Source organism: Nannobrachium achirus, assembly GCF_963921795.1.
Source record: "Nannobrachium achirus genome assembly, chromosome: 16".
NCBI classification, from domain to species: Eukaryota; Metazoa; Chordata; class Actinopteri; order Myctophiformes; family Myctophidae; genus Nannobrachium; species Nannobrachium achirus.
In genome coordinates, this window is record NC_137823.1 from 16,481,320 (window position 1) to 16,603,215 (window position 121,896).

The window sequence follows — 121,896 nt, forward strand, 5'->3', positions numbered from 1 at the left end:
GTCAGTTGTTCAGTGCAAATATCCAGTTCAACAAATCATTGGGGGATTTGGGGGATTTTGGTTCGTCAGTACCCCAGGACAAAAATCCATTCGTCCTAGACAATTTGCCCTCCTGGCTTAGCCTGATTTCAGACTCAGCTGAAACAGTCCACTCTGAGAGTGGACTGTTTCAACCAGACTACTCCTGGTCCCCAAAATGTAAAAAAAATAAAAATAAAAACTGAAACTTAGAACTACTAAATGCCTAAATTGTAATTGTAAATTGTCAGTCCGTTTGTTTTTGATTGATTGAAGTATTTATTAGAAGTTTGCATTGGAGAAGGTACAGTTTCATGACAGCACAGTTCACTGGTACAAGGTCAACTAAAAGGATAAGCTCAGGAAAGCAGAGGCTTATTTACATTTAGATCCTTTTGTTTAAATCATATAACATTGAATGACAGACAGATAGAACACAGTGCTATAGCGCGTTGGTTTACACTCTACAGCAGTGGTTCCCAAACGTTTTAGCTTGTTTTGACCCAAAAGAGAAATTAGACGTTTGCCCGAGACCCAAACTAGTGAAAATAGCAGATCTACAAGCTCACAACGCATCGCTGCATGCCGCATTGAGAGCTTGCAGAACGACAATTTTCACTACTTCTTAAACATTTGTTTTCTAATTTATTAAATGTTTTAGATTTTTTATGTATTTATTAATTCAATTACTAATTTCAATCGTATTTTCTTTTTAATTTGTGAAAAATGTAATGTTTTGAAATAATATTAATAAAGAAATGTAGAAAGGTATGTAGAAAACAAAAAATCAAGGGACCCACAAAAATGTGTCCATGACCCATAAATGGGTGCCGACCCACTGCTTAGGAACCAGTACATGCACCGCTCCATTTCCAGGGCTTGCGGGTTTGGGGGTGTTTTTAATTGGTGAAATCTGTTTCTCTGCCAATCAGGTCCCTGCCAACTGTCTGGTCCCATCCATGGGCGCTGATTTGTCTTCTCCTGTGGTCCACTATAATTCACTTTGTATCCATGATTTCCTGTTATGTAGTTGCGACCGTAGGTCGCACTTACTACAGAAAGCTGCTCGAGGTGTCCGTGCGTCCGTCAGTCAGTCACACCTCACACGTCACACTTTTGCCCTGCTCATATCTCGGCCACCGTTGGCCCGATCCATGCCAAAATTTCCACACAAACTCCTTGCCTGCCAAACTACAACCTCCAAGGACCCCCAGAGTTCCAGGGACCCCCAGGTCCCTGGGGGACCCCCAGGTGTAAAAAAAATACCAAATGTGCAAAAATTACCAAATGACCACCCCAACGGGGCTGCTCACGGGGAATTCCCAGGGACCACCCACTCCTGGTGCTCCAGAACGGATGCAAAAGTGGTGGCGCCCCCAGTGGAGGACCCCCTGCCACTGCAGCTCACATAAAATGCCGTAACTCGGCCTAGGAGCGTCCGGGAGAGCCGGGGCCGGTACCTAATCGTCCGGCAAGGCAACGCGGACACCCCACCCCTCATTTCTCACATGGCCCTCTTCTAGCGCCACCTACAGGCCGATTTTTAAAACACATTTTTGGCCACTGCTCCTACAGTTTTGGCCCTCAAATCACGGAAATCACTACACAGTATGTCTACACTCATGTCATCAACATGGATCCGGAAGTTTTTGGAAAAACAAATTTTTGCCCTATTTGTGGAGATAAGTGACCTACGGTCGCTTATCTCCCGATTAGGGAGTCTTACTGGTAGTAGTACTAGTAGTTTTATTTGGTCTTTGTAGTAAATTAATACAATACAGTTGTGTCAACATTATGACTATATGATATGATATGATATGATATGATATATGATTATATGTTATTATACTTTTTGGAGTAAAAGCTTTGTCAAACACATACCTTCCTTCCCTCCTTCCTTTTCTCTAATACGTGTTTCTTTAATGTGATAATTTCAAACCACTGCTCTTCTTTTAGCTGAAGTGTGGGAAGAGGGAAAAAACTCTTTGGCCGTGGCCAGTTTATCTACAGTAATTTGTCATGTTCCACATTGCTCAGGTTTATTTCCTGCAGAAGAAAATATCCTTTGTCATCCTTTCCTATGTTTTTGAATTAGCCTATACTTTTTATTGGATTTTTTACCACTTCATGTATATTCAAAGCCTAATTTAAACAGAAAAGGCTAAATGAAATAGTTTGTAATCTATTGGTACACAACCATATTTCAGCAGTGACCTAGAATGAAAAGCTACATACTGTAAGGGATAGAGTTACCGAAATTAAGAATCAATCACAAAAAGTACAACATAAAAAATATGGAACATAGTGTGGGAAACAGAGGTGCTCAGAGTTGCCAGGCCACAGACACAGGACAAAAAAAGAAAGAAAACGGTTTGCAAAACAAAGCTGAATTTATTGGCAAAAGGCTTTAGAGTTCGTGCACTTTGAAAAATGCCAAAACGATAAACAAAACAAAACACCAGAGGCTTTTTTCCCCTCTTCTTTTTTCCAGGGCATTTGATTCAGGACAAACCACACCATGTTTTGATCAAATTATGAGGTCTTCTTCCCGTAAACTGTTGTTGTAATCGTTTTCGGAGGCACACCAAAGCATGCGGTTCAAACACACATACCAGTAAACACTGTATTATGTTATTATCAGCAAACACATAGAAACAAATTACTCAAAGCAGCTAAATCTATCTAAAAGTATTGGCTCACTGCCATTCCGGCATGCATGTACACAATTCTACGACAAAACAGATTATATGCAGTACCTAATGAACCAGATAAGCAGTGGTGGAAAAAGTACTCACTACTTAAGTAAAAGTATCAATACTGCATTGTAGAAGTACTCTGTTACAAGTAGCTCAAAATTTACTTAAAGTACCAAAAGTAAAAGTAAAATATCGTCACTGTCGGGCAGAAACCTTGTATCTACAAGTTTCAAATTTGTACGTTTTTTTTTTTTTTGCAAAGTAAAGCCCTGCTTCATCATACAAGGCCGTCGCACAAAGGTAGCGAAAACAGCAGATCTACAAGCACACAATGCCTCGTGGTGCGAGGCGTTGTGTGCTTGTAGATCGTCTGTTTTCACTAGTTTAAATCATTTTAAAAACGATAAATGCAAAACGAACGGTTTTGGACATACAAGGTTTCCACCAGACAACGACGATATGTTTGAAAATAGCCGATCTACAAGCTCACACTGCGTCGCATCAAGGTATAAAATAGGGCTAAAGTGGTTTATGTATGTTTTAACATATTATAATTTATATCTGCAAAGTAACCAGTAGGCCTAACTATAGTTTTCAAATAAATGTAGTGGAGTAAAAGTACAACATTTGGATCCCAGATGTAGTGGAGTAAAAGTAAAAGTATTGGAATTTGGGAATACTCAAGTAAAGTACAAATACCTCAAAACTGTACTTCAGAACAGTACTTAAGTAAAAGCACTTAGTTACTTTACACCACTGCAGATAAGAAGTGTATTGTTGCAGTATTCAGAATACAACAACATCTTGTTTAGTGCACTCGAAACACAACATAATTTGAGATGGGGGTCTGTGGTCGAACACACAACACACATAATATGTGTTTGACCCTAGAATTATCTCCCGATTAGGGAGTCTTACTGGTAATTATGTTAATCCTAGGTTCCTTGACATGAAAACGTTTGAGCACCACTGAAGACATTCTTTAGAATCGGCCCATGCAGGTCTAATTGCTTGTTCCAGGGGTTCTCCAACTAATCATGGCCACTGGCTGCAGCCCCCTTTTGCGAAATGGCTGAACAACTCTTGGACCTTACAGTGTTCCAGATCTTGGCAAAACATTAGACGAAAAATAGCCAATCTACAAGCTGACAACTCAACGTGCTGTGTGAGCTTTGTAGATCAGCGAGATCAGCAGAGATTTTGTGTAGAGAAATATCAGTGTACCTGGTATAGAACCAATATACCGTTTAAGTCAGGGGGGTCTTCAACGTTTTCAGGCCGAGGACCCCGCCTTAGTCGAGAGAGAGATGAAGCAGGGACCCCCTCTACATATTGTGTATGTGAGATTTTGATCGATTTCATAGGTAGATTCATAGACTTGTTTGACAGCACTGTCATCAGTCTATGTTGGACTTGTGCTTTTAGTTAACTTGACCTTTCACTCTGTACTTGGTCTGATCTTTTTTTTTACCTCTACACCAAACCTATTTGCTAAAATTAGCCGATCTACAAGCTCTCAACGCCTTGCGCTGCGAGGCATTGAGAGCTTGTTATTTTTGGCTAAGGTTCTCCTCAGTATATGGATGCGAGGGGTTAAGTTGTTCATTTAAAAGAATGATCCTATCACAAAGATTTGGTAGCCCCCCTGTAGTAGCTCTGAGAACCAACCTAGGGGTCCCGGACCCCCTGTTGAAGACCCCTGGTTTAAGTGGTTAGATGAAAATAGAGAAACAATATCTACATGCTGCACACAATGTTCCCCTTTCCAACTGGTCCTGCTGGTGGCCACTGGAGGTCAGGAGACCAGGGGAAAACCTGTGGCCTATCTATGATACATCCAGAGGAGCACATACAGTCAGGGATGGATTCATAATACCAATAGCTCAGAATAAATGTGTTTTATATTGTATTGTATTGATGTATTACCTTGCTTATTGTAAGTCACTCTGGATTGAGACTAGTGTCTGCTAAATGCTTACATTGTAAATTGTTTTACATAGGTCAGCCTCCTGGTGCCGCTATAGACAGATTTCTCAGATCTGCAACCATGTCTGCAGTGTCAAGCTCGTGCACAAATGGGCCTCCTGGTGGCACTATAATAAGCCCCATGTGCAACATTTGGGGCAGAGGTTCTGCTCTGGCACGCAGGGAGTGTGCGTGCACAGTTTCACTGCCATCGTGCCAAAGGTGCCGCTAGAGATTAGCAGTTCACAGACGGACGGACTGACAGACGGATGGATGGACAGGGTGCAAAACATATAGTCTTGGCCTGGCGTAGACAAGCATGAGTGGGGTCTTTCACTGCCATCGTGCCAACAGTGCCAGAGATTAGCAGTTCACGGACGGACGGACGGACGGACGGACGGACGGACAGGGTGCAAAACATAGTCTCGGCCTGGCGGAGACAAGCACGAGTAGACTGAAATCGATAAAAGTTTAAGCATGGGTTGAGAGGCATCTTAACTTGGAGCTCAGCAGGGAAAAGTGTGGCTTTGAAGGAAGGTAGGACAGGGGCGATAAAGATTTATGGAGCCCCCCCACCCCCCCCGCAAACTCACACTACGAGATGTAAGGCATGCATGGGTCAAGAAAGCACCTGTAGACACTTATCATACATTATTTACAGTCTGTAAGCTAGAATATATGATATTTCTTTCTATGTAATAAAAAGAAACCTTAAAATATACTTGACGGACATTAGTCATATAGATAGAAGCGTCCTTTTACGGTATAGATTGAGGGGCCCACATATTTGAGTGTTACCCTGTATAGGGGCCCGCAGATTTTTTTTTAAGTATTACCACTCCTGTTATAGCAACAGTAGCCTACTTTGTGAACCGCACAAAATACCATTTTGCTTCTTGTACCTGTATATGTCAAATGAACCTGCTTGATTCTTGACACAGTCCATGCATATACTGTCTTAGAAAGACACTAACTTTCTTTTTTTTTAGATTTGTTTTTGGGCTTTTTATGCCTTTATTCGATAGGACAGTAGACTGACAGGAAATGAGGAGAGAGATGGGGAATGACACGCGGCAAAGATCGTCCGGATCTGGAATCGAACCGGCGACGCCAGCAGGCATCATAGCCTCCACAAAGGGACTGTAGTGCCTTGGACTGCAGCAGGCCAATCACACGCTGCCAGGGTGGGGCTTGACAGAAAGCCGTGACAAAAAAAATCATGCGTCTGGCCCTTGCCCGTCCCCTGTTCTACCCCACTTTGCTCGCCCCCTCCCCTCCTGTGAGTACCTGATTGACAATCTGAGCTCCTCCCGGCTTCACAGCTGGGAGCTGTTGCCTAATGACTGCCTAGATGTGACTACTCTCTGTGCTGTTCCTGATTCTTGATTCTGTTGTGTTCGATACCTGTGTGTGCTTGTGTTAAACGCATGTTTAAGTTCAGTAAAGTCCCGTAAACTGCACTCCATGCTTTCCTGCAATACGTTGAGTTGAGTTCTGCATTTGGGTCCTCGCCACCACAACATCAGATCGTGACATGACTATGTACAGGACAAAAGTTCTATGTTAATTTCCAACGTCTTGGTCACCTTATCTTTTTCACTTTTTTGATACCCACTACTAACAGAGGTGTGGCATTGTGGTGGTCCGGCATCTCATTGTTCCTACATCCCATTAGTCAGAATCTGGTGAATGTTAACCAGGGCCGGATCTAGGCATAGGCAAGGGGCGGGGCAATGCCCCCCTAAATGCCCTGTCTGCCCAACCAAACATGGCATGCAAAAATCAAAAAATTCTAAAATATTAAACTATTTGAAATGTTATGCTACAACTAGGTAGATGGATAGATAAACTGATAAGATATTAGAGAGAGAGAGATAGATAGGTGTAAGACCTGTTGTTTGTATTGCGTGTTGCCAAAATACTTAGTTTTCTATGCATTTTGGGTGTTTTAGGGGGTTTGTCCCCCCATTTTTTTCATGCCCACACCGCTTCACGGCATGGGCCTATCATTTCTTCCTGCCCCACCTAGTGCTAAAGGCTAGATCCAGCCCTGATGTTAACCTGGTGAAAAATACTATACCTAAACCTAACCTCAGTAAAACTATGCCTAAACCTAACCTCAGTAAAACTATGCCTAAACCTAACCTCAGTAAAACTATGCCTAAACCTAACCTCAGTAAAACTATGCCTACACCTAACCCTAAAACCTAATCCTAACCAAAGTAGGACTAATGAGATGTAGGACTTATGGGCAGTCCCCAAATGAACTTAGAACTTTTGTCATGTATAGCTCTCCAAAGAGCACCTGTTATTATCATGCTTTTGGACACACCAACTTTTTGTGTTTTTGTTTTGTGTCCCAAACAGCGCCGGCGCCCCCTATAGGCAGACTACGCAGTCTGCGTAGAGCCCCCCGACCAAAAAGGCCCCCACCGCCCCCCTCCTCTCTGCAGAAAAGAACGTACTGCTGCATGGTTAATCGCTTTCAAACCGAAATCGCGATGCGAAATCCCGCGATTAGCGAATCGCAAAGGCCACGGTTTCTCTGCGAAGTAGACTTCCCAAGCAATATGGAGACGTTTTAATTTTTGAAATCCCTTCATAATTGACTAAGGAATGATCAAATCAAACTGTGGTGACTTTCTTTGCTTCCGACTCGTTCTGAGCATCCACACCGTTGAAAGTGAAAGTGAATTTGGCACAGTGGCTGCTGAGCAGGACTCTGCCAGTGCAGGGGCGTAGCCAGGAATTACATTTTGGTAGGCGAAATGCCTACCAAGGGGTAGGCAAGGGGGCCTAGGGGTGCTGCAGGTGTTCCAGGTGTTTAAATAAGAAAAGAACAAATCAAACATAGCAAAAATATGTTGCCTGTTGTTGTTGTTGTTTTTTATTTATTCATTTATATATTTATTTATTTATATATATATATTTCCATTATAAAATGGATTCAAAAATTATAAAAAATATTAGGCCTATTATTTTTCAAACAGCAAAAATACGTTGCCTGTTGTTGTCGTTTTGTATTTATTCATTTATATATATATATATATATATATATATATATATATATATATATATATATATTTATATATATATTTCCATTATAAAATGGATTAAAAAATGATAAAAAATATTAGGCCTATTATTTTTTCGCGGGGGCTCGCTACGCTCGCGCCCGCAGGAAGGCCCCCTAGCAGAATCACGCTTAGGGCCCCCATGGGCCCAAAAACGGCTCTGGTCCCAAAGGTCAAATTAGTCTGTGTGATTTTGGGGGGCAAACAATTACCTCAAAAACACAAACAATGTGTGTAATATCACTTATGTGCCATCTGGTGTCTATCTCATTTGGCTGAGCACTTTTAAACCCTGTTTTTGTGTGTTCGTACAGAAGTTAATGCACTTTGCCTTTGTAGGGCAGCATATACAGTGCATTATTGTTATCTTCCAGTGGTTGTGCTTGGAGTGCTTTGAGCGGCGGTGTTAAGTAACTAGTTACATTTACTTAGGTACAATTTTGAGGCATTTGTACTTTACTTGAGTATTCCAGTATTTCCAGTACTTTTACTTCCTCTCCACCATCTTGGATCCAAATATTGTACTTTTACTCCACCACATTTATTTGAAAACTTTATTTACTAGATACCGGTACTTTGTAAATTTGGATTATTACAAAACATACATTAACCACTTCAGCCTTATACCTTTAGGCCACTTGAAAATAGACGATCTACAAGCTCACAATGTGTCACATCGCGACACATTGAGAGCTTGTAGATCTGTTATTTTGTACATCTGCTATTTTGTGAAACTTGTGAAATGGGACATTCTGCATAATGAGTACTTTCTTCTTTTGTACTTTAAGTTCATTTTGATACCAACACTTTTGTACTTTTACTCAAGGAAATTTTTAATTCCGGACTTACTTGTAACAGAGTATTTCTACACTGCAGTATTGATACTTTTGAAGTAGTACTGGTGTGAGTTGGAGCCGGAGCACCTGTTGACAATTTAGGCCTTGCGAGGCGAGCAGCGTCCAGCCTCCTCTTTCCCACAGATAAATCAACTGCTCTGTAAACCGCTGTGCAAAGCTCCTGCTGAGTCCTCCTTTGACACGCATCCAGGCAGATCAGCCAGGGGCAGACAGGGAAGCAAGAGAGAGAGAGAGAGAAGGAGACGCAGCTCAGACTGATGATGTTCTGCTGAAGACGAACAAAGAAAAAAATACACTGCACATCCTCTGTTTGGTGTTTAGCAGCAGAAGTGGGACTGAGTTACTAGGGCCCAAGGGCCAAGGGGGAAGGGCCTTCATTATTTTATACTTTAGCTATTGAAAAATAGCAGATATACAAGCTCACAGGGCGGCACCGAGTGCCGCGCTGCGAGCTTGTAGATCTGCTATTTTTGAAAAGTCGTGAAAATGTGTGCAAACCTTTGAATATGTGTATTTTTTAAGCGAACATTTGTAACTCAAATTTTGCTTCTGGGGGATCCCTGGAACTAAATATTTTGGAATAGGGTTCCATGGCCAAATAAATATCATTTTGGGGTCCTTCACGTGAAAAGGTTTGAGCACCACTGACGTAGACACATAGGTTTTTCAAAAAACCTTAGAAGGATTTGAAATATTCAAAGACTTGCACACATTTTCACGATTTTTCAAAAATAGCAGATCTACAAGCTCGCAGTGCGGCACTCGGTGAGCTTGTATATCTGCTATTTTTCAATAGTTAAAGCACCAAATGTGAGTGAATCCTTGTACCCAGGGCCAGGAATTTGCTGCGACAGGGTGGGAAAAGTACTCATTCAAGCTTGTAGATCGGCTCTTTTCAAATGGACAAAATGTATAGTGGTTAATGTATGTTTTCTAATAACAATCCAAATCTATAATGTAACTTGCTAACGTTTTCAAATAATTGTAGTGGAGTTCAATACTTGCCCCTGAGATGTAGTGGAGTTGAAAATTGGAAATATTCCAGTATAAGGAAAAACTAAGTTACGCACAGTACTTTCCTCCACTGCCAAGGGAGTCTCATCTCATGCTGATGATGTTCTGGTGAAGAAGAGACATGATTCAGGGTGTCTCTGCCTATCCATGCATGACCTTGTTAGTATTTCCATGCTTTCATTTGACGTTTTTCAATATCAACACACAGAGATTAACTTGCTGCCCTCGCCCTCATACACTAGACCGATGGCTGCAAATAACCCAACAGAACGACAGATGAAGTAGGAATGTTTTATTATCGCCGTTGGGCAGAACATTTGTTGTTCCATTCTTGTTTTCAGCCACGTAAAAGTAGCAAAAATAGCAGATCCACCCAGCTGTGAGCTTGTAGACCTGCTATTTTAGAAATATTTTCATGACAAAAATAGGGAAGCAAAGTTGAAAGTTGAAACATTTGTGAGTTTTATAATAAATATGTAATGAAAAGTATTAACAAGAGCTTGTGACCAAATTATAATACATTGGATCCAGTGGAACAGTGGCTGCATTCCAGGGATGTGCTGGGCCCCTGATTCAGCCTGGGAAAAAGAGTTGGAGAGGCCCTCATTGCGCGCTATAGAGAGAGACTCTCTCCATAGCGCTGCTGCTACTCAAAGATTTGCCATTTCAGATCATGACAAGTGACAAGCCAGTGGGCCAATTACATGAGTTATATTTTGTCGTTGTCGGGTGGAAATCTTGTATGTCCAAAACCGTTTTGTTTTGTATTTATCATTTAAAAAATGAATTAAACGAGTGAAAACAGCCGATCTACAAGCACACAACGCCTCGCGGTGTGCTTGTAGATCTGCTGTTTTCACTACTTTTGTGCGACGGCCTTGTATGATGAAGCAGGGCTTTGCTTTGCGAAAAAATTTACACATTTGAAACTTGGAGATACGAGGTTTCTGCCTGACAGTGACGATTTACTTTGTTGGCCACCCAGCCCCCAAAATGGAACGAAGGCCGACATTTTATTTTTCATTTTTTCCTAATGGCCGGCCTGGACCGGCCGTGAATGAAGCGGCTGTTCGGGAGTTGGCCCGCTTTTCCCAATGGCCAGCACGTCCCTGGTGTATTCCCCACCCACCACTTCTCTCCCCATTCTCTCTCTCTCTCTCTCTCTCTCTCTCTCTCTCTCTCTCTCCCACCCCTCAGTATATGAACCCCAACACACATAGTAATACACTTTGACATACTTTGAAATATAAGTTCTATGACAGAAGAATTATGACTTCTATTCAGTTCAAGAATTATGCTCAGTGTTTACTGTATTTTAGAAGTCAGGAGCGGACACATTCATTGGTTTATTTACATTCAATACAGGCCAATAGTTTTAATATTTTACATTTCCTGACAAGTAACGTAATGGTCCATGAGAAAACCTGGAGACTGACATTCAGTAATTGGGTCTTTATGATCAAAATAAAAACATTGTAATGTTGTGTAAAACTAGAGTCTTCAACGGGGGGTCCGGGACCCCTAGGGGGTCCTCAGAGTTACTACAGGGGGTCCTGCAAATCTTTGTGTGATAGAAACCTTTTTTTTTTATATTAACCACTTGAACCCTAGAGTCCATATTCTGGGAACTTTAGCCAAAAATAGCAGATCTACAAGCTCACAACGCCTCGCAGTAGATCGTCTATTTTCGGGCAAAGAGGTTTGGTGAAGAGGGGAAAAGGAGCAGACTAAGTACAGAGTGAAAGGTCAAGTTTATTAAGTATTGACGTTCCAAATGGTTGAATATCTGAAAACACAAATTGACATGAATTCAAAATACACTGATGATTTTGCTGTCTAACGATGAAACTATATGTAATCTATGAAAAGGTTGTGGGCGTCCCTGCTTCATCTATCTCTCTCTCAACTAAGGGGTCCTTGGCCTGAAAACGTTGAAGACCCCTGGTGTAAAAAAAACATAGAATTTCCCATGGACGAGGCCAAGTCTTGCCATGGACAGGACACATTTGTCTGTGTACGGACATAATAGATGACCAGTGAACTAACATAGTATACTTTAGGTTACTATTTATCGGTATCACAATGAAAACAACATTTTGGGGGCCCACAGGAATCGCTGTCATAGATAACATTGCGGATCGAAGCCGTCGAAGGCGATTTTAGCCTCTGGCAGTTTGCCATGAGAAAATATATTTACAATATTGCCACTGGTACTGTGTGCCAAATAAGTTACTTGTCCTCCTGTCTTTTTTGCACACACCTTACAAACCACAATTACATTTATTGAATCATTGAATCATTGAAAAATTACCCCAAAAACAAGAGCCATGATCAGAGCTGGGCTGGGCTGCACAATCGGAAGGACACGCGCGCGCGCGCACACACACACACGCACACACGCACACAAATTCCCCCTTATAAAATCGTCACTGTTGTGGATTTAGAGTACAAAAAAGAAAAAGAAAAAACTATTCGTGGGGAAAACAGCATGTCCATTCCATGAAGGGGGGGAATTCACAGACGAGTCACCCATCTGTTTTGGGGAAAGCGGATTGAGTATTATGGAACCACAAGAGTTCTCCCAAAACATGCGATAGCGCTGCACACTGCGACCCCAAACAAATGTTCCCTCTGCGCCGTCCAAAACCATCACCACCTGTCAGCGAGCCTCTGAAAGAGAGGCCGCAGATCTCCTCACACCTCCGGCTTACAGTTTAGCTTGCTCATCGGGATGTGGTGAAATCACTTTTCATTTTTAACGGAAGACTTGGAGTCCCCATGATGACAGGAGTTTGGGTCTGGACGTCGATCCCTGATTTCTGGAGAGCCCCGGTGTTTCTCAAGCTATCTTCTTGTCAAAGATGGGACACCCAGTTTGATTGTGACCGAAGGTCGCAGTTTACCATGAGAAATGTCTGTCTGTCTGTCTGTCTGTCTGTCTGTCTGTCTTTCTGTCTGTCTGTCTGTCTGTCGTGTGTGTACACATTTTGCAGCTCTGACATCATCCTCTGATGTCACTGTGACATCTGGACAAGATGTCACATCTTGTCCACGTATCCGTGTATCTCTGAAGGTCATGCCTGACACTGTGGTTCCCTTGACACATACACTGTGATGTCACAGGTGACATCACCTATGTAAATGTCCCCAGAATCCCTTTTATGCCCATATGTGATGTCATCGATATATAAATATCACTGGCCAGATGGCCAAGGCAGGGCCTATAGGCTTATCTGTGTGGTGGCTGGTTCAGATAGGGATCTCCATGTACTGTATGGGCAATGGGCATAAAATATATTGTATGTTGTGATGTCATGGGAATGGGAGCCACTCAGAACCACAACAGAATCCCTTTTATGCCCATATATGGAGATCCCTGATGTCATCAATATTAAGCCCATATCTAACAGAACGTCATATGGGAATGCCCACATATGGAGGAAGGCAGACCATATCTGTGTGGCTGGTTCAGACAGGGATACTCCATGTATGGGCATAAAAGGGATGTACTATACAGTACGTGGATCTCCATATTTGGGTAACTGGTCCGATATACATCACTGGCCAGATGGCCAAGAATTGTCATCATGAGGCATCTTACTACTAGTATGTATTAGTCCGTGTGTGTATTTATGTATACTGCATGCGTGTGTGTGTGTGTGTGTGTGTGTGTGTGTGTGTGTGTGTGTGTGTGTGTGTGTGTGTGTGTGTGTGTGTGTGTGTGTGCGTGCGTGCGTGCGTGCGTGCGTGCGTGCGTGCGTGCGCGTGCGTGCGTGCGTGCGTGCGTGCGTGCGTGTGTGTGTAAAAAATCAAACCTCGGTTCGAAGTGAAGCGGTGAATCTTAGTATATTGTCTGGAGAGCCGGTATGACAGCCGGTATAATAGGTTTTTAAAAAATATATAAAAAATCCTGCTTGCTGGTCTCTTAGTTGTTTGTCAACTGCATCCCTCTATAATTATTTCAGTTTCTGTTATCTTTGTGGCCTACTACATTTTTCTACTTCTGCTAGATTTTCAATGTATTTACTCTGCCTTAATGCTCCTTTTTACCATTCTGTTAGCATCTGTATATTCTTATTGTGCCTTTGCTTTTGCTCTTATGCGGCTATTTGTCATTGCTGCAATAGGTGAGACCTATTGCATGTACAAGACAGATAAAACCTGAAGGCCAAATTATCATGTGAAGCTTGACCAATCCTCAAAGTATCCATTCATCTGTCCGGTAGGGACACCGCACACATATTCTGGACGTACAGGACAGATAAAGCCTATTCATTCTGAACTGAAATGACCATATATGGACATGGGACACACATTTTGCTTTTTGAAAAAGCCTATTCATTCTGGACTGATATTTTGCACGTACGGGACAGGAAAAACCTGTTCATTCTGGCCTGGAGTGACCATACAGTATATGGACATGAGGTGACATACTGTACATTGTGTTTTTGAAAAACCCTGTTCATTCTGGACTGAGATCACCATATATGGTAATTAAACAGACATTCTGTTTTTGAAAAAGCCTGTTCATTCTGGACTAAAATGACCATATATGGGCGTGATACACACAAAGCCACTCATAGGAAGCGGTTTTCACCGCTTCAAAAACATAATTACCGGTACTTGCGCCAGCAGAGTGCACAATTACTGCGTTCGGCTGCGTATGTATAGGTAGGTAGGTGTGTAGCCTAGGTGTCTGTGTGTGTAGCCCAATCAGCGAACAGCATTTCTGGCAATGTCATCATTTACAGCCAATGATGGACCAGCATTCCAGGTGATGCCAGTGGTGATGCCAGTGGTGAGTGCACCTCATGGCGCGCTCTGCTTGCACACAAGTACTTGTGCACTAGGCGCAAGTTGGCACCTCGAAAGAGTGCAGTTCTAGTTTATATTTTATTTCTATCTTTTGAGCAGTGCTCCTGGAAGGATCTAAGCTCCAACATTTTCTTTAATTTATTCATCATCTTTGGGCATCCAATCTGCACCGTAAAAACATTTGTTAAAGAGCTAGAACACGGTAGGGGTTTTGGGTTGCCATGATGCAACTCCAAAGCATTCACAAATAATGCTCCTTATTGACTTACATTGTACGGTAAAGAGACTCAGGAGCAGTGGTGGAAAAAGTGCTCAAATGTTTTACTTAAAGAGGTGGTGCCATAGTTTTGTACTTTTTGAAGCGGTGAAAACCGCTTCCAATGAATGGCTTTGTGTGTATCACGCCCATATATGGTCATTTCAGTCCAGAATGAACAGGCTTTTTCAAAAACAGAATGTCCGTTTAATTACCATATATGGTGATCTCAGTCCAGAATGAACAGGGTTTTTCAAAAACACAAAGTATGTTACCTTATGTCCATATATGGTCACTCCAGGCCAGAATGAACAGGTTTTTCCTGTCCCACAGAATGTCCGTTTAATTACCATATATGGTGATCTCAGTCCAGAATGAACAGGGTTTTTCAAAAACACAAAGTATGTTACCTTATGTCCATATATGGTCACTCCAGGCCAGAATGAACAGGTTTTTCCTGTCCCGTACGTGTAAAATATCAGTCCAGAATGAATAGGCTTTTTCAAAAAGCAAAATGTCGATGTCCCTCCCGGTTGGATGAATGGATACTTTGAGGATTGGTCAAGCTTCACATGATAATTTGGCCTTCAGGGTTTAAAATATGTAGTAAGCCACAAATACATTCAGAATAGAGGTTGTATCTGTCCACCGCTTCACTTCGAACCGAGGTTTGATTTTTCTGTTTTGTATGTGTCTATGGAGTTAACATTCCTCTAATAAACCTCCAGGTGGGGTTATAATGTGCACATTTGTCTTCTATATGTGTATTTTTGGTTGCTTCCTAAAAGATGAAAGAAAAAAGGCCTGATCGAAAAACACTGATTTAATGACATCATATACTCTCATCCCCTCCCCTTTTACCATACACACAACACTGTGGGGTGTGGCTAACCTCAGCTGGGTCACCATCCACCTGACAACCAGGCATACTTATGAACTGGTGGGTGTGGCCACATAAAAACACTTTCTGTACTTTTTTTTTCTCCAATCATAATACCTGATGATCATGTTTTAAGGCCCTCTTACATCTAACAACTTTGAAAAGATTTCTCAGTCGTAATAAAATCGAGGCTAGTCGCGGCGCGCTCCCGTGACTCAGTCGTTACTCAATCGTTAAATGTGAGGTAGTGGTCCGACTCGATTTTTACCCCAACTTGAGAGCCAGATTCTGTTACGAGAATATCAAACTGGTTTAATATTTTCACAAATCGGGGCTGAGTCTGAATGAATACAATGACGTTGCCTAGCCTACAACTAAAACAGAACAAGCCAAAAGCCAAGCCATTCATTCCCCAAAAGACACTGCCTGAGCTGCCAGCCTGGTCATTGTTGGTGCGGCTACTACGACAGCCCTTTATTAGTTATTTCTCCGCGTTTCCATTATTCCAAACATTCAACGTTGATAATAGTTGATAGGATCGATCTGCGCCAGCTGAGAGGAGAAAACTAGAGAGGAGAGGCACAGAGGGCTGAGGGAGGAAGGCGGAGCTCGGTGTGTGTGTGTGTGTGTGTGTGTGTGTGCACTGCATGTGCAGTGATAGAAAAAGTAATCAAGTAAAAGTATCAATACTGCAATACTGTGATGCGACGCGCTGTGACTGAGCTTGTAGATCGTCTATTTTCATTTATGGTTAGCCTAATGCTTTATAATAATATTATAATTTATTTAGAAACACAAGGCTATATAATAGGCATATTTCAGCAAATAAAAGGGAATCTTGAACCAGTCTTTACAAAATCTTTATAGGCATACACATCTAACAACTGAAATCTTTGAAAAATCATCCTACAGTCTTTGGGGAGTCTTTTTCAAATCTTATAGTGTGAGGGGTAGTCTTTAAGAAATCTTTCCCAAATCTGTCCACAATCTTACCAAAGTTGTTAGATGTAAGGCTAGCTTTAGGTGGGAAATAAATCATGGCACCCCATCTTTAAGTAAAAGTATCAATACTGCAATATAGGAATACTATGTTACAAGTAAAAGTCCGGAATTCCAAACTTGAGTCAAAGTACAAAAGTATTAGCATCAAAATGTACGTAAAGTACCAAAGTAAAAGTAGTCATAGTCAAGTTCCAAATGTTTAGAAATCTCATGAAAATAGATGATCTACAAGCTCACAATGTGTTGCATTGAGGTTTGGGCTTAAAGAAAGAAGAATAATCTCTGGACTGTTTTTGGAATTTTGAAAATAGCTGACGTGCTCCTTCAACATTATACTAGGTAACTAAAGCTAACTCAAGTGTGCATTTAATTTTCATGACACATGATATGGGAAGCATTTTATGAGATGGTGTTGTGTTGTGTGACTTTGCCATACAGTACAAACGAAAAGTTCACCTACAGTATTTATGCAAAACGAACACTGTTCAGAACTCAGGAGTTTGTCCGAGGCAGCTGCCATCCAGCTCAGTGGTGGGTGTGCTGTTATACTAATTTGGGCGTTGATGTCACCAAGTACATCCATAAGCTCTTGATCTCTCCATATAAAAATGAGAGTGTTATGTTTTCATCATCAGTGTAGATTCACAGTACTAAGTCATTGCTTGTTCTTCAATATAGACATATGAGGCAGCTGCCATCCAACCCATCTTTTTGTATGGGATCAACATGGACAGCACAATATTTGAAAGTCGACTATTGTTCGTCAGACAGATGGGAGACGAATCAAAGAAAAGAGAACACAGGCAGCTCACGCGCGCAAAACATTTGTTTAAGCACAAGGTACAGCATTTTAAATCAGTTTACGGGCAGAGTCTCAACCGCCAGGTGGGACCGAATCACCAGCTAATCCTCGGTGTCGAGGGGAGTGACGAACTCGGCGAAGAGCAGAAGCAGATCGTTGCGGCTGGCCAGATAGAGAGTGAGACTCTCTTAGCTCGCCAAGATGCAGCTGACATGTCCTCCACAGTCGAGCGGAGCCCAGCAGCAGTGGGAGTGAGTGAGTCTCCAAAGGCTCCGAAGGAGCATCTCGAGGTGGAACCTGTCTCACCCCAGCAGACAGCAGCGCAGGAGGCCTCGGGAACGGGGAAACCGGGGCTGCATGAGCTGAGGCTAGAAAATCAGACTTTGGCTCAGGAGCTACGTGCCGCTCGAGCGATGGTAAAGCAGATCAACCGCATCGTCTTGAAGAACAGCCAACTGAAAGAGGAGAAAGAGCAAGAGCAAGCCACGAAGGACACACTGACTGCAGAAATGGACAATTTCACCAAAATGAAAGAGTCGCTCCTCACAAACCATAAGGACTTGGAAAAGAAATGCAGGGAACTTGTGGGCACCGAGACCAAGGAAGAGAAAGAGAAGTTCAGCAAAAAGATAGATGACTTGCAGGAAATGCTAACCTCCATGGATTGCGAACAAAAGCGCCTCAAGCTAGGTTTCCGGGATCACTTCAAGGGGTTGAACACTGAGTTCCAGTTCATCCGGAATGAGATGGAAGTGAACAACAAGTTGATCCAGGAGAGACAGCAACAGTTCAGAGAATATCAGACGTTGGCGGCGGCGTATAACACGCTGAATCAGAAGGTCAAAACCACAGAAGAAAAACTGAAAGCCACAAGGGCCAAGTTCCAACAAGGGCAAATCTCCCTGGTCTCCAACCAAAAGGCCTTGGCGGAACTCACAGAGGAGAAAGAGAAGCTGCAGTGCGAACGCGACAGCCTGAAGGGAGAATGGATCTCCCAGGAGCAGCTTTGGTGGGTTGAAAAGTGGGCCATGACAGAGGACTTCAGGAACCAGATGGGGGACAAAGACAGGGACTGGATGAAGGAAAGAGAAGACCTGTTCTCGGAGAAGAAGGTGATCGCCGGAGACTTTTTCAGGGCACGGAATAGGGCGGAAGATCTAGACGAAGAGCTGACCACTACAAAGACAGCGCTGCTGGACGAGCAAAAGGAGCTCAGTGAAGCGAAAAAGACTCTGGACAAATGTGAGGCTGAGAATACAATCTTGGAGGACGAAGTGATCGAAAAGGCCGAGATGATAGACACGTTCAAGGTGAACTTTAAAGAGAAAAGCAAGAACATCTCGCTGCTGAAGAGAAAGATGAAATATCTGACCGAGAGGCTGGACAAGGCCCGTGAGACTCAGAAGAGGAGGTTCACCTTGAAGGGACTTATCCAGGATCATCTTAAGTTAAAGGTTTTGGACAAACTCATTCAAGAAGACATTGACTCAATTGGACAACAATAATTAATTGGAAATATAAACATCCAATTTTGACTGGGTAAGTGTTGTTTTGCGAGTCGCAATGAATCCACTGGGAAATGGATTCAGTCTTACCATTTATATTATATATATTGTGATGTGAAGTGGAGCATTACCAGTCCTGTCTGATTGAACATTGGCCAAGATATTCGGCCTTACAACCCGGATAACATCAGTCAAAAGGTTAAAACATTGAATATTATAATAATAATTAAATAATTCCCGGACCTAGAACAATAGTGTGTTGCCTTTAGCAACCACATTAATTAGGCTTGTCATTGAGGATGGAAAATAAAGTGTAACTTAGAAGTCACTTGTGACGTGAGCGGTGCTGTTTATGAGTTCATTTCATTAGGCGTCCCACGAAGCCTGGCCAATGTGACTCTGGGCGTCCCGGACATACACGGGACAAACGGACAAAGCCAGTTGTAGGAGCTCAAATATCTAAATCAAATAGGAAGCTGAAACTCTGGGAAACTGCAAGTTGCGTTTGCCGCGACACGAGTCACAAAAGATCCGCTAGGAAATGAATTCCAAATTCCCAGATATTATAATATAAAACATTAATCAGAAGGTTTTACAAAACACAGGTTCTCTCTGCTGGCAAAGATTTCCGGACCAAATAGCAACCACACTAACTAGAGAGGTGCAAGTATGGGTAATTACAGGTGTGGTTGCACTGACACGAGCCACGAGGAATCCCTGGGGGAAATAATTCCGTCTTCATTTATATCATCTCCCTTATAGGGCGAGAAGTTCGGTCACCCGAGAGAGACTTGGAGTAGAACCGCTGCTCTTACACTTGGAAAGGAGTCAGTACAGATGCCTCCCAAGCGCCTTCCTAGGAAGGTCCTCGATGCAGCACGTCCCACTGGGAGGAGACCCCGTGGCAGACCAAAGACCAGATGGAAGGACTATATCTCCAAACTGGCTTGGGAACGCCTCGGTATATTCCCTGAGGGAGTGGAGGAAGTTGCTCGGGATAGGGAAATCTGGAAGTCTCAGATGGAACTGTTACCCCCGCGACCCGATTCCGGATAAGCAGTTGAAGATGGATGGATGGATGGATGGATGGATGAAGTTCAGTTCTTGATGAGTTCAGTCTTGCCATTTATATTACATATTTCGATGTCACTCCGGTCTGATTTGGGCATTATATTGTCCAATCAGAAAAGGGACGTAAATTTGACTTTTGGGCTTAAAGAAACGGTTACAGAAAACGTTGATTGAACTCAATGAACAAGAAAGGTTAACAAAAAGCAGGTTTACTTTAGCTGACATAAAAGTTCTCGGACCTAGAACAATATAGCAACTGCACTATAACTAAAAGTTAGAAATCTGATCTGACCAAACTCACTGGTAGGCAGGAGGACCAATTATGAGGACTGAATAATATGAATGAAGGTACAGTGGCACTGGGAAGGTACAGTGGGGTCCTTTAAAGAAAATCACACCTATAGTGTGAAGTGAGTGGTTCTATTTATGAGTTGATTTCATCAGCGTCCCGCAAAGCTTGGCCAATGTGAGACTGGGTGGACAGCAAACTTTGAGCGCTTGGTGCCAAGATGTAGGCCCAGATGTAGGCCAGGCTTCAGAGCCCGGACAAAGCCAGATGTTGAAGCTTATATAGCTCCTTCAGGAGCGCTGCTCAAAGAGCCAGTTTTAGTCCTGAACGTGCTTTCAGCAACGTTCAGTGTTTCCCGACAGAGCCCGGATATCTTCTCACACCTCCGGCCGTGCCTCCTGTTGTCTCACTGGGATATGATCAGATCATCTGACTGGTTTTCATTTAAATTAATACGTTTTTAATGGAAAACACATACAACCACATGCAAGCAGCCTGGGCAATGGTGGAAACTAACTAAAGTACATCAACTCAAGTGTCTTGTACTTGTACCACTTTTTCATCACAAACCCAATTGTGATGAAAATATTTATGGAATAGATAAACAAAAATATATATAAATATGTGAAAGACAATTTACTTACTTCCTTGTAAACCATACATGTAGCCTACTATAAAATCATACTTTTTATTTATGTCACTATGTTGTAAAGCATCTTCGGGCGCACAAAAACCCTATCCGATCACCCACAGACTCCACAGACTTGGAGCTGGCACCTGCCAATGGTCTGGTCTGTTCAGTTATCCATGCCCTAAGCAAAAGAATCTCGTTTGTCGCATTAATATTATATTATATTCATTATTGTTTGTTGACAACATTCATTAACCCCCCCCCTTTGCCCCGTCAGTCACAATTCTCTGAAGTCGCCGCTATCCACTTAAACCTTATGCCGGGGGTCTTCAACGTTTTCAGGGCAAGGACCCCCTAGTTGAGAGAGATGAAGCAGGGACCCCCACAACCTTTTCATAGATTTCCATATAGTTTCATTGTTTGATAGCACAATCATCAGTGTATTTTGGATTCATGTCAATTTGTGTTTTCAGATACGTATTTAAGCACTTGAATCGTCAATACATAAACATAACTTGACATTTCACTCTGCACTCTTTTTTCTGAAAATAGCCGAGTGACAAGCTCACAATCCGCTGCAACGATGCGATGCTGGTGTCTTAAGTGCTTACTTTTTTCTTTACTTGAGTAAGTTCATCTTTCTCCACTACATGGCAAAGGCAAATATTGTATTTTTTACGCCACTTACTTTACTTTTAGATTATTAATTCAAAACATGCAATAACCACTCAGGCCCTGTTTTATTTCGAAAATGGCTGATCTACAAGCTCTTAATATGCCACAATGCGACACATTGTGAGCTTGTAGATCAGCTATATTCCAAAGATTATTAAAAGCACTTGAGAAAAATAAGTGCTTTTCCTTTTGTAAGTTGCCTATATTTTGTTGCCAATACACTTTACTCAGGTAAAGTGTTTAATACAGTGCTTGTAATTGTAACAGAGTAACAGAGTCATTTCTATTATGGTATTGAGTATACATACATATCATACAATACACATCAGTAGGGCTACTTCCTCAATGTTATGGACCAATGAAAGCCAAACTAGGGGGCAAGTCGGGAGATGTTGGCTATAACTTTAACTTTAGATGACGTGGGTCATAATGATAAAGAGTGGGGGCTCATGGGAATTGCAGTTTTTATGCTGTGGTATTTTTGTTTCAATCTTACAACTAAATCCAGATTGCATGGACAGAGCCACTGACAGGCTAGTGTTGATGTTGTGATCAAAGATACTGTAGCCTACCTCCAAAGCATAGAAATGCCCCTTCAGTTTAAGACCTGAGGCCAATTCTACAAATGCCTTTTAAATCAGTAGTTCTCAAACCCTTTCCTGACATTAAGGACCCCCACAGTGATATGTATTTGGTCGCGGACCCCCATCTGGAAATGCTTTGTGCCAGGGACCCTCAGGAGATAAGATTTGTGTTAATAAAAACACAAAAAATAAAATAAAAAGAAACTAAATGTGTTCAAACACTTTCAAGATTATTCAAGATTTAAAACAAAAGACAGCAGATGCACAAGTTTGCCACAGGGCACAAAGTGACGAGCTGTGAGCTTGTATATCTGCTATTTTTTGAGAGCCACTGTTCTTTAAGAGTTTTCTTATATAACCGTGAGATTTACAAGCGAGCTTGTAGATCAGTTGTATTTTCACTACTTTTTAAATATAATTATATTTTGTATTCATGGCTTAGATGTGTTTGTTTTTAAAAATCTATAATATAAAAAAACTACAAAAACGTTTAATCTTTTAAAAATAGGAAAATAAATTTGTAAAAATTGTTTGGGAAACAGTGGGTTAAACCACTTGAACCCTATACCTGTTGTGAGCTTGTAGATCTGCTATTTCTCTTTGCTGAAAATAGCCGATCTACAAGCACACAGTCATGTCCCGTGCAATTCTTTAATGGTCAAAGAGATTTGGTGTAGAACAAGGGTCTTCAACAGGGGGTCCGGGACCCCTAGGGGGTCCACAGAGTTACTACAGGGGGTCCTCCAAATCTTTGTGTGAAAGAAACTTTGCTCTCCTTTTTTATATTAACCACTTGAATCCTAGCGTCCATATTCGGAGAACTGCCAAAAATAGCGGATCTACAAGCTCGTGCTACGTAGGCGTTGTGAGCCTGTAGATCGGCTATTTTCGGGCAAAGACGTTTGGCGTAGAGGGGAAAAAGAGCAGTAGGATAAGTACAGGGTAAAAGGTCAAGTCTATTACGTATAGATACGGACGGAGGTTCAAGTGGTTAAATACTAGAGATGTTACCGATCAATCGGCAATGGATCGGATCGGGCCGATCAAAGCGTGATTGGCGATAATCGGTGGTTTAGATCAAAAGGTAAAAACATCCGATCAACCAGCCGTTCAGTATGCCCACTTGAGGCCATTTTGGGGTATTGATTTCCACAGTGCTGAAGGAATAATTAGTTACTGCTATGATAATAAATACATAGTAATGCTGGTAAATTACTATAAGGCAAATATATAAATGAATTCATGAGTGAATTAATTAAAGTTAAAACATTAACATTTAGAAAATATAAATAATATATAAATAATAACTTGATCGGATCGGTGATTGATCGGTATCGGGTGATCAAACTTTTGTGATCGGTGCTCGGTGATCGGTTCCAAAAAACCTGATCGGACCATCCCTATTAAATACGTATCTGAAAACACAAAACACAAATTGTCATGAATCCAAAATACACTGATGATTGTGCTGTCAAACAATGAAACTACACTATGGAATCTATGAAAAGGTTGTGGGGGTCCTTGCTTCATCTCTCTCTCAACTAAAACCTGAAAACGTTGAAGACCCCTGGTGTAGAAGGAAACCAGAGCAAAGCAGACGCAGCCAGGTCTGTTGCACTGCGGCGAAGAGTTTAAATGCAACCAGATGAGAGAGATGTTATATTCCTGCTCAGACACCCAACCATCTTTTCATTAGGTTGAAGAGAGTGCAGTGTGATTTACATGAAAGGAGAAACGTAAGCGTGTGGTTTTTCTATTCTTCGTTTCATTGCTTGTACAGCCCTGTTAAATAATCAACCTTAAAGCTGATGTAGGCCCAAGTGATTTTCTTTCTTCTTTTATTCATTCTTCATTATTTCCCCCTTTTTACTTTTTTTGTTAGGCCACGGTCACGCCGCTCTTTTATTCAGGGACGTGCTGGCAATTGGGAAAAGCGGGACAACTCCCGAACGGCCGGTTCATTCCCGGACGGTCCAGGCCAGCCATTAGGAAAAAAATTAAAAATAAAATGTCGGCTTTCGTTCCATTTTGGGGGCTGGGCGGCCAACTAAATCGCCACTGTCGGGCAGAAACCTTGTATCTCCAAGTTTCAAATTTGTACATTTTTTCGCAAAGCCCTGCTGCTTCTTCATACAAGGCCGTTGCACAAAAGTAGTGAAAACAGCAGTTCTACAAGCACACAACGCCTCGCGGTGCGAGGCGTTGTGTGCTTGTAGATCGTCTGTTTTCACTAGTTTAAATCATTTTTAAAATGATAAATACAAAACAAACGGTTTTGGACATACAAGGTTTCCACCCGACCATGACGAAATATAACTCATGTAATTGGCCCACTGGCTTGTAACTTGTCATGATCTGAAATGGCAAATCTTTGAGTAGCAGCAGCGCTATAGAGAGAGATCTCTCTCTATAGCGCGCAATGAGGGCCTCTCCAACTTTTTTTCCCGGGCTGAATCAGGGGCCCAGCACGTCCCTGTTTTTATTCTACCTGTGAGAATAAAGGATTTGAGGGCGGATTCTCTCTGCCAATGCTTTTCAATGGGAAGGGAGCGTTTTGCTGCCATTTCCATTGAAATGCTTTAGCAGCAGGCACGTGCAGAGAATGTTAGAGAGGTATAGGGGCTGACGTTTCTTGCCTTTGGTGGAAATATCGAAAATAGCAGTGCGTTATATTGAACTAAGCATAACTGTCACTGTCGGGCAGAAACCTCGTATCTCCAAGTTTCAAATGTTTACTTTTTTCACAAAGTAAAGCCCTGCTTCACCATACAAGGCTGTCACACAAAAGTAGTGAAAACAGCCGATCTACAAGCACACAACACAACGCCTCGCGGTGCGAGGCGTTGTGTGCTTGTAGATCTGGACCCTGGATCACAAAACCCTAATCTCTCGATTAGAGCATTGTGTTGGTGTCAGGGACACAGCTTTAAAGTGGTTTTACTCCTACCTATCTGAGAGATGTTTCTCGGTAAAATTTGGAGAGTTTGTTTCATCCTCTACTGCCCTGTCCTCGGGAGTCCCCCAGGGCTCGATTCTCGGACCGATACTGTTCTCCTTATATCTTCTCCCCCTGGGACTAATCTTTAAGAAACATGGTATCTCGTATCACTTTTATGCAGATGATTCCCAAATCTATATGCCCCTAAAGAAAGCAAGTAATAGCTCCCTGACACCTCTCCTTGACTGCTTAAATGATATCAAGGCTTGGATGGCCCTTAACTTTCTAAGTGTAAATGAAAGTAAAACGGAAGTCATAGTGTTTGGGCCCAGTGGTCCTGGTGCGGTACCCACGGACCTGGGTTCCCTGCAGCCCTATGTCAAGCCTGTTGTCTCCAACCTTGGCGTCAAATTTGACAACATGCTCAAACTTGACAAACAAGTTAATGCTGTGGTCAGGTCCAGCTTCTATCATCTGAGGCAGCTCGCTCAAATCAAGTCTGTTCTGTCTTTCGCTGACTTCGAGCGTGTTATTCATGCCTTTATTACCACACGGTTAGACTATTGTAATGCACTGTATGCCGGCTTAAATCAAGCCTCCATGGCTCGCCTGCAGCTGGTCCAGAATTCTGCAGCACGTCTCCTAACTGGCACCCGCAGGCATGACCAGTAATTACACCAATTCTGGCCAGACTTCATTGGCTCCCTGTTCGCTTCAGAATAGATTTTAAAATTTTACTATTTGCGTTCAAATCAATGAACGGTTTGGCACCTCAGTACCTCTGTGAACTCATAGAGGCTTATAACCCCCCAAGGTCATTGAGATCTGAGGGCCAGCTGAAACTCAAGGTCACACAGACGACCAGATTAAAAACCAGGGGTGACAGAGCCTTCGCTGCTATAGCCCCCACACTATGGAATGCACTCCCCTCCCATGTTAGACTGGCCCCCACCATAGAGTCTTTTAAAGCTCGTCTTAAGTCCCATCTTTATACCTTGGCTTTTAATTCCGCTTGAGAGTTTCTGTGGTCTATGTTTTGTTTGTTATCACTGTTGTTTTTATTTTGTGTGATTTTGCTGTTCTCTGTGTTTTTATGGTGTATTTTGCTTATGATTTTCTGTGCAGCACTTTGTAAACCTCGGTTGTAAAATGTGCTATATAAATAAAGTGGATTGGATTGGATTGGATTAATTCATTTTTAAAATGATAAATACAAAACGAACGGTCTTGGACAACGACGATAATCAAGTCAATATTGGAGGTGTGGTGTAATGGCATGGATTTCTACACAGAAAGGGCGATTCTTCAGGAGAGTTCGGACAAGGCAATTTTCTTGAATACTGCCTTCAGATATGGCATGGGAAGAGGGCATTTGCATTTCTTTCACCATAGTAAAAACTGCATTCATGGTCTGGAGAGGGCACTTTTTACAGACGGGTAAAGGGCAGGGCTCAAGCCTGCTTTGATGTCTGTGACGTGCCTCATTGGCAGAATCCACCCTAGGTAGAATAAAGGTCCGGTGTGACCGTGCCCTTAGAAAGTTTTGATAGGGCACAGATATTTTTGGCAGAAATCAGCAAATGGCAGCCAATAGGCTTCATTCCCATTGAAATGCATTGGTAGAAGCCCTCATAGGTAATAAAAGTGCAGTGTGACTGTGCCTTGGGATAGCTTTATATTCTGTTATAGCCTAATCATAGTGTTTTTGTTCATCATCAGGGTTCTCTCCAGCTCTCTCTTGTAAAGAGAAAATAAAAATTCCGGTAAATGTTATCAAATCGGGAGAGAGATAATCTATCAGCTTCAATGTATATAGTGTTCCAATTCTGTTTTGTGTTTCCTAATAAAAGCAAGGGTTCCCAAACCTTTTAGGCTGTGACCCCCAAAATGAACATATTTGAACCCTGACAAGTGTAGGTAGGGTAAGTCTGACTCAGTTCCACAGATAGTGTGAAAACTACAAGCTCACAACGGCATAGAGCTTGTAGATCGGCTATTTTCACAACGTTCGCCTCTTTCTTATGTAATAATTGACAATTTGGCCAGTTTGGTATTACAAAGGTCTGTAAAATCTTGAAAGTGTCTCACATAGAAATGTGCAGATACCCTGTATACATAATAATGAGAACATTGTTTGCAGTTTTATCTCGGAGACTATTAATAACCACATAAACCTCATATAGATAGTTGACCGAAGTTCCCTATGGGATCTATCGGCCTGCTGTTTTTTCCCTTACACCAAATCTAGCCGATCTACAGGCACACAGAGTCTGCCTGTCTTAACGTATTGACCATTGACCATTGACCATTGACCGGGGAAAAATGCAGGAATCAAATTGAATATGCTATATGTAAATATCAATTTGAACATTGAAACTATAGGGGATACCAAATAAACAATTAACCCAGCGTCTAAATAACACGCTACATCTAAATTAAATTCTCAACATTTGGTAGAGAAAAACAAGAAAGAAACGAGACGCAAGAAGGAGTGACTGAGATGTGTCTATACATATCTTGGCTCAGTCTACAAAATCCATCGAGACAGAAGATGTTGGCGAGAGGGGGTACAGGGAGAAGTGGGGGTGAGGTGGAGTCGGAAGAAGTGAGTCTTCAGATGACTGTCTCTCACTCTCTCACACACTAACTCACTCTCTCTCTCTCCCCCTTCCCTTCACCCAGAGCCTGGTTCTGTTTGAGGTTTCTTCCCATTAAAGGCAAGCGGTACCAAAAGTACAATTACAATTTACAAGTTAAGCATTTAGCAGACACCTTTTTTTAAACACTTTATTTTCATTTTTCATTTTCACAAAAATAGAAATAATCATACATTTACATCATTTTGAGTTATTAAATTCCCTCAAACCCCCCCACCCCCCCAAGGTCATATCAAAACAAGCAAAAACAAAAAGGTCAAATTGGACGAGACAAATTGGTCAGAGAAAAAAATAAAAATAAAACAATAAGTAAATACAAAAATAAAAATAAAAGACAGATAGACAGATAAATAAATACAAAAAATATTGAATGTCAGATTTCCAGGTTTGTAAGAAATTATTTTACTAATCAGTTCAGAGATGCTAATAAAAAAAAAGCTCTGTAACCAACTGTCCACTAACTGTAGGCCTCCAATCAGAGGTCACTCAGCTTCAAATTTGGTAAATGGCTTTGAAACATTCAAGGGGGTGTATATTTAAGCGAATGGTATGCTTTCAACATATTCTATAAAAGGGGTCCATGTTTTAATGAATCTGTCTTTAGAGCCATTCCGGCTGTATCTTATTTTTTCTAAGGGAATCATAGAGAGTACTTCCTTTACCCATACAAGACATTAAACCTCCCTCTTTTAACAACACTAAACTGGCCTGGGAAACTGATTTGGGCATTGAGTTATCGGATGAGTCTTGGTCTAGTTGTTTAAAACGAATACACACTACCTCCCTATGCACAAGACATGGACTCATTCAATTCAAGACTACTCATAGACTCCACTACTCCAATGAAAGGCTGGCCAAAATTTACCCTGGCTTTGATGCTGGGTGCCCGAGATGCCAGCATAAACCAGCCACGCTGGGCCACATGTTTTGGGCATGTAATTCACTGGTCAGATTTTGGGAGGGGATCTTTGAGGCGATTTCATATATATGTGGGGAAACTGTGGATCCCTGTCCGGTGGTTGCTGTCTTTGGGGTGTCTCCAATGGGGGTACGGTTCACGGCTCTCCAGGCAAATGCTATTGCATTCACAACGCTGCTTGCTCGTAGAATGATACTTAGACAATGGAAATCAGTTAGCAGACACTTTTAATCCAAAGCGATTTACAATAAGCAGGGAATACATCAATATAATAAGCAAGCGAATACATCAACAACAATACAACAAATGCATAGGAATATCAATCTAGAAAAAACAATAACATAGGTAGACCACGCACCTAATCAGTAAAAAAAAAAAAAAAAAAAGATTGTGCTACAATGTACTCATGCATTTATGCAGAATGTCCCGTTTTTTTACACATTTTCTAATTTACACCACTATATAGAGACGGTCTATCTCAAGGCCACTCTCACACTGATCCACACGCCAAGTCTCTTGATATGACTTGGCAATGACAAGGATTTGTGAAATATAAAGGTTCAGTTGATTGAGTGAGTGTAGAATTGGATCCACATGAGTCCTAGCATCCCTATTCTGGGGGCGGTGAACATCTTGCCAAAAAAGAACGGATCCACAAGCTCACGCGATCTCATCGGTTGATTGATTGAAGTCTTTATTAGAGGTTTTTGCATGGGAAAAGATACCGATTAGTACAGTTCACTCGTACAAAGTTGGCGTTCCTTTTTACAATTCATACTCATACTCAACATTAAATGGCTGACAAATATAGGACAAAGTACCATGCTGAAAATATCTTCTTAAGACAATCGGAAAAAACAAATACGAAATAAATAAATGGTGTATATCTATTTTCATCCAGTCAAGTTAAGTATTAAGTATACAGTAGAAGGCCTATATAGGGGTTAAAGTGTTCCACATATCTGTGTCACCACTTTAATCATAATTTTTTGCTTTAACTATGAAAAAATAGCAGATCTACAAGCTCACAGCGCGGCACCGAGTGCTGCGCTGCGAGCTTGTAGATCTGCTATTTTTGAAAAATCTTGAAAATGTGTGCAAATCACAAAAAAAAACTTTTTCTGAGACACATAATATTACACAAAATCTGTAAGATAAGTAGTTTTTCGCAACAGGCTGTGTGATTGCATGTATGTGACAAAAATAACAGATCTACAAGCTCACAAAGCCTTTGTCACTTGACACCATGTTGCAAAAGAAAAAAGAAAAGCAAAATTTGAAATGGAATTATACCATTCAATGCTTTATTTTTGCTACACTGCCTGTCCTTGAACATTGCACATAAGAGTAAGAGACTCGTTATTGTGCTGAATGATTGTTTAATTTGTCGAGCGGAAACCTCGTATCTCCAAGTTTCAAATGAGTAGGTTCTTTCATAAAGTAAAGCCCTGCTTCATCATCATACAAGGTCGTCGCACAAAAGTAGTGAAAACAGCAGATCTACAAGCACACAACGCCTCGCGGTGCGAGGCGTTGTGTGCTTGTAGATCGGCTGTTTTCACTAGTTTAGTTCATTTTTTAAATGATAAATACAAAACGAACGCTTTTGGACATACAGGGTTTTCACCCGACATCGACAATTATAGTCTTAGAAATTGGGTTAAATATTCTGGAAAGGTTTTGGTAAAAATGGGTGGGAACCTTGTAGAGAGGATGGTTGAGAAAAAGACCCTGAGGCAAGGGCTGGAGAGAGAGAGAGAGAGAGAGAGAGGTGTGTGTGTGTGGGAAACAGCACAATCCCACAGCAGCTATAACCCAAACGTGTCCATTTGATCTGGGTTGCGTCTGAGAGACTATCATATGATAGTTGCTCCTATGTTTGCATTCCTCATGGCATTCTACCGGCTTGGCTGATCTCATGGAATGTACATGGGATTTTCTTTTCTTTTTTTCCCTTCTTCTTCCCAACAAAACGTTTTGCTCTGTCCTCGTATTGCTCTTTTACACCGGCTGGTTGGACTCAGTGCATGGGGATGAATATTTTCTGAGCGGTGCTAAACCGCTCCTATATCTTGCTTTGTCCGTCTGTCCGAGACGTGCCGCCACCCAGGGTCACATTGTGGCCAAGCTTCGCTTAAGCGACGCTTAATGAAATTAACTCATAAGTAGCACCGCTCACTTCACACCGGGTGTGATTTATTTATGTATTTTTGTCATGGGGTTGTAATTCAGTTCATGCTGTTGGAATTGCATAGGATGCGATGCGATGTAAGGTAACGCCACCACAGAGCGGATATACAGTAGGATTTATGTCCGGTGTCGTTACCGTGGGAAAATGCAGTTGCCGCTTTTAATCATTTGGATTCTGCACTTGATGGAGTTCAGTAAGGGTCAAGATCACACGAAGACTCTCCGATACAAACGTAAGTATTAAAAATATATATATATTTTCCATTATAGACCATTTTTCAGAGCGCTGCCGTGTAGCTGCGGTGTCGCTGCAGCGGCCGCACAGCCGCACATACACACAGGGACGTCACACCAAATTCTGGGCCCTGGGTACAAGGATTCACTGCGGGCCCCCCATGAATGTTAACTATTGAAAAATAGCAGATATACAAGCTCACAGCTTGTAGATCTGCTATTTTTGAAAAATCGTGAAAATGTGTGCCAAGAAACCTATGTTTCCACGTCAGTAATGCTCAAACTTTTTCATGTCAAGGACCCCCCCATCTCAAAATATTTAGTTCCAGGGACCCCCCAGAAGCAAACTTTTGAGTTACAAATGTTCACTTAAAAATACATATATTCAAAGATTTGCGCACATTTTCACAACTTTTCAAAAATAGCAGATCTACAAGCTCGCAGCGCGGCACTCGGTGCTGCGCTGCGAGCTTGTATATCTGCTATTTTTCGATAGCTAAAGTTACTAGGGCCCCTCCACCTTGGGCCCCAGTAACTCAGTCCCACTTTCCTACCCCTTGTGATGCCCCTGCATACACATAGGTGCCGCTTCGCTTGACAGCGCAGTTATGGTTGCCGCTCTGTGAAATCGGTCTATAGCTCCGGACCATTGTTTGCCAAACAGTGGGTTGGGACCCATTTGTGGGTCGCGGACACATTTGTATGGGTCCCTTCATTTTTGGTTTCCTATTTTGTCTTTTTCATTGTTATTTCAAAACATTTTCAAAAGAACCTTCCCAAAAAGCATTTATTTTTTTGTGAATTAAAAACAAAATGCCACATGATTTTGTGAGGGTCCCCGGATGACAATGAAATTACAATTTAAGGACTTTTAAGACTTTTTTTTTTAAAAAGAAAGAAAATAAAAATACCATTACTGCATCAAACGTATAATCAACAAACTATGCTATAACAACTGATCTAACATTGTCCAAATTGTCAAATAACATAAGATAACGAGGCAAGAATTGTGAAAATAAATGTCCTAATATTCTGTGGAACCGAGTCCAACTAAAATGTAATGCCTCAATTCCTAAAATTCCAAGTACTTGTTAGGGTGGTGGTGGTGGGGTGGGGCCGTGGGGGGCACCCAGTTCAAATGTGATTATTTTGGGGGGGCTGTGGTGTGAAAAGGTTGAAAACCACAGTGTAAGAAGGAGGAGAACTCCTTCAAACGCTGTGGACCATGTCAGAGCCAGGCACATGCACACATAGACATGTAAAAAGTACCACTTTCCAGACCATGAATGCAGTTTTTACTATGGTGAAAGAAATGCAAATGCCCCCTTTTTCATGCCATACCTGAAGGCGGCATTCAAGAGAATTGCCTTGTCCAAACTCTCCTGAACTAGAATGCAGCATCTTGAAAGAATTGCCCTCTCTGTGTAGAAATCCATGCCGTTACGTCACATCTCCAGTATTGACTTGCTTATGCTTAGTTCAGTTCAAATAGCCGACCTCCTAGCTCACAGCCCTCATTTATCAACGTGGTGCAGATCAAAATTTGGGTGTACACCGAAATTTAGGGAAGTCTCGACATTTATCATTTCAACTTGACTTTGACTTTGGTCTAGGGTAGGATCAAATCTCACGTCAAGTCCTGAGGTGGTGTAGGAATCCTCCTACACCACTTTGTTCCATTGTAGACGTGCAGAGCAGCATTGTCTAACTATCTGACAGGCAATGGACACATGTATCCACTTGAAAATGTATATCCAACACAATAATAAATAATCCTGTGAAAATATTACATTTTATAAAAGCATAGCCTATTATAGCCAGCTACATCATAGACATGCACGCCGATTTTATTTCCAAGTTACAATGACAAGCAATTAAAATCTAGCAATATAGAAGCAATCTACTGTTAAGTGCTTTAACAGTCTAAATCTTAAGATTGCAGAACTGGCTCAGAACAAGCACAGATATAGCCTACGAACGCATGCGAGAGCATTTTCGGGTCCAGCGCGGCGCCCTTGTGATTTACCGTGAGGCGTGAGCCTCCAATTTATACAGTGACGCGAGTCCTTTTAAATATGGATAAAACCCAAAGGTCCAAACCTGGCTGTGCCCAGCCCAACACACGCACGCTGCGGGGAGAAGACCCGCCCGTGCGGGAACGGTGCATGATTGCAAGTTCAAACACTCAAACGCGCATTGTGCTCGTCGCCGAAATTGGGTTAAATTTATATCCAAAACGTAACTGTGGGGTCTCTCAATTTATACAGTCGCTACAGTACTGTAGTAGGCTTACACTATGCTGGAGTTAATGATGAAACCCGACGTGGTGAGAGTGAGACCGTGACATTCTTTTCGTGGACCGTGAGGTATTATACAAGTGTGTCCTCTTATGGAGTTATGTATTAAGGATAAAACCCACCCGACGCTTCAAACCTTCAGATTATAACTGCCTCCTTGTCAGTATCTCTCAGTAACATCGCATGCACGGCATCCTGTGGTTTCGGGAATACATGATTTTGCGTTCTTTTTTTTCTTCTTTTTTTTGTAACCACTCAAACGCGCACTGCAGCGTCGCCGATATTGGGTTAAATTAATATATTCCATTTGTGACAATGACTGGTGTGTGGTGTCACTCATGTAGGCTGCAAGCTTAGGCTACTATACAAAATAAATGGTAATAATGGTTCCACAGTGAACCTAAATGCTGCTGGGCTTGGTGGTGTGTGCGTGCGTGCGTGCATGTGTGCGTGGTCTGTGTGGGACGTGGACACTCTTCTATTGGCTTTCCTTTCGTTGTTTTAGGTCGTATTCAGGTCGTTCTAGTCGTAAAATCAGGGCGTTTCGAGAATAATTAAGGGCGTGTTATTTAAATTTCAGCCTGCGCATTTATCAACGCTGGGATCAAATGTACGCCAGGTGTGTCTGTTTAGGAAGCATTGATAAATGCCGTGCACACGTTGCCCTACGCAAAATTTGGTGAAAAAAATAGACCATTTTTTACACTCCATTGATAAATGAGGGCAAATTTGTCCCAGGACTCCCAGCGCGACGCATTGTGAGCTTGGAGGTCTGCTATTTTCGATATTTCTACCATAGAAATGTCAGTCCCTGCCTCTCTAACATTCTCTGCACGTCCCTGGTCAGAGCTGTAACCCTCCCCAATCCCCATTCTTAAGGTTTTGTAATTCATCCGGGGCACCTGTGTGGAATTCACTTCTTCTTCTTTCATTTCTCTGCCTCTGGTATATTACCTCAGGAGGACATTCAACTACATGTGGAGACAATAAGTGTGCTGTTTCAGTTGGGGGGGGGGCTAGAGCTCAAAGGGAATTCCGTGGGTCATAACCATATCCAAACAATAAATTGTTGAAAACGTCATATAGGTAAAGGAGAGAGAGGACTGACGTTAATCTGGGAGCTGCCATGCGGTAAAGCCCACGTGTCATTATCGTCTGAAGAGTTTACGACGGCCTATAAATTGAAGACAGTGCACTTTACTTCAAGGGATAACCGGTTAAACCCCGGATATATTAGTTGGCCCGGGAATCCCCCATGACTCTGTGCTAGAACCCTCCTCTACAAAGTTTAAGCTCTAATATCGTCATTGTCGGATGAAAACCTTGTATGTCCAAAACCGTTCGTTTTGCATTTATCATTTAAAAATGATTCAAACTAGTGAAAACAGCCGATCTAAAAGCACACAACGCCTCGCACCGCGAGGCGTTGTGTGCTTGTAGATCTGCTGTTTTCACTACTTTTGTGCGACGGCCTTGTATGATGAAGCAGGGCTTTACTTTGCGAAAGAACGTACAAATTTGAAACTTGGAGATACGAGGTTTCCAACCGACAACGACGATATTCTGATAGTAATCTTGCCCACTTTTTCATATCAAGGTCCATCATTGTCTCCACCAGCCGAAGGCATGGGGGAGAGTATGTTTTCCCCTCCGTCCGTCCGTGTGTCCGTCCGTCCGTCCGTCCGTCCGTGCGTCCGTGCGTGCGTGCGTCCTCGCAGTTTGTGAGCAGCTAATCTCAGTCGCCGTTGGCCCGGACGCTGCCAAAGTGAGCACACACACTCCCTGGATGGCAATCTAGAACCTCTGCCCCAAATTTCTCAAATGGCCCTCATGGTGGCGCTATAACAGGCCCATTCGTCCTCCGAGTTTGTGTACAGCTAATCTCCGGCGCCGTTGGCCCGGTCGATCCCAAAATGAGCACACACACTCCCTGGATGCCAATTCAGAACCACGAACCACGGACCACCGTTTGATGAGATTTGAGCCTCTCAGACCCAAAACCTGTTATCGTTGGATGAGATCCTTCTCCCACAATTCCATGCTGTTTTGAGGTGGTGCCATATTAGGAACTGATAACAGGCACACGTTGACCAAAATAAAACACTTTCTACATTCTTTTTTTGTGTAGACTTCTTGTAAATATACAGTAAGTAACCAAATCTTTGCACGATGGGGACTTTATTTTCTTAATTCTTACATTAACCACTTGAACCCTGGCATCCCTATTCTGGAGGGATCATCAGCCAAAAATAGCAGATCTAAAAAGCGTCCAAACCTTTTTGCAAAAAGGTTTGGTGTACGACGTGGAAAAAAGAGCAGACCAAGTACCGAGCCAAAGGTCAAGTTTACAAAGTATTGAGGCTTTAAGTCGTTAAATGTCTGAAAACACACGTTTAACTTGAATCCAGTATGTATTGGGGGGTCCCTGCTTCATCCCTCTCTCAGCTAAGGGGTCCTTGTTCTGAAAAAACGTTGAAGACCCCTGCTCTATGAGACTGTGTTGCTCTATAACAATGATTGCTAACAGAAAGGGGGCACGGTGGTGCCCCCACAGCTAGAAGGTCCTGGGGTTCGATTGCTGTGTGGAGTTTGCATGTTTTCCCTGTGTCCCCTATAGGGTAGGTTAACGTGGATTAACGTGTTCCTTCCACATGCTACGTCCTACCCCCTCCCCCCCTGTCAGGTTATAAGAAGCAGCCTGCTCAATCCTCATGCACTGAAGGAAGCATGAGCTCAGTTCGGGGCTCTCCCCAGGTTGGCAGAGGGAGAGGGAGGATTACAGCTTAGGCATTGGCACCGGGTGAAAAATGGGTTACAAAAATTGTGGGATAAAAATTACAGAAATACAAATCATTTCTACGGGCTGCAAGTGGCTCGGGGATATAGCAACCGTCATTAGAACCTGAAGGGTTCCCAGTTTGATCCCGGGCTCCCCCAGAGCTAGTGTCGAAGAGTCCTTGAGCAAGACTCTGAACCCCTAGTTGCTCCCAGTGAGCAGGTTGGTGCCTTGCATGGTTTCCTCTGCCATCGGTATATGAATGTGTGTGTGAATGGGTGAATGGAGATTCTCTGTAGAGTGCCTTGGATAAAGGCGCTATATAACAGGGGTCTTCAACAGGGGGTCTGGGACCCCTAGGGGGTCCTCAGAGTTACTACAGGGGGTCCTCCAAATCTTCCAATCCTTTTTATATTAACAACTTGAACCCTAGTGTCCATATTCTGAGAACTATAGCCAAAAATAGCAGATCTACAAGCTCACAACGCCTCGCAGCGCGAGGCGTTGTGAGCTTGTAGATCTGCTATATTGTAGATCTGCTAGATCGGCTATTTTTGGTGTAGAGGGGAAAAAGAGCAGACTAAGTACAGAGTGAAAGGTCAAGTTTATTAAGTATTGACGGTTCAAGTGGTTAAATATCTAAAAACACAAATTGACATGAATCCAAAATACACTGATGATTATGCTGTCAAACAATGATTTATATGGAATCTATGAACAGGTTGGGGGTCCCTGCTTCATCTCTCTCTCAACTAAGGGGTCCCTGGCCTGAAAACGTTGAAGACCCCTGCTATAACCACCTGTTTCCGCGGGAGTTTACTGGAGATTATTTGGACCTGTTTGGACCACACTTCCGGTTTAACAGCAGACATACAAGCTCACGTCGCGTCGCAGATGCAACCGTTGTGAGCTTGTAGATCACACTCGGCTGCGGCGCCGGAAGCTCCGTCCAGCTAATACGCAATGCACGATGGGATGTTGGAAACTTGTGGATAAAATCACCATCATTTACCATTTTAACACTAATTTTAGCAGCAAAACAAAACTGACTTTTCTGCACCTGATGACTCTGCATGTTCCATGCCAGGAGGCTCCTCATCAGTGAGCAGGCTGTGTCATCCCAGCTGCGTCACATGCTCCACCCTGAACGGCTGTCTGTCATGTAAGCCCCGCCTCTTCTTCCACCTGGAGTGGGACGGTGCGCGGCAGCGAGGGGCGTGTCTGTCCTCCTGTCCTCGAGGTCACTACGGGATCCGCTCCCCCCACATCAGCACATGCACCAGTAAGTACGCAAGTATCTATACATTTCTTCGATTAAAGAGAGCTGAGGCAAAAGGCAAAAAGCTCTCAATCCACCAGTCAAGTCTTCATTCCTCCAGTCACCTGTAGTCGTGACCATAGACATAGAAAGGTAGACGCCTCCTTCGACTCTGCTGCATGTGCATCGAGGGACTAGGGGAATCACGTGTGCATTGCTTCCACGTGCGTCACACATAGGGAAGTTGCTAGGCCAATCAGAGGTAGGTGGGGGCGGGTCTTTACGTACGTAGCCTGTAAGAACAGCTGAGCCGTGCAACGTCGGAACTGGCTCTGTTGAATTGAATTGTAGTCCTTGGATAAGTCCCGGAAAAGTCGCGCTGTGATTGGCCAGTAGTCACTTTGACTGACAGTGTTCCCTTAGTTTTTCCAGGATGTCCGGACTACAACTGTTGCACATCGCTCCAATGAACTGCAGAGGCGAACGAGGCATCTAGCTCTTTATATCTGTGGTCGTGACATGCGTGTTGTACTTAAGTACAGTACTTGAGATCATAAATCTACTTAGTAACAACTATCCACCACTGAAGTACACCCTGTTTACAATTTACAATTTAGGCATTTAGCAGACTCTCTTATAAATAATCCAGAGCTTACTTGCAGTAAGAAAGGAAGTATACATCAAATGCATAGAAATAGTAATTTAAGATCATATAGGTAAACCAAAACTATCATCGTTCTAAACAGTATAATAATATAAATACAAATTAATCAAAAATCCTGCCAGGTCTACAAATGACCTGGCAAATGTAATTTTAACCTTTGCATAAGCCTGCAAGGCCGTCAAGGATAGGGCAGCAAGTTGCTATGGGCCAAGGTGGAGTCTGAAGTGGTGAGTCTTCGGGTTACTCCTACATGTCACGCACCTCACAGTGAGAACTTTTCTATAAAAGCTTGTAGATAACATATACCAGGGGTCCTCAAATACAAATCTTGAAGGTCCACAAATATTTTTTTGAAACAGGTCCGGGTCCGGGGAAAAATAAATTATATATATATATATATATATATATGCCCGTCTGGCAAGTACAGTTCATGTCCTACTTGCCCTCAGGTCATGGCCACTTGCCCTCATAACCTTAATTAGGGATCCCTTTCATACATTATTTTACATTGGCTAATGTTTTTTTTAGTAGTTTGTTGATGCAGTAATGGTCTTTTTCTGTTTATTTTGTATTAAAGGGTGTTAAGTCCTTATTTATGACTTCACTTTCATCTGGCCTGGGGACTCCTCCAAAATCATTTGGGGTCCTATTTGACCCACAAGTTGATTCACTTGACTAAAGAGTAACAACCCGTTGAAGGGAGAACAGAATGTAATAAATCAAGGTGGAGCAGAGATATTTATTTTACGAAAATGATTTGTTTGCGCCAAGTTTTTGTTTCTTTTAGCAAACTGGGATAATCTTCGAATGATTTATGCTTGTGTCGCAACGTGAATATCGATCCGAAAACGAGGTGTCGCGCGTCGGAGACGATGCGGAACGTGGCTCACTCCTATACCGAGTAATGCGTGTGGCTCGCAGCTGGCTTTGCTGCATGGCTCGCTGGCTGCAAATCCATGGAGAAAGAGAGAGGCAGCCATGGCTGTGGCACCTCGCGAAAACTCTCTGGAGAGAAGATTATAATCCTCATGCAAACGTATTCACGTTTATGTTGTGCTTGTGCGCGAATGAAACCCACAACTAGTTTACAGCCTGCAGCTAATCGCTGCTGCTGCGTGCTCCCTGCCTCGAAAGCTTCCGCACTCCGCCGTCTGTGAAATGAACACTATCAGCGCGTCGTTGTCATAGAGATGACAACCCATAATAGTTTATGCCCCGGCATCAGCCAATCAGCGTGGCGTTCTCTCTCTCGCACACAGACTTCAGAGCGCATGCAATGAAGTGGAATACAATGAGAAGTGGAAACAAAACGGAGATTTTTTTTTTTTTTTTTAATAATTCGTCCTGGGTCCGGTCGGCGGTGCCTCGCGGTCCGGACGTGGACCGCGGTCCGCCTATTGAGGACCCCTGACATATACAGTGTTGCATCAGTCTCCTCTGGGCGGGAAGCGAGGGTGGAATTTGTCACTGCATGTATTCCTATACGGCATACATGGGCAACTGGCGGCCCGGGGACCACATGCGGCCCCTACCTTCACTTAATGTGGCCCGCAGGTTAATATCAGAATACTGATTAATAATCAGTATTACTGAATACTGATTATTGATTTCAGCTGTTACAATTCCAAACATGACCTGCTTTAATTCCGTCAGTCAATATTAGTAGCTTAATGACTAGCATAGTAGTATTAAAATGTATTTTTTTATGTCCAATGTATTTGTATTTAGATTCATAAAGTTAACAACATGAGTATATAACTAAATGTGATTAAAATTAAATCAAATTGTTACATTTCAGGATTCCAATTAAATAAAATAACAAAAAAAAAAATCAGGATTCCAATTCAAAAGAAGCAAAAATAGACGATCTACAAGCTCAAAACGCATCGCAGCGCGATGCGTTTTGAGCTTGTAGATCTGCTATTTTTGCTTCTTTTGTATGAGTTACTAGAATGACAAAGTAGGACGTAGCAATATGCAATGTGGCCCTCTGGAGTGAAGGTGGGAATATAGTGGCCCTCGCCATCATCAAAGTTGCCCACCCCTGCTATACGGGCGGTGTCAGCAGGGAGTGTTGGGTGGAAGGAGTAGGACAAAGGCTCTCTACGTCCTTCCGGTGGGGGCTCCTCACTGGCAGGTGAGATACAACATGCGTTGGCAACACACACATGTGGGGAGGAATCAATTGGCATAACGACTAAAGTGGGGAGAAAAAGGGATAAATTAATACAAAATAATGCTGAATCTTTCTTTTTTCCTATATTTAGGACAGAAGGTAAAAAGCTCTCAATCCAGCTGTCAAGTCTTCATTCCTCCTCTCGCCTGTAGTCATGCCATGCGTGTCATGACTGATAGAACAAGATAACAGACACATTGAGATGGTTTGCATGGGCATCTAATACAGATGCCTGCTGCGTGGGCACCACAGGGAAGACCAAGGACCAGATGTGTGGGAACAGGCTCTGTGCATAAAACTGTAGTCCCAGGCCGTGTTGATTTTGACAGCAAACTTTGATTTAGTTTCAGATATTCCGCAGGTCTTTTGAATAGAATGCAATTTAGTTTTAGTCATATTATTTTAGTCATCTGTTTTCTTTTTGTCTAGTTTTAGTCGGCTAAATCTACAGTTGATTTCGTCGAAGAATAGGTATTTTTTAGCCATTGCGACACCTTGGTGGCGTCGTAATGGCTGATTTTACACTTGGTTGCATGCTGGCAGCAGACTGAACTGGGAACACATGTGAAGGTGTCATGTCTGTCTCATGTATTTGGTTCCGGAACCGGAACCAAAGCATGCCACCTGAAACACGTAAACTACAGTTACGGTATGCACAGAGTCTTAAATATCTTCATTCTGGCATGGGAGCACCTCGGAATCACCCGGTCAGTTAGGAGTATAATATATACTGTACTGTAACTAGGAAAGTGAAGCCTGCATGGATTCTCTGCTGGAACTGTTACCTCCGTGAGTGGATTCAGGATAAGCAGTGTAAAAGATGGATGGATGGTGGATGGTGGATGGATGGATGGATGGATGGAAGACCTCATGCATTTGCACCTGACGTGTGTGGCCGTAACCCTTACTCGTCCACTAAAATAGCTTAAGCTACTATTGTACAGTGGTTCTCAAAAGCTTTTGTGTCAAGTACCCCCAATTTATTTATTTGGCTGTGGGACCATTGAAGAATATAAAGATAAACAAAGATTCCTTTTTTTTGGAAATAGCAGATCTACAAGCTTATGACACATCTTAAGCTTGTAGATTGGCTATTTTCAGATACCGGTAGCCAAGGTGTGGGTTTAAAGTGGTTAAACTGATTTTGATGCCAAAACATTTTGCTGGGGACCACCTGGAACCCCCTCAAGGACCCCTGGGGGAGTGGGGGCGCCTGGACCGCTGGCGGATTGGGGACTAGAGGATCTAATGTATAGCCTTACAGCGCATCGCAGGTTCGAGTCCTGTTCCCGACGATCTTTGCTGCTTGTATCTCCTCCCCATCCTGTTTCCTGTCCATCTCCACTGTACACTAATAAACGCAGAAAATAGTAAACTGGTATTAGCGCAGGGGTCATCAACGTCTTCAGGCCAAGGACCCCTTCGTCGAGAGAGAGAGATGAAGCAGGGACCCCCACAACAGATAGTTTTGTTTGACACCACAATCATCACCGTATGGATTCATGTCAATTTGTGTTTTCAGATATTTAACCACTTGAACCGTCAATACTTCATAAACTTTACCTTTCACTCTGTGCTTGGTCTGCTCTTTTTCCCCTATACACTAAAGCTCTTTGCCGGAAATAGCCGATCTACAAGCTCACAACCGTTGTGAGCTTGTAGATCAGCTATTTTTGGCTTAAGCTCTCAGCTTATGGGTTCAAGTGTTTAATATAAAAGAGGAGAAAAATCACTCAAAGATTTGGAGGACCTCCTGTAGTAACTCTGAGGACCAACCTAGGGGTCCCGGACCCCCTGTTGAAGACCCCTGTATTAGCGCATTTTGAACCTTGAGTGTGCCGTACAGGTGAAATAAATGAATCTAATGATGTCCTGACCATACCGTGTCTGTGACCCTTCACGTGTCTTTCCAGGATGCAGGGAGGACTGCACTTCCTGTTTTAACAAGAACTTCTGCACGCGTTGCCACCCCGGCCACTTCCTGTTCCGGGGCAGGTGTGAGGACAGCTGTCCAGAGGGCACCGCTCCAAACACTGGGCTACGAGAGTGCACTGGTAAGAATGACACAACTATAGCATGCTCCAAACACTGGGCTACGAGAGTGCACTGGTAAGAATAACACTACTATAGAATGCTCCAAACACTGGGCTACGAGAGTGCACTGGTAAGAATAACACAACTATAGCATGCTCCAAACACTGGGCTACGAGAGTGCACTGGTAAGAATAACACTACTATAGAATGCTCCAAACACTGGGCTACGAGAGTGCACTGGTAAGAATAACACAACTATAGCATGCTCCAAACACTGGGCTACGAGAGTGCACTGGTAAGAATAAGACAACTATAGCATGCTCCAAACACTGGGCTACGAGATAGCTCTGGCCCAGACGCTCTGAAACTAGACCGGGATTTCTCAGCCCCTACGAGCGCTCAACTTGAGTCAACTTGGATTCTCTGCTGGAACTGTTACCTCCGTGAGTGGATTCAGGATAAGCAGTGTAAAAGATGGATGGATGGTGGATGGATGGATGGATGGATGGATGGAAGACCTCATGCATTTGCACCTGACGTGTGTGGCCGTAACCCTTACTCGTCCACTAAAATAGCTTAAGCTACTATTGTACAGTGGTTCTCAAAAGCTTTTGTGTCAAGTACCCCCAATTTATTTATTTGGCTGTGGGACCATTGAAGAATATAAAGATAAACAAAGATTCCTTTTTTTTGGAAATAGCAGATCTACAAGCTTATGACACATCTTAAGCTTGTAGATTGGCTATTTTCAGATACCGGTAGCCAAGGTGTGGGTTTAAAGTGGTTAAACTGATTTTGATGCCAAAACATTTTGCTGGGGACCACCTGGAACCCCCTCAAGGACCCCTGGGGGAGTGGGGGCGCCTGGACCGCTGGCGGATTGGGGACTAGAGGATCTAATGTAGCCTTACAGCGCATCGCAGGTTCGAGTCCTGTTCCCGACGATCTTTGCTGCTTGTATCTCCTCCCCATCCTGTTTCCTGTCCATCTCCACTGTACACTAATAAAGGCAGAAAATAGTAAACTGGTATTAGCGCAGGGGTCATCAACGTCTTCAGGCCAAGGACCCCTTCGTCGAGAGAGAGATGAAGCAGGGACCCCCACAACAGATAGTTTTGTTTGACACCACAATCATCACCGTATAGATTCATGTCAATTTGTGTTTCCAGATATTTAACCACTTGAAAGCCGACACAGGCCAATGTGAAAAGAGTGGCATTTGTCCCTTGACCTAGTGGGAATGTGCGTGCAGAATTTCTCTGTAATCACAAGCTGTGTGCGTTCATGATTTAAGTAATTTTGTTCAAAATGGACCAATCCTGCAAACTTTGAAAGCCAATGTTAGCCAATTAGGATGGAATATGAAATATCGGACAGAGCTTGATCACATGACGTCAATAAGCATATTGCCTACATTTGAGGACCCTTGTGTTCAGACGTAGAAGAAGCATCCTTTGCCATATTTTTGGCATTTTTGGAAAATGCTTGGAAATGTTTTCGCCTAAAATGACATGCCAAAAATATGGACGCCAGGGTCATAGTGACTGTAGCCTACCACACAGCAATGTAAAATTACATTATGTGATATTACATTACAACTAAAAGCCCCATAAGTAAAAGTGGATCAGTAGCTTAAGTTATATGCCAGTTCTCCAGGTTTTATTGCCCATAAACCAAAACCAAAAGAGTCTGTTCTTCAGTAGTGCTGTTTTAGGAGATAAGCACGTTTTGCGCTTGAGCATTTTATGAACCTCATATCAGGATCTGACTGAAAGGACTGTGATATAATTATTTGACTTGGCAGCAAATGGTTTTGGAATTCCATTTATAAATAGATTTACTTGATTCATATCATCTCTTTTATAGCTTGCATTTCAATTTGAACCCAAGAGGGGGCACCATTGCCCTTAAGAAGAAAATACATGAATCTAGTTCTGACAAATAATACATTTTGAAAAGTGATTGAAACTGATTTGGCACCAACATTGGGGATAAGCCCCTCCAAAGAGTCACCAGATAAATCTGAGGGCTTGTGAGATGATTAATGAGAGACAGGAAAAAAGTTCTGATGCACATCAGTTTTCAATGTGGGGACTTTTTCCGAAATATTTTGACGAAATGTTAACTGATCTGAACATCGATTGAAAAGAAACCATGTGAAAGGTTTAAAGAGAATAAAACACCACTTGTTGGAACAATTGACAACTCATATTATGTGAAATACACTGCTTTTTGTAAGATCAAGGTCAAAAAGCACTGGACTCATCTTCAATAATGTGTTGTATTGTAAAAGCTTGTTATATCCATTGTGTCAAATCTTCATCTGAATATAACTAGTAATGTCAAATACATTTGATGAAATTTCCCTCTGAAATGTAGTGAAAGTAGGGCTATTTAAAAAGCATAAAACAGAAACTGGCATAAGCCTCACAAATTTTTAACCATATTTTATTCGTTGTCAGGGGTCCCCTGTACTATATAACGTAGTATTTCTCTCCATACCAAAGCTTCTAGCTATTTTCACCAAATGTTCTATACCAGGAATAGAGCATCGCAGCGCAAATGGTTTACTGGGGTCACTTAAAAATCGCCCATTCTTTTACCCTATAGACTTTCACAAAAATATTTATAACAATTATGTTAAGCCTAGAACCAAGCCATCCAGGATGGCAGTGAATCTTGCCCATACAACCTTTGATCCTATGTGAAAACAAATTTTAATATTACATTATTTGATATACTACATTTAATAAATACCCTTTGTTTAGCGATTTTCAAAACGTTCTTTCCATAGAAACAAAGGTCTCGTGTTCATGATTCACTGCCATCCTGGATGGCTTGGTTCGAGGCTTAACATAATTGTTATAAATATTTTTGCAAAAGTCTATGGGGAAAACGAATGGGCGATTTTTAAGTGACCCCAGTAAACCACTTCCGCTGCGATGCTCTATAGGGGTGCTGGGTTAAAGTGATGAAGTGATAAAGTGATGTAAATGAGTAAACCCCCTCAAGGACTACTGGTGGTCGCCGGACCACTGGCTGAAAACCAGTGCTTTACACCACTGCTTGTGTTCCCCTCTCACAGAGTGTCAGTCAGGATGCCAGCTGTGTGTGGACAGGGATACCTGTGTCAGGTGCAGGCCACAGCTTTTCCTCCTCCACGGCCAGTGTCATCACAGCTGCCCTCAGGGCTGGGAGGCTGACGTACAGCTCATGCAGTGCATCCCTCCAGGTGAGACATTTGAGCTTTTGCTCCCAAGCACCACTGTGACAGCAGGTATAGCTCTTGCATACCACAAGTTCATGGGATCGATCCTGGGCACCGCGGTGGTGCGGTAAGTACTGGGAGCTGAAGGTGTGGCGCTGCACCTCAGCAATCCAACTCCCAGGGGTCTAGTGCATCATAGCAGGGATAGACTCCTGCGTTATCGCACAATACCGACAACGATAAGCCTCTCTGACTTACTTACTTACCACCACACCCTCTAGACCAGCAGTTCTCAAACCTTTTTACATCTCAAGGACCCCCAAATGAATATGTATTTAGCCAAGGACCACCATCTGAAAACACGGTAGATCTGCTATTTGCCAGACCCATGAAATGGGTAGGCCTACATAAGCAAATGTCGGTCTGTCCCTTTTCTATATAAAGGGTAAATATGATGATGACATGATGATGACATGCCTACAAAAGGCATGATGTCATAAATGATGATGACAGACAGGGGGTCTGGCACAACCAGGTTGACCTGGTCTATTTTTTGCCAGACCCATGAAATGGGTAGGCCTACATAAGCAAATGTCGGTCTGTCCTGTTTTTCTCCATAGATGGTCATGATGATGACATGATGATGACATGAGGGAGGGATAGACCGACAGACAAAGCCTTCATGTCATCACAATGACATGAGGGAGGGACAGACCGACAGACAAAGCAAAAGGCTTTGTCTGTCGGTCTGTCCCTCCCTCTTTTCTCCATATTTGGTCACAATGATGTCACAAATGATGATGACATGAGGGAGGGACAGACAGCCTATAAAGGGACAGACAGCCTATAAATGTACCATTAAATTTATAGGCCCAGAGGGTTGGCAGAACCGGGGTCTGGCACAACCAGGTTGACCTGGTCTTGTTTTATGACACTGTAGTATGACTGCGACCGTCAGAGTTACTACCAAAACCTCCACCGGCTGTCCCTCCGTCAGTCCGTCAGCCAGTCTGTCAGTCAGTCCGTCTGTCTCTCACGTCACGTCACACTTTTGGCCCTACTCTTATCTCTGCCACTGTTGGCCCTATCGATGCCAAACTTTGCACACACACTCCTTGGATGGCAAATCACAACCTCCACCCCTGATTTCTCACATGGCCAATGCCACCATCAGGCCGATTTTTGCAAAACCCACTTTTAGACACTGCTCCTATAGATTTTGGCCTAAAATCACGCAAAGCGGTACACAGTATCTCTAAAATCATGTCATCAATATGGATCTGTCCCATTTCCGATATTCCCTCCTGATTGGCTACGATTGCCTTCTAAAGTTTGTGTATGCGACGTGACGGTCGCTTATCTCCCGATTAGGGAGTCTTACTGGTGAAGTAGGGTACTGATTTATGAGAAAATACATAATATATATATAAGGAGATTTATAAGGAGGTTTTTGCCAGACAGCGACGATATATGAAGTTACAGTGTCTCTTCCATAACTCCCCTATATTTGTTCCATCTTCTTCAGATTACTTACGTTCTGCCACTGAGTCCATCTCTCATGGACCCTCTTGTATTGTCCCCTGTCTCTGCCACAGTGCACTGTGTGGTAGGTGAGTGGGGGTACTGGGGGCCGTGTCTCCGTAAAGGAGGCAGCAGCTCGCACCACGTCTACAGGAGGGGAGAGGAGACGCGCACGCGAGCCGTCATCCAGCCGTCCCGCCCGCCCGGCACTCACCGCGGCCCGCCCTGCCCACACACCTTAGAGTGGAGGAGGTGTGTCATCAGAAAGCGTCTAAGTAAGAGCAATGTTTAGATCAGTGTTTCTCAACCACTGTGCCTGGGGACCTTTGGTGTGCCCCTGAGAAGGGTCAAGTGTGCCCCTTGAAACTGCCTGAAAGCCAGTATTGTATTTATCATTTTAAAAATGATTTAAACTAGTGAAAACAGCCGATCTGTTCTTGTAGATCTCTGTTTTCACTACTGTTGTGAGACAGCCTTGTATGACGAAGCAGGGCTTTACTTTGCGAAGAAACTTACACATTTGAAACTTGGAGATACAAGGTTTCTTCCCGACAGTGATGATATTTACACCTCCGTATTATGTTGGTGTGCCCATGCATGGATTCTTGGGACATGAAAAGTGTGCCCATGCTTTATATAACTACAAACACGGTCACATAATTCAGTGGTTCTCAACCTTTTCAGCCTGTGACCCCCGATAATTATGATATTTTAACTGGGGACCCCCCAAAATAATGATATTTGAACTGGGGACGCCCCACAAATAATCATGTTAGAATTTCTCCCTCTTTCTTATATTATTTGACAATTTGGACAATGTGACCAGGGGTAATTGTATTGAAAAGTATTCTGAAAAGTCCTTAAATTGTCACTCAACTGTCATCTGGGGACCCCCAAAATCCTTTGGGGACTCCCCAAAATCCGGGGGTCCCAACTCACAGGTTGAGAACCACTGACATAATTAAATTATAGTTTTTTTTTAAAGGGATCCCTGGCTAATACAACAAATATGCCTTAATACATTATAATTGTCCTCTATAACTACAATGTAAAATTAAAAACACCAAAATTATTTTATTTCTTCTAGAAATAGCTAATAGGGGAAATGCCCGTCGCAAGTTGATGATGTCATAAATGTCACGTGTGATCTATCCCTATGGAATTTATGGCATGCATGTGAAAATGAAAACAAACGTAATACTTCCTATCGTTAATATGAGCATATTTCAAATATGTTTGTGTTTGGTTTTTTTTGCACATGCATGCCATAAATTCCATAGGGATAGATCACACATGACATTTATGACATCATCAACTTGCGACAGGCATTTCCCTATTGTGTGAAAGATTAGCTATTTCTAGAAGAAATAAAGATGTTTTTAATTTTATATTGTAGTTATAGAGGACAATTATAATGTACTATTAAGGCATATTTGTCGTATTAGCCAGGGATCCTTTTAATAGAAATGTGATTTGAGGTTCAATATTAACCTCTTCTTTTCCTTCCTAGGCTGACATTGAACAGTATGAGAGAAGATGGTGATGGGTGGACTGGATGGAAGGAAATGATGAATCCAATAACATCAATCTAAAGCCATAATTTCAAAAACGTCATTGTTGCAGCTTCACTCAGACTAGAGGTCATCGCCATGCTGGCTTGTTTGTGGACACTTACAGTACAGGCCTATATCTCTCATGATACAAACGGAACCTCGTAGCTGATCTAAAAGCTCACAACGCCTCACGCTGCAACACGTTGGGAGCTTGTAGATCAGCAATTTTCGGTGTACTTGCCGCATTCGGCTCGGTTATACCGAGGCCTTTAGCTTTAGTTACTGGAGATGCGGCGTACATGGATTTCTACGCGGAGAACACATTCTTTTCACATAAAATGCTGCGTTCAAGTTCAGGAGAGTCCGGAAAAGACAATTCTCGTGAATGCTGCTGTAGGACTTAGAAAGAGGTCATTTGCATTTCTTTCTCCATAGTAAAAGCTGCATTCATGGTCTGGAGAGGGCAGTTTTTTTACAGACAGGTGAAAAGGCAGGGGCTCAAGCCCCCTACAATCTAGGGGGCTTGAGCCCCTGCCTTTTCACCTAGATCAGTGTTTCTCAACCTTTTTTCTGCATGGGCACACTTTTCATGTCCCAAGAATCCATGGGCACACCAACATAATACGGGGGTGTAAATATCGTCACTGTCGGGAAGAAACCTTGTATCTCTAAGTTTCAAATTTGTACGTTTCTTCGCAAAATAAAGCCCTGCTTCATCATCATACCAGTAGTGAAAACAGCAGATAGCACACAACGCCTTGCACCGCGAGGCGTTGTGTGCTTGTAGATCGGCTGTTTTCGGCTAGTTTAAATCATTTTTAAAATGATAAATACAATACTGGCTTTCAAGCAGTTTCAAGGGGCACACTTGACCCTTCTCAGGGGCACACCAAAGGTCCCCAGGCACAGTGGTTGAGAAACACTGCCCTAGATGTCTATATGTGAACGTGTCTGATTGTTGGAAATGATAATGACCACTGTCCAGGGCTCCAAATGGACACAGCTCTGTCTGTAACCCCAGAGTGTACTAATCCGTTTGGTTCCATTTTTAGATTAACATGAATATTTTAAATGTATTATTTTAATTAAGGTCAATATATCAGTTTAACCACTTCAACCCTACTGGTATGATTATTTTTGGGGAGTCGCGGCCTGAAAAGGTTGAGAACCACTGGTCCTAAAAGCACCTGTAATGAAGTGTTGAAGTGTGATGTCACACATGTGATGTGTGTTGTTGTTACAATATTAAAATATCTGTTGTTAAACTGACATCTCAATGAGTGTGTGTGTGTGTGTGTGTGTGTGTGTGTGTGTGTGTGTGTGTGTGTGTGTGTGTGTGTGTGTGTGTGTGTGTGTGTGTGTGTGTGTGTGTGTGTGTGTGTGTGATCACAGAGTAGACATTTGTATTATCAAAGCAGCCATTTTGACATGAAAAGTGTTATATTGATAAATGATAATGATATGTATTACTTTAAATCAAATATTTCAAAATCTTGCCTCGATTAATAAGATTAATTTAGCCTATGTTTAAATAGTGAAAATTGCAGATCTACAAGTGATATTTCCAGCGATTTGGTGTGTGAGGAAACAAAGGAGAGGATCATGTACAGAGCCCTTGGGTACCCCTATCAACAGGGTTTAAGTGGGTGGCTAAGGTTGTGTTCCATATTCAGGTCAAACAATGTCAGAGTGCTGCTATTATGCATGTTTGCTCACTGGACTGCTACAACGAAATGGAACAGAGCCTTAATCAGAATAATAACTGACAACTTTGTTTTGGCTGCTTGTGTAAACTGTGGAAACAGAAATGCTGCTGTTCCCTTGACCTGCTTGCATTGTGTTCTCTGGTTTGTAACACTCATTACCCTAAAAGTCCACACGAGGGCGGTATCGTATAAACTTGGTGGTGCCCACAAAACACGTATTTATTCAGTGTTCATTCATTCAAAGGGATAATGCACCCCCCCAAATGGCATCTTTTTTACTCACCCCATGGAGTTATCATTATTATTATTATTTTGACACATTCCCAAGCCAATGATTTGATGACCAGCAACGGTTCCCTATGGAGACACAAAGAGCCTGCTTTGTTCACTATGGAGACACAAAGAGCCTGCTTTGTTCACTATGGAGACACAAAGAGTCTCCTCAAATTATTGGCTTAGGAACGTGACAAAAATAAGTCTCCATTGGGCGAGTAAATTAAAGAAAAATAGGCCTGTCATTGCGACCGTCAGGGAGCAGTTTACTATGAAAACCTCCACCGGCCGTCCGTCCGTCCGTCCGTCCGTCCGTCCGTCCGTCACACGTCACACGTCACACCTTTGCCCTGCTCATATCTCCGCATCAGTATGACATCACGCCACATGTGTACACAAACCTTTGTGTACGTTGCTGTGGCAACAGTCTGTTGTTGCTGGTTTGTTAGTGTACGTTAGCAACCACCTTAGCAACCATGGTTTTACCCTAGCAACCAACTGTTTACCCTAGCAACCAACTGTTTACCATAGCAACCATGTTTTTTTACCCTAGCAACCAACTGTTTACCATAGCAACCAGATATGCAGAGCAGGGATCTCCATATATGGGCATAAACAGGTGACATCACACTGATGTCAGATACTCAGAGCAGGGATTTCTCCATAATATATGGGCATAAAAGGGATTCTGTTAGGGATCTCCATAGATGGGCATAAAAGGGATTCTGTTAGGATCTCCATATATGGGCATACAAGGGATTCTGTTAGGGATCTCCATATATGGGCATAAAAGGGATTCTGTTAGGGATCTCCATATATGGGCATAAAAGGGATTCTGTTAGGGATCTCCATATATGGGCATAAAAGGGATTGTATCCCAGATGATGCCCTGTTAGATCCACACTAACAGAATCCATATATGGTCCTACCGACAGCTGCTATAAGCCAACCCTGGCGATAAGGTCTGAGTCGAAGAAATGCTTCTTTCCTGGCAAGAATTGCCCCTTTATACTGTAGGGCTCGTTTGTGTATTGTATGACATCACGCCACATCATCGGCTGAGGACTGTGTGATGTCATCATATCTCCATATATGGAGACATAAGTTGCTCATGCCCAAATATGGGCTGGTGAGGTCAGACTTAGTGTGATGCGTAGGTTATCTCCATATATGGAGATTCAACTTCAATGAGTAACCATGGCAAACTGTCAACTGCCCGTATGTCTTGATGGTAAAACAAACTTTTGGCCTATTTGTGGAGATAAGCGACCAACGGTCGCTTATCTCCCGATTAGGGAGTCTTACTGGTATGGTATGGGCTCATTGGGCTGTCAAGGCCAGAGTAGTTTTTTGCCACTGACTCAGTAGGCGTTCCCGCATAACTTCCGGGTATGATGATGATGATGTCACTCGCATACCCTCTATCAAGTGTCATTATCATATGTGTGTGAGGTTAGCATAGCAGCATGTCTTCTCACAGATCCAGAATGCATGCATGTATGAACACTTTGGGGGTCCTTGACATGAAAAAGTTTGAGAACCACTGATTTAGAAGAAGGATTTCATAGAATTGGGGTCAAAATATTCAAAGACTTGCAAAAAAAAACTACCTGGAATTGAAAAATAGCAGATCTACAAGCTCGCAGCGCAGCACCGAGTGCCGCGCTGCGAGCTTGTATATCTGCTATTTTTCAAATCCAGGTCTTAATGGGTTAAATCATGCTCCCATATGTAATAAGCACAGTTGGCTTTATCTGTGTCATCAGCACCGGCAGCGGAAACAACATCATGTATTTTTAACGGCGAGCCCTCGTATTCTTTTCGCGTTTGAGCAAAATGGTGACACCGTGCGCTGCCGCGTCCTAAGCCAAAGGGGACGACACCGCTCCACCCCATCGCGAAAGGAATACCAAGCTCGCAGGCAGGCAGGCAAGCAGGAAGGAAGCATCCACAATTTATGTCGCTTTTTTGGACAACTCAAAGTAAGTATTTTAACTTTTTTTCCCCCAACCATTTGTGAAGTGTGAAAACGACCGAATTCTGCGGAAAAATCAAACCGAACACTGGTCTGTCGATAGGATGGAAATTACATTAGATTGCATGTTAAGCTCGGGTGGCCTCTGATCCGCTGTCTGTCTGTCTGAATTATTGAAGCCTCTTGGGTTTAAGTTCCACTGCACCGATGAAGCATGTGGGTCACACCGGTGTGTGTGTGTGTGTGTGTGTGTGTGTGCGCGTGCGTGCGTGCGTGCGTGCGTGCGTGCGTGTGTGTGAGAGAGAGAGGGGTGTGTTGAGGAGGTGCAGTAGAGACAGCACATTGTTTAACTGGAAGACTGCTCAAGAGACATTTAGAATTAGACTAGGTTAGATTAGATTAGGTTTACCAGTATTATTTAAAGTATTCTATTGCTATTGTTGCAATACGCTAACATAAAATAACATGCAGTTTATTTCCAGGCCTCCCTCCTCCGGCTGCCATCCGCGCAACTCCCATCATGTTTGAGTCTCGGCGGTACGACAGCCCCCCCCGCCAACTCCCGCGGCTGCAGTGTCCCCAGAGGAGCGCTCATTCATTCAGGAATCGCTGCTAACCAGTATCCAGTATCCTTTCTATGCTGAGTCTCTCTCTCTCTCTCTCTCTCTCTCTCTCCTCAGATGAGCCCTCCATCGGCGTCTCCAGTCATCTCGGGTTCTCCATATATCTTCATTAGTACGTCCACGTAGGTATAGGTGTGGGACATCCTCTTGATCGATGCCCGTGTGTTGGTATAGGTTCTCACGGCACAAGCTTTTTTTGCCGGGAGTTCTCGGTGTCGGTGGCAGTGGCCGGCTAGTCACATCCTCCTGACTGCGATCATCCCTGATACACTTGGCAGTGATGCCTCGTGCAGACGCTTGCTGGTGATGTGCTCGTCCTGGTTGATGTTCACGTAACATTACGGTGTAGCGCCCGTCCAGGGACTTCTGTATAGGGCTTGCTTTAGTGTCCGGCATTCACGGCCGTAGAGGAGAACGGACTCCACTCCACGGTCGGTCGCAGAGAAGAAACCACCGTGCTGAGAAGGTGGAGGTCTCGTACTAGAGAATGAAGTGCTCGTATCTCAAATCGTGGCCCGGACTCCTCGCCGGAGCAGAGCTCCTCCTGGGAGGCATGGCCGTCGCCTGCGTCGTCGCCTACGTCCAGAGGGACGGCGAGTGGACCAGCTCCTACGAGCTGTACTACGGGACATACAACCACAGCCTGGGCTCCTCCGGGTACCGGGGCCCCATGACCCCTTTGGTCCTGGCCGTGGCCGGCCTCTCCTGGGTCACGACGCTGGTTCTCCTGGTGATGGGCGCCGTCCTCCTGGACTCGCCCTGCTGGCTGCTCACCGAGGCCTTCGCCAACATGGCCCTGGTGCTGCTGTGCGCGTCGGCGGGCATCGTGTACCTCAACGACCTGGACCGCGGGGGGCTGTGCCACACCACGGTGGGCGTCAACCCCATCATGGCGGACCTGTGTCGGGTGGAGGAGGGCCAGATAGCCGGGGCGGCGTTCATCTTCATCGACATGCTGATGTACCTGGCCAGCTTCCTGGTGTGTGTGAAGATGTGGAGAAACGAAGTCAAACACAGGCACATGGAGCACTATAGGAACATGGTAACACGCTGTCTCAGCACCAGTATTGTTTTTGACAGCAAATTTTGATTTACTTTTAGTCAGTCTTTTGAATAAAATGTAATTTAGTTTTAGTCATAATTTAGTCACCTGAAAAGTTTTAGTTTTAGTCAAATTTTAGTCGACTAAATATCATACGTTTTTAGGCGACTAATCTACTGTTGATTTAGTCAACTAAAATGTATTTTGGCAGGCCTTGATGGCATCGTAATGACACTTGGTTACGTGCTGAACATAGCAGATGACTGAAATTCATTGTCTAGAAATTATTACTGCTTGCAAAAAGAGCCAATATGATGAGCCACATGTGCTGTTAATTTGTCACAAAAGGACAAGTGCAAATATTAGAGGCCGAAATTGTGAAAATAGCAGATCTGCATGCTCACAATGCAACACAAGGCGTTGTGAGCATGTAGATCTGCTATTTTCACCACAGAACCGTGTTATACAAAATGCAATGCCTCAACTCTTATATAGTGCTCGTCAGGGTGGGGGGGGTTCCCAGTTCAAGTATGATTATTTGGGAGGTCGCAGCCTGAAAAGGTTGAGAACCACTAGAGGCTTGTTTCTGAGCGGTAAAAAACCTGCTCCCACATTTGACTTAGTGTGTAGGTCCCTATGTCCCTCTATGTACAGTATGCAGTACCAACAGCCAATACCGCCGGGTCAGGACTCCATAGATCCCATCTGGTCACACGAGAGACCAACGTCATATTATAAAACTGATAGCTGATCGGATGATATTGCTCTACCTTTTCTCTTCCAATGTGTCCAGTGTGCCCAGACCCACTCCAAGAGGATCGTGGATGGGTGGATGGACGAGGGGATGGCGTTTGAAGATGAAATGGATATCTGTCCGAGAGAGGGCAACAGAGATGAAATGAATGGCTGTCCGAGAGAGGGCAAGACACACATGGATGGGTGTCAGAGGGGGAGCAGCAAAGATGAAATGGAAGGCCGTCCGAGAGAGAGCAACAAACACGTTACAATGCACCCCTCCACGACAAGGTTCCATGTGACCCTGAACCCAGCTCAAGCATTTTAAAGTGGATGCCTTGATAGCTGGAATTTCAGTATTTTCTACTCTGTGAACTTGTTGCATTGTGCAGCAAACCTAATCTCCATTTATCCCCTTGCTTCCCTGAAAGTGACTACAGCATTTAGTATTCTTCACTGAAATGAAGGGGTGAAGTTGCTGATCCTTGTTAAAAGGATCAGCAAAAGCTTTTAGAGCATCGCAGCAGAAGTGGTTTACTGGGGTCACTTAAAAATCGCCCATTCATTTTCCATTTCATTAATCAGTCAGATCAGTGGTGTGACAGTGAGGGCTGCGTAGTGGCCTGAACTCTAGAACTCTAGATGTGAGGGCCACATAGCGACCTGAACCAGTTAAGAAAAATCGCTAACTGAATAGTAATTAAAAAAAATAAAGACTAATATTCCAAATGTCAAGGTTTTCTTACAGTACCCAAACATTTTATTTATAGATGTTGTTATAGGCTAATAAATCAACCAGATAACTAAATCTAGGGGATCACAACATTTAGATTCACACATATCGTCGTTGTCGGGTGGAAACCTCGTAACTCCAAGTTTCAAATTTGTACGTTCTTTCGCAAAGCAAAGCTCTGCTTCATCATACAAGACCGTCGCACAAAACGGTGCGAGGCATTGTGTGCTTGTAGATCGGCTGTAGTTTAAATCATTTTAAAAAATGATGAATGCAAAACGAACGGTTTTGGACATACAAGGTTTACACCCGACAACGACGATATCAAATCTTGAGCGTTAATTTGACTCGAGAGTGAACATTTCTCTAACTTTAGTTTTGTAATGTAAAAAAGTGAAAATTGTCCAATGTAATCGTATAACCTTCCAGGAAATGCCCAGAGATCCCCACTACGGAGGAAAGGGAGAGGCACAAGGCAGTGTTTTATGACCAGTATGAGGAGTTCAAGACGCTCCACAGGGAGATCAGTGGTGTCCTGGTGAAGTTCAGAGAGTTAGACGCAGCCATGGCCAGGCTTCCAACAGACTGTGTAACCACCGAGGTGAGAGAGAGATAGAACATATCTCTCTCCTGTACATGTATGTCGTCGTTGTCGGGTGAAAACCTTCTTGTATGTGCAAAACAGTTCGTTTTGCATTTTTCATTTTAAAAATGATTTAAACTATAGTGAAAACAGCCGATCTACAAGCACACAAGTGCTTGTAGATCCACTGTTTTCACTACCCACTAAGCACGCCGTCTAAAAGTGGTCTAATAGTGGTATAGATTTGAAAGTTTTTTTGTCATCTAAACTTAGACTAGACGACTAATAGACGTCACCGGCGCCTAACTCCGTCCCCACTAGGGGGAGCACAAATACAGGGGACATTTCGGCGCCGCGAAGCGGCGCCGCGAAAAATCGGGTATTTGCGGATATTAAGTCGTCTAAAATGGATAATTTCGGGTATAAAGTCAACTAAGGCGGGTTTCCTTCATTAAGTAATTTTCGGGTGTCTTTGGGGCTTCACATTGGATGTTATGCTAACACCAGGCAGTCAGTTCTGTTCAGTTCTGTTCATATTAACTCACCCATTTCTCCATTCCTGCTATCTCAATTCCTCCTCCATCTGAACCATCCAAATTCCAAAAGTTGCCGTTCTGTTAACCATATTCGCCGCAAAACTTCTTCCGAGTTTTACTTAATTACTCCAGTAACCACACAACAACAACAGATATCACACAGCAGCGTTCCGTCTTTTTTTACCGTCCGGGCTAGAACACACACTCGCTGCAGTGGGTTCCTGGCTTAGCCCAAGCCCAGGCCATGGGGGGGAACCATGGAGCGAGTGTGTTCTTACCCGAACGTTAAAGGAAGACGGACACGCCTGGTTTAGCTCTTCTTAAGTATCTCCCTCTCTCTCTCTCTCTCTCTCTCTCTCTCTCTCTCTCTCTCTCTCTCTCTCTCTCTCTCTCTCTCTCTCTGTCTGAGCTCCCGTGGCACGCGTCGTCATTCCACCAGTCGCAGAATTAATTAATTGAAAGATATTGTAGAAGCGCGGCCCGGGACGGGACGGGACGGGGGGGACGGGGGGGGGGACGGGGGGGGACGGGGGGGGGGGGGGGGGGGGGGTGGGGGTGCGGGAGGGGGAGCCGGGCTCCCCCTACTGGCAGATTGGGGGAGCCTTTGCTCCCCTTGGCTCCAATAAACAGGCGCCAGTGATAGACGTCTAATAGTCGTCTAAATATAGACGGTTTGCATTGAGACGACTATTAGACGTCTATTAGTCGTCTAGTTTAAGTTTAGACAACAAAAAAACGTTCAAATCTATACCACTATTAGACCACTTTTAGACGGCGTGCTTAGTGGGTACTTTTGTGCGACAGTCGTGTATGATGAAGCAGGGCTTTACTTTACGAAAAACATACACATTTGAAACTTGGAGATACAAGGTTTCTGTCCGAGAGCTACCTATTTAGGCCTGGAATTATGTTATGCTTGAAAAATAGCAGATATCCAAGCTCACAGCGTGGCACCGCTTCTGGTTGTCCCTGGAACTAAATATTTTGAGATGGGGGTCCCTGGCCAAATACATGTCATTTGAAAAAGTCACATGAAATGGTTTGAGCAAAACTGACATAGAAACTTAAGTTAAAAAAGGGGGGGAAAAAAAGAAAAGAAAACGTAGAAGGATTTAGAAGACCAATAGAATTCGGTCAAAATATTCAAAGATTTTCAGCGATTTTGCTAAAATAGCTGATCTACAAGCTTGGATTGTATATCTAGAGTATATATGTCATAGTATATTAGAGAAACAGCACATTCGAGACGCGGAGCACTCGTGGTGCGGCACGGGGCGGAGCAAGCGGTCGCCACAACAACGTACTCCAGGCGGTGCGCCGCTCTATTGTCCACGACACTGCGAGCGGCTACCGAAGCCCCCCTGTATCCACGAAGCCCAAACGAGTTACGAGGCCCCCCTGGGTCCACGAAGCCCCAAGCGGCGCGAAGGCCAGCGGACCTTGGTCCTGCTCTTCGCCCCCGAGCGCCGCAGGCGCGAGTGGCCGCGAAGAGCGGGCCAGGGCCGCGCGGCCGGCGGAGCGCCGCGCGAGTTACGAAGCCGTGGTGAATGCAATCGTTATATTTATGCCCAGGCCGTAAGGCCTGGGCAAGCGCACGTTAAACGCCCTGTCCAAGTGACTACAATGGAGCTAATGGCTAGGCTAGGCTAGGCTAGGCTAGGCTAGTAAATAAAGAGTAAACACTTCCGGTCTGCGGCGAGTTCAAAGCGTGACGTAACTCTCTTATATACACTCTGGTGAATGGCAGAGCAGTGGCTGACGTCGCCATCTGGTGGTGATTAGTGTGTGGTGAACGTCAAAACGAGTGCTCCTTGACAACTTTTACTGGTTTCTTGAACATACTGTAACATATATATATAGTATATATAGAGCACCGAAGTCTGGCGTAATTTAATTGCACATCCTACCTGGGACTCGCGGCTTTCTTCCCCATTCTGAAATCCCATATAGACTTATCTTTTATATTGCGTCAAATAAGAACTGTGCTCAAAAATAACCAAATGATAATGGCGGTTTGACTCATATCATGAAGAATAAACTGACTGTGAGAAAGCGGTAATGTTACTGCCACCAAATTAGTTAAATTATTTTTACACTGGCTGTCGTAAAGGATACAGAGCCACCTTCCCGACAGTATCGCAGAGACAGATTGTTTTTGGACCACAATGCTTATATGAGAGGATTTTAAGATGACCCAATGTTATTCTCAGAGAAAAACGTCCGTGGCCTATAGTGACCCAGGGGATGTACGACTTACGTCAGGACTTCAGTACTCTATTGTCACGGGATCATCAGTTGACATTTCTCATTCAGCTCAGCTCCATTTGTGTGAAGGCCTATAATTTAGGTTTAACCTGTTCTGCTTTTCTTATGATATTATGGCAGACATGTCTTACAATGAATGTTGCACTAATAGCTCACATTCTATTCTATTCAGTTCCATTATTATTATTTATTCATGTGTCTTCCCTATATAGGAGCAGAGGAGAATCGAGGAAGTTATGAAGATATTTGAGCAGAAAAAGAGAGTAAGTGATGGATTAGGTTACAGAAGAACAAGGGGCTCTGTATTTACCTATAGCTTAAGTTCCTAAACAACTCACTGTGAAAACAGCCTCCAAGAAGAAAGAGATAGAGTCGTCAGAGAGCTTATGCGACTAACACTGTAGTCATCTGATCTCAGGACCCTTGTATCTTTCTGTTTGACTCCACAGGACCCTTTTATCCGGGAGAAGAAAGAACGCTACGACTATCTGAAAGCTAAATTAAGCATTTAGGTTACATCGAAAGGAGGATCCACGGTTTTGACCAGAACACTTGTGGCAAAGGGTGGGACGTGAGGAAATCACACGTGGCCGGCCAGTCATACTCCCCGCATAAAAGCATGATGGGCTGCTACTCTATCAACTCTACAACCTCATCCTATCCATCCTCTTCATCTCCACCTGTCATAATGTAGGCCAGGGGTGTCCAAAGTGCGGCCCAGGGGCTTAATTCCTAAATTGTACTGTAAACGGCCCACCAGCACCGTCAAAAAAGAATATTTTATAGTATAATTTGTCATATGCATATGTATTTGACTTTGCTATGGTCTGACCGAAAGTACATTTTGTCAGGAGATATAGTCAGCCCTTGGGTGTTTTAATATTTTCTAATGCCGCCCCCTTTGAAAAAGGTTTGGACACCCCTGGTGTAGGCTGTTGTTACACTATTACAGTCATGACTTATTGTTAAATCAACAATTTCGATTTTTTTAATTTACGCATGATATTGTTTTTTTCTCTTATGTAAAATACTAATAAATATTGTATTTTTTTAAACGTGGCATCTGGTTTGTGTGTGTGTGTGTGTGTGTGTGTGTGTGTGTGTGTGTGTGTGTGTGCGTGCGTGTGCGTGTGCGTGTGTGCGCGTGCGTATGCTGGGGGTGTGGAGTTGGGATTGGGAGAATGGTTGGGATGTGTGTGCCACCAGCGCCTAACTCCGTCCCCACTAGGGGGAGCACAAATACAGGGGACATTTCGCGAGTATTTGCGGATATTAAGTCGTCTAAAATGGATAATTTCGGGTATAAAGTCAACTAAGGCGGGTTTCCTTCATTAAGTAATTTTCGGGTGTCTTTGGGGCTTCACATTGGATGTTATGCTAACACCAGGCAGTCAGTTCTGTTCAGTTCTGTTCATATTAACTCACCCATTTCTCCATTCCTGCTATCTCAATTCCTCCTCCATCTGAACCATCCAAATTCCAAAAGTTGCCGTTCTGTTAACCATATTCGCCGCAAAACTTCTTCCGAGTTTTACTTAATTACTCCAGTAACCACACAACAACAACAGATATCACACAGCAGCGTTCCGTCTTTTTTTACCGTCCGGGCTAGAACACACACTCGCTGCAGTGGGTTCCTGGCTTAGCCCAAGCCCAGGCCATGGGGGGGAACCATGGAGCGAGTGTGTTCTTACCCGAACGTTAAAGGAAGACGGACACGCCTGGTTTAGCTCTTCTTAAGTATCTCCCTCTCTCTCTCTCTCTCTCTCTCTCTCTCTCTCTCTCTCTCTCTCTCTCTCTCTGTCTGAGCTCCCGTGGCACGCGTCGTCATTCCACCAGTCGCAGAATTAATTAATTGAAAGATATTGTAGAAGCGCGGCCCGGGACGGGACGGGACGGGGGGGACGGGGGGGGGGGACGGGGGGGGACGGGGGGGGGGGGGGGGGTGGGGGTGCGGGAGGGGGAGCCGGGCTCCCCCTACTGGCAGATTGGGGGAGCCTTTGCTCCCCTTGGCTCCAATAAACAGGCGCCAGTGGTGTGTGCTGAACAAAAAGCATTGATTGTGACGCCGAATGCACATGCGCCCCAATACCCCACGGTTCGACGATCAGGATCGTACGTGACCCCTTGAGTAACAAATGGTTCTTAATATCAAGTCTACATGTCTCTGCCTAACGTAGACCTTCAGGGTAATATAATCTATCAGCATTATTAGCTCAATATACATCGGTTGTGATAGGAAGGTTATTTTATCACCTTCACACTGTGCACACCACCAACTCTTGATTGACAGGATCACTGATCCTTTGTAGATTGTCTCAAAGATCTCATTGCCTTATATGGTACTTCAAGATCATCAAACACAGAACATAATCTGAACAAATGGCACACAATTATAAGATGTACTTTGTACCACCATAGTCGTGCATCCGGCTTTGGCCACGAACACAATTAGCCCGTGTTCAGGAGAGGGAAGCCAGCTCCTCACTTGGCCAATAGTGTTTCCAATATTAAACATTTACGTCAAATCAAATATAACAACAATGGAAAGATTGCAAGTAAGTTCAGACAATTATACATGATAGTCATTGTGGTTCTGCCTGAATTTATGCTACAGTGACCTCTTGTGGCGAATCGTACATGCTGCATGTGTTCTAAACCTCAAGCCATTGATTGTAATTATTTTATGTATGACTGTTTTTATGTTTTATTTAATAATAATAATAATAATAATGGATTGCATTTTTATTTATTTCTTGTGAGACAGTTTTTTGTCTCGTTACCACTGTGTGGGGAGAGTTTATATTTCTTGAATCTGGCCGGAACCTTGTAATATAAAGTTGTTTCAGGTATTCATTTTAGCCCTGTTCGTGGTTGCACTTCCTCTTTAAGAACAACAACAGAGGCGGTGTCGCGTCGTTGTCGTCACTCAGTGCTACAGAAGTGAGGTTTCAGGTTTGTTTGTTTCACATAAGTTTGTAAAGTTCGTTTAAAACAGAATATTCTATTGTTTGTCATTGTTATGGACGTTTGATTTACCAACTAATTTCTTTACGTTTTGTACTATTTGGACATAGCCTTGGAATCTGGATAAAGACTAGCATGGCTGTATTTTAATCAAATCTGACCTACATGTACAAAAGAAGTGCAGAACCTGTAGCCACGGATGTTAACTCAACATTCGGAACATGCGTGCGGTGTATTAGTCCTTATTTTGCAATATATTTGTGTTTTAATCGCGGGCGGATTGATGGATTCCGTCGGAAGACCCCTCTGTATTCCTCATTGGCTAGTGGAGGGGCGCATGAGGTGAAAGCCGGTATTACACTCCGTGTAAACGAGGAGATACAATGGCGTTAAGGCACAGATCGGATTAGAACACTTCTTTATTGATAAATATGTCTTAATATGGTGTACAAATGTTCCGAATGCCGAGTCAACATCTGTGGCTACCGGGTAAGAACTTTAGATTTTACATTTGTAAATGTTTGGAAAAATGGGGACTATTCCCGGTGGATGTCAAGTGACAACTGGGGGTAAAGACCAAGACTATCATAGATAGGTAGCCATAAATTATACTACCAGGAGATGTCGCTAATATTCGGACGTTATAAAGTCCGAATATTAGCGACATCTCCTGGTAGATATAATGTATGGCTAATAGATAGGCCTATTATCATAATATTATGTACGCTATCTGCAAATGTAAGAATCAATAAGATATAGTCTATGATGGTCATCCATGATGGTCTTGATCCAAGGCTGATTTGGGCTAAAAGAATGATGTAAATGAGTTAACAGTGAAGCTATCATTGTATGATATGAATAACTATTTAGTTGTGTTTGTTTGCCTAGAGGCAGCGATACTTTTACACTCATGAAACCATTAAACCATCAGCGTTTCCGTTTTTTATTTTATTTGTCTGTTTATTGGTGGAGTAATTAAGTAACTAAACCTAACAGTACTGTATTCAAGTACAATTTGAGGTACCATAGTGTATTTACATTTTTTTTCTCCGTTGGTCTGCTCTTTTCCCCCCCCTGTACACCAAACCTCTTGTTCAAGTGGTTGATGTAAAAAAAAAGTAAATGACACTCAAAGATTTGCCCCCCCCCCCCCCCCCCCACCCCCTGCAGTATACCTGAGGACCCCTTGGGGGCCCCTGTTCACCTCCCAGTCCCAGCCTTACCAAGTATTAGAGTTCAAAGAAGAAGTGAGTAATTTTTTTATATATGTTTTTCTTTTCTTGTGTTTTGATTTAGAATCCTGTTCAACACAGGCTGAACCTCACCAGACCCCCTGAGACTGGGCATCCGGAACAGAGGAACCAGACTCGGTTCTGTCACATTTGGGAGCGTTTCACTCTGTCAGAGCTGGTATGTGCACTTCATGTCTTCTATATAATTACAGGACCTCTGGTTCTCAAACTTAAATGAGTTACAGTGAAGCTATCAGTGTCTGATATGAATAACTATTGAGTTGTGTTTGTTTGCCTCGAGCGAGAGATACTTGACACTTATTGTATGAAACCATGATTAAACCATCAGCGTTTACTTTGATCTAAGTGTGAAAACGCACAATATAGCATTGTTCCAGTCCTGTAGAAATAAACTGAATTTTCGTCTGACAGTCATCTCTGTGAAGCTCCATCTTAATTTTTGTACAACTGGTCCTGTGCACAGTATCTGAGGGATTGAATGTAGGACTCGGAGTCTCAGAACTCGCAACTGGGGTGGCATTTCATTAACTTAATGGCAAGATGGCCACCGCGTGAATATGGTCTATGGCAGCGAACTGTGTAGTATCAGTGATGTCAGCATGCAGATGGTCAGACAGACATTTGCTAAATGAATAGTTAGATGGTGGAGTAACTAAACTTACCCAACTGTATTCAAGTACAATTTTGAGGTACCTTAAAGGGGTACTGTCACCTAAAGTGGTACTGTCAATTTAAAATATGAGTTAATATTTTATGATGTCATTGTGAGAATGCGCAATTATAAGCCAATCAAATGAATTGACTGTACTTAGACTACTTACTGTACTGGTCAGCTGTTGTTGGGGGGCGAGGGGCAGATTACACTGTGAAATGAGTTTCAGACTATTTCAGACCGTTTTCAGAGAGACCTTGTGACTTACTCTATTATTCTATTATAATTTTGGGGCATGTCAGCAGGCTTTAAGTGGTGCCATGGCATTAGGGGTCCCGGACCCCAGTTGAAGACGCTGCTTTAATGCACTCCTCCCAGCCTATCAAGTATTAGAGTTCAGAGAAGAACCGAGTAATTTCTTATGTATTGTTTCCTTTGTTTTGATTTAGAGTCCTGTTCAACACCGCTGAACCTCACCTGACCCCCTTAGACTAGGGATCCGGAACCGGACCCATTACTGAGGAACCAGACTCGGTTCCGTCACATTTGGGAGCGTTTCACTCTGTCAGAGCTGGTATGTGCACTTCATGTCTGCTGTACAATTAGAGGACCTCTGGTAATCAAACTTTGTTAATTTCAAGTCCCACTATAGCAGGGGTTTTCAACAAGGGGTCCGGGACCCCGAGGGGGTCCTCAGAGTTACTACATGTCCTTCAAATCATTGTAGGATAGAAACCTTTTTTCTCCTTTTTTATATTTTCCACTTGTACCCTAACGTCCATATTCTGAGAACTTTAGCCAAAAATAGCAGATCTACAAGCTCACAATGACTCGCGCTGCGAGGCGTTGTAAACTTGTAGATCGGCTATTTTTGGCAAAGAGGTTTCGTGTAGAGGGGAAAAAAGAGCACACTAAGTTCAGAGTGAAAGGTAAAGTTTATTAAGTATTGACGGTTCAAGTGGTTACATATCTGATAACACAAATTGACATGAATCCAAAATACACTGATGATTATGCTGTCAAACGATGAAACTATAAGGAATCTATGAAAAGGTTGTGGGGGAGGGGTCCTTGCTCCATCTCTTTCTCAACTAAGGGGTCCTTGGCAAGATCACGTTTAAGAACCCTGCACTATAGCTTAACTTGTCGTATTGTGAGTGTACAAATGGAAGAACATGAGAGTACATACGGACCAGAGGGTCCCTAGCGCTCACTTTGAGAACCACTAATACTTAGAAGCAATACTGTGTGTGTATGATTGAATTTGTTTATGCATATTTCTTATAATGGAATGCTGATTTATCATTATATAATTTATATATTTTCTGAATCATTAAAGTGAACCATTAAGGAATCAGACCATTGAGAGGGAACCGTGTGTTTATTATTTACACTCCTCGACTGACAAATACACCAGATGTACAAGCTGACAACACCTTACTATGGAAAAATCAAACAGCGGACAGTATTACATTTTCAGTGACTCCACCTGTGTCCATTCCAGTTAATGCTAGGGACACTGTTCCCCTTGGTGATCAGTACAACTCTAATGCATATTAGATGGAGGCTACTAGTGTCCTCGTTCACTTCATATCAAACCACTTTTCCCCCTCAGCAATAGAACAATATACAGTATGTCTATATGCAAACCAGTAAGACTCCCTAAATCAGGAGATAAGCGACCGTGACAATAAAGTACTATATCATATCATATCATATCATATCATATCATATCATATCATATCATATCATACACAAACTTTGGAAGGCAATGGTAGCCTATCAGGAGGGAATATGGGAAATGGGACAGATCCATGTTGATGAGTATGATGACATGACTGTAGAGATACTGTGTACCGCTTAGCGTGATTTTTAGGAACAATCTGTAGGAGCAGCGTCCAAAAATGTGTTTTTAAAAAATTGGCCAGATGGTGGTGTTAGATGGGACCGATGCATTTTGATGACATGACTGTAGAGATGCTGTGTACCGGTTTGCGTGTTTTCTTTTAGGGCAAAATCTGTAGGAGCAGTGTCCAAAAATGTGTCTTGCAGGAATCGGCCTTATGGTGGCGCTAGTAGAGGGCCATGTGAGAAATGAGGGGGAAAAGTGTGACGTGACTGACAGACAGACGGACAGACAGCCGGTGGAGGTTTTGATAGTAACTGCGACCTGGCGGTCGCAAAAAAAACGGAGCAAAGCTTTTCAGTTATCAGCGTGTGTGTGTGTGTGTGTGTGTGTGTGTGTGTGTGTGTGTGTGTGTGTGTGTGTGTGTGTGTGTGTGTGTGTGTGTGTGTGTGTGTGTGTGTGTTTTGCAACAGGTCTGTGGTGGTCCACATCTACAGGAGGGAATACTGACCCAGACCACTGGAACCTGCTGCTGACTGTCAGCTGCATGGACTTTATTTAACAACAAGTACCATTCACAGTGAAAGTAAACTTCAGGCAACATTCTAGAGGCGGAAGTGTTAGCAGTTAGCACCACAGACTGACTTTCTGTATTGAGCAGATTGTTTGGTAGCTTCACTCAGAGACAGAATGGCTTCCAAGTCATCTCTCCCAGAAGAGGATCTTTCCTGTCCTGTGTGTCGTGACATCTTTAAAGATCCTGTTCTCCTGTCATGTAGCCACAGCTTCTGTAAACAATGTCTTCGGAATTGGTGGAGACAGAAGAGAACAAATGAATGTCCAGTTTGTAAGGAAATACATCCAACAGATCATCTACCTCGCAACCTGGCTCTGAAGAACCTGTGTGAGGCCTTCATCCAGGAGAGACATCAGAGAGCTTCAAAACGTCAGAGAACTTCATCAGGGTCTGAGGATCTCTGCAGTCTGCATGCTGAGAAACTCAAACTGTTCTGTCAGGAATGTCAACAGCCAGTGTGTGTTGTTTGTCTTCATTCAAAAGAACACACCAACCACAGTTTCAGACCCATCGATGAAGCTGCTCTGGAGCACAAGGAGGAAGTCCAGAAATCACTGAAGGTTTTAAAGGAAAAATTTGAGGACTTCACTGAAGTTAAAATAAGCTGTGACAAAGCAGCAGGACACATTACGGTCCAGGCCCGGCACACTGAGGCACACATTAAGGAAGAGTTTAAGAAGCTTCATCAGTTTCTACAAGAGGAAGAGGAGGCCAGCATCACTGCACTGAGGGAGGAAGAGCAGCAGAGGAGAGGTTGGGTGAAGGAGAAGATTGAGCGTCTGAACAGAGACATATTAACCATTTCAAACAACATCAGAGCCATAGAGAAGGAGCTGAGAGCTGAACACGTCTCATTCCTGCTGAAATACAAAACCACAATGGAAAGAGTCCAGTTCACACTGCAGGACCCACTACCACTGGTCTCAGGAACACTGATAAACGAGGCCAAACACCTGGGCAACCTGACCTTCAGAGTCTGGAACAAGATGAAGGACATCGTCTCCTACACTCCCGTCATTCTGGACCCCAACACTGCCCAACGAACACTCATCCTGTCTGATGATCTAACCAGTGTGAGGTGTCATGGAGAAATACAGCACTTTGCTGACAACCCTGAAAGGTTTGATTGGCGGCCCTGTGTCTTGGGCTCTGCGGGCTTTAACTCAGGGACCCACAGCTGGCAGGTTGAGGTTGGAGACAATACAACATGGGCACTGGGTGTGTTGTCAGAGTCTTTTCATAGAAACGTCCCAGAGAATGGTCCAGTTTGGGGTATAGTGTTCAGGGTAGGTAAATACAAAGCATACCACTGGTCCCCAAGGCCAATGACTCTTCTCTCTGTGGAACAGAAACCCCAGAGGATCAGAGTCCAACTGGACTGGAATGAAGGAAAGCTTTCATTCTCTGATGCTGATACTAACACACACATACACACCTACACACACACTTTCACTGAAACAATCTTTCCATACTTTTTCACTCTTTCTCAGCCCCCTCAAGATTTTACCAGACAAGATCAGTGTAACTCTGGAATGAAGTAGTTTTCTGTCTGTATACATTATTATGCCTTCCACATCTTTTTGCATTGGTGTTAACATTATCTTTGCTTCTTTCTTGATGGGTATTAATGATGGTTCTCTTGGTGTTTGGATCAATGTTTCTCAATGGAAGGGTATGGAGACACCAGGGGTCCAAATGGACCATTGTGGGTCTTTAGTGTACAAATGGTACAAAAAAGATTCATAAGAGTTGTTTTGGTTCACACAGGAGTTTACAGTAAAGATTTTGGAGCCTAGAGACTTTTTTTTTTTCTTTAATTAAATTGGGGGTCTGTGGCCTAATGCATCAAAGCGGGGGTCCTTGAAATGGAAAACATTGATAATATCTGGGTTACATCACCATGGGGCTCCATGAAAGTGTTTCTATTAAACATGTATTAATGTTGTTGTTTGTTTTAACATTAGTGAATACTTACTATTATTGTGTTCCTCTGTTAACAGTTTAAAGGAGTAGTTCACCACCAAAATGACTTTTTTTCTATTGATTACTCATGCCATTGAGACTTGAGTTCAATAATATTTGTAGCTTTTTGTCGCATTCCTAAGACAAAAATTAAATTAAAAGTCCTGATGGTCTCCCCATCCACTGCCATTCATTTGGGTCCCCTAGGGCCATGCATCACTTTTTTGTCTGCAACAAATACAAAAAAATATATAATACAAAAAATATATATAATTTAATTCACGTAATCAATAGAAAAGTCATTTTGGGGGTGAACTACTTCTTTAAGTATGAGGTTGCAATTTAATTTGTTTGTTCCCGTGTATTGTTTCTAATTTCAGTTTAGAGTTCTCATGTGGACGGTTACTAGTAGGCTCTGCCATGTGACCTGTGTCCATCCCTTGACCACTTAATTAGTGTGTTTGCTAATAGGCAACACCATTTTTCTAGGTCTGAGAATATGTTTTTGCCAGTAAAGTGAATCTGCTTTTTGTTAACCTTTGCATAACAGAAAAAGTGAATCTATTGGTCATGCACACTGTTGTCATTCTTCACTGTACATCTGTCTTTAATGTTCTACCCAAGACCGAAATTTTGAGTTCCTGTTGAAATAAAGCGTTTGAACCTGGGATGATTTTTATTCTTAGGCCATCTATACTCCTTTTCTATAGTGAGTGTGAGTTGAATGTTCACTACTTTATTATGACAATAATGTTGAGGACTACTAAGGGTACGCTACAATAACATGTTTAAGACTATTACACTAATATCGTAGTTTTCATTTCATCCATTATTGTGGAATGAAATAACACCATTTTGGTAACTTTGACCCGTTACTTGAGGTTAAATTTAAAGAGTTTTTTGGTTAAACATTGTGTTTTGTCTTCAGGGAAACAAATAGGAACTCTCTTTCATGACTTGAGTCTAGTTAATATCAGTCGACATGTTTATGCCTAATGTAGACCTTCAGGGTAATATACAGTTAATCTCAGCATTAGCTCAATATACATCTGTTGTGATAGGATAGTCTTTTATCACCTTCACACAGTGCACACCACCAACTTATTGATAGGATGACTGATCCTTTGTATTGTCTCATAGATCTCATGGCCTTATATGGTAGTGCAAGATCATCAAGCAGTCAAGCACAGAACATATCTGAACAAAGAGCACATATAAAATGTACTTTGTACCACCATAGTGCATCTAGTTTTGGCCACACACACAATTAGCCTGTGTTCAGGGGAGGGAAGCCTTAACATCTAATATAACAACAATGGAAAGATAAAGTAAGTTCAGACAATTATACATGATAGTCATTGTGGTTCTGCCTGAATTTATGCTACAGTGACCTCTTGTGGCGAATCATACATGCTGCATGTTCTAAACCTCAAGCCATTGATTGTTTGTAATTATTTTATGTATGACTGATTTTATGATTTATTTCTTGTGAGACTGTTTTGTGTCTCGTTAGTGTGGGGAGAGTTTATATTTATTGAATCTGGCCGGAACCTTGTAATATAGTGTTGTTTCAGGTATTTCATTTTAGCCCTGTTCGTGGTTGCACTTCCTGTTTTTGAACAACAACAGAGGCGGTGTCGGTGTCGTCACTCAGTGCTACAGAAGTGAGGTTTCAGGTTTGTTTGTTTCACATAAGTTTGTAAAGTTCGTTTAAAACAGAATATTCTGTAGCGTCCGAGACGGCGGTGTATTATATGTGTAAGCTTAATGATCTCTTTATAAAGACAAGATAACCAGGAGGTAACTCTTTGGAACGCCAACTCGGCTAAACCATTTATTATAACTCTGCACACATGTGTCTCTCTCCAACACCACAGAACAACAACGTCCCCATCTTAAGACATCATCCTTTAGGCATAACCAAACAATCCCAGAGTGTACAATGGAAACCCTACATACGTCCCCCCTTACAAAAAGAAATGTCCTCATTTCCATGTGTCTTTCCTTCCTCTTTTTTTTTTTTAACACATTCAACAAGAGAGGACCAAATGGAACAATGTAGAGAAAAAAATAAAATAAAAAGATAAAGTACACAAGTGCATAAACCCAACATCAAGGCACTGTAAACACACATTATTCAAAATTCCACATGACCCAGTGAGCACCGGCGCCTAACTCCGTCCCCACTAGGGGGAGCACAAATTTGCGGCGCCGCGAAAAATCGGGTATTTGCGGATATTAAGTCGTCTAAAATGGATAATTTCGGGTATAAAGTCAACTAAGGCGGGTTTCCTTCATTAAGTAATTTTCGGGTGTCTTTGGGGCTTCACATTGGATGTTATGCTAACACCAGGCAGTCAGTTCTGTTCAGTTCTGTTCATATTAACTCACCCATTTCTCCATTCCTGCTATCTCAATTCCTCCTCCATCTGAACCATCCAAATTCCAAAAGTTGCCGTTCTGTTAACCATATTCGCCGCAAAACTTCTTCCGAGTTTTACTTAATTACTCCAGTAACCACACAACAACAACAGATATCACACAGCAGCGTTCCGTCTTTTTTTACCGTCCGGGCTAGAACACACACTCGCTGCAGTGGGTTCCTGGCTTAGCCCAAGCCCAGGCCATGGGGGGGAACCATGGAGCGAGTGTGTTCTTACCCGAACGTTAAAGGAAGACGGACACGCCTGGTTTAGCTCTTCTTAAGTATCTCCCTCTCTCTCTCTCTCTCTCTCTCTCTCTCTCTCTCTCTCTCTCTCTCTCTCTCTCTCTCTCTGTCTGAGCTCCCGTGGCACGCGTCGTCATTCCACCAGTCGCAGAATTAATTAATTGAAAGATATTGTAGAAGCGCGGCCCGGGACGGGACGGGACGGGGGGGACGGGGGGGGGGGACGGGGGGGGGGGGGGGGGGGTGGGGGTGCGGGAGGGGGAGCCGGGCTCCCCCTACTGGCAGATTGGGGGAGCCTTTGCTCCCCTTGGCTCCAATAAACAGGCGCCAGTGCCAGTGAGACATGTAAATAAGGCTCAAAAAGTATTACAACCTCACTGAATGAACTCTTCAGAACACAACAAAAACAGAAAATACTGCAGCATGCACCCATCACATCACATAATCCCCAAAACGTATAGGGGCCCGCACAGGCCTCCCAACCCGAGAAACCCTAGGCGGGGCAGGCGTGTGAACAGGGGACTCGAGGGAGCCATCCCCCACTCCAGGATCACAGCCCACCTCCGCAGGAGGCGGAGAATAGCCTGTACGGTCGTTCCGAGGGACAGCCTCTCCATCACACGTCCATAATCCCACTGTACAGTTCCAGGCAGACTGTCCCACAACAGGAACGCTGCCCCGTCCAGCCTGGTAGGCAGAATGTTGGCCAGAGTATCATTGTAGCCCGCGGACGACGCCCCCCTCGTCTGAGCGCGGACCGCGGCTTCAAACTGCTTTATCCATGTAGCAAACGGCTTCTGTCCGTCACCACGGAACGGCGGCGGGAGCTCCACTTTGAAGCCACTCACAGCATAATTCCCCGCACGTCCGTAATCTTCTCTCTCTCCGTCCATATCCCACGTCGTGCTCTCTTTCTTACAGTCCTCACTCTTACGTCCACCAAGCATAGTGCTCGAGTCCAGCGTAAACAAAGACAAAGTAGAAACTCCAAGTAACTGTCCACGGAGAGAAAACAGTCATAAAACTCCACACTCCAACTACCGCTGCCACCAATGTAGCGTCCGAGACGGCGGTGTATTATATGTGTAAGCTTAATGATCTCTTTATAAAGACAAGATAACCAGGAGGTAACTCTTTGGAACGCCAACTCGGCTAAACCATTTATTATAACTCTGCACACGTGTCTCTCTCCAACACCACAGAACAACAACGTCCCCATCTTAAGACATCATCCTTTAGGCATAACCAAACAATCCCAGAGTGTACAATGGAAACCCTACAATTCTATGGTTTGTTATTGTTATGGACGTTTGATTTACCAACTAATTTCTTTACGTTTTGTACTATTTGGACATAGCCTTGGAATCTGGTTCAAGACTAGCATGGCTGTATTTTAATCAAATCTGACCTACATGTACAAAAGAAGTGCAGAACCTGTAGCCACGGATGTTAACTCAACATTCGGAACATGCGTGCGGTGTATTAGTCCTTATTTTGCAATATATTTGTGTTTTAATCGCGGGCGGATTGATGGATTCCGTCGGAAGACCCATGTATTCCTCATTGAGTAGTGGAGGGGCGCATGAGGCGAAAGCCGGTATTACACTCCGTGTAAACGAGGAGATACAATGGCGTTAAGGCACAGATGGGATTAGAACACTTCTTTATTGAAAAATATGTCTTAATATGGTGCACAAATGTTCCGAATGCCGAGTCAACATCTGTGGCTACCGGGTAAGAACTTTAGATTTTACATTTGTAAATGTTTGGAAAAATGGGGACTATTCCCGGTGGATGTCCAGTGACAACTGGGGGTAAAGACCAAGACTATCATAGATAGGCCTATTATCATTATGTAGGCTATCTGCAAAATGTAAGAATCGATAAGATATCCACGAGTTTCCTACGCCCCATAGTGCATTGCGCAAACGTCTGCATCGATCTTCCGCCGCCGATTTACAAGCTCACAACGGGTTGCATCTGCGACGCGACGTGAGCTTGTATGTCTGCTGTTAAACCCGGAAGTTTGGTCCTGATAGTCTCCAGTAAACTCCCGCGGAAACTTCCATGATGGTCTTGATCCAAGGCTGATTTGGGCTAAAAGAATGATGTAAATGAGTTAACAGTGAAGCTATCATTGTATGACATGAATAACTATTTAGTTGTGTTTGTTTGCCTAGAGGCAGCGATACTTTTACACTCATGAAACCATTAAACCATCAGCGTTTCCGTTTAATTTGAACTAAGTGTGAAAACACACAATAGGCCAATAGCATTGTCCCAGTCCTGTAGAAATAAACAGAATATTTGTCTGTTTATTGGTGGAGTAATTAAGTAACTAAACCTAACAGTACTGTATTCAAGTACAATTTGAGTTTTTTTCATTTTTTTTTTTCTTACATCAACCACTTGTTCAAGTGGTTGATGTAAAAAAAAAAGTAAATGACACTCAAAGATTTGCCCCCCCCCCCCCCCTGCAGTATACCTGAGGACCCCTTGGGGGCCCCTGTTCACCTCCCAGTCCCAGCCTTACCAAGTATTAGAGTTCAAAGAAGAAGTGAGTAATTTTTTTATATGTTTTTCTTTTCTTGTGTTTTGATTTAGAGTCCTGTTCAACACAGCTGAACCTCACCTGACCCCCTGAGACTAGGGATCCGGAACAGGACCCATCACTGAGGAACCGGACTCGGTTCTGTCACATATGGGAGCGTGGTATGTGCACTTCATCATGTCTGCTATACTTTTACGGCAGGGGTTCCCAAACTTTTTTGTCTCAGGGCACCCCACAGACATAGAAAGGTAGACGCCTCTTCCGGCTGGGGGGTGCTGGTCCAAGACCGCTGGCAAGCCTCCCAATAACTCTACGCAAGCCTCCAGAATTCTGAGGCGGGGCTCTTGGGAATTCTGAAGGACGCTTCCTTGTGCGTCACAGAATGGGAAGCTCGGTAGTCCAATCAGATGCAGGACTGGCAGGACTCCCTCTTTCTCATTGGAGGGGGCAGAGTGCCTTCCGCAGTTCCACAGTTGTGCACTTCCGCCAGAGGTGTTTGACCAGTCGCGCTAATGAACTGCAGCGGCGGAGGAGGTATCTAGCTTTTTATATCTGTGGGGCACCCCATACATATTTTTTTAATCCAAGGCACCAATACATTATAATTTTCTCTCCCAGCACCTTCTATTTATACTAGCATATCGTCGTTGTCGGGTGGAAACCTTATATGTCCAAAACCGTTCGTTTTGTATTCATCATCTGTAAAATGTACTAAACTAGTGAAAACAGCAGATCTACAAGCACACAACGCAACGCCTCGCGATATGCTTGTAGATTGGCTGTTTTCACTAGTTTTGTGCGACAGTCTTGTATGATGAAGCAGGGCTTTGCCAAAAGACATACACATTTGAAACTTGGAGATACGAGGTTTCTACCCGACAGTGACGATATTTTAGTGATTATGTTGCGAGGAAACCGTTGAGATAATAGCCATTTTGGTTAGAACTGGCTGAAAATAACTTTGTACTTCAAGTTTAAAATGATACTAAATATTTTTTCAAGTGTCCAAATAAATTCCAAATATTATCAAATTATCTCGCGGCACCCCTGGACTGCCGTCACGGCACCCCAGGGTGCCCCGTCACCCACTTTGAAACCCCCAGATTTACAGGACCTCTTATTCTCAAACTTAAATGAGTTACAGTGAAGCTATCAGTGTCTGATATTACTAACTATTGAGTTGTGTTTGTTTGCCAGGAGGGAGTAACACTTGACACGTATGAAACCATTAAACCATCAGCGTTTACTTTGATTTAAGTGTGAAAACGCACACTATAGCATTGTTCCAGTCCTGTAGAAATAAACAGAATTTTCGTCTGACAGTCATCTAAGCTCCAGCTTAGAATTTTTATACAACTAGTCCTGTGCACAGTATCTGAGGGATTTAATGTGGGAGTCTCAGAAGTAATGTTGGAGTGCCCATTGGGAAGATCTTTATGCCCATGTATGGTTTTCCGTGTCCAGGCCAGTCTGTGATGTCCGTACTATGACGTCAGAGTATGTCAGCATGCAGACAGATAGACAATAGGCCATATTCACCTGGCGGCCATGTTTGAAATTTGCATTGAAACCGGGTGGCAACTGGGGTCAGGGGTGGCGTTTCATTAACTTAATGGCAAGATGGCCCCCGTGTGAATTTGGTCTATGGCAGCGAAACTCAGTGATGTCAGCATGCAGATGGTCAGACAGACATTTGCTAAATTAATAGTTAGATGGTGGAGTAACTAAACTTACTCAGTACTGTATTTAAGTACAATTGAGGTCCCTTAAGTGGTGCCATGGCATTGGTCTGACATCCCATTAATCCGAAGATTTCAGTTTTCATTGTATTTTATTTTTCTCGGTTGGTCTGCTCTTTTTTTCCCTGTACACCAAACCTCTTAGGGATGTGAGGGTTCAAGTGGTTTATGTAAAACTAACACTCAAAGATTGCAGTATATCTGAGGACCCCTTAGGGGTCCCGGACCCCAGTTGAAGACCGCTGCTTTAATGCACACCTCCCAGGCTGTCCCAGCCTGTCAAGTATTAGAGTTCAAACAAGAACCGAGTCATTTCTTATGTATTGTTTCCTTTGTTTTGATTTAGAGTCCTGTTCAGCACCACTGAACCTCACCTGACCCCCTGAGACTAGGCATCCGGAACCGGGACCCATCACTGAGGAACCGGACTCCGTTCTGTCACATTTGGGAGCGTTTCACTCTGTCAGAGCTGGTATGTGCACTTCATGTCTGCTGTACAATTACAGGACAGCTGGTTCTCAGACTTTTTGAGCGGTGGTTACACCGTCTCCTATACGTGGCCGTGTGTGTATGCGTGCGTGTGTGTGTGTGTCCGTGTCTGTATGTAGCCTGCAGAGCCTGCAGTACCTTTTCTGACCACACATGTTAAGGGAGGGGCGCTGTTGTTCAGGCCAGAGACAGACAGACACACACACACACACACACACACACACACACACACACACACACACACACACACACACACACACACACACACCACCGCTCAGTTCACACGGGTGTGATTTTTAATTTCAAGTCCCACTATAGCAGGGGTTTTCAACAAGGGGTCCGGGACCCCTAGGGGGTCCTCAGAGGAGGGCCCCCTGTTACTACAGGGGGTCCTTCAAATCATTGTGTGATAGAAACTTTTTTTCTCCTTTTTTTATATTATCCACTTGAACCGTAACGTCCTTATTCTGAGAACTTAAGCCAAAAATAGCAGATCTACAAGTTCACAATGTCTCCTTTTGAGCTTGTAGATCGGCTATTTTCGGCAAAGAGGTTTGGTGTAGAGGGGAAAAAAGAGCACACTAAGTACAGAGTGAAAGGTCAAGTTAATTAAGTATTGACGGTTCAAGTGGTTACATCTGATAACACAAACTGACATGAATCCAAAATACACATTTTACACAAACCATGGCAAGAAAACATTGAAGACCCCTGCACTATAACTTAACTTGTCGTCTTGTGAGTGTACAAATGGAAGAACATGAGAGTACAGAGTATACGGACCAGAGGGTCCCTGGAGCTCACTTTGAGAACCACTACAATAATACTGTGTGTATGATTGAATTTGTTTATGCATATTTCTTATAATGGAATGCTGATTTATCATTATATAATTTATATCTTTCTGAATCTTTAAAGTGAACCATTAAGGAATCAGACCATTGAGAGGGAACCGTGTGTTTATTATTTACACTCCTCGACTGACAAATACACCTAATAATACAAGCTGACAACACCTTACTATGGAAAAATCAAACAGCGGACAGTATTACATTTTCAGTGACTCCACCTGTGTCCATTCCAGTTAATGCTATAGGGACACTGTTCCCCTTGGTGATCAGTGCAACTCTAATGCATATTAGATGGAGGCTACTAGTGTCCTCGTTCACTTCATATCAAACCACTTTTCCCCCTCAGCAATAGAACAATATACAGTATGTCTACATGCAAACCAGTAAGACTCCCTAAATCAGGAGATAAGCGACCGTGACAATAAAGTACTATATCATATCATATCATATCATATCATATCATATCATACACAAACTTTGGAAGGCAATGGTAGCCTATCAGGAGGGAATATGGGAAATGGGACAGATCCATGTTGATGAGTATGATGACATGACTGTAGAGATACTGTGTACCGCTTTGCGTGATTTTTAGGAACAATCTGTAGGAGCAGTGTCCTAAAATGTGTTTTTCAAAAATCGGCCAGATGGTGGCGTTAGATGGGACCGATGCATTTTGATGACATGACTGTAGAGATGCTGTGTACCGGTTTGTGTGTTTTTTTAGGGCAAAATCTGTAGGAGCAGTGTCCAAAAATGTGTCTTGCAGGAATCGGCCTTATGGTGGCGCTAGTAGAGGGCCATGTGAGAAATGAGGGGGAAAAGTGTGACGTGACTGACAGACAGACGGACGGACAGCCGGTGGAGGTTTTGATAGTAACTGCGACCTGGCGGTCGCAAAAAAACAGAGCAAAGCTTTTCAGTTATCTTTTCATGTTTGAATGATAAAACTGTGTGTGTGTGTGTGTGTGTGTGTGTGTGTGTGTGTGTGTGTGTGTGTGTGTGTGTGTGTGTGTGTGTGTGTGTGTGTGTGTGTGTGTGTGTGTGTGTGTGTGTGTGTGTGTGTGTTGCAACAGGTCTGTGGTGGTCCACATCTACAGGAGGGAATACTGACCCAGACCACTGGAACCTGCTGCTGACTGTCAGCTGCATGGACTAACAACAAGTACCATTCACAGTGAGAGTAAACTTCAGGCAACATTCTAGAGGCGGAAGTGTTAGCACCACTGACTGACTTTCTGTATTGAGCAGATTGTTTGGTAGCTTCACTCAGAGACAGAATGGCTTCCAAGTCATCTCTCCCAGAAGAGGATTATTCCTGTCCTGTGTGTCGTGACATCTTTAAAAATCCTGTCCTCCTGTCATGTAGCCACAGCTTCTGTAAACAATGTCTTCGGAATTGGTGGAGACAGAAGAGAACAAATGAATGTCCAGTTTGTAAGGAAATACATCCAACAGATCATCTACCTCGCAACCTGGCTCTGAAGAACCTGTGTGAGGCCTTCATCCAGGAGAGACAACGGAGAGCTTCAAAACGTCAGAGAACTTATCAGGGTCAGAGGATCTTCAATCGTGAGAACTCAGGTCTGATCTCTGCAGGTCTGCAAGCTGAGAAACTCAAACTGTTCTTCAGGAATGTTCAACAGCCAGTCGAGAGTTGTCATTCAAAAGAACACACCAACCACAGTTTCAGACCCATCGATGAAGCTGCTCTGGAGCACAAGGAGGAAGTCCAGAAATCACTGAAGGTTTTAAAGGAAAAATTTGAGGACTTTACTGAAGTTAAAATAAGCTGTGACAAAGCAGCAGGACACATTACGGTCCAGGCCCGGCACACTGAGGCACACATTAAGGAAGAGTTTAAGAAGCTTCATCAGTTTCTACAAGAGGAAGAGGAGGCCAGCATCACTGCACTTTGGGAGGAAGAGCAGCAGAGGAGAGGTTGGGTGAAGGAGAAGGTTGAGCGTCTGAACAGAGACATATTAACCATTTCAAACAACATCAGAGCCATAGAGGAGGAGCTGAGAGCTGAACACGTCTCATTCCTGCTGAAATACAAAACCACAATGGAAAAAGTGAACACTGATAAACGAGGCCAAATACCTGGGCAACCTGACCTTCAGAGTCTGGAACAAGATGAAGGACATCGTCTCCTACACTCCTGTCATTCTGGACCCCAACACTGCCCATCGAACACTCATCCTGTCTGATGATCTGACCACTGTGAGGTATGGAGAAATACAGCAGTTTCCTGACAACCCAGAAAGGTTTGATCGGCGGCCCTGTGTCTTGGGCTCTGCGGGCATTAACTCAGGGACCCACAGCTGGCAGGTTGAGGTTGGAGACAATACAACATGGGCACTGGGTGTGTTGTCAGAGTCTTTTCAGAGAAACCTCCCAGAGAATGGTCCAGTTTGGGGTATACTGTTCAGCCTAGGTAAATACAAAGCAGGCCACTGGTCCCCAAGGCCAATGACTCTTCTGTCTGTGAAACAGAAACCCCAGAGGATCAGAGTCCAACTGGACTGGAATGAAGGAAAGCTTTCATTCTCTGATGCTGATACTAACACACACATACACACCTACACACACACTTTCACTGAAACAATCTTTCCATACTTTTTCACTCTTTCTCGGCTCCCTCTCAAGATTTTACCAGGCAAGGTCAGTGTAACTCTGGAATGAAGTCGTTTTCTGTCTGTATACAGACATGTTATGCCTTCCACATCCTTTTGCATTGGCGTTTCATTATCTTTGTTTCTTTCTTGATGGTCACTGCCCCCCCCCCCCCCTGAGCTTCCCGAGTTATTCCTGTTCCCCGCCGACACCACGCCAAGTTTTGGACCGTTAAAAAAATAAATAAAATAAAATTGGACTTCCTTCTATCTACTAGGCATGATCACGCATGTTTGACCCCCATACCAACCCCATCTTTCATGTTTGTTTAGATTTGAAGAAAACATAATAGCTGTTATCTCATGAATGCCTGAACAGATTTTTCTGTTTAAAAGCTGTGAACAGTGTGCACACACAGCGTGCACTCATGAATGCCTGAACAGATTTTTTTTGTTTTGTTTAAAAGCTGTGAACAGCGTGCACACACGTGGTGCAGGATCGTATTCATGGGCGTGCATGAGGACCACCACAGCGCATGGTCCAAATGGACCCATAAGGGTCTTTACCTCAGAGTGTACAAATGGTACCAAAATGACTCGCAAGAGTAGTTTTTGTTCAATTTTTGCACTCAGAATGAAGTACACACAGAGGAGTTTACAGTGCAGATGTTGGAGCCTATTGATATGATTGTTTTTTTTATTTTGTCAAATTGGGGGTCTGTGGCCTAATGCATCACAGCGGGGATCCTTGAAATGGAAAATGTTCAGAATACCTGGTTTAGATCATCGTAAGGTCCATGATGTTGGTCATTTGTGTTTTTTAAAGTGAATACTCTTGTTGTGTTCCTCTGTTACCAGTTTAAGTATGAGGTTGCCATTTCATTTGTTTGTTCCTGTGTATTGTTTCTACTTTCAGTTTAGAGTTCTCATGTGGACAGTTGCTAGTAGACTATGCCATCTGACCTGTGTCCCATCCCATGAACACTTAATTCGTTTTGTTTTTCTATACTGTACTTTAATGTTCTACCTTGAAGTATATTGAAATGTAGGCCTATCAGAGTTCCTGTTGAAATAAAGATTTTTTTTCTATACAGAGTCGAACATTCACTGGTTTTATTATTACAGTGATCATGTTGAGTAAGGGTGCGATACTATAAAATGTATTAGACTAATGGGGCATAGCAGTGGGCCTGGTTTACTGGTTCCACTAAAGGTACTGGTCATTACATTTTCCCATAGAGATTTACAATTATCAATTATTTTAAGCCTAGAATCAGGCCATCCAGGATCCTGATGAAAAATGACCATTAAACCTATATATATAACATTGCTTTTCTGGGCCTATAATGGAAAGATTGCAAGTAAGTTATTCAGGCAAAATATTATATTAAAGAAGGTCAAGTACTATGAAGAACTTAGGTTTAATTGACATCTCAGTGAATGTGTGTTTACTGTGTTTGCATTTATGCTCGGCTCGCACAAGTGAACATATCACAGCAGTCATGTTTTACATGACATGAGTTGGGATGGGCTCAATCTGAGTTCCCAGAGGTAATTTTTTCCGCCACTAGGTGGCGAAAACTGAAAATTAACAGGATGGGCTATATCACTTAAAATCAGAATTATTTCAAACTTTGCTCGATTACGATTTAAACCTAACCTCAGTAAACCTTACCTCAGTAACTAACCTGCCGACGCTAAGTAACTAACCTGCCTTACGCTAAGTAACTAACCTGCCTTACGCTAAGTAACTAACCTGCCGACGCTAAGTAACTAACCTGCCGACCATGTCGGAACAGCGGATAGTCGGGATAGTGAGCGCTTCCCGGGATGGATGTACAGAGTCCTGGGGGACCCCAAGGTTTAAGGTTGTGTTCCATATTCAGGTGTCAGGGTGCTGCTGTTACACTGCAGCCAAATCCAGTCACATCCAGATTGGAATCTGATTGGTTTAAATGGTCACAAACCGATCAGATTCCAATCTGGATGTTGTGACACAGATCTGATTCAGGCTGGATTTGGCTGCAGTGTAAATCAGGCCTAAAATGGTGTAACTAGTATAATTAACTACACCTTTGTTTTGTTTGCTTGTGCAAACTGTGGAAACATGTTGTTCCCTCGACCTGCTTGCAGTGTTCTCTGGTTTGTTACGCCCATTACCTTAAAAGTCCACACGAGGGCGGTATCGTATAAACTTGGTGCACACAAAACTCCAACAGTCATTTTGGGGGTCCTAACCATAGACTGTAGAAAAATGTCCTAACATGACAACTTTTTTGTCATGAGAACCACTGACAAAGATTCTATAGGTCTAAATGTCTTCTTACAGTTCTAACCGTTTTCTGAAGAAAAAAAACTTGTTTTGCTATATCAGTGGTTACCCAACTGGCCAACTCTGTCATGTCAAGGACCTCCAAAACGATATGTATTTGGCTGCGGACCCCCATCTCAAAATAAGCAACGATTTCAGTTAAAACATAGCAAAAAAGGTCCCGTGTGGGAGGGGCGCCGAATACCGGAACTAAAAGAGCACGGTTTCAAGCTTTTAGGGGGACCTTGTTGGTGTTTGCACGTTTCAAGCTTTTAAGGGGAACTTGTTGGTGGTTGCACTTCCTTGATTTGAACAACAGAACAGATGCGGAGAGGTTTGTTTGTTTGTACTTTTCTATATTATTTAATTAATTTAACGCCACAGTTAAATGTTGGGCTCAAAGAATGATGTAAATGAGTCTGCTTCACAGTGAGCCTATCAGTTATGTGTTTATTTTGCCCGGAGGGAGTGATACTTGACACTAAACTATTAGCGTTTTGTGAAAACAAACATTTAGCTTTGAAAACGTCTTCAAAATAAAGGTTCTCTACAGGGGTTATAATTTATGGCTAACCCAGTCCTGTAGAAATAAACAATGTTTGACTGCTAGTAGAATGGCTTTCACATATATTCTTATATATTATTCGCCCCCTCTATTGATGCACCTTCTCCTTGTTGGTACTGTAGGCCTACTGCTCTTGTCTTTGTTTTGTTTTTTTCCCTCTTATCTATCTTTCTTACGTCTCTGTAACTTTGTAAATAACTGTATACTGCTGTGCTACTACTGGACAACTAAATTTCCCCCTTGGGATAATAAAGGTATCTATCTACAAAAATCCACTTTTGTTACGTTATTATGACAGTCACAGACCAGAGAACAGTCATCTCTGTGAAGCTGCAGCATTTTCTTTTTAATTGAGTGGCGTTTTTGTTTTGGTGTGTTTTATGCCTAGGCCTACCATACACAATGGTGGAGTGACTACTCAAGTACATTTTTTAGTTGACTTTAGTATTTACATTTTCAGTTCTCTTCTCTATACGTTTACTACTTGGCTATGTCAGAGGACAATATTGTGCTTTTGATTACACTGCAGTTATTTCAAATCGATTTATTACATGTTCCTGTACAAGCCATTTAAGGCTCTTTATGCGTCTCTGGTAATATTGTAGTCCACTCATTTGTATGTCCACGGCAAAAATAGAATTTACACAAAAGGTATATTTTTTCCCACAAGTCAGCATAGCGAATATGCCCCCTGAATCTTCACATACCGTAGTTAATGGGAAGAACTGAGTTAACTTATTTTGTTCTGTGTTTGATTTTAGAATCCTGTTCAACTCAGCTGAACCTCCTCACCTGAGACAAACCGCTAAATAAAGGTTTGTATCAAAAACACACACACACACACACACACACACACACACACACACACACACACACACACACACACACACACACACACACACACACACACACAAAGGGTCCCTTTCATAAAAAGTGTGTATGCTCAGATTTTATATTGAAGCGTTCATGCTGTTGTTTCCGATCCATGAGCATAAAAGCCGATTCATACTCTACTGAAGCAGAATTTATTTTGGTTCGGCTGTGTCCAAACTACAATAGAGCATCACAGTGGGCGTGGTTTACTGGTCCCACTAAAAAAATAATGTCCTCATAGACTTTCACGAAAATATTTATAACAATTATGTTAATCCTAACCTCGCCCACCAGGCTTTCTGAGAGAAAGCCTGGTGTTCGTTCACAACAGGCTGTTTGGTTTCCGCCTAAAGCGCAGAAACCACTAGAAGAAGCGGCGTCGCTTTGATTTGGTTCCCCCCGCTTGTTTCCCCAATCCCTATTAAAATGCTCGAGTAGCCTAGTGTAGTCTTGCCGGTCGCTACGAGTTGGACTAAAAGATGCACATACCAAACACATTTTTCGAAAGCAAAACTACACCGCATCAAGGAATTTATCAGGACAGGTAGGCCCTAAAAGTATGTCCTTGAGCGCAAGGGAATATGTTGGGTTAAAACTGAATCCGGTTTGATAGTTCCGGCAAATTGTAGTCCTTTGAGTACTACAACATGACGTAAAGTGGTTTCCTCTCCCGACCGGATCAAACCTCGAAAGGTTAAGTGATCCCAGACTATGTTAAGCCTAGAACCAAGCCATCCAGGATGGCAGTCAATCATGACCATACAACCTTTGTTTTTATGAAAAGAACATTTTGAAAATCGCTAAACAAATATGTATTTAATGCAGTATATCAAATAATTAAATATTAAAATGTTTTCATGTAGGATCAAAGGTTTCATGGTCATGATTCACTGCCATACTGGTTATAGGCCTTACATAATTGTTATAAATATTTTTGTAAAAGGGGGAAAATTAATGGGAGATTTCTTTAGTGGGACCAGTAAACCACTTCCGCTGCGATGCTCTATATGAAAAACATTCTAAAAAAGGCCCCACAAAACTATTGTTTTGTTTGGTCCATTTTTAGCCCAAGGAATGTTTTCTGTGCAAAACAAAAGCTTGCAATGGATTCAGAATCATGAAAAACACCTAGTTAGACCCCTCACATGCTACTAATAGAAGATATGTTTGCGGTATTTTTTTCCTGTATATTAAGTGAATAGGTAGGTGCAAGAAATCATTAAAAGTGAACCCCTTGGGACGATATTTCAGCCTGTTACCTGGCAGAATCTTAAAATATATCCAACTGGTGGCGAAAAGAAATCCACCCTATGTGCATGGACTCTCCTTTCTTACTAGACTATGTGGGAGGAGTAGCACTGCAAATTAACGTTTATATTGGAGGGGAAAGAGAGATGGATGGTATAATGTTAGTCTGGGATCACTTCGTTTTTCGGGCTTGGTAATCGGTCTGGAGCGGAAACCACTATACGTCATGTTGTAGTCCTCAAAGACTACAATTTGGCCGGAACTATCCACCGGAAACAGTTTTAACCCAAAATAATTCCCCTGCTCTCAAGGACATACTTTTAGGGCCTACCTAATAAACTCCTTGATGCGGAGTAGTTTTGCTTTTGAAAAATTAGTTTGGTATATGCATCTTTTAGTCCAACTGTTAGCGACTACACTAAGCTACTCCAGCATTTTAATAGGGATTGGGGAAACAAATGGAGGGAACCAAATCAAAGCAACGCTACTTCTTCTAGTGGCGCTTTAGGCGGAAACCAAACGGCCAGTAGTGAACGAACACCAGGCTTTCCCCCAGAAAGCCTGGTAGGCGAGGTTATATAATGTAGGACAAGTACTGTCAGGGGCAACCACACTATGGTATAAGGTGTTTTTATTTTAGTTCTAGAGGGCGATTATAATGTTAAGGCATTGAAGGCCAGGGAGCTCTTAAAAAACACAGGTCTGATCAACGATCTACAGATAAATCTCAGAAAATGTGAATGTTTTGTAAAAGTAAACATTCTTGAAAAGTTCATATATCTCTAGATACATTGCACATTCAATGAATTATTCCAAACTTTTTTTTTTTTTTTTTTTTTTGTTAAAATGTTGAATTTTTATGGCATACATCAAATCAAAACGAGGATTTTTATTAGAGAAATGTCAACCTTCTGAAGTCAGAGTTGCTTGAAGTCCAGTGAGAAGTTTCCGAAGTCAGTTATGATTTGGGGTGCCATGGCATCTGCAATGCTTTTTTTACAAATATTCTACATTTCTGAGATTGATTGATCTGCATAGTTTGTTTTTGAAGTAAGGATGCTTAATAGTCTAGTAGCCAGCCCATAGAGCCCCATTGTAGACCCGGACATTTTGAGTACCCTAAAGTTTTATGTTAGAAATGTTGAGTATGGGTCCCCAGCATATAAAAACCACCGGATGCTAACTTGTATATATTGAGCAATTTTCATAATCAGCCACTAAAGTTGGTGTCCCATTAACTTTACATTACAGGAAAAATAAGCAAAACATTAATCTGCTTTAAGTAGCATATGAGGGGTCTAACTAGGGGTATTTCATGATTCTGAATCCATTGCAAGCATCCGTTTTGCACGAAAATCATTCCTTGGCGAAAAATCGGCCTTGGTTTAGTGATGAAAAGTGCCGAATCATCACTTTTCACATGTTTCTGGGGTCCGTTTTAGCCCAAGGAATGTTTTTCATGCAAAACGGATGCTTGCAATGGATTCAGAATCATGAAATACCCCTAGTTAGACCCCTCATATGCTACTTAAAGCAGATTAATTTTTTGCTTATTTTTCCTGTAATGTAAAGTTAATGGGACACCAACTTTAGCGGCTGATTATGAAAATTGCTCAACATATACAAGTTAGCATCCGGTGGTTTTTACATGCTGGGGACCCATACTCAACATTTCTAACATAAAACTTTAGGGTACTCAAAATGTCTTGGTTCACATTCTGGCTACTAGACTATAACTGGGCTTCTGACCACAAGGTCATTTGTAATTATATTTTTACATGAAGTATTCAGAGTTGAACATGATTGTATCCTTCAGTGTGTTGTTTGTTTGCCATTTGTGCCAGTGCGACTCACAAAGTCTTTACATTATACACAGATCTTCATTTTACAGGACAGCGGTATATACACACTTTGGTTTTGCAATTATGCTACTAAATTCTAATGGCAACGATACAACGTTGATGATCACGTGAATCAATGCCATGCAAGTCTTATCTGCAGCTTTAAAGGAGTACTTCACCCACAAAATGACTTTTTTTCTATTGATTACTCACGCCATGGAGACTTGAGTTCAATATATTTCAGTATTTCTCACATTCCTAAGACAATAATTTGATTATAGTCAATTTACGCCATCGATTCCAGATGGGGACCCAAATGCATTCGGGTCCCCATCCGGAATCAATGGGGGTAAATTTATTTGTGCAATAATTAATTATCAATAGAGGAAAAAAAAGTCATGTTCATAGTGAACTACTCCTTTAATAACATCTGTGCACAGTGCTGATGCAGAACAATCTATGGAATAGTTAGAAAGGTTAAATTGAAAAGATGCATTTCCCCCCGTGTGTTCAATAAAGCTCTGACGATCCATAATAATATTGGACAGCTGCCTGTTATATCCTGCCATGCTTTATACTGTACATTCCCTTGTCACTGCTTAAATGTCCTAAAACAAATTCCTTCTCATTCACTAGTATTCATATATTATTCACTCTCACAGAGGGACTCACTTGTCAAATACACAAGATCTACAAGCTGACAACATGTTGTGATGCAAAGTATTGTCAGCTTGTAGATCTATTAATTCTGTCGAGCAACACCATTTGTCCAGTCATGATGCAGGACAGTTAGTTAGCATGGATAATGCTAGGGTCACTTTTCCCCTTGGTGATCAATACAACTAAATGCATATCAGATTACGGCTTTCTAGTGTCCTTTTTTGGTCTGTGTCTTTACTATGACATAAAAGACTGTCCTGGCTTTGATTCATCTCATTCAACCAATACTTGTATGTCGATGAACAAGAGAAATTAGGTGCTCAAAGGAGGTAACGGCAAAGTTAAAAACGTGCAGTGGGTGCTACTAGGATCAGTGGGATAAAACTTGAACAAAAGAGGACAGATCCGAGCACTCAAAAAAAGTTTAAAAAAGGAGGAGAGCGGGCGTAAAAACTGGGTACTTTATTTCATAATAATAAGAGCCAACATGTTTCGACCTCTCTGGGTCTTCATCAGGGCATAGGATATATAACATGTTGGCTCTTATTATTATGAAATAAAGTACCCAGTTTTTACACCCGTTCTCCTCCTTTTTAAAACTTTTTTGAGTGCTCGGATCTGTCCTCTTTTGTTCAATACTTGTATGCGTGGAGCATTATGTTATGTGGAATTGTGGATTAAATTCTGTGTGTGTGTGCGTGTGTGTGTGTGTGTGTGTGTGTGTGTGTGCGCGCGCAACAGGTCTGTGGTGGTGTGTGGTCGACCCCTGCCAGTCTCTTCTGAGACGAAAGGATTGGCCTTCAGATCAAAGCCACAACTTCCAGTGAGGAGGACAGACTGTCTTCCCACAGCTACAGGAGGGAATACTGACCCAGACCACTGGAACCTGCTGCTGACTCTGTCAGCTGAATGAACTTTAAAAACAAGCACCATTCACAGTGAGAGTAAACTTCAGGCAACATTCTAGAGGAGGAAGTGTTGGCACCACTGACTGACTTCCTGTATTGAGTGTTTGTCGCTTCACTCGGAGACCAAATGGCTTCCAAGTCATCTCTTCGAGAAGAGGATTATTCCTGTCCGGTGTGTCGTGACGTCTTTACACTTCCTGTCCTCCTGTCATGTAGCCACAGCTTCTGTAAAGACTGTCTGCAGAATTGGTGGAGACAGAAGAATATAAAGGAATGTCCAGTTTGTAAGAAAATACATTCAAAGGGTACTCCACCCATTCACCTGTCTCTGAAGAACCTGTGTAAGGCCTTCGTGCAGGAGAGACAACAGGGAGCCTCAAAACGTCAGAAGATTTCGTCACTGTGTGAGGATCTCTGCCGTCTGCATGAAGCGAAACTCAAACTGTTCTGTCAGGAATGCCAGCAGCCACTGTGTGTCGTGTGTCTTCATTCAAAAGAACACACCGGCCACAGTTTGAGGCCCATCGAGAAAGCTGCACTGGAGCACAAGCAGGAAGTCCAGAAATCTCTGAAGCCTTTACAGGAAAAACGCAAGTTATTTATTAAAGCTAAAATAAACTGTGACCAAACGGCAGAACTCCTTAAGGTCCAGGCCCAGAACACAGAGAGGCAGATTAAGGAACAGTTTAAGAAGATGCATCATTTTCTACATGAAGAAGAGGAGGCCAGCATCACTGCACTGAGGGAGGAAGAGCAGCAGAAGAGCCAGACGATGACGGAGACGATTGAGGGCCTGAACAGAGACATATTAACCCTCTCAAACAACATCAGAGCCATAGAGGAGGAGCTGAGAGAAGAACGCATCTCGTTCCTGCACAACTACACCCTGCTCACGCTGCAGGACACGCGGCTGGTCTCGGGAATAGACGCGGCCAAGCACCTGGGCAACCTGACCTTCAGAGTCTGGGACAAGATGAAGGACATCGTCTCCTACACGCCCGTCATCCTGGACCCCAACACCGCCCACCCAAGATACAGCCTGTCCGACGATCTGACCAGCGTGGGCGACGGAGAGAGCCGGCAGATTCCTGACAACCCAGAGAGGTTCGACACGTTCCCCTTTGTCCTGGGCTCCGAGGGCTTTAACTCGGGGACCCACAGCTGGGACGTCGAGGTTGGATACAACGCTAACTGGATGCTGGGTGTTTTATCCGAGTCTTTTCCGAGGAAGGGAAGGACGATGGGTAAATTCTGGAGAATAGGGCTCTACGAAGGCAAGTACACGGCATGCTCCTCGCCAGAGTTGGTCAAGTCTCTCTCGGTGACGCACAGACCTCGGAGGATCAGGGTCCAGCTGGACTGGAACAAAGGGAAGCTGTCGTTCTCCGATCCTGACACCGACACACACCTGCACACCTTCAGGCAAGCTTTCACCGAGACACTCTTTCCGTACGTTAACACCGAATCTTTTACTTTCCCTCTGAGAATGTTACCCGGGAAGATCGGTGTAACTCTGGAACAAGTGCAGCAAATTAGAGGGGCAAACGTGCAGCCGATTGATGCGGGAAAAGTCCTTCACTTTGTGATAAAAGCACCAAATCTGGCGTGAACAATTTCTAGCCATTTAGATTATTGCTGTGTGACAGGACAAAGTACAAAATGGTTTATTGGAGTAATACATTTAAAGGAGGACTGTCTTCTAAAGGGGTACTACTGTCACTTTAAAAAGTAATCTTAAAATATTAGTTAATATGTTTATGATGTCATTGTGAGAATTATTATTATAATTCAATTCAATTATAAGCCAATCAAATGAATTGACTGTACTTAGACTACGTACTGTACTGGTCAGCTGTTGTTGGGGGCGAGGGGCAGATTACACTGTGACATGAGTTTCAGACTATTTCAGACCGTTTTCAGAGAGACCACGTGACCTACTGTATCATACTATTATTATCTCGGGGCCTGTCAGCGGGCCTTTAAACAAAGATTAATTTTCTCCTGTTGCTTTGTTGATATATAAAAATGAAATTATCTAAAAATTCATGATTTAACATTATTAGCCTAATATAAAGTAATTGATTGAATATACGCACACACAATGTGTCAAAGACTCAATTAGATATAGATCACATAACTATTCAAATGATCTCAAAAGATGACAAATTTCAAACAGATAAAATACAGAGAATTTCGTGTTCAATTATTTTTCCCTAGGTAAAATCTTTATCCCACGATTTTGTAACCCATTTTTCACCCCGTGCCAATTGTCTAAGCCCTAGAGTGACACGGATTAACCCAGTCATCTCACCGTGGCTGCGTTGAAAGTTTGTTTATTTGACAGGGACAGTACTCATTAATGGACATGTCAGTTTTCACTTCAATGTAAATGAGCCAGAGTTAGCCACAGGCTAATTTTCATCTGTAGTCCCTGGACCTTAGTGGTGATCAACCCCCCCAATCCAACCCTTGATGCTGAGTGCCAAGCAGGGAGGCATTGGGTCCCATTTTTATAGTCTTTGGTATGACCCGGCCGGGGAATTGAACCCCCAACCTCCCAGTCTCAGGCAGTGGCGTTAGTTCAGCAAATGCTAGGGTATGGCAAAGATGGGAGTCATCATTGAAAAGAGGCATTATATTTTGTATAACAAGGTTCTATTGTGAAAATAGCAGATCTACATGCTCACAACGCCTCGCAGCGCGAGGCGTTGTGAGCATGTAGATCGGCTATTTTCACAATGTCTGAAACAATTAATAATAATGCATTGCACCTGTGCAGCTGACCTGCAGAACCTGGGAATATACCATTTTGTCAAGATGGGGAGAATACAAGTGTGGTGAATATAATTAAAATAGCTTGTTAAAGAGACATTTTGTTACATTATGCTTTTGCAGTTATGTTACTGTAATTTAACAACATAATAACCAGCCCAGATAGACAAAGAGACATTCATGGATTTATATTTATTATTTATAACTTTTATTTCCCCCCCTGGACCCAGGGTATGGCAGCTGCATACCCCTGCCATACCCAATTGACGCCCCTGGTCTCAGGGCGGACAAACCACAAGGCCACTGAGCTGCGTTTACCTTGGCCTCCTGCTCGCTCAGCAACCCATTTTCACCCAGTGCTAATTGCCTATGTAATCCTGGGCTCTGCACTCCCTCTGCTGCGCCTGGGGAGACAACGGACTGACATCATGCTTCCTTCTATGCATGAGGAGTCCCAAGTTGTTTCTTTTCACCTGACGGGGGATTTCCCCGGGATGGACGTAGCGCGTGGAAGTAACACGTTATTCCAACCAGTTCCTTTCCCCTCCATCAAGCGCCCCGGCTGGCCAGGGGGAGGCATTATTGAGACCAGGATTACTGCATGTTTTTGTGAGGGTATCAACCCTAGGAGACACGGGGAGAACATGCAAACTCCACACAGAAATGGTTAAGTCATCAACATGGATCTGTCCCTTTTTTTCCCATATTCCCTCACAGATATAAAGAGCTAGATGCCTCATTCGCCTCTGCAGTTAATTGGAGCGATGTGCAAAAGTTCTAGTCCAGGTCTAAGCTGTAATCCTGGGCACTGCTCTCCGTCCCTTTGTGTTCATTTTTTACGCAAAGAGAAACGTATTTGCATCTGCATTTTGGCTGCGCATCCTGTTAAAGTAGAGGCTCATCAGTAACTGTTTTTTGATGACATATGCATGACCACATGGCACTGAGAAGGATTGTCCAGGGTTGTACTGGGAGATTATTGCCGTTTTTGTGTGCCGTGACTGCCGTCAATCGTTAACACTCACAGCACTGGTCAAGACGTTATATACCGTTGTAGCACTGTGATCAACCCAGAGAGGCTTGTGCCCGTGGGAGCCCAGTAACACCTTCATAGCACACCAGTTGTTGTGGAGAATGTCCTCGCATACGCCGATAATTCTGCCTCGATAGGAAAACCACCGGGTTCATCTGGCCCGCAGTCTTCACAGTGGCAGGCCAGAGTCTCTATCCTTCCTTTTGAAAGTACTTGTGATTGATTGATAGATAGATAGATAGATCTAGATAGACCTTTTATTATCCCACGGGGGAAATTCAGTCGCCCAGAGGCAGCACTGCAGTTAGGATACAAGTTACAGGGAAATGTTAACTTGTGATAGTTCTTGTGCCTCTTACGGTAGTTCAGAATAGGAGTAGTGGGGTATTTCCGTTTATCCGTTGTCCCTTTAGACGGCGGTTTCTTGTGCTAATCTATGTTATGCTCCAGGCTAAGATCTTCCTACAAAAACCAAGCGCGGTTTGTTTACGGTTCTGGCGACTGGTCGACTAAAGTCAGCTACAGACTTCAGCAGCTCCCTTATGATGGTCGAAGTGAACCTCTGTCCCAGCACCACAAAGGCCCCTTCTTTTTGAACAATGAAGGTTGAATGCTTCTGTCTTTATGAGTAAAATCACCGGGCTCGTTTTGTTTAATTTGGAACGGCGTTACTTGGTGGCCATGATGGTCGATGCTCAGCTCCAAATGAACCTCTGTCCCGCCCACACTAAGGCCCCTTCTTTTTGAACGATGAAATCACCGGGCCTCATTTGTTTTTATTATTTTTTGGAAAGAATGACTCGCATCTGATTGCGAGCGATCAGATGCAGGCTCTCATTAAAGCCCTGGCCAGATAATGTGTAGATCGACTATGTAGATGTAGCACCCGTGTGAGAGACCTGTCCCACATCATAGTCTATAAAGATGCCCGCAGTCTGTAGTTTCCCCTTCACTAACAGATTGAACGCAGAAGACACTGAGCCATATTACCGTATTTGCTGGACTACAGTATAACAAACAAATGTTTACATATCGAGGGCTTGGAACAAAAAGGGCGTAAGTGAAATCTTTTCACAGGACAGCGTTTCATTGATTAATTATGTAATTAAAAACATTAAAAAGTATATTTTGAAATACATTCATTGAAGCCTAATCTGTAAAGTATTAAAGTATAAAGTATAGACTGATTAAAGATATTAATGTAAATTAAATAATTGCAATCACTAGAAAGCTGTCCTGTGAAAAAATGTCACTTGCGCCCTTTTTGCTTCAAGCCCTCGATATAAGCCGCAGGTGTCCTTCCTGCTTTCTGCTAGTGCGCCCCTGGTGGCCGTTAGCTGTAAAAATCTATATATAAATCCTTGTTAAAGACCATTGTAAAATCAACTAACTGGCCGTTAGCTGTAAAAAATCTCTATATAAGCCCCACCGTTGTATAAGCTGCAGGGTTCAAAACATGGGGAAAAAAGATGCGGCTTATAGTCCGGCAATTGCGGTATATGCTGGGTATATCGGCCGCTATCCAGCACAATGACCCACTTTTGACCCAGCATCCATTCCTAGCAGACATGCTGGCAGGTTTCTTTCTGTTAAACAGACGCTCTTGCAACTCCTGCAGCCCAACTAGCCTTTCCCTTTACCTGAACCTCAAAGTAAAATTTTTTACATTTTTATCCCATGATTCTTGTAACTTATTTCAAGGCACACTATAAATATACCGGCATTTATGATTTTTGTGCACGTTAGGGCATTCACTAATAGTGATTTTTAGTATTTGAATTATTCGACCTCAAAGTATTCGAATAGTCGAATATTCGACAGGACAAACTGTCAAATATTAAGCACGAGGCGTTGTGAGCATGTAGATCTGCTATTTTCACAATATTTATCTGCGGAACCGAGTCACATTAAATGTAATGCCTACAATTCCAAGTGCTTGTCAGGGTGGGGGTCCCCAGTTCAAATGTGTTTATTTTGGGGGTCACGGCCTAAAACATACAGACGGGTTTCTTGTTTACAAACATTGAGACTAAATGCACAGCTGACTGTATCATGTAATCAATTCCGTCCAATCCCCAAACCTGTTGTTTTGGGGAGCGCTGCATGGTTTCTATTTATTGGCTAAGTTTGGTACCGACCCATCAGTGTGAAGTGGACCAGAAACCCGTCTATTGAGAACTCCTGGTATAGAGCATTAACAAATTCATCCACCAGGGACATTGACAACTCATTCTTATGACTTCCTATCTAGCCAAGCTTTATAAACCAAGAAGAAATATATATATATTTTTAAAGAGAAAAAAAATTAATAAATAAAAAAATAAGGGAATATTCGACTTTGGTGAACAATGTCGAATAGTGACTTTGATATTCGAATATTTGGTGAATGCCCTAGTGCATGTATTATCCAGCAGCTTGTGTGTAGGCTCAGTTTTCATAGACGGTGAAGGGGACAGACTGCTCCTTTTTATCTTCACTATTATTATTTTTTCACCCGGCCAGGGTTATCTAATGTAATCCTGGGCTTTACACTCACTCTATCAACTTGGGGAGCGCAATTTTGGATGCTGCTTCTTCCTGAATTAAGCCTTCTTTTTTGTCTCCAGCAGAATCTCCATTGCATCTTGCAATGTAGTATTAGTAAATCTTTATTTCGGTCCATTTAAAACCTCAAACATGAGAATATATATATATATATATATAAAAATAGATAAAAACTGGTAAGAAAATGAATATTTTACAAATTGACAACTCCCCTCTCAACAACTTACTTTCTGTGATCAATCATGAAAATATAGTCACATCTCCACGCCACGGATTCTTCGAGACGGATGAATATCTCTGGTCGTTAACGTGACTCGTTACGCATGGATGGCATGGCACACAGGGTGGCATCAGCAAACAACCTGACCAAGAAGGCCTCATTTGCCTCCTGTATGGCCAGCAAAGCATTGTATTAGTCGCACATCGATATTTAACCTGAGAAGCTTTTTTTTTTTTTTTTCAAGTATAACACATTTTGTTGTACGAGTGAATCAACGAGTGAGTTTTTTAAATCTAAATTTGGCATCCACTGGGCCAAGCAAAGCGCTCTGATCGGCTACTTCTCCCTTTGTGTTTGTTGTCTCTTCTTGATTCGTGCATCGCTATGATCGGTATGCCCGGAACTGAAGGTTCTGTGGTGCAAAAACTAAGTGCGATTAAAATGCGTTAATTTTTTTTAATCGCGTTAATTTTCTGTAATAAATTAATCGCAATTAATCAGTTAAAGTCCCAGCCTTAATATCACTTCCTGTACAGGGCGGCTACACGAAATGTGGATAACACTATATATGGAGATAGTCCAGTCCATCATGTCTTATGGGACTACCGTCATAGAAAGTAGCCATTGTTAGGCCAGAGTCATTGGCTGTCTAAACATGGAGATGTGGATAACACTATATATATGGAGATAGATAGTCTAGTCCAATATGTCATATGGGACTACCGTCATAGACAGTAGCCATTGTTAATCCGGAGTCAATGGCTGACTGTCTGTACAGGAAGTGATGTCACATGACATACTTTTTATGCCCATATATGAGTCCTAACATGGAGATGTGGATAACACTATATATGGAGATAGTCTAGTCCAATATGTCATATGGAACTACCGTCATAGACACAGCCATTGACTCCGGCCTAACAATGGCTACTGTCTATGACGGTAGTCACATATGACATGATGGACTGGACTATCTCCATATATAGTGTTCTCCACATCTCCATGTTTAGGCCCCATCGCTCACACCCTCGATGGGGTTGGCGATAGGGCCTTTCTGTGTGGAGTTTGCATGTTTCCCCGTGTCTCCTAGGGTTGATACCCTCACAAAAACATGAACAAACTCCCCCCAGAATGATAACAACTAGAATTGTCAGAGAAACACTGTGGTTGGCCAGATAGTCAAGAATTGGCGCGACCTCGCCCTTTAGGTCGCATGTCACCCTGAGGTGTCTTACTAGTATATATATATATAATCTCAGGAAGTTGATCAAGGTACGGTAGAACTGCTTCTCATTGTCCAGGGACTTAATCTGGTTCTGTATGAAGGTGTTAATCTGGTTCTGTATGGAGGTGTTGTAGCGACTTTAATCTGGTTCTGTATGAAGGTGTTGTAGCGACACAGGTTGGCCATGAGTCCAAGGCACGGCGATATGATGTCATCATCATTATTACTGGACTGAATGTTTGTCATCAGAAAGGCTATGAGCTCATGGATGTAGTTTGTAGAGTGGAATATCCGTGTGTTGTAGGTCCGTTTCTGCAGCAACTGCAAACATTGCAGTACCAGCGGTTGTGTAGGTGTGGCGCTGTGCCACACCTTCTCAGCCATGTTGCTGCAGTAGTAGACGTGTTTGTTTGTTTATTTGTTTGCAGTACTGACTGGAGAGAGAGAGGGAGCAGCGAAACAAACGCCAAACTTATCTTCTTCGCAGCAACAGCAGCAGCAGCTCGGTTTCCAACAGCGAGTCTAACTAAAAAAAACAAACAAATGTGGCGCTGCTGGCGCACACACCTACGTTTTCCTATATATGTGTGTGTGTTAGTGCCGTATCCGTTCATGCAAGACTCCACAATGTTTTTTTTTTGCTACACAGGAAAACACAGAGTCCTGGGATGTGTCCGTGTCGGCAACATGATCATAGGTGAAAGTGCGTGGCTCTATATGTGTGTGTGTGTGTGTGTGTGTGTGTATAGTATCACAGCTTTTAACATTGATTTAACTAGATAGAAAAATTGAAAATGGAAAAGTAAATCAACGGACACAAGCAAAACTGGGGTTTTATATAAATAGTATTAATAATAACAATAATATGAGCACTCTGATTTGCTTTTTGTCTACACTATAAGTTTCACTAGGTACAAAACTACTATAATCGCTGTTTGATTCTGACTCGTTGTCAGATATTCCCTTTAATTCTATGGATATTCCTTGTCCCACCTGCCCTCTCTTCGGGTGCTTTCTTGGGTTCCTTGGGAGATCCCCTCATGCTTACTTCTATGCATGAGGATATTTTTTTTCTTTTTCTTTTTTCACCTGACGGGGAGGCAGTAGAGACCACGATTACAGCATGCATTCTTTTGTGAGGGTACCTACCCTAGGCCTGGGGAACACAGGGAGAACATGCAAACTCCACACAGAAAGGCCCCCTTTTTCTAACCCACAAGGAAAACTTGACCGAAAATCTGTCTTAAGTATTCTGCGGCACCCCTGGACTTGTCTTACAGCTAGGATAATCATTATTATCGTTTATCATAATGAAATGCACAATAATAGTTAAATGTTCTCCGTCATGCATTGGGATGAATTCACCTTCAATTCACCAGATATGCAGCCTAGCTGCATATATGGTATCACTGATCTTACAGCTGCAGTCTTGGGATTTACTAAATGACAGAGGGGACATTTGTTTGTTTTTTAGGTTTTGTTTTGTTGTATTTTACTGTATTTCCGTTTTATTTATTTTTCCCTTCTTTGATAAACGGGGGTCTGTTTTGTACTTAATCTTTTTTATTTTATTTACAAGTTCTCTTTCTTTTTATTTGCCAAAAAAAAAGTAATTGTTAAGATATAATTATCTGCTCCTGGTGGTACTCTTGGGAAGGCCAGTTGGTATTGTTTATCCTAAATCCTTGGCAGCAAAATGGGATTCATCTGTGATTTCTTTTTTCTTTCTTTTCTTTTCCCCCTTACCAATTATAAACCCTCTATAATTGGTAAAACAGACTAGTCTTATTTACATCTTTTTAGCAGATCTGCTATTTTTGACAACGTTCCACCCCAGAATAATAATGTTGGGGCTATTTCTATTACAATAATATTGTAAATTGCAGTTATCTTGGTCACAATAATCGTGACATGAAATGGTGCCACGGCACTCAAACAGGTGGTCTTTCTCTTACTGATGTTGGTCACTTATGGTTCTTTAAGTCAGTGGTTCTCAACCTGTGGATTGGGACCCCCAGGGGGGTCCCCCAAATTATTTTCAGGGGTCCCCAGATGATCAACGTAATGTGCAACATTGTTTTCTCACTCAACTGTAAACAAACCAATATAAAGTTTAATTTTATAGAGGGTATCTGCACATTTCTAAAGTGACAGTTTAAGGACCTTTTAATGCCTCTAAAACAACGCCATGTAGATCTGCTATTTTCACAATAGAACCGTGATATACAAAATGTAATGCCTCAACTCTTAGTGCTCGTCAGGGTGGGGGGTTCCCAAGTTCAAATATGATTTATTTTGGGGGTCGCTGCCTGAAAAGGTTGAGAACCACTGCTTTAAGTGAATCTTTTTCTTTACTTTTTGGTTAGAGTTCCTTTGACACTTAAACAATCAAGCTCTGTGCGGTGAATAAAGCCAATGTTACAATGAATTCAAGTAATTCCAATAAACTGATGTAAGAAAAAGTATAAATGAATGTTTCCCTTGTCAATGTCTGCATATCAATGTTATTCACTTTGCCGAGCTGCATATCTGGTACCACTTAAAATCTTTAATTGGTAAAGGGTACTTATAATATACGTACTTGATACAGTCTTTTTTTTTCACTCTATCAAATGTCTCTGTTGGCCTGCTGTAAACAATATTTGGCTTTGTTTTAAAAAAAAAGTCCACCGTTGACGTCTTCTGTCAAACTGCAGCCATGATCTATGCGTTATTTGCTCAAATAAAAACTAAAACAACATTTAAAACCAAGACTTTAGCACTTGTTTTAAATCACTCAATGTCCTGCTTATGTGAAATTCCGAGTTTGATAAAGTTTTGACAGAGGCGAGGAGGGGAAGCTAAGCTGTGTGTAAATCTGTAATATTGCTGTGTTTATAGTTGTTAAATACAATCAGATGATCAGACTGTTTCAAGAAAGGACTGTCAGTGGAGCTTGTTGCAACTTGGATGCAGATATCAGTTTGTTTTTCACAAGGAAATTGGGTGTAAACAAAAGGGAAAAGCAACCCAAATACAATATGTAACTCGTGCCTGTTTGACTAAGGAACACGTTGTTAAAATAAGTCAAGAACAATGACCTCCAATGAAGGTTCAGGGTATTGTTTATTGTTACATCTAGTGTTCAGATACATTAAAAGTACATTTATTTTGTTCTGGCTCAGACATTGTAGCAGCATTAATAATAATAAATATAATAAAAAGACATGAAAATAAAAATAAATCTTTTTTTCCAGTTTCCAGTTCAGGCATTTAGCAGACTCTTTTAATCCAAAGCAACTTAAAATAAGCAGGTAATACATCACAAGCAAGATAATGTGTCAGTAAATCAATATAACAAATGCATAGGAATATCAATCTAGAAAAACGATAACATAGGTAGACCATGCACCATATGTAAAACACGTTTCTAAAAACCTAAAAAAAATGCTAACTAGCTTCATGTATGGTCATTGAGTGTTGCAGTAGTGCTATGGGTTTAGGTGGAGTCTGAAGAGGAGTCTTGTGTGTTGTTGCGGACACATTTTTATGGGTCACTTATTAAAAAAAAACATTCACAAAATCTTATTTTCTTTGTTTTTTAATTTCATAAATAAACCAATAAGAAAAACCTAAGAGATTCCATGAATTAGAAAACAAATGTTTAAGAAGTAGTTAAAATAGCCGATCTACAAGCTCATAATGCGGCACGAAGTGGCACGTTGTGAGCTTGTAGATCTGCTAGTTTTGGGCTAATTTCTCTTTTGTGTCACAAGCTAAAAGGTTTGGGAATGGGAACCACTGCTACAGTGCTTGAGGTGCAGTGTGTGTGCAAGATTATTACTTCTAGCTTATAAACATCTGTGATTCTGTGAAAAGTACACATCAAATATAGATATTAGGTGTGGTTTCTGAACAAAATTAAAACATGTCATACATTTAATCAAATATAATGAATAGTGCACATGTGACATGATGCAGTGTAATGGAGGAACCGTGGAATGTAGCTTATTTTAGCAGCCGTTATCCAGTGATAATTACAGTAAAATAAATAATACATACATTATTCCAATGAACTAGAATCTAGTACAGTTCAAATAGCAGTACAGTTCAAATAGCCAAAAAAAATCACACCCGTGTGAACTGAGCGGTGGTTTACCCACCTCATAGATCATGTGTACCGATTTTTGTGACATTTGAAGAAAATATGTTGGAAAAGGAGCAAAAAGTGTGTTTTGGAGAAAATTCAAGATGGCGGAAAATCTATCCTGGCACAAATGGGCGTGGCCTATATGGGGAGATGCGTCTTGACCCAAGGAATCCAGGGAAAAAAGAATTTTAATTTTCCGATCTGCGGTTCAAGAGTTACGGGGCAAAACGCAAAGTGGGCCGTTATAGCGCCACCATGAGGCCGAGCGATGTAATTATTTTTGGATTCATTCTTAAAATCATTATGAATCTCCTCTCCGAGGTTTGAAACTGTAGCTCCTATGGTTTACGAGAGAAAAATACTTGAAAGTGATTTCTTGCATTGTCCCATTATAAGTCAATGGGGACAATTAAGCGTCGTTTTTTGCCGATTACGTCGGCATGGTAAGGCGGATCGGAACGAAAGGTAATAGCACACCATTCCCAGCCGAGCCGCACTTTTTGATGTATATATTGCGCGAGTGGCGTAAATGGTGCGGCACTAGTTACGCGCCGAAGTTTAGGCTACATACAGACACGGACGGACGGACGGACGGAGACCCACACACACGGCCACGTATAGGAGCGTTGTGACCACCGCTCAAAAACAACAACATGAGTTCTCTAAATGGAAGCAGTTTGGGTGAAGGTTTCCACCATTAATCTTGATGAGATGAGCAGCAGTTTCTTCCCATCGACTTGTCTCCCAGGCTCAAAATAACATCTCACTAAAGCCCTTTGGAAGAAAGAGCACAATGAATAAAAAGGTAATTTAAAGTCAAACATAGACATAAAGAAAGAGAGAACACGAGTCAATGTCCATGAATATTCAGTAACCAACAGTATATGGGCTACTTTCAATTATAATTCACAGAGTATATCCTTATTCGCCTACCTGTCACATATCAGGTGTTTGGGTATTCAATAGGCTTGTTCTTCTGTGGACACTGTTTAATCGCATCTTGTGGGACTAATGGCTCCGTTGTCCTAGAAAGGGGTTAAAAAAAACTCACATAACTATTTAGTATAAGAGAAAAGTATTAATTTAGTGTGTGTATGTGTGGGGGGGGGGGGGGGGGGTTGTTTGGAGAAATAGATAATCATTTACAAAGCACACAGGTCCTTGCTGCCCATTTCACCAACTAGGAGTCTAATTTAACGATAATGGATAATGGACAGACAGACAAACAAAGCGGTAGCTGGTGTTCAAATGTGTCTTACTTGTTGATTGTTGTTTGGGTTTCAGGGTCATTGTACGACCTAAAGAAGAAGTAAAACAAGACAAAAAACTATTCAGAAAGTCCATCCATCTTTGTTCAGAGATCATCTCAGGTTCAGCTGAGTTGCCTGCAAACTCAGACGTTTAGAATGCATTGTTACCTCTTCTTTCCTTGTCGTCTGAAGACTAGTCCACATGCGAGGACGATCACAGTCACAACAATGACGGCAGCAACACAACTAACCACTAGAACTGTGAGGAGAAAGACGTCAAATGTGACACGTGCATCTTGAGACGTTCAGGATTAGAATTATTGAATGCTTTAACCAGTGAAAAATAGCAGATGCCGCGCTGCGAGCTTGTAGATCTGCTATTTTTGAAAAAGTCGTGAAAATTTGTGCAAATCTTTGAATATATGTATTTTCAAAGCGAACGTTTGTAACTCAAATTTTGCTTCTGGGTTGTCCCTGGAACTAGATATTTTGAGATGCGGGTCCGTGGCCAAATAAATATAATTTTGGGGGTCCTTCACATGAAAAGGTTTGAGAACCACTGACATAGTAGTCTCTCAAGAACAGACTATAACTGAGCTCCAGTTAAGTGAAAAGGATCTTTTCTTTGATGATGGCTGGCCAGATTGCTGACATAGAAGGATTCAAAAGGCACTTCGAATCGGGTCTAATTTTCACGATTTTTCACAAATAGCAGATCTACAAGCTCGCAGCGCGGCACTCGGTGCCACGCTGTGAGCTTGTATATCTGCTATTTTTCAATAGTTAAAGCATAAAATAATGATACACAATAATGTGTACCCGTTCTGAATGGGTTATAACAGGCACACTGATGAACAAGGACTTACTGTGGTCACGCGGACATGCTTCACATCTGTCACACACATCTGGGAAAAGAAAGCAACGTTGAGAAATGAGTAACAATGATCATATATCCATCACATACAGTAGGTCCTATAGCCTACTTTTGTTTTAATCTCCCTCTCTCTGCCCCTTTTTGGAGCATCATGGACAAAGCCTTTTTACAACTGTGGAACTGTGATGTGACAATACAACTGGTGGTCATTCTAATACAAAATCTTCAGTCTGGTGGTGGCCTAATAGCCCTTTTCGACTTCAAGTACTAAGCAACACATAGTTCCGTGTAACGTATTCCACAAGCCATAGGCCTAGACAGTTTCGGGTTATGGAAGATTCTTGTTTTCCCCACTTTTGACCCTAACCATAATCAGAATATTGGAAAATGCTATGAAGAATAACGTAAATGAACACATCTCTCACCTTGCTTATCACAATAAATGACCGTGGACGCCTCCTTCACAGCGCCTGAGGAGAGACGCAGCACGCAGTGGACCTGCGTGGCGTTGCAGAGCCTCTCCAGTGTGACGGCGCTGGTCACTGTGATCATGGTAGCGTTGGCCATGTGGACGGTGCTGTAGTTTGAAGGCCCCACGTGTCCGGGGACCTCCAGGGTCACCGTGAAAGCGGGATGCGACACCGCGGGATGGGTCACGACCTGTGCCTCGCAGGACACAACCGTCAGAGCTGTGCCGTTGGGTTTCGTGACGTGTAATATGGGCTCGGGTTGCTCTGCAAAACAAACAGTCATTCTGGGTTTTGTGACATAATATGGGCTCAATCATTTTGACAAATTGTCTTGTATACTTAAAAATGGTAAATGGTGCATTTATATAGAGCTTTTATCCAAGGCGCTTTACATAGATTGTGCATTACACACACACGCACACACACACACACACACACACACACACACACACACACACACACACACACACACACGCACACACAGATGGCGGAGGAAACAATGCAAGGCACCAGCCTGCTCACCAGGAGCAACTAGGGGTTCAGACAGAGTCTTGCTCAAGGACTCTTTGACATTAACTCAGGGGTAACCCTGATTCGAGCTGGGAACCCTTCGTGCTCTAATGATGGTTTCTCTACCCCTGAGCTATGCCACCCCTACTTATGCTTCTGACTAAAACCCAGCTTCATTGGATGCTCAAACTGTAGATCACTGGTCAAAAACCTAACTGCAACTGAGCTGGATTTGGGTAAGGTGAGGATAATATAATGATAAGATACACAAGTATCTTATATCTGTTTACCAACTGCGATGAGGCAATATTAATATAAAGTATTAAGTATTAAGATACACAAGTATCGTATATCTGTTTACCAACTGCGATGAGGCAATATTAATATAAAGTATTAAGTATTAATAAAGTTAATATCTTGGACATAGTTGGTTTCAGAGATATTCAATCACCGATCCCTAACCCCTTTGTGTTCAGGACATCATAAAAGTAGAACGCACGTGCACACACACATACACATACACACGACACACAGGACCATTTCTTACCATAAACGGTGAGGCAGGTATCCCTATAGATGGCTCCTTCGGGGTAGGCATTAAACAAACATCTGTAACAGCATTTGTCCGCTTTGGTGAAATTACTGACCACTATGGTAGTGTCCCGTAGTCCACTAGTGTTTTCAAACTTCACTAAGCCCAGGAAGGCGGGGTTGATCTTTTTGCCAAAGCGTTTGTTACAGCTGCCGACGTCCTGGGTCCCCCCAGGGATGATCTTCTGCCATGTGACCTGAAGGACGTTCTTGGGTTGTGTGAGTTGGCAGTTGAGACGGGCCTCCTCTCCCACCGCGGCCCTTACCTGGTCCTGTGTTTGGATCGCTGATAGATCTAAAGTAGGTGGACGCGTAGGAGGTGCCTGTGTGTGGATAATCTCTAATAGACCTGTAGTTGGAGGAGGTGTTTGTGTTTGGATCATCCCTGATAGACCTATAGGTGGAGGAGGTGACGGTTAAAACACATTTTTGGACACTGCTCCTACAGAGTTTGCCCTAAAATCACGCAAATCGCTACACAGTATGTCTACACTCATCTCATCAACATGGATCTGTCCCATATAGCGCCACCATCAGGCCGATCTTTTGGTCACTGCTCCCTACACATTTTCCCTAAAATCACGCTGCGACCTGACGGTCGCTTATCTCCCGATTAGGGAGTCTTACTGGTATGTGTATCTGTATAGCATTGACTTTATAATCCTTGCATGGCACTAGAGCAGTGTTTCCCAACCTTTTTATCTGCCAGGGCACACTTTTCATATCCAAAGGATCCCAAGGCACACCTAGATATACTGTATGGTGTGTGTGTCTATTTTCAAAATGTTTGCCTTTCTTATATTATTTTACCAGTAAGGCTCCCTAATCGGGAGATAAGCGACCGTAGGTCACTTATCTCCACAAATAGGGCAAAAATGTGTTTTGCCAAAATCTTCGTGATCCATGTTGATGACATGAGTGTAGACATACTGTGTAGTGATTTTCGTGATTTTAGGGCAAAATCTGTAGGAGCAGTGTCCAAAAATGTGTTTTTAAAAATCGGCCTGGAGGTGGCGCTATATGGGAGAGATTCATGTTGATGGGATGAGTGTAGACATACTGTGTACCGATTTGCGTGATTTTAGGGCAAAAATTGTAGGAGCAGTGTCCTAAAATGTGTTTTGCAAGAATCGGCCTCATGGTGGCGCTAGAAGAGGGCCATGTGAGAAATGAGGGGTGGGGTCTCCGCGCCGGCAAGGCGGACGAATAGGTACCGGCCCCGGCTGTCCCGGTCGCTCCTAGCCGGAGTTACGGCATTTTATGTGAGCTGCAGTGTAGGGGGTCCTCCACTGGGGGCGCCACCACTTTTGCATCCGTTCTGGAGCACCAGGAGTCGGTGGTCCCCGGGAATACCCCGTGAGCAGCCCCGTTGGGGTGGTCATTTGGTCAGTTTAGCACATTTGGTCATTTTTTACATCTGGGGGTCCCCCAGGGACCTGGGGGTCCCTGGAGCTCCGGGGGTCCTTTGAGGTTGTAGTTAGGCAGGTAAGGAGTGTGTGTGCAAAATGTGGCATGGATCGGGGCAACGGTTGCGGAGATATGAGCAGGGCAAGAGTGTGAGGTGTGACAGACAGACAGACTGACAGACAGACAGACTGACACTTTGTGCAGGGTTTGATAGTAAATGCGACCTACGGTCGCAACAATTTGGACAGTGTTTTACCTGTTTTTATATAGTTTGTTGATTACTTTTGATGCAGTAATGGCCTTTTTTCATTTCTTTCTTGAGGTATTAAAAATGTTTTAAAAGTCCTTATAAATTGTGACTTCACTGTAAAATATCAAAGGGCACACCAAAGCATCTCAAGGGGCACACCAAAGGTCCACGGCACAGTGGTTGCGACCGTAGGTCGCACTTTACTATCAAAACCACCACAAAGTGTAAGTAACTCCGTCCCTCCGTCTGTCTGTCAGTCTGTCTGTCACACCTCACACGTCACACTTTTTCCCTGCTTATATCTCCGCAACCGTTGCCCCGATCCATGCCAAATTTTGCACACACGTTCCTTGGCTGCCAAACTACAACCTCCAAGGACCCCCAGAGCTCCAGGGACCCCCAGGTCCCTGGGGGACCCCCAGATGTAAAAAATGACCAAATGCGCAAACATGACCAAATGCTCACGGGGAATTCCCGGGGACCACCGACTCCTGGTGCTCCAGAACGGATGCAAAAGTGGTGGCGCCCCCAGTGGAGGACCCCCTACACTGCAGCTCACATAAAATGCCGTAACTCCGGCTAGGAGCGACCGGGACAGCCGGGGCCGGTACCTATTCGTCCGCCTTGCCGGCGCGGAGACCCCACCCCTCATTTCTCACATGGCCCTCTTCTAGCGCCACCATGAGGCCGATTCTTGCAAAACACATTTTTGGACACTGCTCCTACAATTTTCGCCCTAAAATCACGCAAATCGGTACACAGTATGTCTACACTCATCTCATCAACATGAATCTGTCCCATATAGCGCCACCTCCAGGCCGATTTTTAAAAACACATTTTTGGACACTGCTCCTACAGATTTTGCCCTAAAATCACGAAAATCACTACACAGTATGTCTACACTCATGTCATCAACATGGATCAGGAAGATTTTGGCAAAACACATTTTTGCCCTATTTGTGGAGATAAGTGACCTACGGTCGCTTATCTCCCGATTAGGGAGCCTTACTGGTTGATAAACACTGCACTAGAGAAATCATGAATGATCTTTTATTTACTATATCAGTACTTTGTGCACTCTCATTTCCCAATAGAAGAGGCAAATTCTATACCATAACAATTATAAATAATCATAATAATAAATATATTATTATTATCTACCAATCTATGAACATTTATGGTTAGACATGACCATTTCAGGCCAAATTTTGGTCTGATATGGTCTGTTTTGGTGTACTGCAGGTAGATAACAGTGAACGAATAAACATTCTTGTACTTTCTCTAGTTGTATTTACTTGCACATGTAATAATGGTGAAGATTAACTATCGATCATTTAGTGGTGGACCCCTTCTTGGGGGGGTCCCCAGACCCTGTGTTGAGAACTGCTGTATAGGCAAGCCTACAGTAGCATTCAACTGAGTTTTCATTGGCAAGCCCTTGAAAACAGATGATCTGATGCCATCCTCTGGCGAAACTGTGAAAGTGAGTGGAATTCTGATGGTGACACCTGTTACTGGACTGGAGAACTGCCCCCAGCGGGGGACCTCTCAGCCCATTTGGTGCGGAACGCTTACCTGAAATGGTCCTTTAAAATTCTCTATAATTTGAATACAAATCCAAGAGTATGCCTATGACACAGAACAAAATATAGCTACCTCCATTCATAGGCCTAAAGATGCTTAATAAAATAACTTATAGATTAATTCTTAAGACTTCAGGAGTTGTCTCTAGTCGTTAGTTTTAAGTGCCCTGTTCCCCTGTGCCCTCTTCATTTCAGTTCCCAGTTCTCTCCAGAGCCCTGCAGTTACCCCCACCCACCAGGTGAAACTTGTAAAAAAGTATGATTTGATTTACGTTACCTGCCCCAAGCAGACACCCAAACAGCACAGTTGTCCTCCACATTGTGCCTGAGTCACGAAGGCTTTGGGGTTGTGTTTGTGTACTACTAGGTATAAATACTGTTTCCTTATGGGAGTGGCCAAGGCAGTATCGGGTTAGCCTTGCAAACCAGCCTCATACTGTGCATTCACTCACTCCTACTCCTTCCTTCCCAGAATCCCACTAGGAATGAGTGACTGAGCACGTATCAGTGGCTTACCAGGCTAGTATCGGGAGATATATTTCAGCAGTGGGCTGCACTGGCTCAAACTGAAACTGAAGTTCCCTGCAAAGTCATTAAAAAAACAGGGCTTGAATGAGTGAACAATTACAAGTTAGGCATTTAGCAGACGCTCTTAATCCAGAGCGATTTACAATAAGCAAGTTAACCACATATTATAGGAGGCTTACTTATAGAGGATTATAGGCGGTAGCCTATTGTACGCATGACACATCTAGGTGTAACAAAACAATCATGTGTTTAAATGGGAATATGGGATGAATTTAATGAATTTTAAAAGGTACTCCGCCAGTTGCCCATGTATGCTCTATGGGATGATGACTGATAAAAGTGATAGGGATGAGTAACATACGCACCAAAGCATTTGGCAAATTTGCTAAATGGAAAAAAGCTAAAATTATTACATAATTTGTCATGACACAGCCTTACGTGTACTTACATGTACGCTGCCAACAAAAGTAGCAAAACATGCTAGTATATAAGTACAAATTCATATACTTTAATAGAGTATTTCCAAATCAAGGGCTTACACTTCAGGGAAATGTTCCCTTTCACTTCTCAGGAACACACACTGATCCAGTGGGAGGACTTGACGCTATTATGTCGCAGGGACTTAACCCCAAACCAACCCTTGATGCTGCTGAGTGCCAAGCAGGATTTTTTCAGAGTCTTTGGTATGACTGACCCGACTGGGATTTGAACTCCGACCTCCCAGTCTCAGGGCAGACAATCTAAGCACTAGGCCACTGAACATCCGGTAAACTCAGATTAATGTAACCTCGTTCCTCCCACTCCCAGCCTTACTCATCTGATTAATGTTAACTCCATTCAGCGAGGCCTGTCACCCGCAAGCCTTAATTAAATGGGAGAACCACCCATCTTAAACATTGAACTATGTCATATATATGTCACGGTTTTAAAGAGAACCAGGGCATTCGAGACGCGGAGCACTCGTGGTGCGGCACGGGGCGGAGCAAGCGGTCGCCAATACAACGTACTCCAGGCGGTGCGCCGCTCTATTGTCCACGACACTGCGAGCGGCTACCGAAGCCCCCCTGTATCCACGAAGCCCAAACGAGTTACGAGGCCCCCCTGGGTCCACGAAGCCCCAAGCGGCGCGAAGGCCAGCGGACCTTGGTCCTGCTCTTCGCCCCCGAGCGCCGCAGGCGCGAGTGGCCGCGAAGAGCGGGCCAGGGCCGCGCGGCCGGCGGAGCGCCGCGCGAGTTACGAAGCCGTGGTGAATGCAATCGTTATATTTATGCCCAGGCCGTAAGGCCTGGGCAAGCGCACGTTAAACGCCCTGTCCAAGTGACTACAATGGAGCTAATGGCTAGGCTAGGCTAGGCTAGGCTAGGCTAGGCTAGGCTAGTAAATAAAGAGTAAACACTTCCGGTCTGCGGCGAGTTCAAAGCGTGACGTAACTCTCTTATCCAGTGGCTGACGTCGCCATCTGGTGGTGATTAGTGTGTGGTGAACTACAAAACGAGCGCTCTTACCGAGGTCTCCCTGAGTTACCCATTTACCCTGTAACATATATACCTTGGAGTTGTTATGTGGAAATAAGAAAAAAGTCCCCACCCCCTGCTGTGTTGCCTAGAACTGGAGGATTGGTTGTGGGGTTAATTGGCTTGCAAAGTACACTTTGAAACTAAATATTAACTCACTGATGACATGATAATGTTGTGACATCTAAGGAATCTCAATAATGTTTCACCAGAGCATGACGTGTTTCAACTGGAACAGTGAGTGATTTACTACTGTGGTAAACTATTTCCGGCTACCCAGGGTAGCCGGAAATAGTGAAACCACCGCAAAACCTCCATGAATTGATTATTTTTCCGCAAACGTGACAGCTTCGCCGGACTATTTCTTTCTTTCTTTCTACCATGACATCACCGTCGTCAAGTGATGTTGAAAAATTAGAGTGGTTCTCAGGTAGGCCTCTATTACATTTTGTATAAACACGGTTCTGTTGTGAAAATAGCCGATCTACAAAAGCTCACAACGCCTCTCAAGTCGCAACGCTGTTCACAATTTCTGCCTCTAATATTTGACAATTTGGCCAATGTTTAATTTGCCATTTTAGAGCTATTAAAAAATCCCTTAAATTGTCCCTTTAGAAATGTGCAAATACCTCAGATACACTTACATTTTATAACCTATTGGTTTGTTGCACATTAATAAGGTAATCATGTGGGGACCTCACCAAAACATAATTTGTTTTGAGGACCCCCCTGGGGGTCCCGGCCCACAGGTTGAGAACCACTGGTTTAGAATGGAATGGAATTCGAATGGAATTCCAGTGTAACTCTAGAGTTGTGGACTGTGGTGAACTCATGGGGCTGTTAAGTATGACATCATTTTGTAGGCAGAGGAGAATTTCTGCCCCCAGTTTCCGTGATTCTTTTTACTATTTTTACTATTTACACATTTTTCTTCTCTTTGTTGTTGAAAGGAAAGTGTTAGAATTATACTTTAGTCGTTATTTTTGTCTCGGATCTGTTGAAATAGCGAGGGACAGAAAATGCTCTGGGGGCAGAGTTCTCCTCTGCCTACAAAATGATGTCACGGCTTAAAAGCCCCATAGAGTTATAATAAGAAGGGTGAACTTCTGGGAAACAAACCTCCCTCTGTTTACTATGAGGCCCCGCCCCCGCATTGACGTAATCAGCGTCTGCTGCTGCGTATGGACGTCATGACGTAGTAGTAATGGCGGTGCCCAGCGACAGCAGCAACAACACAAGCAGCATGAACAACATGCTGCAGTTTATGAAACTCATTGGACAGCTCAAAGTAAGACTCTTCAGCATAACACTCAACTCTCAATTGGACTCATATATAGAAGATAGAGAGTGGCTCGGAATGGATCTAGCCCTGAATACATGACGGACATGGATCTATCTCTGGTCCATGGCGTTAGATAATGAGTTCTCTGGTCGTCTGGTCCAAAAAATAACAAATACAGTTTCGCTTCTCACCAAAAGAAAGACGGATTTGGGGAGTTGAAAGCCTACTTTCCTAGCCATAAATTATAACTACCAGGAGAGGATGCTAATATGCGGAGGTTATGTCTCTCCTGGAGTTATAACGCAGAGTAAAATAGCTCTCGCTGGTTGAGCCTCCATGTCCCTAATCGCCTCAAAACATGTTTAAATCATGAAGTTGCTCACCTCATCGTCGAAACAGCTTTATATCTACCGATGAGCCCACTCGTTGGCATGTGTTAGTCCATATGTTTCTAATACATTAATGTTTACTAAAACTTCTCCGAGTCTCATCGCTTTCCTTGTTTTTGAACTGCTTGGGTAAAAATGGCCGAACATATCACGCGAGATGAGTAAAGCCTGGCTACGCGAGGCTACATATCACGTGGCGTTGATCGCCGTTGCGATTTGCTCATACTAGGACATGACGTTTTTGTATGCGGAAGTATTCCAACGTTCTGTAGTTCTGAAGCGCTCTGTATGCGGAAACATTCCGACGAGGAAACGCGAGTCTCAGAGAAGTTTGAGTAAACATTAATGTATTAGAAACATATGGACTAACACATGCCAACGAGTGGGCTCATCGGTAGATATAAAGCTGTTTCGACGATGAGGTGAGCAACTTCATGATTTAAACATGTTTTGAGGCGATTAGGGACATGGAGGCTCAACCAGCGAGAGCTATTTTACTCTGCGTTATAACTCCAGGAGGAGAGACATAACCTCCGCATATTAGCACCCTCTCCTGGTAGTTATAATTTATGGCTACTACTTTCCTTAGTGGCAACACTCTGAGCCCCCTACCCCACGTCCAAAATACACTTTTTGGCCAGAAAAGAAAATATTTCACCGGAGGGTGAATCTGGTCAATGGACATTTCTATTAACAAGACCTGTAGAGGGTGCTGTGGAGTAGGTACATTTTCTGGCGAAATATTTCCTTTTCTCTGTGTGTGTGTGTGTGTGTGTGTGTGTGTGTGTGTGTGTGTGTGTGTGTGTGTGTGTGTGTGTGTGTGTGTGTGTGTGTGTGTGTGTGTGTGTGCGCGTGTCAAATTGTTTTGAGAAAGAAAATCTGCTTTTCTGTCCCAAAGCCACTACAAATGATTGCTGCTATTTGTTCTAAAAAGCTTTAGTCACCATATACAACATTAACATAAGGCCAAAATGTGACATATAGCTCTGTTTACACAATGCTATACCCACTCCAACTGTATATATGTTCCCCTTTTTCAACAGTTTTTATTATATTTTGACACTTGCTTTGGCAATGAAAACGTATGTTTTCTCATGCCAATTTTGATTGATTGATTGATTGAAGTATGTATTAGAAGTTTGCATAGGAAAAGGTACAGTTTCATGGTACAAGGTCAATTAAAAGGATAAGCTCAGGAAAGCAGAGGCGTGTTTTAATTGAGATCCTTTTTTTAAACTCATATAACTCATTGAATGACAGACAGAACGCTCTTTTGAATTGAAGTGTGTGTGTGTGTGTGTGTGTGTGTGTGTGTGTGTGTGTGTGTGTGTGTGTGTGTGTGTGTGTGTGTGTGTGTGTGTGTGTGTGTCTCTTTCTCCATCACAGAGGGTCCCGCGGACAGGCTGGGTGTACAGGAAGGTGAAGGAACCAGAGAGTGTCTCAGATCACATGTACAGGATGGCCATGATGGCTCTGACCATCACTGACCCCACAGTGGACAAGGACAGGCAAGGATGCTGGCTCACTCTTACAAGGGTTCATATTTTAGATCAGGGGTCTTCAACGTTTTCAGGCTAAGGACCCCTTAGTTGAGAGAGAGATGAAGCAGGGACCCCCCCAACCTTTTCATGGATTCCATATAGTTTCATCGTTTGACAGCACAATAAAATGTGAACCCTTGTTGTAAAAAAAATCTTTTAAGTCTGATGATAATACAACTTAATAATAAATAAATAATAGATCATCGAAGTCTATCTAAAACTTGTCACCCAACAGTTTTTGAAACTGCTTTATTCTCCTCACAGGAGAAGATAAGGCTGAAGTCCAAATATGGACTAAATACTCTATAGTAACTAGTACTATCAGAACATAGACCCATTTTGTTATTATTTGAATTAAATGAAATCACTTACCCTACCTTTTAATAAAAAAATCTCCCTAAACACGCAGACATTAGCAAATATAACTCAATATCAATTAAATTCAATGGAGCAAGAGAAAAACATACATTTACATAGCCAAAGCAAGTGTAAAAATAAAGTAAAAACAGTTGAACATGGGGAACGTATATACAGTTGGTACAGGCTAAGCTGGCATTGTGTAAACAGAGCTATGTTATATATACAGGGTATAAAGCTTGTTTTAACTAATAGCAGCAATCTTTTGCAGTCGCTTTGGAACAAATAGCAGCATTTCTTTTTTTCTCAACACGATTTAAATAGTGTAAGAGAAAAGCCTAATTTAAAATGTGTATCATAACTGACACATACCTGACAGCATGGCCAGATTATTATTATTAACACAGCTCTTATAATGTGATGTTGAAAAAGTGAATAGGGGTTAGAATACGATGGAGCAGAGGATCTGTGTGACCCAGGGGATAATGGCAGCCCATTTCAAATATGTTGTTCCAGGGACCCCCCAGAAGCAGAGATTTGAGTTGCAAAAGTTTGCTTTGAAAAATATATATTGAAAAATGTGCACGCATTTCCAAGATTTTTCAAAAATAGCATTTCTACAAACTCGCTGTGAGCTTGTAGATCTGCTATTTTTCAACAGTTAAAGCATTCAATAATTCTAGGCCTAAATGGTTAAAATAGTAATAATAATAATGATAGTAATAATAACTTGGTGTTCTCCTCCAGGTGCATAAAGATGGCTCTGGTTCATGACATGGCAGAGTGTATCGTAGGAGACATCGCTCCGTCAGACAACGTCAGCAAAGCAGAGAAACACAGGCGGGAGCAGGTACGCTAACCTCCTGTGTAGTTGTTATTAGTCACAAGTCCATTCAGTTGAAACCCGCGGACAGACGTAACCACTTTCACTTTGACTCAGATTGTTCAAAAGTAGTGAAAGTAGCAGATTTCCATGGAGATCTGCTAACCAGTTTCACTTTCAAAATGGTCAAAGTAGTGAAAAATAGCAGATGTACAGATCACAGCCTGTCACTGCAAAGTGTTATGAGTTTGTAGACTGCTATTTGTTCTGCTTTTATGTGACACACTTGTATGATGAATTAAGGTACGCGGACAGTACGCGGTCAATGGGAGGCGGGCGGCTATTTTGGCCGCGCAGAGAAGTTTAGGGGCGGTGTGGTGAGTGGGCACGGTCCCGTGAAATACCTGCGAGCGTGCTCGTTTGTGCATGCGCATGCGGGCGGCGAGAGATGGATTGTGTTCATCTTTGTGAAATACCGTGCATCGTTTACTCGCTGAGCGAGTGTGTTTGTTTGATCCTAGCGGGAGCCCCCGCGGCAACCGTGCTCCGTCTGTAACCCCCTTTAGGCCGGGCATTCATTTCTGAAAAACATTTAAAAACGATTAAAAGTTGAATTACAAGTTTTCTGTCCCAAAAGCAACAAAATAATGTCCTAATAACCTCTCTTCTCTTCTCTTCTCTTCTCTTCTCCCTCTCCTCAGGAAGCCATGACACATCTAACAGGTCTGCTGCAGGATGGACTTAAGCAGGAGCTTTATGGACTATGGGAGGTGTGTGTGTGTGTGTGTGTGTGTGTGCGTGCGTGCGTGCGTGCGTGCGTGCGTGTGTGTGCTGCTTGCAGTCCTCTTGTTTATTGTTCCTCAGCAGCACTATACAGATCCATCTCATAAAATTAGAATTTTGTGTAAAAAAGCATTGCAGATGCCATAGCATCATAACTGACTGCGGAAACTTCCCACTGGAATTCAAGCAACTCTGACTTCAGAAGGTTGACTCTGTTATAAATCCTTGTTTTGAGTCGTCTTGTGTAATATTGTAATATTTTGAAACATGGACTTTTGAGGTGGATCTGTATAACACTTGACTCATGTACATAGCCGATCTACAAGCACACAACGCCTCGCGATGCGATCTTTTGGTTGGTGCACCTGTGTTGCTCTGTTAGATCTGTAAAAAGACCCTATAACAAACTTGAAGACGGAGAGTGAATAGACCGAATTTGTGCCGTTTTGCGACAGCTTCACCTTGGTGTAGAATAGTTTGTACTATTATTCTCTGGAAATCTACTGGAGGGATGGATCACCATTCTAACTCATTGGGTGATTTGATGACGGTGGTGGAGAATGCAGTCTAACACGTCTGTCCGAAATCTATGACCTGGGTTATGTGACTGTGAACACATGACATAATGTTTCACATACTTTTCATACTCATCGAATGATTCAGTGACCCCCTGTGTCCAGCAGATGGGGGTGTTGTCTTCCTGGAATGTTTCATCACAGGATGAAGATGACTCACTGAAAATAACTCAAGTTAATGGGACAAGTGCAAGTGGGAGAAAAGCAGGATGCTTTCTTTACATTTTTCTTTACAGTGCACTAATCAGTGGTTCTCAAACATCTTTGGCTCTGGCCACCCATTGTCAATAACTTTTCATCCACAACACCTCTGAATTACATTGTTACTTTACAGTAACCTTATCATTTATAGATAGATAGATAGATAGATAGATAGATAGATACCTTTATTATCCCAAGGGGGAAAAGTTGTTGCCCAGTGGCAGCACAGCAGTATAAGGTTATTTACAAAGTTACAGAGAAGTATGAAAAAGATAAAAAGAAAAAACAAGAACAGAGTACAGAGTACAGTAAGTACAGTAAGAGCAAGGTACAACAGGAAAGGGAACGAATAATATATATACATAAAGTGTCTTAAAGCACAACTATCAAAAAATAATACAGTGCCCAAATCAAAGTGACCATACAGTCAATGCTAGTTAGTGCAACAAGTAACTCTACATCATGTCAAACACAACCTAATAGTGCAGTGTCCAAAGGTCAGAGCGATAAAAACAACTAGCAAAAAAGAATAAAAATAAAAATAAACAAGAAAGGGTGATGCGGCAAGACGCACAAAAAACACCCTCCCTGGAAGGTCCTTAGAGGTCAAAGTCAGTGCAGATATAGTTCCAGTAAGGAAAAAAAAGGCTACCGTCGTCCTACGTTAGGAAGGTAGTCCTTGTCAATCGACCGTTGTGTGTCTCGTTGTACAGCTTGAGAGAAACCGGTACAAAAGACTTTCCTAGTCTCTCGCATCTCCGCCCTGGGTAGACAAAACGGTAATTTCCTCTCTTACTCCAGTAACTGAAGATCTCAAGATGGAGGGGGTGGGAGGAGTTGTTCAAGATGGAGTCCAACTTCCTAGCCGTTCGCACTTTGGCAACTTCCTCCACCCCCTGCAGAGAGGACCCAACAACAGAGCCCGCTTTCCTCACCAGTCTATTTAGGTTAAAGGTGTCGCCCGCTCTGTTGTTGCCACCCCAGCAGGTTATTCCAAAAAAGAGGACACTTGCCATGACAGACTGGTAGAACATCTGTAGCATCCTATTGCACACGCCAAACAATCTCAGTCTTCTCAGGAAGAACAACCTGCTTTTCCCCTTGCTGTGAATCGCCTCCGCGTTGTTCGACCAGTCCAGTGAACTGTTCAGGTGCACTCCTAGGAATTTGTAGTTGTCCACAAACTCCACCACCTCTCCATTAATGGTGCTTGGCACCGGGGGGACTCTCTTGGAAGTGCGGAAGTCCACCACCATCTCCTTGGTCTTGCTCGCGTTGAGCCTGAGGTGGTTGGCCTCACTCCACTGCACAAAGTCCTTGACCACACCATCGTGCTCAGCCGTGTTGTCACCCGAGATCTGGCTGACCACCACAGTGTCGTCTGAGAACTTCTGCAGGTGACAGGTCTTGGAGTTGAAGCGGAAGTCCGATGTATAGAGAGTGAACAGGAAAGGTGAGAGCACAGTGCCCTGGGGGGCACCCGTATTGCTCACCAGCACATCAGACCGACAACTCTGCAGCCTCACGTACTGTGGTCTGCCTGAAAGGTAGTCTGTGATCCATGCCACCAAGCCCTTGTCCACCCCCATCAGCGCAAGCTTCTCTGCCAGCAGAGGAGGTTGGATAGTGTTGAAAGCACTGGAGAAGTCAAAAAACATGATTCTGACCGTGCAGCCCAGATCTTCCAAGTGGGTGAATGCCTTGTGGAGCATGTAGGTGATGGCGTCGTCAACCCCAATGTCAGCCTGGTAGGCAAACTGAAGGGGGTCCAGGTGTTCACTGACCGCCGGTCTCAATTGGTTCAGTACCAGCCGTTCAAAGGCCTTCATGACTTGTGATGTCAGGGAAACTGGTGTGTAATCATTGACGACCGAGGGACGGGTCTTCTTAGGCACCGGGACAATGCAGGAGGACTTCCAAAGTTTATGTCAAATATGTAAAACCTTCCTCCTAAGATAAAGTATGTCACGAAGAAAATCATCGGTTTCCATCAGGACAGATCGAAAATAACTTTTATAATTGGTGTTTAACCACTTAAACCCCAGCATCCCTATTCTGGGGGGAACATTCGTTCATTCATTCTTAAATTCTGTATAAATATTATCAAAGTATTCTCAGGTATCCCTGGACCCTAGGGTGCCATGGCACCCACTATGAGAAACCCTGCACCAGACAATTGTACAAGTCCCTCTGATCCGAGTCAAAGTCGAGTCACAAGTCATTTGGTCCAAGTCTCAAGCAAGTCTCAAGTTGTTCTGTTGTGGGCAAGTCAAGTCAAGTCGAGTCACAAGGTTGTCAAGTCAAGTCGAGTCGAGTCACAAGGTTGTCATTTCAAGTCGCGTCGAGTCAAGTCGCCTCGAGTCGAGTCGAGTCACCAAGTTGTCAAGTCGAGTCAAGTCACAAGCTTTTCAAGTCGAGTCACAGGTTATATCTCAGGTTTATATCTTGAAGAGTGAAGCCTTTCTTCCTAAAGTAAATGTCAAAAAATACCATGTAGATTAGTCAGCAACACTGCATGAATTAAACCAGTATACATTACATGTCTGATCATTTAGAACCTAGGTAGATGGCAAAGGCTACATTCCATTAAAGAAGTGGCATGTTTGACACAAATGTTTATTTTCAACATTTTTGCAACATTTTTGCAACATTTAAATTGCAAGCTTTATTGTGAGCTTTATATGCTCTGAAAAAAATGTAATTAAAAAAAGCTATACTACAAAATTGCTACAGGCCTATTGCTTTAAAAACAAAAACAAACACAATAATCTTAACGTGCATGCTTTGTTTTGTAGGCTATTACTAGTACTACAGTATATTTTAATGTCATTTCTCATCAGGCACAAATTTAGCTGCCTACTCCACGTGCTATTGTTTTGCTGGCATGGGGTCCTGCCATAGGGTCCTGCTGGTCCCAAAAGGATCTCACTTTTGCGAACGGACATTATTTCGACCATAGAGTCGGGTGTCGAAAAGATGACATGTAGTAACAGCGACACGCTCCAGCGACTAACTGGAGAATAACAGTGAGTGGACTAAATTCAACTATATAGCTGGAGCAAAACTTGTCGGGGGCTAAATGAGAAGGAATAAAGCTTTTGCGTGGGAGTTCTTAACCCTGCTGAGGACTGGATGTATGTTATGAAAAGTGAGAAAGTGGTGGAACTTGGAAGACGGAGGCTTACTACTTGCTACCATGAATGGATATTATTAATGCAGTCACAGATCAACGTTCGTGACACTGGTGAGTGAAATCGTTGTCTTATTAATGTTCAAAACACGATCGACCGACAGTAAATCACCAACACACACATGCACACGTGCACACACACTTAGTTCTAATGTTATCTTCGTATGTTTGGTTTCACTTGTGGCGGATGAAGTTAGACGTCGTTCCCTCTTTGTCTTTGATTTTACTGTTGCATATTTTGCATTGCGCGTTCCTCTGTTTACCATCTGTGTGGTAGTTTTTGTATGCAAACTGCACTACTTTTGGAACTGCAGTGGCTGCAGAACCACCAGCAGTGGAGGGCTCTGGGGCAGCAGTAGCCATTCGTGCTGTGTGTGTCTGGTGCCCACTGCCCAGTCTGATCATTGCAGTTTGGCTGTTTCCGTGCTTGTGCTCTTGCTTACATGCCTGTCTCCAATCAATCAATCAATCAATCAATAAAAGTGTGAACCTAGCGTGGCCGTTCACGACTGCTTTGGTGAGTGGCGTAGCGGCAAGTCGTCCGAGTCAGCGTGTCTCAAGTCGAGTCGAGTCGCGAGTCATTGTCTTCCAAGTCAAGTCAAGTCTCAAGTTTTTGTCCTTATGTCCGAGTCAAGTCCAAGTCGTCAAAATATGACTCCCAAGTCAAGTCAAGTCGAGTCATCATGACTCGAGTCCAATTGTCTGCCCTGCACGCATGCACAAGCATCACGGTCATCAAATGACGTATTTCCTAATGACGTTCACATGAATGCAGATGCCGCTTTAGTCACTGTTCTTGGAAACTGAAGCTCCTGTCATCCGTGCCATGTAATGACCCCTCTTTAATGGTCACTTAGATATCGATGTCATCTGGGCCTTCTCATCATTTGTATTCGTGCCACAGTGCATAATAGAATTTCAATAGCATTCATTATGCTTCTCGCCTCATTTATTCAGGGTTTTCCTTTAATTTATAAAACCAGATTCCATGTATTTCCATATGCCAGTTTATGCGTACCTGCTTTGACAGTGTTATCTGGCAATTGTCTCTCTCATAGATAGTGAGTATTGTAATGTACCTTATTTAGGGCTAGGCAAATAATGTAGAACCAATAACTGACTTAATCATGAAGCACTTTTCTATCCTTATATATCAACAAATTGACACCAAAACATGTTTTGTTTTTTTTAATAAATGACTAAAAAGATTTGTCTCATCACCCACTCAACCCTAAATGGTAAATGGTGCATTTATATAGCGCTTTTAATTCAAAGCGCTTTACATAGATTGTGCATTACATTCACCCATTCACACACACATTCATACACCGGTGGCGGAGGAAGCCATGCAAGGCACCAACCTACTCACCGGGAGCAATTAGGGGTTCAGAGTCTTGCCCAAGGACCCTTCGACATTAACTCAGGGGGAGCCCGGATTCGAACTGGGAACCCTTCGGGATTTATACCCTTCGTGCTCTAATACCAGTTTCTCTACCCCTGAGCTATGCCGCCCCTGTATTGTACTTCCTTGTACAATGGTGGCATATACAGTAAAAATAGCCGATCTACAAGCTCACAACCCTTTGCATCGCGACATGTTGTGAGCTTGTAGATCTGCTCTTTTAACTTTATATATTTTTTTATAGTTCATTAATCTGAATCGAGTCAAAGGTTTGAAGTAATGGTGATGGTGATGAGACTGAAGTCACACGGACAGATTGAGTAAACTCTTGTCTCTCTGTAGGAGTATGAGAACCAGAGCAGCCCAGAGGCCAGGCTGGTGAAACAGTTTGACCTTCTGGAGATGATCCTCCAAGCCCACGAGTACGAGCAGATAGAGGGAGCGCCTGGGAGACTGCAGGAGTTCTTTGATTCCACCAACGGTGAGGCGTCTTCCATCCACCCATCTCTCTGTCGTTCTGTCCCTGTCACTGTATCATCCTTCATCTTTTCTTTTCCGTTTTGTCCTTCTCATTCTTGTTCTCTCTGTTAAAAGCCTCACGCTTTCTCTCTGTATCTCTAGTCTCGCACAGAGCCACTGAGATGGATCATGGAAGCAAAGAATATTCATATATCTAACTATTAATTTACTGAATGTCTGTGTGTCGTCTGTCTGCAAGCTGACATCACTGATACTAAACAGCACCATGGTAGCAGCCACAAACCATGCTCATATTTGGAGATGACTGACACTACTGATACGTCTTAAATACTGCTATCCTACAAGCCGATGAATTCACCTCAGTACACAACACAACCACGGGCAAGGACTAGTGTATATAATAATGAACAAAATCACTCATAGCCAAAACCAACTTGCAGTTGATTTGGAATTTGTTTTAGGTGTGCTCAGAGACAAGAATGACCGATGGCAATTTGGCAAATAACGTTTGCCATTGGGCGAACCAACGGTTCCAAACACTACTCTGTATAGTTCCAAACACTGAAAAGAAAAACTGAGGAAACTCGGATCAATGAGTTAACACATTGACTGCCAATAAAACTACTGATGATAATCTCTGTGGTCTTATTATCAGGTCGCTTCCAGCACCCAGACGTGGTCCAGCTGGTCAGCTGTCTGAACCAGGAGAGGACAGAGCACATGAGCAGAGCAGACGGCGCAAAGCATTCTGGGAACGTGGAGCCCGCCAGTACCAACACGGAGTCCGCAGAACCACCACACACTGACAGACACAGCTCCTCCTGACTGACACACACACACACACACACACACACACACACACACACACACACACACACACACACCATGTTTACATCGTCTGTTTGGTTCAAAAACAGACTTGTGCCAGGTGAAGACGCACATACGTTCAGTGCAGCACAGGTTTGACATAAAAATGCTGTACCTTTTGTTGAGTTGCTCCAACTCGTTTGGATGTTAAGGCGTGTTCGGCATGGAAGAAGAGGAAGTCGGCACACTGTTCCAAAGCTCCAGTGACAATTTTATTAACACAACGTTTCAACCCTTGCGGGTCTTCATCGGGTATTCGGCAGTGTTCGCAGCCTTATCATTGGCTATGCCTAAGAACCCATCTCTGAAGCAGCACCTTTTCTCTTATATGCCATCCTGGGATTCGCCCTGTCTGAAGCTATGGGTCTATTTTGTTTGATGGTGGCTTTCCTTATCCTGTTCGCATGTAAAGCTCTCATCATATAGAACACTTAAATTACAGATGTGAGTACATTTTTTTTACCTCGCTCCAAAATAGAACCCAGCTCTGAAAGAAGCGCCAACGGGTTCCGTGCGTCCACTTGACGCCTCAAGACCGTGGTCACATCCGTTGTAAACAATGGGTACATATCGTCACTGTCAGGCAGAAACCTTGTATCTCAAAGTTTCAAATTTGTACTTTTTTTCGTAAAGTTAAGCCCTGCTTCATCATACGAGACTGTCACACAAGACTAGTGAAAATAGCCGATCTGCAATGCGAGGCGTTGTGTGCTTGTAGATCGGCTATTCACTTGTTTAAATCATTTTTAAAATGAAAAATACAAAACAAACAGTTTTAGACATACAAGGTTTCCACCCAACAACAACGATATACATTTGATATTGGGCTCCTGTTACTGAACAAACACTCAGTACCATTGATTACTATCAGAATATAGTGCTTTAATCGTTTAACAACAAAAGAAACATTTTGTTTTCACCAAAAACATCACTTACCTTACCTTTTTATGTTACAATACTGAAGTTGACACAAGAGATGTCCTACTGTACTGCTGTTAATTAAAAGAGACATACTGTATATGATGTCCTAGGCTAACACTGTTCCTGTTAGCCTAGCTTGTGATCTATTTTTGTTTATTTCATTGCAATAAATGAATATAAAATGGAAGTGGTTATTAGGAAGATCTGGATCCGGATGTTCATATAGGAAAATCAATAGGAAGTTGAAATTTGTATTTAAATACAAAACAAACAGTACTGGGTTTGGTGAGCTTTTTAACTTTTTAGCTCATGATCCAAAGAGACATTAGACGTTTGCCCGGCACCCAAACTGAGTTTGTGCTACCTGTTCCCAATGAACTGTAGTTTAAAATTTTGGGAAAATTGCAAGTGTGCTTGCGCCACGTAAGTCGGTTACATGTCTCCATTCCGACATGTCTCCTTAACGACATGTCTCCATTCCGACACTAACCCTATCCCTAACCCCTATGGAAGTGTTGCCACTCCGACAATATGTCGGAATGGAGAGCACCCCCCACGCAGGTTTTGGGTTGCGCCACCGGG

At 42.9% G+C, this 121,896-nt stretch overlaps 2 protein-coding genes across 3 annotated transcripts; both read left to right on the forward strand.

The window, feature by feature from the left end:
* Positions 1–66,438: 66,438 nt before the first annotated feature.
* LOC308300839 (uncharacterized protein) lies at positions 66,439–92,018 on the forward strand (the record flags this gene model as incomplete). Its single annotated transcript, XM_080744736.1, has 3 exons — positions 66,439–67,862; positions 87,820–89,052; positions 91,859–92,018. The coding sequence occupies 3 exons, from the start codon at positions 66,439–66,441 to the stop codon at positions 92,016–92,018; spliced, it is 2,817 nt and encodes a 938-aa protein (XP_080600862.1).
* Positions 69,923–121,577, forward strand: LOC308300401 (5'-deoxynucleotidase HDDC2-like). Of its 2 annotated transcripts, XM_080744224.1 has the most exons (8): positions 69,923–69,963; positions 73,560–73,667; positions 75,592–75,717; positions 111,561–111,682; positions 112,820–112,922; positions 113,597–113,665; positions 119,389–119,527; positions 120,182–121,577. In XM_080744224.1, the coding sequence occupies exons 4-8, from the start codon at positions 111,624–111,626 to the stop codon at positions 120,349–120,351; spliced, it is 540 nt and encodes a 179-aa protein (XP_080600350.1). In that variant the 5' UTR covers positions 69,923–69,963; positions 73,560–73,667; positions 75,592–75,717; positions 111,561–111,623; the 3' UTR covers positions 120,352–121,577. The 2 variants fall into 2 exon arrangements, with proteins under 2 accessions (XP_080600350.1, XP_080600349.1); XM_080744223.1 differs by lacking the exons at positions 69,923–69,963; positions 73,560–73,667; positions 75,592–75,717 and adding an exon at positions 109,713–109,791.
* Positions 121,578–121,896: the final 319 nt, after the last annotated feature.

What these genes read in the sequence shown, in the direction of transcription:
- LOC308300401 (XM_080744223.1), top strand. Translation starts at nt 109,747, where the DNA reads ATGAACAACATGCTGCAGTTTATGAAACTCATTGGACAGCTCAAA. An exon ending in CCCACAGTGGACAAGGACAG is followed by an intron (nt 111,683 to 112,819) that starts GCAAGGATGCTG and finishes GTTCTCCTCCAG; the next exon opens with GTGCATAAAGATGGCTCTGG. An exon ending in AGAAACACAGGCGGGAGCAG is followed by an intron (nt 112,923 to 113,596) that starts GTACGCTAACCT and finishes CCCTCTCCTCAG; the next exon opens with GAAGCCATGACACATCTAAC.